General features: G+C 51.1%; 4 protein-coding genes and 1 long non-coding RNA gene across 8 annotated transcripts; all 5 read right to left on the reverse strand.

The window, feature by feature from the left end:
• Nucleotides 1-2,426: 2,426 nt before the first annotated feature.
• On the reverse strand, nt 2,427-28,722 carry Slc8a2 (solute carrier family 8 member A2). 2 transcript variants are annotated; one of them, XM_051207248.1, is made up of 10 exons: nt 28,602-28,722; nt 24,468-25,158; nt 17,701-18,365; nt 14,948-15,370; nt 10,440-10,543; nt 10,294-10,311; nt 8,417-8,541; nt 8,072-8,171; nt 4,058-4,336; nt 2,427-2,837 (listed from the first exon to the last, which is right to left on the reverse strand). In XM_051207248.1, the coding sequence occupies exons 2-10, from the start codon at nt 25,140-25,142 to the stop codon at nt 2,461-2,463; spliced, it is 2,766 nt and encodes a 921-aa protein (XP_051063205.1). In that variant the 5' UTR covers nt 25,143-25,158; nt 28,602-28,722; the 3' UTR covers nt 2,427-2,460. The 2 variants fall into 2 exon arrangements, with proteins under 2 accessions (XP_051063205.1, XP_051063206.1); XM_051207249.1 differs by lacking the exon at nt 10,294-10,311.
• A 3,020-nt stretch (nt 28,723-31,742) lies between these two features.
• Nucleotides 31,743-40,034, reverse strand: Kptn (kaptin, actin binding protein). 2 transcript variants are annotated; one of them, XM_051207252.1, is made up of 12 exons: nt 39,757-40,034; nt 39,203-39,285; nt 39,003-39,087; nt 38,874-38,928; nt 36,508-36,583; nt 36,334-36,407; nt 35,694-35,803; nt 35,539-35,616; nt 34,781-34,853; nt 33,655-33,790; nt 33,398-33,568; nt 31,743-31,892 (listed from the first exon to the last, which is right to left on the reverse strand). In XM_051207252.1, exons 1-12 carry the CDS (start codon nt 39,977-39,979, stop codon nt 31,767-31,769), a joined length of 1,290 nt encoding a protein of 429 aa, XP_051063209.1. In that variant the 5' UTR covers nt 39,980-40,034; the 3' UTR covers nt 31,743-31,766. The 2 variants fall into 2 exon arrangements, with proteins under 2 accessions (XP_051063209.1, XP_051063208.1); XM_051207251.1 differs by having other exon boundaries at nt 34,781-34,856.
• Nucleotides 40,035-43,079: 3,045 nt separating this feature from the next.
• Nucleotides 43,080-61,355, reverse strand: Napa (NSF attachment protein alpha). Its single transcript, XM_051207187.1, has 11 exons — nt 61,201-61,355; nt 51,925-52,004; nt 50,481-50,597; nt 47,032-47,078; nt 46,528-46,605; nt 46,220-46,275; nt 46,065-46,149; nt 45,383-45,487; nt 44,351-44,419; nt 44,071-44,121; nt 43,080-43,742 (listed from the first exon to the last, which is right to left on the reverse strand). Exons 1-11 carry the CDS (start codon nt 61,296-61,298, stop codon nt 43,641-43,643), a joined length of 888 nt encoding a protein of 295 aa, XP_051063144.1. The 5' UTR covers nt 61,299-61,355; the 3' UTR covers nt 43,080-43,640.
• A 2,396-nt stretch (nt 61,356-63,751) lies between these two features.
• On the reverse strand, nt 63,752-87,453 carry Znf541 (zinc finger protein 541). Its single transcript, XM_051207528.1, has 14 exons — nt 87,054-87,453; nt 82,641-82,881; nt 79,226-81,074; nt 77,394-77,452; nt 76,961-77,120; nt 75,457-75,775; nt 69,641-69,704; nt 69,002-69,144; nt 68,606-68,709; nt 67,192-67,267; nt 66,592-66,680; nt 64,465-64,605; nt 64,143-64,324; nt 63,752-64,052 (listed from the first exon to the last, which is right to left on the reverse strand). Exons 1-14 carry the CDS (start codon nt 87,358-87,360, stop codon nt 63,884-63,886), a joined length of 3,903 nt encoding a protein of 1,300 aa, XP_051063485.1. The 5' UTR covers nt 87,361-87,453; the 3' UTR covers nt 63,752-63,883.
• Nucleotides 87,454-88,624: 1,171 nt separating this feature from the next.
• LOC127238598 (uncharacterized) lies at nt 88,625-98,170 on the reverse strand. 2 transcript variants are annotated; one of them, XR_007835931.1, is made up of 3 exons: nt 98,037-98,170; nt 96,923-97,068; nt 88,625-88,699 (listed from the first exon to the last, which is right to left on the reverse strand). It is a non-coding gene; the product is annotated as an uncharacterized LOC127238598 (long non-coding RNA). The 2 variants fall into 2 exon arrangements; XR_007835930.1 differs by having other exon boundaries at nt 97,221-98,075.
• Nucleotides 98,171-112,324: the final 14,154 nt, after the last annotated feature.

A 112,324-nucleotide genomic window follows, 5' to 3' on the forward strand; every position in this document is an offset into this window, starting at 1 on the left:
CACCTTCCTCGTCCCTAATCTGGTCACTCCAAGGTCCCTTCCCGAAATTCCCCTCTGTCTCAATCGCCACCTCTTTCCAGGTCTTCCTGAGCCTTCTCTCCTCCCTGATTCGCCATCTCATTTACCCGCTTCTCATCCCGCAACCCAGCCTCGAACTCCCTTTCTCCTGCCGGAGTCACTGGGTTTCCAGTCAGAATACTTACAAATATGAAACAGGCTGGGGAGCCGGCTTGGGGCTTAATTAAGAGTCCTGGCTGCTCCTGCAGAGGCCAGGGGTTCAGTTCCCAGCATCCATACTGTAGCTCACAACTAACTGCCTGTAAATCCGGTTCCAGGGATTTAAAGCCCCCTTCTGGCATTGGCAGGTACTGCATAAACACGATTCGCAAACATACACTCCGGGACACATACACATATAAAAATATATAAATCAGCTGACGTCAATTTGCTGGTTTGCTCCTTTTAAATCTCTTATAAAGCATTCTCTTGCTTTTAAATACTAGGCTTCCTTGGTGTGGTCGCTAAAGTTTCTTATAATTGGTCCTGAGGTTCTGCTTCCCACCCAATGCAGGAAGCACGTCTTCCTTTCCTGTTCATCCCTTGTTGCAACCTGAAAAATCTACTGTGCTCATTCCCTGAAACCCACCCTTGTGCACAAGCAAATGTACGCGCATCCCTCCTGTTCCGTGACTCTAAGAAAGTGGACTGTTTTATTTAGGAAACTCCATCAACCTCAGCTCCTTTACCCAAGAAGAGGAAAAGTGAATGGCTGGTGAGAGGGGTGTGGCCAGCAGAAGCTCAGAGCTAGTAAGAGGGCGTGGCAATCAGGGTTAGGCTCGGGACTGATGGTACAAGAAGCCTACGGCTGATGGGCAGGGGCGTGGCTAGTGGAAACTCTTGGCTGAAAGGTGGAGCTCATGCCTGATGTGTGAGGTGTGGCTACTAGAAGCCTATGGTTGCTGGACAGGGGCGTGGCTAGTGAATATTCTCATGACTCCATGCTGGTACCTGGCTATCTGGCCACACCCTGAAGCATAGGCAAGCTACCTGGTCTGTCCCTATTCCCTAGATGTCGGAGCTGCTATCAACCCTCTCCTTTTGCACCCAACTTCCCACGGGCAGACTGTTCAGGCAGAATTTCAAAGTTTTATGGCAATTTTTACAGAAATCACAGAGAAGGGACAGCGAGTGATGCCGATGAGTCTGGGGTAAGAAGGGCAGGGGGTAATGGGTCCGATGCACAACTGGACGAGAAAATGCAAAAATAATAACAGTAATAACTTAGGGGAAGCAGGTTATGGAGGTGGTAAGGTCTACAAGGAGTGTGCAGCACTCCCCACGCCCCAAGAAAACATCAACAGTAAGAAAATTCAGGTGGCCTACCAACAGATGTACGGCCTGCAAAGTTAAAAACGCCCACCCAGACCCCACCCACCCTCCCTTCCACCCCCGCCCCCCAACAGGCAGAGATGTGGCAGCATTTGCTGGCTTGTAGCATTGGTCCTCTGGGACCCTCGGTCTCCTCTTCGAGGGTCCTGCCCGGGTTGGCTGGCACTGAGGGCAAAAATGAACCTTCTAGAGTATTTTCATCAAACCTTCTAGAATATTGTCAGGGGAGGATTCCCTTTGATCTTCAGTCTCCTCCACTACACAGATTCTCAAGGCTGAGTGAGTCTTGCTGCCCCTCTCGAAAAGGGAAAGTCTGTCGACGCCCCTTCCCCCAAGACATGCACCCTCCCGTGTCCCCCCTCCCCCAAACACACTATATACACATACACACACACACACACACACACACACACACACAGGCCCCTCCCTCCAAGGCATGGCTGGGCTCTCAGAGGTAGTGGAGGGCAGGTAGGGCGCTGGAATGTCAGAAGTGGTGGGTTCAAGATGTGTCTCCTCCAGCTGAGCCTGGGGGACAGAAACTCCAAACGTCCCTCCTCCCTCTCCAAGCCTCTGAGTGGGGAAGTCGGGAAAGGTGCATGCCCTCCCCGCTTCTTGCACACACCCCACTTACTCATTCCCCTGGGGACTGCAGGGGGCTCCCTGAGGGTTGGGGGTAAGGGTGGGGATGGGTGGCATCCTGGGATGGCACAGCCTCCCTCTGAGGTACCTGGGGAGATGTTCTAAGGCCCGGGACATAGAGGGCTGTGGCTGGAGGAGGGGACAGAGTCAGGCTGGGTGTCCAGGGAGGCAGAGAAGGTAGTGTCTAGTGTGTGGGTGCCTGGCTTCGGCTTTCAGATGTAACTTACAAGGCTGGAGGGGAAGAAGGGAGATCGAGGAATGGGATCCAGGCGGGAAGGGAGGCTGATCCCAGGCAGAGGGCTGGCGAGGAGGGAGCCCAGGAGAGGAGTCCCAGGGGGCCCAGGCTGAGTCTGGACAGAGAGACAGGGGTGGGTCCAAGAGCTAATGCCGGCTGGCCGCCGAGTCCCCACCACCAGGGCGGTGGCTAGGGCCCTAGAAGCCCCGGATGTGGCAGTAAGCCTCAAGGCTGGCGAAGAGAATATAGAGGAACCAGAGACCCAGGAAGAGGGCGGTGGTGGCCAGCTTGGGTCCCCGCGGGCCGCCCAGCTCGCCGCCGATGTGTGGCCGGCGTCTGTACAACAGCACTGCGATGCCCACGAAGGCGAAGACGGTGAAGAGAGTGACCGAGAAGGCCAGCGTGCCCGTACGCACCTCGAAGGGGCGGCCCTGCACCGCCCAGTACACCGCGGCCACCGACCAGGCCACACCCAGACCCAGGAACACGTTCACCGCGTTGGAGCCGGTCACATTGCCGATGGACGCATCAGCGCACTGGTCCTGCAGCGCGGCCACCTTGCTGGCGAAGGTGTCTACAAGAACAAGAGGCAAGGGGTGAGAGAGGCCCCCGAGCCCTCACCTACTTCCTGTGGGGATCTGTCTGCATGCAGTAGGCTCCACTGTCTGTAGAACATTTCTTGGGAGTCTCTTGTGCAAAAAGGTTGGCATTGTGCTGTTCTATTGGGGTCCATTCTTTAATTTTAGAGGGCCTGCTGCTGTCCAGCCCTCTCCCCGATACACCTGCTCTGGAAAGGAACCCTTCCTGCTGATGAAGAAACAGGGTCTCTCCCACCTTGTCATGATGGGGTTGATTTGATAGTGGCCATGGCCTTCCGACAGGACACAGGACACTGCCCCATTTCTGTGGGACGTTCACCCTCACTGGCCAAACTCATACTGGCATCTGAGTTAAAACCCAGATTCAGCCGGGGTGGTATGCTCACCTGCAATCCTAGCACTTGGGAGGACCATGAGTCTGGGGCTAGCCTGGGTTACATAGCCAAACCCAGTGCATCTGAGATAGACTGAGGCCCTATCTCAAAAAACAAAACACACACACACACACACACACACACACACACACACACACAAAGGTGCGGTGGCCCACACCTGTAATCCAGGTTCTTGGAGGTGGAGGCAAGGTGTGAGAACTCGAGGCCAGACTCTGGTACATAGTGATTTTGAGTCCAGCCTGGGATGCCTGAGACCCATTACAAAAACAAAACAAAACAAAAAACCCACAACAACAACAAAAACCCAAACCAATAAGCAAGTGGGATGGCTCCCTGGGTATAGCATGAGTTCAAATCCCTGTGTTCGTGTAAAAGGCTGGGCATTGCGCAGGCAAGATGGCTCAGCAGGTAAAGGGACTTGCCACCAAGCTTGATGACTCGAGTCTAATTCCTGAAACTCACAAGGTGGAGGAAGAAGAAATGGCTCCCTCAAGCTGCTCTCCGATCTACACACACACACACACACACACACACACACACACCTCTCAGAATCATCACCCAGAATCATCACCACCTACTATGTGTATGGGTGAAATCATCTGGGGAGGACCTGTCTCTATGGATCCACCCCCACCCCTTCTTATGGAGCCCAAGTGTACTTTCTAATGTTTCCTATCACATTAGTCCTCCATGGCCCTGCCCTGCTTGCTCTGGGGCAGGGTCAGCCCACACTCTGCACCCATAAGGCCCCTCCCAGGCCCTCTTCTATTTTCCTGTAGAGCCATCTCCCCGGGTGTTACCAGGGATGGAGGTGCCCAGGGCCACGAAGACCACGGCGTTGACTGAATCCTTGAGGCCCACAGTGCACCCAAAGTGAGAGGCTAGGTCTCCGATGAGGGCGGTGAGTAGGCCAATCACCAGAATGCAGACACCGAAGCAGGCCCAGCCGTGGCAGTACTCCGTGGGAGGAACACAGGCGAACAGAACCTTCCAGAACACCGTCAGGAAGTGCATCACGTAGTCAAAGCAGGATGGCAGCCGCTCTTCCCGAGACCCGTCCTCCTCCTCCTCCTCATCCCCTGTGGGCACACGACCCAGCTGGGGCACACGCCATGCCTCAGACTTCCTTGCTTACACAGCTCCATTGTGTTATGCTTCCAGACAGCTCCAAATGAACTGCTTTCCCAGCATGCCTACCAGCTAAGAGAATGTCGGTCTGAGAGGAATATACTTATTTTCTCAGAATCCCTTGCAGCTAAGAGAATGTTGGGCCCAGGTAAATGTAATTTCCCAGAATTCCCAGCAGCTAAGAGTATTGGACTGAAGGAAGCTTATTTGCTTTCAGATTTGCAGCTAAGAGGATATGGAGCTTAAGTAAATTCAGTTTTCCCAAATGTTGGATACTTACTTTCCCAGCATCCCTGAGGCTTAAGGGAGTGCTGGGACTAGGTAAACACACTGAACTTTCCAGAATCCCTTGCAGCTAAGAGAGAGGTACATATACTTACTTTCTGAGCACTCCTAGGGGCTAAGGGAGTGTTGGGACCAGGTAAACACATTTACTTTCCAGAATACCTTGCAGCTAAGAGAGTTGGATACAGGTATGTATGTTTACTTTCCCAGCATCCCTTGTAGCCAAGGGAGTGTTGGACACAGATAAATCCATTTACTTTTGCAGGGCCTCTCAAAGCCTGAGTAGGCCATATATCCCTTGCTAAAAGTACTCAGTGTCTCACAAACTCTGGCTGCTAGAGATGGCCATGTCTTGAACTAAAAATAGTCATTTCCCCAAAAGTTCTCCACAGCCATGGACAGCCATATGGACAGCTAGAAATACTCACTTTTGGGGGGAGTCACTGCAGTGACATGGGCCTTCGGCTCAGAGGTAGACTGCCTGCCTAGCATGTGACAGGTTCTGAGTTCTGTTCCCCAGCACCACCAACAAAACGAATGCTAAGATTCTGCAGTTGGCTAAACACCCTGGCTTTCCCAGAGTCTCCAGGAGCAAGACAGAGACAAACACCCAGCTAAAATTATCCAAGCTCCCAGAATCCCTTGAGGTTAGCAACAGCCACATCCTCGGATAAAAATATGCACTCTCCCAGAATCCCCCGCTTCTACCTATGCTAAAATACATACTTTCCCAAAATCCTTTGCAACAGCAGGTCTCCCTCCCTCCCTCCCTTCCACTCTACCCCCCCCCTCTCTCCCTGGTGATGAGACTAAAGGAAAGGAGAGATTCTGAAATACCCTTTCTTGGTACAGGCGTCCTGTATGTGTTTATTTTCTGAGCTTTGTAGAAAGGCCCAACCTGTCCCTTCCTGTGGCCTGATCAGCTTTTAGCACTCAGTGATTTGAAAAACACAGAAGTGTCTGGAACCCTCCACACCCTGAGATGACCTAAGCAGGAGGCCGTGAGTGAAGACAGAGAGAGCAGGCCAGGTGTGCCAGGTGTTGTAGCTCGAAGGGTTCTGACACACGGCAGTGGCCAGCGGCCAGCAGGCACCAGGCAGGCAGCTCAGGCGAGGCCAGGTGCTGAGTCCTGAAACCCCTTGCCAGAACCAGCCACAAGTGCCCAAATTTTCCCTCTAAGAGGCAGGGCAGCGTGGTGGTAGCGGCAGAGCATGCCCCGCCCACCCGGCTGGAGGACTCAATCACATCCCATCGTGTCTTTTCTAACTTACTTAACCGCAGGCTTGCCAAAGAAAGAAAGGCTTGAATTCGTACTTATCCAAGTGGGTTTTGCGGTTTCTTGGTTCTGTAAGAACCAAACTTTCCTCCTCAACCACAAGTAAAAAGAAATTAGAGGTGAAAACGGGAAGGAAGCTCAACGACACCCTGCCCTTTCTGGCTCCCCTAAGTTCTTTTTGAGCCTGCTAGGACCGTGGACCTGATGTTTGCAGGTGCAGCCGCCGTTCAGAGGCCACAAGGGCAAAAACCCAGGACGGAAAGGCAAAGAAGAGAAGCCAGATCCAGGCGCGGTGGGGCACGCGTTTAGTCTCAGCACTTGGGAGGCAGAAGCAGGAGGATCTCTGTGAGTTCAATGCCAGCCTGGTCTCCAGGAACAGTTCCAAGCCAATCTGAACTACATAATGAGAACTTGTCTCAAACAAAACAAAACAAAAAACAACCAAATAAAAAACCAGAACAAATAAATATGTAAACAAACAAATGAAATGAAACAGTCCTCGGTGAGCTTCGGTCATCTGGGGTGGGTTTTCTGCTGAGCTCCCGGAACCTGAACTGTACCTGGAGAGGGCCAGTACAGACAGGCACAGGCTGGGACTCAAGGCTTCTCCTGTGCTTTACATTCCGCTATGGCTCACTGCTGCCCTCACACTCAGACTGTTGCTTTCTAGCATTGCCACCAATCACTTCCGCATGCCCTAAGTTAAATCGCCATCTCCAAATACTCAGACTTCTGTCCTCCCTCCAAACCGTCAGGCTTCCATCCCTGCTGCTCGCTCTACCCAGGGGTCCATGATTGTCCTTCCCTTCCTTGTACAACTACTGTCTGCTTTAGTGTGGTCCCTTCCGGGAAGCCTTTCCCTTACCTCAGGCTGGGTCAGGAGCGTCATGTGGGCTGTTGGGGTCTCTCTCCTACCTCTGCCATACCCCTGAGTTGTCATTGTTGTGTGACATGTTTACCTTCTCCACGCCATGGGGACCAGGACAGTACTAGACCAGCTATTTTTTTCCCCATCTCCCTCAGACACATTAAAAGTTGTGGCTTCAGGCTGGAGAGAAGGCTCAGAGGTTAAGAGCACTCACTGGCTGCTCTTCCAGAGGCCCTGAGTTCAATTCCCAGCAACCACGTGGTGGCTCACAACCATCTGTGATGATATCTGGTGCCCTCTTCTGGCGGGCAGGCATACATGCAGGCAGAACAATATATCCATAATAGATAAATATTTTAAATAAATAAATAAATAAAAAGTTGTGGCTTCAAAGGGCTGTGCCAACTGCATGGGCCTCTCTAGGCTGGTCTCATATCTCCACAGCTCTGAATTTGAGCTGCACTCAACAGGTTTTTGTTGTATACATTTATTTGTTAATTGTGTGTGTGTGTGTGTGAGACGGTCAAAGGAAAAGTTGCATGAGTCCTGGGAATCGAACTTAAGACTGTCAGGCTTAGCATCAATCACATTTACCTGTTTCTTTACCCAACATTGTCTTTACTCGCAATTCCTTTCGTATTAGTCCCTCCAGTTGAGGGCATCCAGAAGGAAACCCGATATTATGTATGGAAGGGAATTGAAGCTCCAGATCTTATTATAAACTCTTTGGGAGACTTTAGGTCACCTCTTCCTCTATCTGTGTAGCAAAGGACCCCTGTGAATTTCCAAGATCGAATCTGTGGATCCAGTCGCTATTGTGCCTTTGACCGCACGAGGGCGCAGCAGGTCCGCGGGAGAACTAAGAAGGGTGAGGACCACAGCAGGTGGGAAAGAACCCGGTGCCCTGGCGACTGTCTCCATGGCAACAGAAAAGCCCAGGGCTGTCTGGGGGAGGCCCGCTGCCATTTCACCTATCTGTCTTCTAACTTCATGATGCTACTAGATTAACACCCGGGCTGGTGCCCACCTACCTCGAGTGGAAATCAAAGCTAAGGCCACTGCACAGTGTCCTCAACTTTCTCCTTTCTGTTTCCGTCTGAGTCTCCGTCTCTGGCCTTCCGCGGCGGGAGGGGATGCTCGCTCTTTGCCTGTCAGCCGGTGCCCACCTGTCTGCTTCACCCCCTCCCCCCTCCCGAGTACCTTTGTGTCTTTGTCTCTCCATCACCTCCCTTGGCTCTCCCTGGCCCCTTAACTTACCTGCGCTCACCGTAACTGCCTCTAAAAACTGCTCCCTCCACGAATGAGTCCCAATCACTAAGGCCAGGTTCGTTTTCTTTATGAGTTTGTCCACCGTGTTCTGGGGGAAGGGAGGAATGAGTGTCCCCAGGGTAGTGTAAACCCTGCGGCTGGGAATCACACCCACACGCCCAGCCCCGGAAGGTGGTTTGTTGTTCACTGTCCAGTGCTGAAACCGGCCCTGGAGACTTCCCAAGGACCCCATCATGGTCCCCAACTTTGAGGCTGGCATGCTCTTCCTTCCTTGAGCTACCCCCGCCCTGCCCCCAGCAAAGCTCAGGACAGGCTCCAGGAAAAGGAAATCACCTTAAAGTCATAAGATTCTTCAATGATGACCTCGAGACGACAGTTTTCCCCAAGAACTGGCTTGCCCATCTCCGCGATTCTCCAAGCCTCCTCCTCCTCTGCAGTCAGCTTCCTGTCCCCATCTCCTGCAGCATGAGAGGTGGAGGTTAGATGCCCAGGGGGCATGCCTAACAGGGTCGGCGATGGTTTTACTATCTGTTCTCTCTGGGACATCAGTGGACTGGTTCAGCTTCCTCTGACCACGTGCCCCCTCAGCCCACGAAGTTCTAGTAATGAACTGAGGGTTTACATGGTGGAGGATGTGCGACCTCAGGCAGTACCTTAGCCTCTGTGTTCCATAGTCTCTACATCTGTTTGATAGGTACAGTAATCGTGTCTACCTCATAGGGCGGCTGAGTTAAACCTGGTCCCGAATGCTGCTCTAACATCACACTCTAGTCCTGCACCCTGCACCCAGCCCTAGGCCTCAATCCCAACTCCTCTGGATAACATCGCCAGCAACAAACTCAGCCGTGCGCAGAGACAGCTACCAGTTCACCCAAGTCTGTGGGCAAACACGAGGACTACATTTCCCAACATTCTTTGCAGCTGGGCATGGACATGTGACTGAATTACAGCCAATAGAATGGGAATGGGAGAAGCGTTGGAGCTGTGGGCCTCCAGGACCAGCCTGGGGTCCCGGGGATTTGCTTGCTCTTTTGCTTGGAGGCAGCAAAGGGCCCAGAGACAACACAAAGTTCAATGGCTCGTGGAGGCATCTGACGGAAAAGCCCACACCGGAAAAGAAGACTCGTTCACAAACTTTGCCTAAGCAAGAAAGTACTGCAGCAAGCATTTGCTACTTATTGTAGCAAACAGGCAATGTTAGGCATGTTTGTTACAGCAGCTTGCCATGACTTTTAGAGACATCCTAGTCTCAGGCTAATCCTAACCGTAGGCTATAGTGTAGATCTTGCTCCTAAACTGTCACTATAGCCAAGCTACAGACTCTAACCACAACTCTGACCCCCAGCTTCTAACCTTGGCACCAGTTATTTTTTTTAGGTGAGGGTAGCTATGTATCCCTGGCTGTCCTTCAACTGTCTCCCTGTCTCCTCCCTCCCAACTGCTATGATTAAAGGCTTGGGCTACCACGTCTAAGTCTGTCTTTTTTTTTTTTTTTTTTTTTTTTTTTTTTTTTTTGATTGCCCAGGCTGGACTCAAACTCTCTATGTAGCTGAGGGTGACTTTGAGCTTCTGATTCTCCTGCCTCCCCTGACCCCACTCCTAACCGAAAGTCTTCACATCCCAACTTCAGCTTTAAAGTTTTAAAATTATGTGTGTGCATGAGTTTGTGTGCCTGCAGGATTGTGCAGGTGCCTGAGGAACCAGAAGGGGGAGTCAGCTACCCAGGAGCTTGAGTTACAGGTGGTTTTAAGCAACTTAGCATGGGTGCTGGAACTGAACTGGAGTCCTCTGGAAGAGCAGCGAGTGCTTTTAACAGCGGAACTATCTCTCCAGTCCTCAACCTCAGTTTTAGCAAAAACACTGACTACAGTTATAACCTAATCCCATCTCAACCCCTGACCACAACCTCTGATTCAATTCCTGCCTTGACCTAGTGGAAAGATGGATCTCATAATCCCATGCTACTCCACCCTGTCCCAATCAGTGTCAAACCTGATTCATACAGACTATGCTACAAACTCAGATCTGATCTCATTACTCAGTTTCTTCCAACTCCAATTATAAGTGTCATCCTGAACTCCATAACCCCTTTCCACCCCTCCCCCCCAGTCCCAGCTGGCTCCAATCTTCACCCATCCCAGATGCCCCAAGCCCACCCCTGTAGCTCTGGAAGCTTCTCCCCCTCCACACCCAGAGGTCCCTTCACTCACCTTGGTTGAGTAGCAGAGCTGGGGAGAGACAGAGACAGGGACACAATGAGAGAGTCGCTTCTCCTCAAAGCTCAGGCTCGCGAGCTCCCCGGGGCCCCCAACCCTATGCCCCCTGCGTCTCCCATAACCACCTTTTCACCCCTCACCTGAGATGCCCCTCTTAAGCCACTGGGGCTGGCCGAGCTCAATGAAGAAGTTGTCCTTCTTCTCATACTCTTCATCATCCACTATCTTGACCTGAAGGGTCTTCCTGGGGAAGGCACAGACAGAAAGCATAAAGTTACCCCGGCCCTGAAACCACCTCAGGATGATGCTACTGGCCCTTGGCGGAATTGGGGGGCGGTGCGCTCTATCAAAATGCAACCACCCCAGGACAGCCTAGCCTAATTGTGAGCTCCAGATCAATGAGGTCTGTTTCAAAAGAGGTGGCCTCTGAAGATGACACTTGAGATTGTCCTCTGCCTTCCACACACATGAGCACACGTGTACACACACACATGCACATAAAAAGTATAAAAAGGCTGGATCTGTCATCCCAACCACTTGAGAGGCTGAGGCAGGGGAATTACCCTGAGATCAAGTTCAGCCTGAGCTACAGGAAGGAAGAAAGAGGAAGGGAAACAACTAATTAAATCTATCAACACAAAATAATTGCAGCTTCCCACCCTCCATCCTGGCCACATTTGGAAAATCAGCCCAATGTGCCCAGTCTCTCCCTTCTCCTCAGGTTTTTTGTTCCCATGGTAACCAGGGTGAGGCAGGGAATAGCCCAATGTTACCTGTCCCCTTAAGGCACTGAACCCACACACCTCCTACCCCTCCTTGCAATCTCCGAGTCCCACAGCAAGGAATGCTCACAGATTGGGTGCCAGCAACTGTTGGCTAGAGGAACAGTGTATGTAGCCAGCCCCATAAGGCCTGGCCCCAGATCCCAGCCACACAAACACCCCACCCACGCAGTCACCAATAGAGGAAGCTCCAACAGTCACCCGCCCACATGCACAGCCATCCGCCCAGCCATCCCCCTGCAGCAGCGCATGATCTCAGGGAACAGATGCCTGTTCGTTTGAGAGACACCCCCAACACAGCCTGAAACAGACACTGTCACCCGGTGGGACCCTCCTAATGCTCTTCTATGGACCTTGCTCTTTTGTTATTTACTCTTTGGTTTTGTGAGGCTGTGTGTCACTATGTAGCTCAGGCTGGCCTGGAACTCACTAGGTAGCCCATACTGGCTTGAAATTCACTATCCTCCTGCCTCTGCCTTTAAAATGCTGGGATGTCAGGCATGTGCCATCACTCCAGGCTTAGATTCCTTTCTTTATTCCTCTTGCTGTCTGTGTATATTTCCCGCAGTGTCTCTCTCTGTCTACCATCATCTCCCTGCAGTTCGCTGTGTCCCTCTATCTCTCTGCCTCTGTTTCTCTCCTCTCTTTGCCCCTCCTCTGTCTGTACTCTTTCTCCTTTGTCTTTGATAAAGTCAACACAGGCAGACGATTCCTAAGCAGGTAATAATTCAATCAACACGTCTCCACGAGTGAACTCATGCAGCACACAGAGACACTGTCATGTAGGGACAGCCACCCACCCCCCCACTCTCCGGGTTTGAAAATTATTTGAGACAGGGTCTCACGGAGCCCAGGTTGGCCTCGAACTCTGTGTGAAGAAGGGCTGGCAAGATGGCTCAGTGGGTAAAGGCATTTGCCTTGAAAGCCTGATGGCCTAAATTTGATCCACAGTACCCATGTGAAAGGTTGAAGGAGAAAGGGGACTCCCAAAAGTTGTTCTCTACTCTCCACATTCGGGCCATAGCATACCCACCTCCACATACGTCACACACACGCCAATATATACATAAAAACTCAAGCTCGAGGTATGGACAAAGATGAATTGAACACCTGATCATCCTCCTTCACCTCCCGAGTGCTGGGATTAGAGATGTGGGCTACCATCTGAATTGATGCTGACATTGGACCCCAGAGCTTCTGGCATGCTAAACACTCTACCAACTGGGCAACATCCCCAGCTGCCTGTAAAACAAGCTTTCACACCGTAGCCCAGGCTGGCCTGCAGCTCATGGCGATCCTCCAGTCTCCAGTTTCACTTGCTGGGATTGCAAGCCCAGTTGGGTCTCAAAATACTGTGCAGAGCAGCCGGGTGTCAGGAGCGGACTGGGCGCTGTCCGCGGTGCTGAAACACCACATCTGGGAAGTGGGGGTTGGCACACTGGAGTCCTCAAACTCTACAAGCGGACACAGTGACAAACTGACATGGTGGGCACACACTTTGTCATGCGCTCTCCTAGACACCCCACAAGCTTCTAACACGGCAGCTGATGCTTGGTGACAGGTATGTCAATCAGCACTCTGACAGGTATCCCAGGAGAATTCCAACAGACAGGGCATGGAGAGAGACCCTAGCTAGACAAGGTGAGGACAGTCCTGAGATCTTAGGCAACAGCCTCCTTCCCCAGCTACTATCCTTCGGTTCCCGGGAACGCCACTCTAGCTAGCCCTCACCCTTGATTCGTCTCCCCGTGTTTCTCGACGACCTCGGTTCTCTGGGTCTGAGTTTCTTTCCACCTACATTCTGCCTCCACCTCCCCCCACATCCTCTCCTCTGGTTCCTTCTCTTTGTGTCTCCCCGTTAAGTCTCTTGACTCCTCTAGTCTCTGTGTTGATCCTGCCCAGGCCTCCACTCCAGCCTGGTTGTTTCATGTTCCTCTAATTAGCGCCTGCCCGTCAGAGGAAGGATGTGTTTCCCTAAACGCTAATTAGCCTCCTGTATTAGCCTCCTGTTCTCTCGGCTCCTGTAGCCACAGCTGGAAGCTTGGGCGGAGGCGGAAGGTGGGGGAGGACAGAGGGTGTCCCAGGCTGGGGAAACCGTGTGGGGGAGGAGAGGCCCATGGGATTGCAGCAGCAGAAAGGAGAGCGGGTTAGACAATCAGAAGGACCAGAACCTAAAAAGGACAACTCTGCCATCCCTTCCTTCTGTCTCTTTGAGTTTGGAGATGAGTAGAGATGATGATAGAGCTAGTCATTCCAAGCAGCCATCACGTGACCTCCCACCCCCGCAGCCCCAAAGACAAATGTGGACAACTGTGCAGGACCTATGACTAAAGCATAACCCGAGGCAGCGAGCGAGAGACTGACACAGAGCCAGGATCCTAGAGAGGCATAGCCCGGGAGGTCAGAAATTCAGGGATGGAGAGCCATCATCGGCCAGATGAAGGCGAGGCGGAGGCCCCAAGGCTGGAGGGAGCGCGTGGGTGGCAGGAGGAGGGAGCCAGCCGCTGCGGGGGCGGCGGGCGCGGGAGGAGAGGTGCTGGCTGCGCAGGGCAGGCGCGGGGGAGGTGAGCTCGGGCCTCCAGGGACTCTGAGGCAGTGCCAGGGCGCAGAGTTTGCAATGCCTCGTCCGTCTGCGCATCTACAGAGCATACGTTGCACCCAGGCACCTACCAGTATTCAGGGCCCCGTGCCCCAGGCCCCACCGAATCCCGTGTCTCTCCCCTGATCCTTGGACCTCCCACCGTTTTCTAGGTTTTTCCTGGCTCTCTCAAGCCTCATCTTTTAGACCCCTCCCACACCCAAGGCCCCGCCTACCACTCGACCAAGCCCCTCTACTCTGCCAAGCCCCTTTCGCTAGCTTGCACCCTGGAGGCCACGCCCACCCACAAATACGCCCCTTTTTAAAGATCCCCTCCACCTGGAGACCAGTCCTTGCTTCCACGTCTATTGACTCTCCCAACCCAGGTCCACCCAGGCCACGCCCATTCGCAGACTCCTCCTCCTTCTTTACAGACCAATTCCGTTTTCCAGCTTGGCCCATTCAAGTCCTTCTCCTTCCTAAAGCCCTCCTGGATCTCCTTAGCCCTGCCTCCTCTCATCCATAGATCTGCCATGATCCTTTCTCAAGCTTTTCCTCTCAGCCCATCAAACTTTGTCTCTGCACGGCCCCTCCCACCCTCAAGACCCTATCCCGTCTCTACCGATCTGCGCTTGGGCTCGGCCCGTTGGCCCAGTCAGGTTCCCTTTCTCTGCACGGCCCCACGAACGCCCAGGAAACTCCTCATCTTCCACTCCTCCCCCGCACTGCCTCCCAGGCAAGTCCATTTCACAGGACGTCTACTCTGGTGACACATCCGGCCACAGCTCCATCCCAGCTTTCGGCCAGGGCCATTTGTCAGCCCCTGCCCACCTCAGCCCCGCCCCCTCTGCCAGCAAGGCCCATTTCCCATCTTGGCCCAGCCCATCTCCGGCAAAGACTATTTCCCACACCCTACCCACATTAGCCCCACCCCATCCCCAGCTCAATCATTCTTCAGTACCAAGCCAATGTTGCCATTCCTCAGCATCCTCCTCCCCTACCTCACTGCCTGTCAGGGCTGTTTTTTGTTTGCTTGTTTGTTTGTGTGTTTGTGAGACAGGGTTTCACTGTGTAGCCCTGGATGTCCTGGAACTCACTTTGTAGGACAGGCTGGTCTAGAACTCACAGAGATCTGACTGTCTGTGCCTCCTGGGTGCTGGGGTTAAAGGCTTAGGGCTGTTCTTCAGGTCAGGGTTATCCTGCCCTCATGAGCCCCATTCTCAGCCAGGGCCCTTCCTCAGGTCCGCATCCCCCCCCCAGGCTCCGCCTCTCTCCTACTCGCGCTCACATGGTTTCATCATCGCCGAACTCCAGCTCTCCACAAGCGTCCTCGTAGTGCACGCCACCGCCACGGGCCGTGCCGTCCACTGTGCGGTAGGGGAGGCGCACGGTGCCGCGCGCGCCTGAGCTGCGAACCACGCGCACGTCCACGGTGCCCATGCATTCGCTCACGTGCAGCAGGCGGTCCTGGAAGGAGAAGATGCCTGCGTGGTCGTCGTCCAGGATGGTGACGGTGGCCAGCAGCGGTGCCACTAGCCGCCCCTTGGGCCGCCCGCCGCCGTCGGGCTCGAACATGCCCTGCGCATCGCCCACACGCAGGTTCAGTAGCCGCACGAAGAAGTGCTCGTCCTCCTCGAAGATGTCGTCGTCGATGATGCCGATGCGCAGCTCCTTTTGCGTCTCTCCGGGCTTGAACACCAACGTGCCCTCGCTGCAGAAGAGAGGACCAGAGGTGTCACCCCTGTTATGCGCACATGTGTGTGCAGTGCCGGAAGAGGCCAGAAGATCCCCTGGGGCTGGAGGCACATGGTTGTGTGTCTCTCGATTCTTTTTGGGAGAGCAGCTAATTCCCTTAAGCCTCCTCTGAGCCATCTCTCCAGCCCCAAGGATGGGTTTTAGGGTCCTCCTCAACCCTCGATCCCCTTACTGTCTGCTGAAGTGGGAGTGTGGTGTAGAGACCCCCAGCTTCTAGATTCTGTATTTGTAACTCTAGGGCTGTGGGTGGTGCTGGGACCAAACACTGAGTAGCAGAGATTTAGACCTTGCTGTCCCTCTAATTTAAATGAATGAATGAATGCATAAATAAATAAAATAAGACGGGGTTGCGCAAGATGGTTCAGTGGGCAAAGGTGATTGCCACCAAGCTTGTTGACCTGAGTTTAATTTCTGGGACTTGCATGGTGGAAGGAGAGCACTGATGACACCCATAAATTGTCCTCTGACTTCCAAGCATGTACACACATGTAATTTAGGGGCTGGATCAGTGGTTAAGGGCATTGGCCACTCTTCCAAAGGACCTGAGTTTGATTTTCAGTACACATATACAGTGGCTCATAAACAGTTTACATAACTCTAGGGGACCTGATGCCTTCTTCTGACTTCCGTGTGCACCAAGCATACACATAGTGTGCAGACATACAACACATGCAGGCAAAACACTCATACACTTAAGATCAGATAAAAATAGCTCTAAAGAAAATGTAACCTAAAAATTAAAGAAAAGCAAAACAAATAAGCAATAACAACAAAACACTTCAAAAGCTGAGTGTGCAGCCACTCCCCCCCACCCCCGCCAGCCCCTCACTGGGGGATTAAACAAATTACCTAATGACATTTGCACATTAATGTTAGAACCATAGAATTCTACAAGCTGGGGTTGTGGCTCAGTGCATGGATTACTTGCCTAGCAGCCATGATGTCCTGGGTTCCATCCCCAGGACTACATAAACCAGGTGTAGTGGTGCATGCCTGTGATCCCACCACTCAGGAGAGGCAGGAGGACGAGGAGGTCAGGAATACCCTGGGGTATATAGAAAGTTCTAGACCAGCCTGAGCAATGGAAGATTTTTTTTTTCCTAACAACAAAGACATGGGGGATTCTAAAATAAGATATTTGAAACTGCATCTAAGGGGAATAGCAGGACATGGGAATAGCTGCCTCTATCAAGCAGTCAAACTGGAGCCTGCCAGCAACAAAGAGGCAGTCACCAAGCACCTGGGAGGCGCACCAACGATGCAGCTTCCCTCCTTTGGCCCCAGCAGGAAGTGCACACAACTCTGTCTCTTTTGGAGGACATATGAGGTCAACTCAAATTGCAGATGGTCGGGGTGGTGGTGGCACACACCTTTAATCCCAGCACTCAGGAGGCAGATCTCTATGAGTTTGAGGCCAGCCTGGTCTACAGAGCAAGTTCTAGGACAGCCAGGGCTGCACAGAGAAACCATATCTTAAATAAACAAACAAATAAAAATGAAATAAAAACAAAATCCAGCATGATCCAGGAATAAGAGGCACAGATAACTTGTGAATGTTGAATGGAAAAATATAAAGACTTTGTCTTCCCCAGATCTGTGTCTGGTACATTTGGGGAGCAGAATTGTGACATATGACCAGCACATGTGCTCCAGGTGGCCAAGAACTTGATAAAGTTGTATGCATTACAAAGGTGAGCCTGTGCACCAAAACCAGCAGGTAACAGGTACAAGGTGGAAAGCGGTGTGATGTGGCCCCAACACATCAGCTATAACCATGTGGTAGGCACTCTAAATGTGTTAAGCAGCAGAGAGGTCTTTTCCTCCCACACTAGAGTTTGGGTGTGGCTCAGTGGTAGAGCCCCTGCCTAGAATCCCCCAGTGAGGGGCTGGGGGCGTGGCTCAGTGGTGTGAACGAATGAATGATGACTGGATCATTAATGAATGAATGATGAGTGAATATATTCAAACACTGATGCTACAGATCTGCATATAGTAGGGAAAGGAGACACCGAAGGCATTCTCTGAGGCTCAGCCCATGGAGGCACCATGTTTCCTACCTTCTCACGTGACTTGCCCAGGACCCACTGTACCACGTGAACTCACCTGGACCTGGGACGCACCTGTAGTTGGGACCTACATGGGCCTGAGTACCTCCTGTACCGGGACCTATCTTATTCAAGATCAACCCGAGGCTGAAAGCAATCTGGGCCAGGACTCACCTTGACCTGGGTCCTATTTGTAGTTGGGACTCACAGGGACCTGAGTGTCACGTGTACTGGGACTCACCTGTACTCATAGTCTGATCCCGCCTTGGCAGAGCCGTCCTCTGTGCGGTAGTCCACATAGAAAGTGCTGTTGCCCTCCCCGCCCTGGCAGGCCACCGACAGCAACACGGACCCGCAGTTCTCCAGGCAGTGGTAGAGGCTGGGCTCAAAGAAGATGCGGCTGGCGCCATCGTCCTCGTCATCCGCCGTGCCGTCGTTGGCCCCGGGCCTGCGGGCTGCATCTGCGGCATGTCTTCGAAGCACGTTGCCCGCACCCGTCATCAGCCGCGTGGCCTGGATGCGGTAGAAGGCGCGGCTCTTCTGCTGGTGCAACAGTGCGTAGTACTTGGCGATGCCCACCAGCTGCTCCAGGTCCTTGTCTGGGTGCTTCTGTTTCAGGTCCTTAAGAATCTGGATGACCTCACGCCTGCTGGCGTCCAGCTCACGTGCCTCGGCAGGACCCGTGCCCAGCACGCCCAGCTCACCTGGGACCTCGGTGCCCACGAACGTACCGTCCAGCTCGATGCTCTTGGGCGGGTCACCTTCTGCCCCGATGATGATTCCACTACGAGGGTCGGTGCGGTAGCGCTTGTACACATACTTGTAGAAGAGCAACCGCTTGTCCGCCATCCAGGCGAACACCACGCACACCGGGAAGAAGACCAGTGTCAGCAGCGCCTCCCACACCTGCGGGCGGCAGGCGGTGAGCACTCTGCGTGCTCTCTCTCTCTCTCTCTCTCTCTCTCTCTCTCTCTCTCTCTCTCTCTCTCTCTCTCTCTCCTCTCCTATTCATCTCTGTTCACTTCTGCTTTTCCTGTGCTCAAGTTTCTCCACACATATACCCATCTATCACATCTATCCATGTGTCCACCCACCTATCCATCCGTCCATCCATCTATTCATCCATCCAGATGTGCCCACCCCATCTACCCACCTATCCTATGCAGCTAATCATTCCATCCAGATGTGTGTTCATCCATCCATCCATCCATCCGTCCTCCATTCATTTATCATTGTGTCCACCTACCTATCCACCCGTCCCATCCATCCATCCTTCCATGTGTCCACCCACACATCCGCCCACCTATTCATCAACCCAGTCTGTGTTACCTGGTTCTCTATGAACTTGAAACAATCTAAAGTCCTTTGGAAAGAGGAAACCTCAATTGAGAAGATGCCGCAGTCAACCTGGCCTGTGGGCAAGCCTTTCATGGGTTTACTTAGTTAGCAGTTGATGTGTTAGCCCATTGTGAGTGCTAGCTACCTCTGGATAGGTGGTCCTGGGGTGTATAAGAAAACAAACTGAGCAAGCCATTAAGCAGTACTCCTCCACACTCTGCATTAGTTCTTGCCTTGCCTTCCTTTGATGATGGACTGTGCTTTGGAAGTATAAGTGTGGTGGTCTGAAGGAGAATGACCTCCACAGGCTCATATATTTGAATGTTTGGTCTCCAGTTAGTGGAACTTCTTGGATAAAGATTAGATGTGGGCTGGAGAGATGGCTCAGCGGTTAAGAGCACTGGCTGCTCTTCCATAGGCCTTGAGTTCAATTTCTAGCAACCACATGGTGGCTCTCAACCATCTATAATAGGAATGCAGTTACCCATGCAGAGCACTATACATAAAACAAATAAATAAAATAAAATAAAATGGTTAGGAGGTATGGTCTCATTGGAGTGGGCGTGGCTTCGTTGGAGAAGGTGTGTCACTGGGGGTGGGCTTTGAAGTTTCAATGCCTATGTCAGACCCAGTGTCCCCCACCCCTGGCCCCCTTACACACACTCCTGCCTTCTGCCTTCACATCAGGATATAAAAACTCTCAGCTACTGCTACAGGGCCATAACTTCCTGCCATGATGACAGCAGACTAACCCTCTGAAACTGAAAGCAAGCTCCCAATTAAATGCTTTCCTTTATAAGCCTTTCCTTGGTCATGGTGTCTCTTCACAGCAGTAGAACAGTAACTTAAACAGTAAATGAATTAACCCTTCCCTCTCCCAAGTTGCTTTTAGTCATGGTGTTTTATCACAGCAATAGAAACCCTAACTAAGAGAACATCCGCTGTCCATCTGTCTTCCATCCATCCATGTGCCCACCTGTCCATCCCTCCATCCCTCCATCCCATTCACACATGCATCAATGCATCCATACACCTGTCCACCCATCCATGTATTATGTATCCACTCACATCCACCCACCTTTACCCATCTCAAACCATCATGCCATCCTCAACCCGCTTAATTCTTTACCCCTGCCTCTCTGGCTGCCTCTTCTCTCTGCCCTCCCTCCCCAGCTGGTGTTTTAAATCTTCCCTCCCCCTTCCACTTGGTCTTCTCACCTTGTTTCTATGTCATTTTTTCCTCCCCTTTGTCCTCTCAGGAAATGTGCCTCTCTAAATGGCACTGTGTGTGTGTGTGTGTGTGTGTGTGTGTGTGTGTTCTTTGCCTGGCTCACTCCCGCTCGCCTTATCCATCGACCTGCTGAGAGCTATGCTATACTTTGCTGTACTTGCACTAACTAGACTTTGAGACATTCTTAGCCACCAAGTGACAGATGTTCCCACTTGTGCTCCTGGCTTATCAGGGTCAGAGTCTCCCTCTCCCCTCCATCTCTTTTCTCCTCCTCATCTGGAATACCTGCTTTCTGATCACCGCAGTCCCTCCACCTCCCCTGGCCAGGCTTTCCTTCCTCAGAGCTTGAACGGCTCTGAGGGGCAAGGGTGACTTTGAGCTCTGCGTCTGAGGCCACCATTTACTTTTCACTCCTACAGCATGCATGGCAGGTAGCGAAAGAGCTCTGAGGGAACCCAGCAGCCTTGGGGTCGGGTCGGTAAACGAGGGCCACCTCTAGGCTGGCACTGACACACGTGTCCTCGGCAATGCCAGCTCCTGGCACATGAGGGACACTCAAGAGGTAGAACAATGTGGTCACAGTGGCACAATGTGGTGACTGTAGAAGCTTGGGAGGCCGAGGCAGGGGGAGGATGACAAGTTTTAGGCTAGCCTGGGAAACGTGGCCAAATACTTTCCAAGCCTGACCCTGGAGGTCTATTCCCTGGGAGTGAAGGTGAAAACCAACTCTTTCAAGTTGTCCTCTGCCTTCTACCCTGGCAGCCATGTGTCCTCTACAGGTAATCCCCAAGTTTTTAGAAGGATTTAGCCAGGTGTGGTGGTGCATGCCTTTAGCTCTGGGGAGGCAGAGGCAGGCTGATTTCTGCAAGTTGAAGACCAGCGAGGACTACATAGTAAGACCTTGCCTCAAAAATACTTTTTTTTTTTTTTTATTTTGTTTTTTTGAGACAGGGTTTCTCTGTGTAGCCCTGGCTGGCCTTGAACTCACAGAGATCCGCCTGCCTCTGCGTCCAGAGTGCTGGGGTTAAAGGTGTGTGCCACCACTGCCTGGCTTCTAAAAGTATTTTTTATTATTAAGTTCTAAGAGAGAGATGGAACGAACGGGAAAGACAGCTCAGTGGCTTCAGTTCTTAGCACCCCATGGAGGTTTGCAACCACCCATAACCCCAGTTTCAGGGATTCAGCACCCTCTACTAGTCTCCGAAGGCAGCAGACACATGGGTGGTGTACAGACAAACATGCATACAAATAAAAAGGCTTTGTGGTAGAGTGCATGCCTAGAATCCCCCAGTGAGGGGCTGGGGGCGTGGCTCAGTGGTGGAGCCCCTGCCTAGAATCCCCCAGTGTGGGAGGGGCTGGGGGGTGTGGCTCAATGGTGGAGACCCTACCTAGAATATCAATGGCAGTGCACCTGCCTAGCATGTGTAAGGCTGAATCTCTGGTATGAAAGAAGAAAAGAAAAGAAATAACTAAAGTATTCTCTGTTCACTACCATCACTAGTCCAGTGATCTTGGGCTGGCTTTGGGCAAGATTCAACCAGTTTATCCCCTGGACACACACAGGCAATATACAGCAACACTGGCCAGCTGGATGTGAAGATTATTACACCCCCCCCCCTTCTGTGGTGTTTCCACACAGGGTTTCTCTGTGCAGCCCTGGCTGTCCTGGAACTCAATCTGTAAACCAGGTTGGCCTTAAACTCACAGAGATCCACCTGCCTCTGCCTCCCGAGTGCTGGGGTTAAAGGTGTGTGCCATCACCACCTCCATTTCGTTCTAGTTTTTTTTAAAAAAATATTTTTAAGAGAGAAAGAGTTCAACTCTGACTTTTGTTTGTTTTGTTTTTATTTTTTGACTTAGGATCTCTTGTAGTGCGGGCTGGTTTTGCACTCCTGACCTTCCCGAATGCGAGATCACAAGTGTGCACGCTCAGCCCTGCTTTAAGTGTTTTCTATTTCCCCTCGTGATTTTGCGGACGCCAATCGCATTTATGCTTGATTTGGAGGCTCTTCTGCCTCTCCAATGGAATGGTGTCTGATCTTTTCCTTTCTTTCTCTTCAACCCAGCACACACGTTTCCTTGGCTCTGGGAGAGAACCCCAGCCTCTCAGTGTGCACACACTGACTTTTCAAGAAGCCAGTGATGTCAACAATTTCATTCACATGACTCAGAGCTCCGTTTACTCTGTTCCAGGCACACTGATTCAAGGCCTTCTTCACAGAATAGCTGAAGTCATCTTATAGCAACCCTGGGAACTCAGCAATGGAAAGACCCACATACAAAGGGACTTCTTGTCCAAGGGGTTTAGTGGAGGTCAGATTTGAACCCAGGCGCTTGGCTTCAGGGTTCTATGAACCAAGTGTCTCTTCCTTCCTTCCTTCCTTCCTTCCTTCCTTCCTTCCTTCCTTCCTTCCTTCCTTCCTTCCTTCCTAGACAGGGTTTCTCTGTGTAGCCCTGGCTGTCCTGGAACTCATTCTGTAGACCAGGCTGGCTTTGAACTCACAGAGATCCTCCTGCTTCTGCCTCCCGAGTGCTGGGATTATAGGCGAGCGCCACCATCGCCCAGCTCAAGCCTCTTTTTCTATGGTGACCTAGGATACCCCTTTTCATGGTTCAGATGTGAAAATGGAGGCCCAGAGAGTATGGGCTTTGCCTGAAGTCACATAACAATTGTGGGGACATCTGGAGCCAGGCTGATCTTACCTGCAGCCCAGTCTCTTTGAGGCTCCTGGAGGGACGGTGATCAGCAGTCCTCCGTCTGAAGCTCTGCCATCCTCCATCTTCCCTCTAGGTCACAACTAGCTCATATGTCCCTCCCCCTCACCTGTGTGTCTAAAATTCCTTCTTCACAGCTCCATATATACCCAGGTATATATATCTCCCTGCTCAAAACCACTTGGAGGTCTGGGGAGGCGGCTCAGTGGGTAGGTAGCATGCTTGCCGTGCAGCCATGAGGACCACGGATAAAACGCTGGGTGAGGGAGGGGCTTGCATCTGTCACCCCAGTGCTGGGTGGGTGGGGACAGGAGGACCCCTGAGCTCAAGTGCCAGCAAGTCTAGCCAAACGGTGGTCTCCAGGTTGACAGAGAGACCCTGATTCAAAGAACAAGGTGGAGAGCAGCTGAGGAAGACCCTGTGTTTGCACCTTACATACTCACACAGAGACTGTTTTGGACCCTGTGTCAGGATGCTGTCCTTTAAGAGAACCTGAAGACTGTCTGGTGTCCTATCCTGTACTTTTTGCCAGGGCCACTAGGAAGCTCAGTGTTACAGCCATGGTTTAGGTGTAAACTCTCTCCCAGGCTTTGATCACATGGTGTCTGTTTTTCCTCTCCCTCCCTCCCTTCCTCCTCTCTCTCCCTCCCCTCTTCCTCCCTGTTTTTCTGAAGCATTCTCACCCGTGTGACCCTGGCTGAACTCGAACTCATAGCAATCCTCCTGCCTCAGCTTTCCTAGTGCTAGGATTACAGATCCAGATAATCCCTGCAGTCTCCACTTTGATACCAACTCTAAAGCCCTTTTCCGCCTGGGTCCTTCTGGAGCAGGAGCTATTAAGTGACAGGAGTTAACAGATCACGCACAGCGTGAATGAGTGAGTCTCGGACACCACAAATAAATTATGCATGTACGGGGAGCGAATGAGGCCCGGCCCATGAATAAATTATGCAAATAGCGGCATCGGAGTTAGAATTGTGGGAAATAAGTTAACCAAATGCTGTGAAGGAAGATGGGGACAGGCAGGGGTGCAGGTGAAACACTGGGCCTGGCAGAGGTGGAGCACCGTGGCAATTGGGGTGTGAGCCAGGCAGCTGTGAGTTTCAAGTCTGCCTCAGCGTGGAAATAAATTATGCAAAGTGGACACCGGCCTCTGCTGGTGTCTCTGCCAATTGGAAGGGAGTATAAACTACACTGAATCTGAACTGAAGATGAATAATGAACGAGCCATGCAAACTGCCCCTGTCTCTCGGGCTCTACGGAGAGATAAATCATGCAGATGTGGGTACCACGGATGCCAGTCTGTGGATATATTATGTAAATGGACCAAATTACTCAAATTGATTTGCACTGTCAGAACACAGGGTGGGGGGGGGAGGCTGGCCTATGCAAGCGTAGTTCGAATTATGCAAATAGGCATGTCTTATTGCAAAGTCAGGAATAAATTATGCAAAAGAAGTGCTCTCAGGTAACTCTGTGGCAAGCTGAGATGTGTGTTACACGGACCTTGGGCTCTGTTAGCCCATGCAAAGCCTTGGGAATCACCTTCTCTACTTGCACCTGCATCTCTGACTTGCTGTCTTTGGCTCAGCCCTCTCTGGTGCAGAGCTTGTCTGGCGCAGCTGTATCTGGTGGTTCTGTTACACACATGCACACACGCACACACGCACACGTGCGGACACCCCAAGCCACCAGGCTCTCCTGGAGTGTAGGTCTTTACTCACCTGGACTACACCTGGGGAGAAAACTGCCAGAATGAGGTAAAGCCAGACGTAGGCAAAGATACTCCAGGAGGCCGTAACGAAGAAGACCCTCAGATGCTTGATCTTACGGCTTTCGCCAGCTGGGATGACGTACACACACACAGCAATGACCACGAACATGTTGAAGGCGGCACTGCCCACGATGGTGCCTGGGCCCAGTTCACCCGCCTGGAAGTTGTGGCCACAGACCTCGATGACAGACAGCAGAATCTCAGGTGCCGAGGAGCCCAGGGCCATGAGTGTGAGGTTGGACACTGTCTCGTTCCAGATGCGCACAGTGCCCACGCTGGTCTCCCCGTTGGCCTTGGTGATGGTAATCTCCTTCTCCTTAGAAGTGATGACCTCAATGGATGCCATAAAGCGGTCGGCAATGATGGACACGCCCAGGAACATGTAGACCATAGCCACAAAGTACACCACGGCCCTTGCTGCCTTGTCTCCCATTGACGGGTCGTCGGGTTCCCACACAGGAAGCAGCACCCCTGGCTGGCAGCGGTAGGAACCTTGGCAGCCACCTGGGCTGGCATCACTGTCGTTAGCAGGGGGAGGCGGCAGGGAAGGGGTCGGAGTGGCCTCCCCCAAGCAGTAGGGTGCTCCCAGGAGGAGCACAACCCCCACCAAGGCCAGGGGAGCCATGGAGGGTGATAGGGTCCTAAGGGGAGGAGCAGAAGATAAAAGTGAGTGGATCGGATGTCTCCCTGTCACTCAAAAGGCACAGGGCGGGCTAGGGGCGTGGCTCAGTGGTAGAGCCCCTGCTTAGGGTGCGGTGCAGAGATAGACCTCCTACCTAGCATGCAAAAGCCCTGGGTTTCATCACCAGCACTATCAAACAAGGAGACTCAGGGAAACACAGAGATCACCACATGGACACCCAGAGGAAAAGACACAGGAATGCCCAGGACAGAGGGGCCTTGTGAAATGCTAGAAACATTAGCAAATCAAAATACCCTGGGAGCCCGCAGCCAAACATCAAACACTCTATGATTCAGCAGTTCTGTTCCTAGGACAGGCTTATAAGGCCGTCTCACCAAAGGGTCTCCAGGAGAATGTCCACATCAGCTTTGTCTATAACAGGGCCAACCTTGAAGTAACCTGGAGGCCCCACAACAATTAAATGCAGGATCAAAATGAAGTAGCATACAGCCGTGAGCAGGGTGGGAACGATGGCCGGATGAGATGGTACAGAGGATCCGGATCCTGAGGCATGGGACCCAGTGAAGGACACCAGGCACAAAGGACACCGTGAGGCCTCTGTGTGAGCCTGAAGCTGGAGGGCAGGAGTCCACTGGGCAATTCTAGTCATTCTAGTTTGGCCCTTGAGGGGGCTGTGGTAGGTTCTGGGTCTGAGTGGCTATTTTTATCTTCCTGTGTTTTTTTGTTTCATAATTTAATCTTTATTTTATGTGCATTGGTGCTTTGACATGGATGCTGGCTGGATCCCCTGGAACTGGAGTTACAGACGGTTGTGAGCTGCCATGTGGGTGCTGGGAATTGAACCCAGGTCCTCTGGAAGAGCAGCCAGTGCTAACTGCTGAGCCATCTCTCCAAACCCCCGTCTTTCTATGTTTATGTTTTACTACATTTTATGTATTCGGGAGGGGGTGGTGGTGAGTGTGCTGTGGCCAAAGAAAAGGCGTTAAGAGAGAATGTGTTCTACAAAGTTGTCCTCTGACCTTACACGTGCACAATAAATTAATAACAAGCACCCATTAGCTCCCATCCATCCTCTTTCTAGAATGTTCCATGGCTCCAGCCTCAGAGGACTGTAGCCCCTTGCCTTGCCTGTATGATGCCTCCCTCTCCCTTGTCTGCTCTGTCCCAGCCACTCTACCTTCTGCCGTGCCTTGCACAAACTGTGCGAGTTTCTCCCTCCTCAAGCCCTCTCCTCTGTGGGCTTCCTCGTTTTTGTGTCCCTGCCAAGATGAAACACCTGGGCTCTGGGGTAGGTGTCTTCCACTCAGTTCACAAACTAAGAGGGCCAAGGCTCAGCGAAGTGAAGCAATGCTCAGGTCACCCAGCATCCATCCACTCTCCCCAGAAGGGTGCCCAAGGTCTAGCTCCCAGCCCCGCCCTCAAGTAGCTATGGTAACCCAGTTGCCTATTATGGAGAAGAGGCAGGCCGGAGGAGCTGTCACCTGAGCTGGCTGCCCTCTCAGAGAAGCCTTGGGGTGCTCTAGCCTCAAGTCTTCAGGAATTTCCACCTTCCATGGCAGTCTGAAAAGTTCCTCTGGAAGTCTAACCCACAGCCTGCCCTCGCCTCACACCCACAGACCAGGAGCAGGCTTCTCTGGGGGAGGGAGGCAGCATGTTGGCAGAACTTCCTGAAAAGGAGTGAGCAGTGTGTGTGTGTGTGTGTGTGTGTGTGTGTGTGTGCAGGGGCGGGGTGATTCTTAAAGGGCCACTTGCACAGTTAGCCCCCTAGGCAAGGCCCCTAATGATATATCTAATTAGCAGCCCCTAATTAGCAAACACTCAGGCATAATTATGAACCCACCAGGATCCCAAGCAGATTCCCCTTTGCTTCCTCCTACTCCCTCCCGGGCTTTTGGGAGAAAAAGGGAAGATCCAGAAAGTCAAGAATCCATCCAGCCACATCTAACTGCCTCTTTTGGGGAGGGCAAGAAGCCTGGGAAGTCCTCCAGGAAGACCAGGGTCAGCGGACTAGTGTTTGCCTGCCCAGGGGCGGGGTTATCCAGTCGTCTGCTCAATCCCCTTTGCTGTCACCCAGATTTCCCCCATCTCGCTCTGGGTCTTGGAAGAGAGACCCAGGAGAGAAAGCACTAGATAAATATTTGTGAAACTCATGGACAAGAGGCCTGAGCATTGTCTATGGCTGGAGCAGCCACACTTTCTGCTCCAGGCTTCCTCCCCTGAGCCTTGAAAGCTAATCTGGGTGTAGACTCAGCGGCAAAAGGATCAGGTTGAGTCCGGGAGGAGCCAGCAGGGCAGATGGTGACATCTCAGGGCTTGGAGGCAGGGGCATCCCCAGCCTGGTGGGCTGGTGGCCAGCTGGGTTGGTGGTGAGTGAGTGTCCTGCTCTGCCTGGTTTACCTCTGGGGGATTCTGGGAAGAATCTCCCGTCCATCAAGGCAACCACAGCAGAGTGAGGACCTGGGGTATATCCCCTCTGCTGAGGGCTGCAATGCAGAGCGGGAACACCGAATTCAACACACACACACACACACACCACCACCCCGTCTGTCCCTCCCTTAGCCATACAGCACACACAGGGTTTCAAATTGCAGATAGGTAAACTGAGGCTGGGGAGGAGAAGGAATTGTCCAAGCCAGAGGCAGAACAGAACTGTGCTGTGGGGCTCTTAACCCAGTGACCTTTGAAGCCATCTGGAGTTGCCACACGCCTGCCCTGCCACACAGAGCGGGGACCTTGTGGGCATGCCAAAGCTCATCCCAGCTCTGGCCCAGGTGTTGGCCAGCACCTCGCCCACCTTCCCCAGAGCCAGCCCTTCCTGTGGGAAGGGAAGCGTCAGAGTCCCCAGGAGATCTGCTTTCCCACCCAACCTCGCAGGTGTGAGGCTGGAGGATGGAAGTGAGACTTCAGGAAGCACCTGTCCAGCCTGACCTTAGAGCAGTGCCCAGGAGTACGAAAGTGTCGCAGAGTTGTCCAAAGAATGAATGGGCAAACAGTGAGCGATATGGGAGTTAGACTTTGGAAGGACTGGTCTAATGTTACTACACAGGTTCGGCTGAAGTCAGGACCAGCCTCAGAATGTCAGGGTTGGGAGGATGCGGAGACCTGGGCTAAGGAGGGGTGAGGAGTTGGGGGCACTCCGGGCCCTCGGGGGAGTCCACACTGCAGGGGGAGGATCAGCCTCCTCCGGGTCCCCGTGCATCAGGGGCGGAGACAGAGGTGTGTGGGTGTGAATTGGCTGCAGGCAGAGGGAGAAGAGGGGAGAGACAGAGACCTGGGTGCCCAGAAACGGACAGACAGACACACACCATACACATGGCGCACGCAGAAAGCCGGGCAGCCAGGACTGGGAGCCGGGGCTCAGGAAGCCCCCGCACTTGACGACGCAGCACAGCCTGGGTGCCCGCTGCCCCGGGGCTGCGGGCGGCCACGCTGGGCTCTTACCTGCCGTGCGGCCGGTCCGGTCCCCGCTGGGCCGCCACGGTGGGCGCCTCCACCCGAGGAGGAGAGGGAGAAAGAGGGAGAGGAGCCAGGGACTGAGGGAGAGCAGGGAGGAGGGAGGAGGGAGGAGAGGGGATGCGAGGAGGGGAACCGGGGAGGGGCCGGGAGAGGGCGGAGCCCAGGGGAGGGGGCGGGGACAGAGGAGATGGGGCGGAGGGATCAGCGGAGATGAGGGACTAGGTTGAAGGATGGAGAAGCCGCTGAGGGGAGGGGAGGGGACAAGTGAGCAGGGGAAAGGACCACCAGGAGGTGGGAAGGAGGAGACTGAGGAGGGGTAGGGTGCGGACGCGGTAGCTGTGGGTTGGAGGACAGGGACAGATTGGAGGAGGGAGGAGCTGATGGAGGAGAGAGGGTGGGCCCAGGGGAGCTGGGGAAAGGACCACCAGGAGGAGGAAGGGAGGCCGGAGGAAAAGAGGGAGGAGTCAGAGGAGGGCGGGACTTATGGAAGGGAAGGGGGTCTGGGAGCTCCAGTTAGAGAAACTGCTGTGGGAGGAGCCATTGCGAGGAGGCGTGGCCATGTGGGCTGGGGGCGGGGCCACAGAGCAGGGAGGAGGCCTTGCAAGTGAGCAGGAGGGAGGAGCCCGGGAAGGGGCGTGGACAGGGGAGCTAGCGGGCCGGGGCGGGGCCCGACAGTGGGGCCGCAGGTTGCCCTAGTCTCAGGGTTCAGCACTAGAGGCCAAGGACAGCAACGGAGGGCTCAAGTGCGCGCACCTGTCTGTGTCATCTCCGTTCCTCCCCCTCTCACCACACACAAGCAGCATCCCGTCCATACAAGGGCCCAGAGATGCAGTCATCGCTACAAATAGCCACAGGCTGGCAGACCTGGGGGGAGGGGGGCAGGAATGTTGGGCGGCAGCTCTTCCAAGTTCACAGGCTCAGCCTGCTCAGGGAACCTCGCAGAAGGCAGGAAACTGCCACCAGAGTGCCCAGGTATGATGAGAACCGCTCCCAAAGCCCCTGCCCCGCCACCAAAACACTCTCCCTAACAACCCTCGGAGGTAGATGTTGTTAGCTCCATTTCAAAGGTGTGGAAACTGAGGCAGCAGGTATTGGAGTGTGGCTGCCTCTGAGCTGAGGACAAGGTAGGAAGGATCAAGGCTACCCAGTGTGGTGACGCACACACAGCTCTGACCCCAGCACTCAGGAAGCTGGGGCAGGAGGATGGTTGAGTTCCAGGCCATCCTCATAGCAAGACCTAGAGTCAAAACAAAACAATTTGGGGCTTGAAGATGTGGACCAGTTGGTAGAATGCTTGCCTAACATGCACCAAGCCCTGGGTTCTACTCTCAGTCCTGTAAAAATGGCACGGCGGTGCATGCCTGCAATCCCAGCAACGGAGTGGCGGAGGTGGATCAGGAGCTGAATGTCACCCTTGGCTAGAGACCAGCCTGAGCTACATGAGACCCTGTCTCGACTCCCCCCTCCCCCAACTGCAAGTGTCCTAGGAGTCAGTCTTGAGCTGAGCGGTCTGGGGTTCTGAAGACAAATTCCCAAGCCTACAGGTGGTTGAACACAACTAGCTGCGCTTGTGCACACACACACAGGCGAGTGCACACACCTCAGGATGCGTGCACCACACACCCTTGCCACCACTACCCTCACAACCCCTCTCCAGGCTCCCTCCCTCCACAGGACAGGTGACAGGTGCTGGATGCTGGGCACAAAATGGTGCGGCAGGGAAAGAGGGATCCTCTGCCAGGAGCTGGTGTCCACTGCCAGCTCTGGCAGGACACTCTTGGGCCTGATGCCAGGAGGGGGAAGTTCCAGCTCCCCGAGGCCTTCCCACGCCTGGGCCTGGCTTCTTCTAGATCCTGGAGCCTGGGAAGTTGGGGACTTGGTATGGGATCTCCCAAGACCTGGAGGGCGCTCAACTTTGCAGGGAAGGAAGGTGGACAGACTTTACAGTTGGATTTCCCTGGTTGGAGTGACTGGTACCTATGCAACCCCCTCAATACATGCAGTCTCGAAGGAAGCCCACTCAGGCCCCACCCCCAGCCTGGATTCACCCTGAGACTCACCAACCCCACTGACCCCAGTTCTATTCCTGGTCTGGGGCTGGGAAGGCCCAGCTTGGCTACCTTCCTCTGGGTCTTGGGCAGGAGGCTCTGAGGGAATCATGGGGTGGTAACTGCCTGTCTCACCCCTCCTGGGCTGTTTAAGTGAGCTGTACCCAATAGCCACTTCAGCATGGTATATCTCTTGTGACCTGTCTGCCTTGGCCTAACTTTGGCACCCCATCCCCACCAGAATCTACGCTCAAGTATGTTCTGCTAGGAGCTAGCCCCGTCTAATCACCCCCACCCCCACCCCAAGACTACCTGTTCCAGTTGGGACCAGTAACACCATCACTTCTACCTCTGGGCTGAGGGAGTCTGCAGACCCCTTACTGCTAAACCGGAGATGCTAAAAAGCAACCCAAATCCCCGAAGATTCCCTCAGTCTCCGTGGGTTTCCCAGGAGATTCACCAGAGTCAGAAGTGCCCTGGTCAGAGTTCTCACTCCCTTGACTGTTGATGGGCCATCTGTGCTTCATCCTAGGTGGAGACAATGAGCCCAGAAGCCTCTGGCTCAGGGTGGCCTCAGCAGCATCGGCCTGGCACCACACTACCTGGGTTTAGCTCACCAGTACAGAGAAAGGCTCCATGGCTCTCAAAAATGCAAGCCAACCATCCCCCCTCCATCGCAACTTCCTTCCTTCCCTCTGGGTCTAATCTTGGACTCTCACTGTGGAGTTACCCTCCTCAGTTCTTTGGGGGTGAATTCAGCAGAACTTGGCATACAGTAAGTGCTCAATAGATGCTTGCCAGGCACAGGAAATGAAGACAGAAGCTAGGACAGCTTTGTTGCTCTGCATGTATAAATAGTCTTCAGGGGACCAACACCTGATGGGACTGCAGGGGGTCACGCTGAGAACATCCCTTTCCCAGTGGCTCGGAGGGGCGATCGATCGGCTAGGGTTGCACAGCACACCAGGGTGAGTCAGGGGCTTCCAGCATCCCCGAGTGCGGGGGGGGGGGCGGGGGACGGGGGGGGGAGTGCTGCTTTTCTCAGACGCTTCCCCCACATCACTGTCGGACAGAGACGCCCAGGCTGGAGAAGAGGGAGTGCTCAGGAGGCTGGGGGCTCCTCAGGCCTGGGACCCGCTCTGTCCCCGAGGCCCTGCTCGTGTTTCCTCTGCTCCACTTGACGACGAAGCCGGGTCAAGGCCAGCTCAGAGGCCTGGATCAGGCTGTGCTGGGGGGACAAAAAGGGAGGGTAAGCGGGGACAGTAGAGGGCATGCTAGACCCTTCTGTGGGCAGGGGCTCAGCCCCAGTGGGAGGGCGGGCGGACAGCAGACCCCAGGGTGTTGGGTGAAAATGGGCCTCCCCTCCCCGGTAGGAGTGGAGGTCAGACTCAGCAGGAGGGGCTCGGGCCAATTCCCTGTGGGCGGGGCAAAGCTCAGGCCCTAAATGCAAAGAGCTGAGGTTGGAAGCCAGTGTGAGAGGGGCCAAAGCAAGAGGACTTGTGCATTTTGGGACAGCCTTGGCTACACAGTATAACTCACTTTCCCAGCCCCCACAAGCTGGGTGGGCACAGCACACAGGGTTTGATACCAAGTGCCACACACATGAATAAGTGGGAAGAGAGAAAGAAAAAATACAAAAGTAACCTGTGCAATGGACAGATGGTGCTAAATGACATTAAGGAAATTTGAGGTTCAACTGTTAGAGAGAAGTTGAGGTTAGACCACAGTGGGAAGGACCAAGGTGAGGTCCTGGCAGCAAACGAGAGGTCAACAGATCAAGGACCACATAGAAGTGGAAAGCAGCAGGGGTTGAGGTGAGGCCTCAGAGAGGCTGCCCTGCGGCTTGTGAGCTGCAAGCTCAAGGCCCAGTAAGACACTCCACCTCAAGGCAGCGAGATGGAGATGATAGAGCAGGACACCTGAAATCCTCTGTGGCCTTACACACACAGACAGACAGACACACACCCCTGAAATCCTCCTTGGCCTACACACACACACACACACACACAAAGTGTAATGAAGAAGTCAGAAACTTACCAGTGAGCTGTGGTTAGACCACATTATCAAGGGAAGATGGGAAGGGAAAGCAGGCTAAGGTGGGAAAGGGTAGGCTGCATCCAAACAGAGACATCAAATACATTGAAGTAGATCAAGACCAGCCTGATGGCTAGCTCTAGGGATGGGGTAGACAACACGAGAATGACCAACAGAATTTGGAAGAAATGCCTGGAGACCATGGGCCTCAGGTGAAAGTAAGAATACGGCATGTGCACGGCCAGATGGCAAGGGCCTGTAGTCCCAGCTACTCCTGGGGCTGAGGCAGGGCTAGAGTGACAGTCTGTCTCAAAAACCAAGAGTTGGGGGTACGGCTCAACAAGAACATCTGCTGAGAATTCCCCAGTGAGGGGCTGGGGGCGTGGCTCGGTGGTAGAGCCCCTGCCTAGAATCCCCCAGTGAAGGGCTGGGGTGTGGCTCAGTGGTGGAGCCCCTGCCTAGAATCCCCCAGTGAGGGGCTGGGGGTGTGGCTCGGCGGTAGAGCCCCTGCCTAGAATCCCCCAGTGAGGGGCTGGGGGCGTGGCTCAGTGGTAGAGCCCCTGCCTAGAATCCCCCAGTGAGGGGCTGGGGGTGTGGCTCGGCGGTAGAGCCCCTGCCTAGAATCCCCCAGTGAGGAGCTGGGGGCGTGGCTCGGTGAAAGAGCTTTTCCCCTACAAATAAACAAATAAAGAGTGGTACCTGGAGGATGTGCACCCCTTTCAGGGATACCACAGCCAGCTCCCGAAGCCCATCCCCAGTCAGGTCCACATGGGCCATTGCCAGCAGAGGGCTGGCGAAGGTCCTACGCCACAATAGGCGGAAGCCTCTGCTGGCCTCAGGCAGCTCGTGGTACTTATAGCAGAGCAGCTCCTGTGGGCAGAGGGGTCAAGGTCACACAGGCCAAGGAGGGTCACTGTAGGATCACAGATGAGTGACAGGCTCATCTCAAGACCCACCTGTCCATAGGTGGCCACCAGGACTTCTGGCTGTCCATCGAGGTCCACGTCAGTGACCAGGCCACAGAGGACACTGTCGAACTGGTCGCTGCTGGGCAGGAGCAGTTGGTCTTCCAGGCCCTGGTTCAGAAGGTCCCTGAGGGTCCCCAACATGGGGTAATGGAAGGTCAGCTGGCAGGGCCCTCCTGCCTTTGGTTCCAGACTGTAGGTGATGCCCGATTAGCTCCCCCTGTGGTCCAGACACTTCCCTGGAGCTGTGTGTCTTTGTTTCCATGTTTGTAACTTTGAAGTTCCCACACAGAGCCAACCTGTCACTCCGGTGCATGGCCTTGGGTCCATCCTGCAGACCCCACCCTGGATGCCACACTGACCTTCCAGGTGCATACCCCTATGGTGGCTCTGGGAGACGCGGGCGCCCTGGTCCCTCACCTAAGGGCCTGGTGCCTTACGGAGCATGGGCAACTCTGCGCTTGCTCTGACATTTTCTCTCCCAAGCCAGAGTGTGCCAGAGCTGGACGGAACTAGCTCACAGGAGCTGGTGCCGGGAGCGTGTGGGCACATACTCGTACTTGAGTGAGGGGAGGAGGAGTGGGAGAGGTTGGAAGGGCGGGGATGTAGTCTAGTTGGTAGAGTGTAGATGACTGAAGCCCCGGGTTTAATCCAGCACCACACAGACTGTATTCATAGCACTCAGACGGCAGAGGCGGGGGGCTGAGAGTTCAAAGCCATCCTTAGCTATGTAGCTGGAGGGTAGCCTTGACTTCTTGAGATACTGCCTCACTCCCCAGCACACACAAAGCTGACTGTCTTTACAGTTTCACAATTTTGGGTGGCTTAAAATCCAAGATGACGGGAATACTGACACCAGGGGATTTGCCAAGCACTGTCAGCCTTCCTGACTGGGTGTCTGCTGGCACCCCTGACCCACCCATACCAGGGGTATGGGTATCTTTAAGGGTAGGAAGATATAGCCACCCTTAACAAACTTTCTACAAGACCCAGATGTGAGTACTCCTCCCTCCTCCCTGGTCACAGCATCCCTCCCGACCCTAACCACCCCAAAGGGTTGACAAGGTTAGACCACACACACAGGCACGAGGTTGGACTGCACCCAGAGTGCACTCACCAGTACACTACAGCTGGCTCCAGCATGCTGGCAACAAGCAGACTGTATCCTTCCTGCTGTGGGCTGTCCTCAGCTGCTATGGAAGAGACGGGAGTTGGAGGGCCTACGGGGACAGGCTCTTCCTTGTCCCTTTCCCTCCTGCAGTGAAGAATGAAGGCTAGACCTCAGGACAAAGACCCAAGGTTGTGCCTCACAGGGAGGGTTAGAGGCTGGACTACACGAAATGACTGTGGCCCAGACATTAGACGGGTGTTAGATGAATATTAAAAAAAAAAAAAAAAAGTCTAAAGTTAGAACACAACAGGAGAGACAAAAGTTAGACCAGAGCTGAAGTCTAAGGTTAGACCACAGTATGAGGATTGGGCGGGGGGACACCCTGTTTAGAAGGCAAAGGGCAGGTCAAGGTGAATGTCAGTACAGGACAGACCAAGGTCAAGGAATGGGAAGAGAGTAGCAAGCACCAGGGGGTGGGACGAGACCATGATCGACAGAGCAGTTGTCAGTCAAAGGGAGAGAGGGCCGGGGTGGGGAGAGCCAGTGTGAGACAAAATGAGGGGTGAAGGTTAGACCACAAAGGGAAAGGTGTAAGCACAGTAAAGGTCCAAGGCTAGACTGCAGAGCAGAAAACAAGGTGGGATGCTAAAAGAAATGACCGGGGTGGTTGGAGGGGCACCAGAAGGGCGGAGCATGCGTGTGGACTCAGGGTGGGGAGAGCTGGGCTTGCAGAGCCCACCCTCCAGGCCTAGAGCAGAGCTCACCGCCAGGGCTGGACAGGCTGAACACAATCACTCGGGAGATGGGCCCGTCCTGCAGGACTGTCCATGTCTGCAAGACCTCTGTGTGGAGAGCAGGGGCTCAGGGGTCTGTCCCCGTTCCTGGGCTTTCCCCCACCCAGCCCAGGCCTGACCCTCACCTCGGTTCCTCTGGTCGACATGAGCCACACGCACATAACCACTCTGGCAGCCCAGAGCTGAGAGCCGCCGGGATGAGCCAGGCAGGTTGCGGACATCAAGCCAGAGGACACTGGTAGGAGGGCGATGGGCGGGTGGAAATACGTGGAGATGTCTCAGCATCAGGACCCCGCTGCCTGATTCTCTAGGGGGCCAGCCGCCATCACACATGCACACTGAGCCCCACTCTGCTTGCTCTGGGGACATGCACTCACGAGCAATTTCCTGAGAACATGCATGCTACCTTATTTTTTTTTTTTTTTTTTAAAGACAGAGTCTCATGTAGCTCAGGCTAGCTTCCAAGTCATGATACCATCAAGGATGAATTTGAACTCCCCACCTTCCTGTCTCTGCCACCTGAGTGCTGGGGTTACAGGTGCCTGGAATTTGTGGTGCTCTGGATTACGGAACCCAGGGTTTTTTGAGTATGCTAGGCAAGAGATCTACCAATTGAGTGACACCCCTCCATGCTTCCTAGTTTCTCTAAGGTTGTCCCTACTGTGTACTGTACTAGAGGGTGGCCTGCTCTATCTGGTCTCTGCGGTCAGGGCCCTGGTCCCTTCTTTGGGCCCAGCGTAGGGGGTGGGTGGGGTCCCCTCCTACCTACTAGTCAGGTTTGTGAGTTCTGGGAAGAGGTTTTCCACAGGCTGTTCCTCAAACTGATGTAGCTCCTCATTCTGGGGGAACGAGACCCACCCCAGAATAAGGGGTGGAGTAAGTCAACAGGCCATCACCGCAGGGAACCCTGCCGGATGATGCCCAGCCTGCCCACCTTACCTCCTTGTAGAGATGAATGGCTGGATCATTCCCACTCAGGAGAAAGACAGTCTCCAGCTGGTCCCCAACCTGGACTCTGAAAGCAGAGAAATCTAGAATGTGCTAGGACTTGACTGGAGTTGAATTCCTCCTGGGATTTAGAAATGCCACTGTCAGCTTATTTTGAGACAGGCTTTCATGTGTCCCAGGCTAGTATTGAATTCACTATATAGCCACAGCTGACCTTGAACTCCTGATCCTCCTACCTGTAACCACTCACACCCAGCCTGAGATATGTGTTTGTAAAAACAAAACTTTGAAGCCAGACAGTGGTGGCCCACGTCTTTAGTCCCAGCACTTGGGAGGCGGAGGCAGATGGATCTCAGTGAGTTTGAGGCCAGCCTGATCTACAAGGCGAGTTCCAGGACAGCCAGGACTGTCACACAGAAAAGCCCTGTCTCAGAAAACAAACAAACAAACAAACTTTGCCGGCATGAACACTAACATTCAGAGACTCAACTCGAATGCCAGTTGTGTGGCTTAGTGTTCTACAGACTTACGGACACCAACCCTGGAGTTCCACAACTTCGAGATCTCAGAATAGCCAAGTGCAGCTGCTGAGAGACCTGCCCTGACAGCCCCTGGCTGCTAGAATCTTCACTCGGTATAAGAGAGGGTCCTCTAGAATGAGCCTGCCAAACCTCACAGCAAGGGCTGATAAGATGGCTCAGTGGGTGAAGGCAACTTCCACCATTTGGGATCACTGGGATTCGATTCCCGAGACCACAGAGAGGAAGGAGAGCCCCAACTCCTTCGGGTTGTCTCTGACCTCCACCCCCATGCTGCGGGGCCCTCTTGCATCCAAGTAAATATAAAAGCATCTATCTTAGTGCTCAGGAGGCTGAGGAAGGTGGATCTATCCTGGTCTACATAGTGAGTTCTAAGACAGCTAGGGCACAAAGACTTTGTCCAAACAAAATAAAACAAAAAGTTCAGCAAACAAATAACAACAGAGAATCACACCACTGGAACCTCTTCCTTCTGGAACCTCAGGATTCTGAACCCTATTTTTTGTCTCCTCTGGCAGATCAGAACTGTTAGAAATCTCTACCCTGACTATCTCAAATCATGCTAATTCCTTCATCTGGAATATTCTAGATTCCAGATCTGCCAGGGTAATGCTTGCCTGTAATCCCAGCACTGGGAAGGCTGAGGTGGGTAAATTTCAAGTTCAAGGTTCACCTGGGCTATATATACAGTGAGGCTTTGATTCATAAGGTATGCACATACATGCATGTATACCAGTACATACTTGCAAAAGCACATGCATGTATTCCCCCCCCCACTCCCCAAACGCCTCATTTTTTTTATAACTCTCACCTGCTAGACTACAGAGGTTGGTCATTAGGACCGGTAGACCAAATACAACTCACTAAGTGCTTTTTTGTCAATAAAGTTTTATTGGCACAACCCCAGCCAGTCATCTAGTGTCAACTGCTGTTTGCTGCTCCAGTGGCAGAATTGTGTAGCTATGATACTGTCTAACCCTCCAAACTCAGCATTTACTAACTTAGCCTTGACAGAAAAAAAAAAAAAAATTGAAAAAAAAATGTCAATCCTTGTTATCAGTGGATTTCTGAATCCCTGGAGTAGAACTCTCATGCTTTGGGATTCTAGAACCTAAAGATTCTAGATACTTTGTATTGGCCCTCCTTACAAGTCCTTCTATAGATTCTCAGGAGCTGCTGGGCTTGTTACAATCTTTTCTTTTTTCTGTCTGTCTATCTGTCTTTTGAGACAAGGTCTATATAATTAGGTTAGCCTTTAAACTTATTATGCAGCCCAAGATGACCTTGACCAAAATTCTGATCTGGTCCTCCTGCCCCCATCTTCTCCCAAATGCTGGAATTAGAGGCACGCACCACCAAAACTAGTTTATGTGGTGTTGGGGATGGAACCCTGAGCTTTGTGTGTGCTAGGCAAATGTTGTACTGCCTGAGCTGCATCCCCAGCCTTCAACTGCATCTTTAAAATATGGGGACCTCGGAGCTTGTGGCCTCAGGTCTTGGAAGCAGCGATCCGGTACCTCTAGGGTTGAGTTCCAGCTGCTCAGTTAACTCTCTGGAATGAGCTGCCTGAGAGGTGACAATACGGTGGCCCCCTAGTCATCCTGCCTGCATTCTCTCCAGAAAGCAACCTCAGAGTAAGATGGTTGATGGCAGGCGGGTGTGTGGGTTCCAGTCTGCTACCGCCCCGTGAGACCCCACTTCCTGATTATTCTTCCCATCACTTCTTGGCCTCTTAACAGTACCTGTTTCTAACCCTTAGTCCATTAAAACCCTTTTGTTTCCCAGCTAGGGCAAATGCCTCAGAGGAAGATCACTCACTCCGCGTGGCACAACTGGAAAGGCGTGAACTGCAGTTCCAAATTCAGGCAGCTCTCTGCAGAAACGACACAAGCTGAGCTCAGCAGCACCTGCCAGCCCAGCGCACCCTCTCCCCCGGGCGCCACTCACCTGCAATGGAATCCAGGTTGTACTCGGAGCCAGGCTCATAGTCACAGTAAATGTTAAGGAAAGGACTGCCCTTGTCTCCTGAGTCCTAGGGGTGGAGACTGCCCTCAGCGGAGCTACAGGGGCGGGGAGGCATTTGGAGCAGATTCAGGGCACTTGGGGCGGGCCTGGTGGGTGTGGACAGGTGGAGGGTGCTGCGGTACCTTTATGAATGTGATGCCCACAACCAGGCCCCGCTTCGGGGGTGACTTGTTGAAGGTGTCGATGGAGACGATCTCCGCATCCACTGCAAGAGGGGTTCAAAGTTCACCGCCTGGGCAGGTGTCTACTTCTGCAAACCACACTGACTTCCTATCACTGCAGTAAAATCTGGGTCTGCGGGAGTCCTAACCACCAGTACCATGACCTCTGACCACCGAGTACCAGGCTGTTAACCTCTGTATTTGAGGAATGGACCCTAACTACTTTCAGGCCCTAACGACCTCTGCACCGGGCCCCAGTGATTACCAGGGGTTTCTGCCTGTTTTTTCTATCGAGGTAGGACTTCCATGTGTAGTCCTGGACTCGCTCTGTAGACCAGGCTGGACTCAAACTCGAGAGATCCGCCTGCCTCTGCCTCCCGAGTGCTGCGATTGAAGGCGTGCGCCACCGCCCGGTTTTTGATTGCCAGTTTTAACCCTGACCTCGCATCAGTTACCAACTCAGACTCCTCAACACCAGACTCCAGTCCCGCCCCCGACACCACAGCGCCACGCACCGGGGATGTAGTTGAATTGCAGTTCTTTGGCCACAGGCCGGATTTTCTGTCGGAGGTCTTGGTAGCGGAAGCCGAGCACCTTGCCTTTAAGAGTGGCGGCTAGCAACTCCCCTCGCCCGTCGGCTCCTCCTGCCAGTCCGTACACGTTGCTCTGCGAGGAGAACCGTGTGAAGCTGTCCTCGCGGAGCGGACAGGGTCCTGCCGCCACGGCTGCCTCCCCCATCCCGGCCCTCTGCGGTCAGTCCCAGCTGGCTTGCTGCTCTCCAGCCTGCTAGGGACCCGCCACTCGCGCGCACTGATGACGTCAAGAAGCTGCCGTCGGTGCCCTCTACCAAGATGGCGCCCGGCTTCCTGCGCCTGCGTGGTCTGTTCTTTCCCATTTCAGAGCTAAGGAAAGGGTCTTCCAGGACTTGACATGGGATATGGAGACCGTTCCGGGCCTGTTTTTAAGCGGTGTGGAAAGTAGAATACAAATAACCATGAGCCGGGGAGCGGGGAGGCGTTATGGAGCACGTCTGTGATTCCAGCACTGGGGACGTGGAGGCAGGTGGGCAGGAGTTCCAAGCTATCCTCTGCTACATAGTTTGGGCCCCCGCCTTGAGTATGTAGTTAAGTTTCCAGACAGCCTGCCTACATGAGATACCACCAGCCCCATTTTTCTCTTTCTCTTACACACACACACCACATACCCACACACGCACCACACATACCCACACACGCACATGCACGCACCTAAAAGTATACTCATTCCCCAACAACCACCATCCAAACAAGAAGTAAAAACTTAAGCACATTCTACCTGTCAATTTAATTAAAACTCATATCAAGCTGAGGCTGAGGGGCATCTTTTTTCTTTTTACAGACAGGATCTTGCTTCGTAGATTTGGCTGGGCTCAAACTTATGACACTCTTCTTACCTCTGTCCGCTAAGTGCTGAGAGCACAAACATGTCTTCCGTATGGGCATGTGTACTGTGTACCATGTCATGTGAACAGAGGTCAGGTCTCTCCACTACGTGGGTCCCGAGGATTGAACTCAGGCAGCCAGGCTTGGTGGCAAGTACCTTTACCTGCTAAGCCATCTTGCTGGCCCTAGAGTACTTTTAGATATCTGTTTTAAAGATGTAAGTAAATTCCCTAAGACCACACAGGTAGTAAGCAGCAGCTAGTATTAAACACAAATAAATTACAACTTCATACTTAAGCAATATTGCTTTTAAAATAGTAAAGTGTATTCTTCCCCCAGGGGAAAGATCAGTTAACCTGTCCATCCTGAGACCACCTGCTGATATTGAACATCCCTGACATTCTGCACAACCCACTCACATTGTACCTGCTGCCATCACACCCTTTACAGAGCTCCTCACAAACTCCTCTCCAGAACTGTGCAAAGGGCTTTACAGCGGATGAGCCCAGAGCTCAGGGAAAGCAGGGATGCTTCTTTTTTACAGTGATGCATTGAAAACCAGGTGCTCCCAGGGTGGAGGCCCTCAGGGGGCCTGCATTTGTTACTTCCTTGTCAGAATCAAACCTCAGTACCTAGAACACATGGCCCGATACAAAGCAGGCTCCGTAAACATGTTACAAAAATAAAACAACCCCTCCCCCGGAAAAAAAAACCCAAAACAACAACTATGGCCCAGGCAGATGGCTCAGATGGTAAAGGTGCTTGCAGTGCAAGACTCACAGCCCAAATTCAATCTGTGGAATCCAGAACTTCTGAAACCCCCACGACTCCTGTGGAGGTGGAGCTGGAAGCTCCAGTTAGCTTGGAGTACTCGGCATGGCAGTATACGGAAGTCCCTGTCTCGCCCATGTCTTCAATTTCAGTACTTAGGAGATGGAGGTAGGCAGAGCTCTGAGGTGAGGCCAGCCTGGTGTACAGCCAAAGTTAAATAGTGAGACCGTCTCAAAGGTTACAAAAAAAAAAAAAAGAGTTGACTGACAATGTCTTCTTACCCCCAACACGTGGGCCATGGCACATGTGCATACTCATACTTACAGACCTCCAACCATGTGGCAGGCCCTTGGCCATTATGTTGTTAGTACTGAGATCTCACATGGGCAGTCTTCAGACGTAATGTGGGTATGGAAGTAAGGAGCTGGAGAATTCCAGGTTCCCGGCTTGGTGAGGAAGAACCCCTGGCAGGTGGGCCTAGCTCTGTGCTCCCTGCTGGCACCTAGCAGTTGTCCTGTGAATTGAGGGACCTGAGGGCTGGCACGGCCTCTCAAATTTTGCGTCTGTGTGAATGTAATGAATGCATCGTGTGCCGTCCGTCCACACACATGGGAAGATGGGCCATCAGCTGCCCTGTTATCACCATTAGATCCTTGCTGAACCTGATCCTAGGCTTCTGGCCACCAAACCTTCTCTGTCAGTACCAAACCTTCCTGGGTTACACGTATATATGTGGTCATGCCAGTGTTTAGTTTTGTTTGTTAGACAGGGTTTCTCTGTGTGTGGCTCTGGCTGTCCTGGAACTCACTCTGTAGACCGGGCTGTCCTCAAACTCACAGAGATCAGCCTGCCTCTGCCTCCTGAGTTTGGGACTAAGGGTGTGCACCACCATGCCCAGCTATGCTGGTGCTTTTTAATGTGGGTGCTGGGGATCTGAACTTGGGTCTTCGTGCTTGTTGCATAAGTGCTTTGACCCTCTGAGCTGTCACTCCAGGTTGTGCAGTTTTTCTTCAGGCTGCTTCTGACGCACACGGCAATTTATAGTCCATGGTCACTTAATTTCCAACCTTACTGTGTACCTGAGCCACTTAAGAAGCTTCCAAAGCACCAGAAGGGTGGTGAGCGCAGTCTAACCACAGAGCAGCAGGGTGGGACCCTGGCTTGTAGATGGTGTATGGTTTGGAAGCAGAGTCAGGGTTGAGACTCAAGACTGGGGAGTGGACTGGACGGCAGACTCTCATAGGCCTTCTCAGCGATGCACATGGTGGACGATGGTCAGTCTCCAGCCTCAGGTTTCTCCAGAGCTGAGGGCCAAAGTTATCAATTGACTGAAACTGTGGGGGCACTCTTGGCGGGCAGAGGAGCAGAGCAGGGTGTCTGCAAGTTCCACTGTGTCTACTGGGCCTGCTTCAGCCAGGGCAATCCCACAGGGAGGGGCCGGGCCCCGGCAGAGCCAAGGTGGGGTGGGCTGGGTATGAGGCTCCTGCCATCTCCTCTGGTAGTGTGGGAGAAGGGTAGGACAATTGGGCCAGTCCACTCTTGAGCTGATTGTGAGGCTCAGCGGGAGAAACGTGTTCTCCCCATGGGACAGCCAGGCCCAAGGGGGAGGACACCACGGGCAAAAGGGACGGCAGAAGAGACTCATGCAAAAGTGGCAGGATTTTATTGTCCGTTTTGGGCCGGTTGCAGTCTCAGGTGGACAGACCGACCTGGATACGGGGAAAGAAGCAGAGGCAGGGCAGGGCCCAGGTACACTGTGTTCCAGGGCTGGGTCTAACCTGAGAGGTTGCCATTGTAGGGGGCAGGGGAAGGTTCCTAGGGTAGAGGTCACCACCAGCCAGGAAGAGGAAGTCTCAGGGCTACCTGTATTCTTATCTCTGTTGTGGGACAAGGTAGGAGAGATAGAAAAAGCTTTAGCACACAGCTGGTTTAAGGAGATGGGACCGGATGCTGACCCCAGGTTCCTGCCGCACACAGAGAGGTCGGAATTGGAGAGTCTGTCCAGGTGGTTTCCGGGGCAGGAGGATACCTTTGGGGGCTTAAATAAATGGCAGGGTGAGGGATGAAGCGGGCATAGGGTGACCATCCAGCCACCTTGGTTCCCTGGAGGATGTGGCCCGCATCGCACACACTCGGCCTTCATACTCCGGTGGGAGGGGTTGGGCCCCACCTCTCTGACAGATGGGTGGACAGCAGTAGCTGGAGGCCTAGCGCAGGTCCTCCTCATCACCCTGGATGGTCTTCTTGATGCGCAGCAGCATGGTGGTGAGCCACTGGTCCAGCCTTGAGATGGAGTCGTATTCCTTCACCTGTCGCACAGGGGCGGGAAGATCTATGACACACTGCTCCCTCCTGGGACCCTTCCCGGGCTCCCATCCTGTCACCTTAGTCTGCAAAGCTGGGAGCATAAGTTGGCAGTAAGAGACTATAGCGTAAAACAAAGCGTCTTGGCTTTGCGGGTGGAACTGAAGCCTAGAGGCATAAAAACACTGCCTCTCCCGCCCCTACACCAGATGGGATATGGGGTGAACCCTGAGGGCTCTAGGGTGACCCACCGGGAAGAACCTTACAGCCAGGGCCTAGGGCAGAATTTATGAGAGAACTCATTGGAGAAAACCCACCGTGCCAGCCACTCACCGATTCTGTGTAACTGTCCACATTCTGTTCTTCATGGGCCTCCAGCAGTTTCTGCAAACAGCGTCAGGGTCAGCCAGACCCAGCAGACGCTACAGGCCATGCCCACTTCCCTCTACTGTCACTGTGCTAACTTGTCTCATGCAGGAAAACAACCAAACCAAATGCAGCTCTTTGAGGATGTCTCTAAACAACCGTGGTGGTTACTCCAGCCGAGACCCAGGCATCCAGACACCCCTGCCCAATCTACCCCCAGGCAGGGCGAGCCGGATCCAGCACTCACTTTCATCAGCTTGCATTCCCGGGAATCCGAGAAGGCCGGGAACAGCTCCTCATACTTTTGAACAGCAAGCTGAGCAACGGGAGAGAGGATGAGAAAGGCTAGCAAAGACGGCGGCACTGCAAACACTCATGGCAGTTCTGATTTGGTGCTCTGTGCCCTGCCAGGGTCATCTGACTTGTGACTGATGGTGCCATCTCCAACTCAGCTGAACCCAGTTGGCAGAGATGGCCGTAGGGAGGGGCCAGGTTTCCCAGGCAGAGCTGGTCCTTCATACACAGGGCCCACGTGAGGACCTTGGGTGGGTTGCGTGACAGTGGGAAAACACACACTGGGGAAACTGGGTGGGTGGGTGGGTGTGGCAGAAGGATGGGGATGGACCTGTCCTGAAAAAACCACCCATGTGCTCATAACTCACCAGCGAGGGCTGGGGGTGTGGCTCAGTGGGAACACTTGCATAGCGTGCATGAGGCCTCAGGTTCCTCCCCACCACAAAAACTAAAATCAGCAAACCGTTTCGCCTCCCCCAAATGCAAAGCTGCCAGCTGTACTCAGGCAAAGGAGTGGGGGTGGGGGGTGATGCGGAGCAGCCAGACATCATATAGCCCCAGTGGTCTGATCAGAGGATTGAAATCCAATACCCAGTTTCTAGATCCTTCCACCAACCACCGCCCTCCCTATCCCTGACCAAGCTGGCACAGAGCCATGCCACCAGGAATCCCAGGGCCTGGCAGGAACCGTGTCCTGGCCTCAGCAGCTTCCACATCACAACTGAAGGGGACAGTCAGGATTTACAGTAACCCACAAAGGGGAGAGGCCAGCAAGGAGCCAGCCAGCAGCTGGGAACTTACAAAAGCATCCAGGCCAGGCCTAGGCAGGGACAACCAGGGCGAATAACACCACTGCCAAATTATTTCCCAGTCTAACCAAAGGGCAGGGGCCAAGTGGAGAAACTGTCCTCTAACGCTGAGAAGTGACGTGGCCTGCTAGCAGACACAGGCGACCTGTAAAGGGGCGCGGCTGGTGTGGGCTCACCTTGGCGTTGAGCATGTCGATACAGAAGTGGCAGAGGGCCGCCTTGAAGAAGTAGTCTTTGGCGCTGTACTTGAGGAGGGGACTGTCCATGGCACTGGTCCCTACCTACAGCCACATACCACCATGAGCTCAGGCAGGCAACTCAAGGGTGGAGGTCGCTGCAGCACAGTCTCCTAGGAGCTAAGCCCATCTCCCCGGGGAGGCCCGGGGCCCTCAGGATGACAGCCATCAGGGACAGCTCAGCAAGGTCGCCCTGTATTCCCAGAATGACCATGAGGGTGTGGGTGCAGTAGGGGAAGCCAGGTGTGTGTGGGCCTCACAGGCAGCCAAGTCAGTGGGGGGGGGGGGGAGGTACCGCTGGCAGCCGTACAGGCAACTGGCACTTGGTGGGCAGAGGGTGACAGCTGTGGGAGCATGAGGGGCAGGGCCCGCCCCTCTCCCAGGGCCAGCTGCCTGCCTGCCTTCTGGTCGCAGCCCGGCCCTCCCCACAAGCACAGTGTCACTGGGGCATGTGACAGCTGCTGCTAACCCTGGATCAGTCCCTGCTCCGCTGGCTCTCCTCCCACCCAGGACAAGCTGCTGGTGGAGAAGCACTTGGCGAGGGCGGCCTGGGAGAGAGTGGACGCTGAGTGGGGCGGGCAGAGGGGGGCAGTGGCAGACGCCGACAGCCAGGCAAGCCCACCTGCTCATAGATGTCGATAGCCTTCTGGTACTGCTCCAGCTGTGCGGCGTAGCCAGCCACCTTCAGCAGACACTTGTTGGCTGAGCTGTGGGGAGGAGGAGCATGAAGGGACAGTGGCAGGTCCCACAAGGAGGGGCAGGCTAGGGAGGGGCTACCTGTTGGACTCTTCGCCTTTGTAGTAGTCTGCAGACTGCTCATAGTGGGCGATGGCCTGCGGAGGGAGACGAGAAAGAGTTGGGGGCTGAAGGGATGGCTCAGCTGTTAAAGGCTAGGCTCACAACCGTGAATATAAGAGGGAGGGATGGCTGCAGTGCAGGACAGGGCGGAGCAACACCTCGCATAGCTTCCCTGCCCACCTTCCCGCCTTCTGCAAGCACTCGCGGGACCCTCCTCCCACCGAGCATCACGGTGGCTGAGGCAGGAGTACCAGAGGCCCCAGCACAGCCAGCCTGACCCAGCTCACCTTCTCCACGTCCACCAGTTCCGTCTCGTAGATCTCGGCGATGGAGATGTGGTGCTTGGCTGCGATCGTGAACCTGCCCTGGGGGACACAGGAAAAGGTGCCTATGACCAGAGACACCTCCCATGCCCAGGCTCACCCCATCCCGTCTACCACCCTTGGGTTCCCACCAGTGAGGGCGGTGACCACAGAGACGGTGACCACAGAGACGGAAGTGACATGTGAAGGCGTGGCCGGTAATGAACTGACAGGAGCAGTGACTTCTACCTAGCCACTGTCTCTCAGGACAGTATCCCTAGAACCCAGGAGGGTGGGGGGAGATGGTGGGCCAGCAAGAGGAGCCACTGCATAGGCACTATAGTAGCATGGGGACGGACAAGGGGGCAGAGGCAAGATGTGAGGGGCATTGTGTGCTCCAGCACACACCCCACTCTGTAGCCCTGCCTCCCACAACGCAGCACAAACAGGATGGAACACCACAGGACAGGGCCAGCAAGCAACCCTTACCATGTCTGTATAGATCTCGATTGCTCTCATCAGGCAGTTAATGGCCTCTAGGGAGGAGAGAGGAAGGAGAGGTCATTATAGCAGTTCCTGGAGACAGGAGGTAGCCTGTACTCCCCAAGGGAGATGACAGGCACACAGCTGCCTTGGCTTCAGGACTCTTGGGCTCTCAGAACAGCTGGAAAGAGAGGACCTAACAACCTGGTCAGACTGAGTGTCTCTACATACAGAGACTTGACAGGCACCTCTTCCCAGGGAGGCCCTCTCCCATAGGTAGCCATACCTCCAGCTTTCTAGTGGGATCAGGGCACAATGGCATCGCCAGGCTCCCACACAGTTTGAATCACACTAGCACAGCCCTGCTGTCAAAGGGCAAACTGATGGCCAGGGCTGAGCTGGGCAGAGGCTACCATGCCCACCATCCGTCCTAGAGGCTGGCTCTACCTTGTGACGGCCCTGACTGGCCTCTCTGGCAGTGAAGGCTGGATGTCCTGAGCACTGGGGCCCCTCCATGCGGGTCTGCGCCCACAGTGATGAGGAGCCCCATTTTCTCCTCAGTGCCTCCAAAAGGTGCCAGCCCTGCTGGCCGCTCCAATAGCAAGCTGCACCCAGCACCAGGCCGGCGCTAGCTACCTTTCTTGTACATCTCTTCCAAGATTTTAAATTTGGGAAGGCTTTTTTTTTTGGACAAGTTATTTGGAGGAGAGAGGCGTGAGTGGGAGGAATTTTCTACCAGATGGAAACGAGCTCTCAGTACCTTTTAACTCCTTTAATGTATCTCAAGAGAGGGGCTGGGGGAGGCACAGGGTCGAGGGTCTAGGTGGACTAGAGGGCGCGTACTGGGAAGGCTCCAGGACTGCCCACCAGGCCGACAGTGGACCAGGACTCTCTTGGGATGAGGATGAAGGCTGCTTCAGTAGCTGGGGTCTGTTGGCATAGGCTCTATTGGTGCAACAGCCCCTGCCACAGCAGCGGGGGGGGGGGGGAATGGTTCACAGGGCCTAGTCCTCTCATGCTGGCCCCTTGCTCTGCGAACAGCTTGCAAAGTGATAAACTGCCAGCCGACACCCTGGCCGGCTCTCACCACAGGGCTTATCTGATGCCACAGGCCTCAGTGCACTCTTGAAGGCAAATAGTAGGACCCTTGGTCTGTTCCCACCCTCTTGTGCTCAGCCTGTCCAGAGCAGGTAGGGAGTTAAGAGCCCAGCTCAGCTCTGTATCACCCTGAAGGCCCTGATCACATGCAGATCTAAGCAAGAACCATCCACAACAAACCAGGGACAAACCGCAGGCTCCAGTGAGGAAGTGGGATGGTGCAAAGGCATCAGTTTGTCTTGTACACAGTAGGCTCCCAGGAAACAGCAGGTGTGGGGTAGATAGAAAATATGCCAGGCCAGACTACTTCCCTGCCCGCGCACATTCACAGCAAGCTCCTGCTATAAAAGGGTTAAATTCCCAGGCCTCAGGCAGGCAGCTACTGCTAATGCAAAGTCTTACAAAGATTCCTAAAGAGCTGGTGGACCAGACCACAGGGCAGGGGAACCTCACAGCGCTAAGGGAGGTCCCTCCTGAACAAACTGGGTGTTCAAGGCTCCACTGGCCATCGGCTGTTTCCCAGGGCACCTGGCCATGCAGGGAGGCTCTGGAGCCCAGGGCCGGTCCCTTCTGGATGCCAGGAATTGCTGTATACATGTCACTGTAGGTGTGTGCTATTGCTGAAGAGACAACACAGCAGAGCGATGGGCTAGGCTGAAGCGCAGTGGGGCAGTAGCAGGCCCACTGGGGTCCTTGGGGAGGGGGAGTGATCTCTTCTCTGTGAGCCCTAACTGGCCCCACAGAACAGCTGTCACCCGTGCAAATGCACTCCCTACCCCTCACCTGTGGAACTGTGACTGGGGAGGGCACCACACAGAAGCGCTGGATGCCCTAGCCCTTAACATCAGAAGTGCTCCTCTCTCTCACAACTGTGCTTTCCCTGTGGGGCAAGTCTGCCCTCCTCACCTTCACTCAGGCCCTTGGCTGTAGCGCCCTCAATACACTGTCATATCAGTTTGCACTTGCTAAGGCCGTGCCTGGGTCCCCAGAGAAAAAGGACATGACCACAAGCTGGGAGGGGCCCTTCTGTGCAAAGAGCTTGCGATGCTACAGCATCCTGTAGGCTGGCAGCCACTACCATCCAGGAACAAGTCCTCCCGGCCACTCCGGATGGAGCAGCAGCTGAAGGGCACAGATGCCAGGCAGCATCTCCAGGCCAACCAGTTCCCCGGGGAGCAGAAGGGAAAGTGTGGGCAGGGCTCTGTGGGGGAGAGGGCCGCCCTGAGTCACTGGTGTATCCAAGCCCTACCTAGCCGAGAGGCCATCGTCCCCTGTTTGTCAGGCCTGAGCTCCACCACCTCACAGCTAAACAGACAGGACTGACCAGCCAGCCCAGGGACAGAGTCAGCACAGGCATCTCTCTAACTGGGAGTGGTCTTGCGACAATGATGGCTGCTATCCCCTGGTGCTGGGGAGGGCAGGGGCGCTTGCCTTCTCCCCAGAGGTGGACCTTCTTGTTAGCACTGGGCATCTCCTTTGGGAAAGAATATTCACGTCTCTCCCACTCTCAGAGAACCATCCTAGATATTTTAAAGATTTACTTATGAGTCACAGTCTCATGTAGCCCAGGCTGGCCTCAAACTCACTATGTAGCCAAGAGCTGAGGATGGCTGTGAGTGTCTGCTCTTCCTGTCTCTATCTCCCAGAAGCTGAGATGACAGGCTTAAGATGGTCAATTAAAAAAACCAAATACCTTTGTGTGCTGAAATGCAAACTTAGTATTCTATGTGGCTCTAAGATTTAAAAAAAAGAACCATTCTAAGGACTGGGGACATGTACAACACATCCTCAGCACACAAGAGGCCCAGGCTCCATCCCTAGCACCACAAAAATAAGTGAACAAAAATAACGAAAGCAAATTCCCCAGCCTGGCAATCTCAAGCCTGAGGTCCATGGGCTGTGCTTTGGCCGAACCAGGCTCCTGTCCCCATAGGCTCTGCTGTAAGGAACTGGGCTCTGGCAACTCATCGGAGGCTTGCCCTCTCTGCTTCCGTCTGGGGTGCAGGGAAGGCAAGTCAGGCCGATTTCCGCTCTACCTGGCTCATCTTGGACCGCCCGCTCCTTTCTGCAATCTAATTCTGACAACTGAACAGCTTTGCCTGGCTCCCTGGCAAGCAGAGGGTCTGAAATGGAACTCCCACTCCCAAATGCTCCAAGCCCAGGAGGGGGCGAGGGCTGCACACTGGGGTGGGGGGAGGTGGGGATACAGAGCAGGATGCCAGTGCCAGCCAAGGACCAGCCAATACTGAAGTTGGGGCTTGTTTTGCTCTTGGCCTATCATGTGTCAGCCAGGAAAAACCCAGATCAGACCTAAGGATGTGGGGACAAAGCTCAGCTGCTCTGCCTGAGGTTCTTACCTTGTGGGTCGGCTTTCTTGAAAGCGTTGCCTGCGTCCACGAAGCAGGTGGCTGCATCATGCTTGCTCTGGAGCTGTAGGTGCAGCTGGGCAGCCTGGCAGAAAGCGTTCCCAGCAGCTGGAATAGAACAGATCATCGCAGCTTCAATGCAGTTGCAGGCATTGCCCAAGAGGCACCTTAGGCTCACAAGATTACAGCCAGAGTCCCAGGGAGAGGCCAAGATCAGCCCACTCCAGCCCAGTGGCAGCCTGAAACCCTCGCAGAGCTTCCTGGCGGTGCACCTGGTGGAATGAGGACATCAGGAAGCTGCCTTGGGGGAAGCCTGAGCCCAGGGGTACAGAAACAGACGGGGTAAACCCAGCACCAAAGCGTATCCTGCCCAGCCTCTGCCAGCACCTCCAGAGCCACCACTTGCAGAGAGGAAAGAAAGGCAGGCAGAGCTGAGGGCTGCAAATACACGAGACTCGATACCCAGACTCTTGGGCCCAGAACCTGAACTGAAGTGGAGGCAGGGCAGGGTGGGAGGGGTGCTCTGGGAAGGTACAACAGTGTGAGACTTCCGGCTCGCTCCCATCCCTAGCCCATTTCTGTCCCCCACACTCCCCAAAGCTCTCAGGTGCACCCCTGCTGTGAGTCCTTGCCTAAAGGGAAACAGGATATGGACAGCAAGAGCCAGAGTCCATGCAGACAGTGCTAATGTGTGAGGCCCAGGCCATCCTGTGCTTGGTCAACAGCCATAGGCCGCACACCGTTTTGCTCACATACCTCCCCTAGACTGGGTAAGGGGAGGCAGCAGGGTCTTCCTGCTGTGGGCGGTGCTCCAATACCACCTCAGCCAAGGTACCACCTTGCATGCTCCTCCAGGCCCTGCTGCGTGGGAGCCTCCCAGATGTGGGAGGCCTGGCTTGTACTCTCTCCTGGGCTCCAATGTAGCCTAGAGGGGCTTGAACTCCTAACCCTCCTGCCCCAAATTATTTTTAAAAACTCCAAATAGTGTGAGCAGATGGCCTGAGACTTCTGTTTTGAACATGGGGAGAGGCAGGAAAGCAACCTGTGGTTAAATAACTGTCCCTGCAGTGCTGGGCTTTGGTAACTACACTCATAGGATGTGGCACCTTGAACCTCTGCACCTCATTGTCATCCCCCCATGATGTCCAAAAAGCTCCTCCCTGACCTTCAAAACTGTCTCTTACTTTAGTTCTTTGACCAACCTTGCCGACAGTGGCAGCCATGCTATAAAATCAAGTGATGGGCTGCTCCAACTCAGATCTCAACTGGAGGCTGGTGGACGCCCTCCTTTCCTCACAAAGACCGCACCCCGCTGCACACATACCCCAACTTAGGGGCCAAGCATCACCCTGGTCTCATGCTTTGGATGCCCGATGCTGGAGAGGGGACTTCAGGGCCACGCTCCGGGCCTGGCCCGGGGGGTGAGGACACTTACCGCTCCAGTTCTTGGCCATCTTGAACATGTTCGCCGCTCTGGCGTAGATCTCGCATGCTTCTTCTATTTTGGATGAGCCTCTGGGAAGGAGGACAGGGAAGAGGTAAAGAGACCAGCCAGCCTACTATCAGAGAGCAAACCCATACTCTGCCCTGCCAACAGCCCGGCTGCGCCTTGAGCCCTGCATACAGGCAGTCTGCAGGTGGAAGGCTGCTAGTCCTGTCCCTGAAGGGGAGGTGTAGTGGTGGTGGTGGTGGTGGTGGTGAGGGTGGTGTTTCATGACATCCCCTCCTCCACAGCCCGACACTGTGGCTTCTGCTTCCTGCCTAGTGGTAGGTGACCACTTGGACCCAGGAATCTACAGACTCCTGTTTTTCAGGAGGCTGTAAAGCACTCTGGGGGATCCCCAGGACCCCGACACTGAACCTGTGCTTTACACATGGCCATGCTTCCAGAAAGACCTCACTACACTTCAGAACAGGGCAGATATGGCACGTGTCAGCCATACAGAGAAATACCATCACAAGACATAAATATAAAATACTCCTGTTTATATATAAAAAATTAACAGAGTGGGAAGAAATACACATTTATATACACGCTGAATATTTCTGGAAAAATATATCCAAACCTAGTAATAGCACTGTTCCCTGAGGTAGCGCCTGCAGAACTGGGGCTGGGGCTGGGGCTGGGGGTGGGGGTGGGGCTGGGGCTGAGGCTGGGGGTGGGGCTGGGGCTGGGGGTGGGGCTGGGGGTGGGGCTGGGGGTGGGGGTGGGGCTGGGGCTGGGGCTGGGGGTGGGGCTGGGGCTGGGGGTGGGGTTGGGGCTGGGGCTGGGGGTGGGGGTGGCAGTCACTGCACATGTTTGCTCTGCTAGCTTGTTTTGCACCATCTGCACATTTTATCTCTTTCAGAAAATTTATGGCTAGTTGCGGTGGCTCATGCTGGTAGGATATGCTGAAGGAAGCGGAGGCAGTAAGGTCATGAGTTCGAGGCCAGCCTGGGCTACACATTTTAAACATATTAAGGTCAGGCAGTGGTGCACGTGCCTTTAATCCCAGCACTTGGGAAGCAGAGGCAGGCGGATCTTTGTGAGTTTGAGCCCAGCCTGGTCTATAGAGCAAGTTCCAGGACAGGCTCCAAAGTTACAGAGAAACCCTGCCTTGGAGAAAAAAAAAAAAAAAAAAAAAAAAAAAGAGAAAGAAAGAAAATTTATATTTCACTATTTTCACACAGGATCTAATGTGGCTCAGGCTCTGGATCTTCTTGCCAACTATGCGAGCTGGGATTACAGGTGTACACCCAGGGCCATGTAGTGCTAGGGATAGAACTCGGGGCCTCGAGTACGCTAGGTAAGCCCTTCACCAACTCAGCTCTACCTCCAGCTGTTTTAATATCAGGATTTATATTTGACCTGCAGCCCAGAGATGAATGACACCACTAGCGATTTATCCTAAGACACAACCAGAAGGGATGGCTGCAAAGGCATCTAGCACAGCCTTCTGAAAAGGCAAAACCACCCTCCTACTCTCACTGTGCCAGGGTAGGAGACACACAAGTGGAGGGGACTTTTTAGTCTGTTTGCCGAGTCAGGGTCTTATACGGTCCAGGCTGGTTGCAAACTTACAGCGCACTGGGGAAGATGACCTTGGATTCCTCATCTCCCAGCGCTCAGTTACGGGCTCGCACCATCACACTGGGCTTTGGCTTGACAAGCATGTATTCTATCACTGAGCTACATCCCCTGCCCCAGTAGCTTGTAGTCATTTTAAAATAAGGGGAACCTCTTTGGGCTCTACCTTGGCTTCTCAAACATATGAACACCCTCCTTGGCCAGGGGCCAGGGGGCTTTCTTATTAGCTCAGACTCCTAAGTCCTTTCCAAATTCTGTCTCCCACTGAGGTCTAGCCCATGAGGACTGTCACCCTACAACTGCTGGAAACTCTCATCACACACACACAGGAGCAGTCAAGGAAATTTGACACAGCCCTCAACAGTGTGAGGTCACACCCACAGCCACATGCCTGCACACTTGCTCGGGAGGGCGGGCCTGGATCGGGCCTTTTAACCACTACAGTTTGGAGACCTGGTGATTTGGGTGGCCAGGCAAGTCTGACCACTGTGCAAAGCCAGCGGATGGCCCGAAGGATGACTCCTGAATCCAAACATCGCCAGGTGAGGTGCTTCCTCAGACGGAGTCCACCCCTGCTGCCCTGGCACCACACCCCTTCCCAACGCTCCCAGGACCTGCACTCCTAGTCATGGTGAGGTCAGAATGCCCATGTTGCTGTTGGCACAGATTAAATTGGGAGGGCCTCCTGGACCCCACAAGGACTGTTTGCAATGCTCTCTCTGGATGTGCTGGGGATACAAACCAGGACCACTGACATCCCCCAGCCCCAGAATATTCATATTCACTGTCTCTGACAGGGTCTCATGTGCCCCAAGACCCAGGCTAACCTTGACCCTTGCTACGTGCTGAGGCCAGCCTTCATGCTTGATTTTCTGTGGTGCTCAGGACTGGACTTGGGACTTAGTACATGCTAGGCAAACTCACTACCAACTGACTATTTCCCTGCAATGTTTGTTTTCACTTTTATGTGTATGAGTGTTTTACCTGTGTGTGTATATGAGCACCACCTGGGTGCCTGGTGCCCAAGGAGATCAGCAGAGGGTACCGGGCACACAGGGACTGGAGTTACAGACAGCTGTGAGTCACCACGCGGGGGCTGGGAATCAAACCTGGGTCCTCTGCGGGAGCGGTCAGTGCTCTCAACTGCACCTGTCCACCCTTTGGAGAACTGTCCAGACAGCTTTCCATCCCACAGACCCCCCCCCCCAGCTCATCCTTTGGAGAACTGTCCAGACAGCTTTCCATCCCACAGACCCCCCCCAGCTCATCCTTTGGAGAACTGTCCAGACAGCTTTCCATCCCACAGACCCCCCCCCCTCCAGCTCACCCTTTCTTGGTAAGCAGAACTAGGTCTCGTGCAGCCCTACACTCTCCTGGCAGAGCAGGTGTGCCTGGGACTATCAAGAAGCCTGAGGCAGAATGGCATTGAGAGCAGTCTCTGCTGGCTAGGGTTGATTCAATCAGCACAACAGGCAGACTCAGCACAAAGTCTGCCAGCTGCTGGCTATAGCTTTCTTGTCCTGCGCTAAGCTGGGCTGACCTGTCTACTGCATCGGAAGCTAGAGGATTACTGCCCGCTCTGGCCCCAGGCTGCCTCCTTTCCTGACACCCTGCTTGTCCTGCCTCTGTGAGGTGACACAGAAGCTCTCCAGAGTTCCAGCTCCTTTTACAGATGGGAGGAAAGTCCCCAAGGGGCAAATCCACTTGCGTAGTTTACGCAGCAAATCCCAATGAAGCCATGTACACACTTTTTTAGCTGTGAGACGAGGATCTGAGGATTTGATGCTGGCTGTTCAGAGGAGGAAGCCTGCTCGTCACAATACCAACATGCTTGCTCACAGATGCTTGGCATGAGGGCTGCACCTGATGGGGTGAGGCCAGGGCTCAGTCCTCAGTGGCCGAGAGCCACCTCAGAGGAGGGAGGGGGCACCAAAGGTGAGATTCACAGCATGTGCAAAGGCTGAGTCAGAGGCATGCTCGAGGAGCTGAGGAGCAGGAGCGGAGGAAGGGAGATGGACCAGTCTTTTAGGGCAGGGCGTGGTGTAACTAGGTTGGAGCAGACAGGACAGGGCAGAGTGGAGGAGGCCTTGCTCTGATGTGACAGAGAGTGACCAGAAGGATGATGCCCTCAGATCCGCCACCCATGCTGCTCCTCTGCTGCTCACTGAGGCTCCCCATCCCAGCTGGGGGAAGCGGTTTCAGCCACCTCTTTACTGCTGACCCCTGAAAGGATGCCTTCCGCATCCGCATGATGCGCCACAGGCCCTGTCCCCGTTCCCCCCCTCCCCCAAGGGCCTGGGCAGCACTGTGGCTGACAGGCCTCCCCCACTGACCTCCTCCCAGCTGCCTCCCTCCCTCGGCTGCACTCTGCAGCCCACAGCTCCGAGCCTCCACGGGAATACAGGGAACTGGTTGGGGCTGGCCTGGTGCAGGCTGTCTATAATTACTGCTCAGCTTTGCTCCCCCAAGAGGCGCGGAGGAAGCAGCCTCAGGCCTCCCAGGCACAGCTGCCACATGGAGGAGCACTGAATGGTGCCAGCAAAGTGCAGGCACTGTCGGCAGCTGCCAGGGCTTCTGCAGGAAAGGCTGGGCCTCCTGCCTCTGTCCCCTGCATGCCATTCCATGTTCCTGCAGCCCCCAGCTTGTGTCTGAGACTCTCTCTGTCCCCCTGATATCCACAGCCACCAGTTCTCTCGTAGGACTTAAGGCTCACTGGCCAGGTTACACAGCCAGAGCACTCAGTTTTGACTAAGATGACGGACCCAGGGCCTGCCACAACCACCCACAGCTTCCAGGGTGGCCTCCACTGGTGATGCTGGGAGACCTGTAGGAGCGTGGCCCAAGCTGACGCTGCTTGTCCCTTGCTCGGCACCCCAGAGTCCTCTGGCAAATGAGGAGGGTGGCCAGGAGCATGCTGACCTCAAGTGTCCACCAGAGAATAGCACACCCTGCCAGGCTGCTGAAAGAGGAGCCTGCTCCCTGCTGGAGCTGCCCAGCATCCTCTAGGTAAGGAACATGTCATTTCACCAGCTCTCAGGGGGTCACCAGGCAGAAGGACCCAGAGGGAAAGGATCATCAGCTTGCGACTGTGTCCTCACGTGCTCTTGGAACCCTCTTACAGACAGTGATGGACAGAAAATGCTTTGCTGTGTCTGTGACCCTGGCTTAGTACCCCCAGGACCTCCATGTCCTCAGCTGCACAATGGAGACTGAACCTGACCTCAAGACTTGGGAGAAACCTGAGAGACAAACACACTCAGTACCTGGCCCGGGCACAGCATCCAGCAGGTACTCAGGTGGCCACAGAGAGAGGAAACAACCCCCCTTCCCAATGGGCACTTTAGACTGCTTTGTGCCGGGCCATGCACCCTTGCCTTCCCTGTCACAGGGATAGTTAGGGCTCTGCACCTTGTTGGTGAGGGTGTCACTGTCATCAGACCCCACAGAGCTCAGACTCAAGAATGTTTCCCTACTTCAGCAGCTCAGCGTGGGCTGAGGCCTCCCCCTTCCCGTGAGCTGTGCACGCCACCTGTGTCCCCTCCCTGCATTCATCTCCCAGTGCTGACAGGGCAGTGGCCTATGCCTCTGGGTTTGTACACATGGGGTCAACTCATCAGGATCACAAACATCTCCACCTACACTTGCTCTTGACGTGAGGCTTCTCCCTCATGTCATCACTGCTCCCTCAACAGCACAGGGAGCAGGCAATTCTACCACAGCATCTTTGCATAAAGAGGTTCCCTGTGGGTGACTCAAAGGGCACAGGATCGGGCTGTGTGTAGGCTTATGCAAATGCTACACCTTCTTATGGAAGGGTGCTGCTGTCTGTGGGGATGGGGTGGGGGGAGAGGGTGCTTAGGGGAGGACACACTGGGACAACATGGTACTTAACAGGGGGCTGCTGTCCCACAAAGCTGGCAGTCCAGGGAATGGCCACAGATGTCACTGGCACAGCCTGGAAGGCCTCGTTTCTGTGCCCTGACTCACTGCAGCCCAGAATGCCAACACTTGCTTCACTTAAAGAAGCGCTGGGAATGCCCCCGGCCTCTCAGCGGCCCCTGGCCTCTCAAGAGGAACCAGGGAAGCCTCGTGCAACCAGTCAGCAGAGGCCGCACTGTGGTTAAGTCAGGAGCAGCTCTGGGTTCCCCCAGAGACCTCACCTGCCCTGCAGGCTGGGCAGGAGGTGCCAAGCTCTCAGCTGTGTATCCTGGCAGCTGGTGACACTGTGGCTCCTACTTGGAAGGACACTGGGGCTTCTGCAGATGGCAGGGAGCAGATACAAAGCGGAGCCGTCCCAGGCTCTGCAGAACGCGGGGGGGGGGGGTGTCCCCAGCTGGAGGCTCCCTCCCTCCCTCCTTCCCCAAGAAGGAGTCCTGCTCACTTCCAAAGCTGGCCTCCTGACTCCTGGTGCCCTCAGGCAGTTCAAGCGGAACCAGCTTGTCAACATGTCATCTCGAGGAACTCACTGCCTGTAAACAGAACACTCTGCCACCTCCTCCAGTCTCCCTGCGCCTCCAGCTCAATTTTCAGCAATGATACTAAGATCACACCAGTGAGCATCGCACACACACACACTCAAAGTCCACAGTGCTCCCTGTGCTCCCAATCAATCTGCTTACTCTACAGAAAGTCAGTGGGTAGAGGGGTCACTCTGATCTTGTTTCCTAGAGGAAGAAACTCCCCAACAACACTGGCACCCCACAGGGAAGAGTCATGTTATATAGACCAGGCTGGCCTCAAACTCACAGAGATCTGCCAGCTTCTGCTTCCCAAGTGCTCGTGACCAACAAGACCCACCCTGGTGCTTTTGAAGGGAAGGCAATAGGGACCAGGAAGAGCCCTAGGGAACAGACCTGCCCTTCAGGACCTGTTCAGTCCCCATGGAGCACAGCAGAGGAGCAGAAATGAGGTAGAGTAGGGTGGTGGTGCATGCCTTTAATCCCAGCACTCAGGAGGCAGAGGCAGGTGGATCTCAGTAGACCAGCCTGGTATACAAGAGCTAGTTCCAGGACAGCCTCCAAAGCCACAGAGAAGCCCTGTCTCGAAAAACAAACAAACAAAAAGAAAAGAGTGCCCAGACTTTCCAGCAGGAGCCCGTCACTCAGGGAAGGCGAAAGCTAAAGAGGCTTTGGTGGTAAACTGACTGGTGTCTCAAAGCATCCTTGTGTCTACCAGCCCAGACATCCAGAAGAGTGAAGGTGGGTGAGCACCAAGGCCACCACACCCCAGGTGAGGACAACCTCCATGACCCATGCAGCATGAGCAGAGGCCACGGGACTGAAGACGCTGTCACCACTGACATCCCCAAGAGGCCACTTGTCAGCTGTTTACCTGGTGGCCCCAGTACCAGGAGGGAGGGCCAGAGCAGCACCCAGCTGGTGGCGAAGTGGTTTCTCTCCGGGTGGTCTCAGGCACATTCAGCACCCCCCCCCCCCCCCCGTTCCACTGGGCCTTGCTCACTTCCCTAACTCTATTCCCTCCCCTGTTCATCCTGGAGAGGCCAGAGAAGACCCTGTGTTCTTTCAAATGCTTGCAGAAGGGTGCTGCTCCGGGGACAGGCGGCAGCACCGCAATCTAGTTTGTCAAGGCCCTCCCTGCATCCCGATATGCAGTGCCCACAAGCAGCCAGAGTGTCTGGGGCGTCTGGGCGGCAGAGTCACAGCACCCGGCTAATGGAGTCAGGCCTGGCCTCCTGGTGCCCCTCTGCCTCCTGTGCTGCTAGACAGATCAAGTTTTGGCTTTAGCCTTTACCGCTTCCACAGTGAGTTTGTGGGGACTAAATAAGGTTAACTGCCTGACCCAGACAGGGCTGAGAAGCACAGTGAGCAACTAGCAGACATTATCCGGCAGCACAGTGACAGGTGCCCCACATCCCTGTCCCCCCCAGACAGCTACTGCAGTCCTCTCTAAAGGATAGAAGGGAGCCCACTGGGACAGGCCCCCAGGAAGGTCCTGCTCACAGGTCTATCTCCAGCTTCCCCTCCCCCTCCTTCCCCTTTAAAGTCACAGACTGGCTGGGACTCTGCCTCTACTAACCTTTTTCTCAAGCCTGCCTCCTCTGCTACTCCCCCAGTGATCTCCCGCTCAGACCCTGGATGGAAGCTCGTCCTCTAGTAAGCCATCTCTGTCCCTGTTCCATCCCTCTGGGAAGACATCCCTGCTGCCTAGACCACCCGCCCTCCTAGGCTCCCGTTCACTGCCTCACTCCTTACCAAGAACCTCCCTCAAAGTTTCCCTTCAACTCTGGAACTTTGTGAGAACGTTATGGGCTGGCCCTTACCCCCCCTCCCACCCCATAGTTCTGCTCTATCAGTGGTTGGGAAGTGGTAAACAGGTGGGACTCCCAGCTGCTCCCCTGGGAGCAGCCCAACTAAACACTTATCTCTCTGGGCCAAAGAGATCAGACACAGAGCAATTAGGAAACCTACTGCTGAAAACCGGAGCCCGAGGCACCACCCCAACACTTCGCCTGAACTTCTGCCCTTGTGCAGACTGAACACACACACACACACACACACACACACACAGACACACACATATCTCACTAGAAAAACTAATTCTAATTGACAGTCCATCAGATCCTGGATGTCTCTCTCTGCAGCAGGGACAGACTGCAAAGTTCCTTTGCTAAACATTATCTGACCTCAAATAACAAGGGTGGCTTCATCTTCTCCCTTCCCTTCATTCCTCTGTGTCCTCCACCCAGCTCTTAACAGCCTCTCTCAGAACCCAGGCCCTTCTCCCAGCTTTCTGGCAAGCTCTCCATTCTTCTCCAGGCCTGACTTCGGAGGCTTCTGATTCTGTGCCCCACCCCATGGCACAACTCTTCCTCAGCACCACCAGCCCGGTCCCTTTCCCAATGTGCTTCTCTGCTTGTCGTCTCCCCCTACCCCTCCTACATCCCAAGGCTTGGGGTTCTATCCCCTTCATGGCTTTTCTCCAGGTCCTCTCAGGCTCTCCAGTCTCTTTATTAGTCTTACACTCTCCGAGTCTGCTTCCTCCCGGCTAGCGAGCATTTAAGAGCTCTGAGCCCACACCAGACTCGGTACTGAGCACATTATACTTAGTTCATACCACCACCACCACTTCTGCAGTTGATCAATTTGTCCTTTCAGGAAAACATACTGCCCTGAGATAAAGAGGCCTTCAAATCGCATGCCAGGATTGGGCTCTGCAGCTCCTAAGTTAATGTGGCGGAAGCGGACCAACTTTCGGGAACTTTGTGTGAGATGCCTGCCACCTCCTGGGTGTGTTCAGACCCCAGACCTACCCTACTCTGGTTCTCTTGGGTGTCTCGTCCTCCTATCGTCACTGTCTGTTCACACCTATCCCCTCCCGGGGGGGCGGGGGTGTCGCCATCTCTCGGGCCAGGCCTCCTTGCCTTCAGTCACTTAGCCAGAGCCCCGCTCACCCTCACACCTGACACTCTCTCTGGCTCACCATGCCTGGGGTCCTCACCCCGGCAATCTGGGCCTCACAGACCCATGGGCGCCAGCCTGGGGAAGGCGCGGCCACCTTCAGTGGGTGTCGTCAGCCACAGGGTCCCCGGTCAGGGTCTGCAAGGCCGCAGAGGGGCTTCCAGGGTGCAGAGGGCATGCGAGCCCGCTCTGCCCCGCCTCGGGCCCAGCCTCGACCGCCGCTTACCCGAAGAGGCCGGAGAAGAAGGACTGCGAGTTCTTCACCTTGCGCTCCGCTTCAGCCAGCAGCGCCATCGCCTCCGCCTGCTTCCCGGAGGTGTCCATGACGTCGCACAGCTGCGCGGCTCAGGCCCGACACAGCCGGGTAACTACTTACAGGCCCCGGACACCGCGCACTCGGCACAACTCCGCCCGCTGCGTTGACGTCGCCGGCCCTGTCGCGCCACGTGACCCGTGTGGACCAACCAGCGGGCTCGCGCGGAGGAGCGCGCCCTCCGGCCACGCCCCCCGCCACCGCACTCCGCCCCTTGACCCGCAGCTCCCGCTCTCGCCCGCCTCCCGACGCCACTAGCTTCCTAAGAGCCCGCAGCGCACTGCCACGTGACACGACACAAGCCAATCAAGACCCCTCACTGCCAAGTACTCCCCCACCCAGCACGACCTTTGACTCCCTGCAACCAATCAGCAGGCTCCATGGACTCGTCCCACCACGCCTTTGCGGAACTGGGACACACTAATCAGCTGACCAGCGACGCGACGCTCACGTGACATCTCAAGGGTCAGGCTCTGGCTTTGACAGATCCAGCAGTTTAGCTCCGCCTCCTGCTCTACCTCACTTCAGTCGCGCAGGAAAGGCTTTGTGGCTTAAGGAAATAAACTTTTTACGCCCTCTGGCGATCGTCTCTGGGATTGGCTTGGGGAATCGAGAAGGTCTCCATTTCTAGCTGAGAGCTCTGATTTGGCTCAGCTGGTAAAAGCACTTGCTGCCAATTTCAACAACCCAAGTTAGATTCCTAGGACCCACATGGTAGAAGGTGAGACCTGGCTCCTGCAAGTTGTTCTCTAACCTACACACAGACACACAGACACACACAGAGAGAGAGAGAAAATAATTTTTAAGTAAAGCATGGGTAGCCAGTTAATAGTACTGACAATGGTTCAGTATCTGTAGCAAATGGGGAAACTGGGTATGTGGAAATTTTTGGTACTATGCTAGTTTTCTGTAAATCTACAGTTATTCTAAAAGTCTCACCTAGAAGACCAGACTCCATGGCTTGGCCCACAATGGTCCCAGTCCCAACAGTGTGGTGTGGTATGGTGGCACAGGAATCTATACCTTCTTACTGCACTTGAGAACATTTGAGAAAAGTGTTATGTGGGTTGGGTGTGGGAGACAGGAAAAGGCCAAAGACAGCTTCACCAGGCCCTTTACACTGAACGTTTGTCTGAATGTTCCTGTGCTCGCTCACTGCTGCATTCTGACCACAGCGCTGGCGGATCTGGATGGCACAATCAGTTCTGGTTCCTCTTCCATTTGCTGCAAGGCACCATCTTTTTGGAGCAATGTGCTATGCAGCAACAGCTATGCAGCAACAGATGGCTATGTATCCTCAACCCATAAGGCCAGGCTTGCATTTGCACTCATGGAGTGAAGTCACTCAGGGCAGAGCAGGGGGGTGCTGGCTGCATAGCAGTGCTCACGTCACTGGGAAGACCCACCAAGCAAAGTGTATTTCCTCATGTACTAGCTACACATGTTGGGAAAACATGTTCAAGCAGGAAACCGATTTGTAGGTCACTAGGAAGGAAGAGGGCCGATTCTGGTTCCTGGGCTGCCCTGCATCATCCCTTCCCCACAAACAGGGCATCTCAACAACTCCAAAATCAATTCCCTCGCGGCCTCTACTCTTTAGCTAAGATGTGGTCCCTTGGTGAGACCTTCTCTGTAATGCTGGGATGGGACCCTGGGACACAGGAGGTGAGGCAGGGCTCTTCTCTGTCCCTTTGAAAGTTGGGGCTGGGGCAGAGGTTCCTGTCCTTACATGGGCTGCAGCCAAGGTGCCATTCTGCATGCTGTCTGGGTCCTTCTCCTTCGTTTCAGGTTGAGCAGCTATATCCACACACGTTTTTCTGGCTTCAGTCTAAGCAACCCTTGCATTACCGTCGCCAGAGCGTGCCTCTGTCACCTGTGTGCTCACTCACAACTGCTGCAAGTCCTCTTCTACAATGAAGCTCTAAGAGGAAGGGGCCTTTGCTTCCCTGCGTGTTCCCATCTGCAGACTGGGAACTGCTGGTGTGCACTGCTTAACAGAGCGCAGCTAACTGTGCCTACCTTCTCTCCTCGCCCTGCTCACCTCCTGGCCCCAGGTGTGGCCCTGAAACTTCAGCAGAGCACACACGTTGAGAAGTTGGAAAACAGATGTTTAAGAACCCAATTTAATAAGATACAAGCAGACACATAAAAAACTCACCTAACAATATACAGTCATTGCAAGACTAGGGATGGTGGGAATGCAGGGAGGCCCCACCCAGAGGAGGGCCCAGCTCACTGGATGGCAGGTGTCCTCACTGATTCTCTCTAATCAATGTCAGTCCCATGCCTACAGCTCAGATCTAAAAGCCGCCTAGACCAAACCTTCTGCCTCCCAGGGTCCCCTGCTCCAAGTGACTGGGACTGCAAATAAGTGACTATTAGCCAGGAGAGAATGGAGCCTCTGGTCACTCACACGACTTCAGAGCTACCTGTGACAGCTTCTGCCTGTTCATGTCCAAATGCCAGCCAAGCTTGCTAGCAAAGCTGGACATGGAGAGGACTGAGAGGTTAAGTATGCCCCAAACACTTTTGAGAGGCCCAGGGCACTGGCTCAGGGCTGGATCCCCCTCCTTGCAAAGTGGCTTCCAGCAAGGAGTCACCACTGCAGGGGGCCCATATCAGCCCCCAGTTCCTCCTCTTCCTCCTCCTCTTCCTCCTTCAGTGGGTAGGGCTTCACAGGCCACTTCACCCTGACAGGTTCCACGTGCTCCTGGAGGCGGTGGCGCTTCATGTGGGCATTCCGACTCTTGATCTTGTCGAACACCCTGAGAAGTCACAAAGATGTGGGTCAGAGCCAGAGGAGCTTGGGAAGGGAGTCTAGCAAGAGGGTGGAGGTCCAGAGGGAAAGCTGGTACCTCTCACACTCTCTGCAAGGGAATACGCCCTGGCTCTCCACACTGCCTGGAGGCTCAGGGGTACGCTTGGGGGCTGCACTTGGGCTGGAGTGAAGGATAGACTCCCTCCTGTAACTCTTGGTCTTTATCTTTAACTCAGGAGTTGGACGGTGGGTGGGTCTCTCTCGAGGGCTGCAAGTGACCTGCAGAAGGGGTAAAGATGACTTAGGACACCAGTGTGGAAACATGTCTTCTGCAGGGAGACCTTCCTTTGGAAGGAGCCTCCACCACCCTCTGAGTGCACCACAGATGCACCCAGGCCACTCCTTCATGCATCCTCTACCTTGTCTTCAGTCCTTTCTACCTCATCCAGCTCTCTCCTGCCCCTCTTCTCCAGCCCAGGAGCTCGGCCACAGTCAAACTTAACCATCTTTTTCCAGATGTAGTAGTATTCAACGCACTGTGCTACACTCTTAGTCTGGATCTAGTGGGAAGGAAGACACAGAAGCAGACTGTGGGCAGCACCTCACATGTGAATCCCACCCTGGAAATCCCTTCCCCAACACCTCTGCCCACTAAGTCCAGCATGCTTCTTCCCTGTAGGAAGACATAAAGACGCACAAGTGAGGAGGCCCACTGTGACATTACAGCAGGCAACAGCCACACTTAGTGAGAATGGGACTAACACAGAAAGCCCTGCCTCTGTGGTTGAGTGCACAGCCATCACAACTAAACAAGCCTCAGAAGCCCTCCAGGGAAAAGTGGCCACATGAGGGCAGCTCTGACTGCAGGGGAATTGGGAGTACTCAGGCCCAGCCACTTGCTCTTGTCAAAATGTGACTCCTGGGCCTAATGTGGTGGTGTATTTCTTTAATCCTCTGGAGGAAGAGGCAGCATGATCTCTGAACATTCCAGAACAGGCTGGGCTACATAGTGAGTTCCAGGCCAGCCAGGGCTATGTAGAGTGACTCTGTCTCCACAAGCAAACATGACTTTCTGGAGCCAGGTGCAGTGAGTGATATTGGACTGTAATCCCAGATCTCAGCAGCCTGAGCAGGAGGACTGAAGAGTCTGAGGGCAGCCTGGGCTACACAGTGATGCCTTATCTCAAGAAAGGAAGAGCCTCTGCAAACAATCCAACAGAGTGCTGGAGGTGGAACCTAGTGGTAGAAAGATTGCTTACTATGAAGAAGGATGTGGGTTCCATTCCCAGCACCAAGAAGATGGGGAGGAGGAAGGGAGGCAGGAAGGAAGGGAGAATCAAGCGGCCTGGAAGGAAACTTTCCCAGGAAATTAACTGGCCAGTGAGTGCCAGAACACACTTTCTCCACATGAATCTGAAACTGCTTGTGTGTTGTTGAAAACTATGAGCCAAGGCAGCATATCTTCTGTTTAGGAAACAGTACCAAGTTAAAAAGAAAAGGAAGCTGACTTGTGTTTTGAACAAGATAGAGCAACGGAAGCAAATTCATCTTCCAGGCAAAGAACAATGGAGCAGTGCTGGGAAGGAGAATGAACTCTGAGAGCAGACTCTGCACAGAGCACTCAACAGCTTTGTTTTATAACTGCCCAACTGGAAACCGTTCAATGTCCATCAACTGATGAAAGGTTAAATACAACTGTGGTATATCCGTGCAGTAGAGTATTACTCAGCAGCAGAAAGGATAAACTATTAATAAATGTAACACAAAGGAACTTCAAAGTAACTATGCTGAGTATAAGCAGCTAGATGACTCTAGGAACACATGCTGTCTAACTGCCCAGGTGATACAAAACTCCAGAAACTGCAAATTTTCTCACAGACCAGGCTGACCAGGGACACGGGAAGAGGCACAGTGGTATGTGTAATAGGTTTCCAGGAAAGGAAGAGGTACTGGGCATCACAGAGAAGTTTCAGAGAAGTTTGCTGTCTTGCCTGTGGCGACAGTCCCATGGGAGCATACATATGTAAAACACACTCAGCCTTGTACCTTATTTATGTGTAGTTTTATGTACACCTTTTTTTTTTTTTTTTTAAAGAACAGAAGAGAAAGCTGGGCAGTGGTGGCACATACCTTTAATTCCAGCCCTTGGGAGGCAGAAGCAAGAAGATCTTTGAGAGTTCTAGGCCAGCCAGGCATACATAGTGAGTTCCAGGACAGCCAGAACTACACAGAGAGACACTGTCTCAAACCAAAAACCAAACCAAACCAAACCAACCAAACAAAAAAAAAGCTACTACCACCACCAAAAACCAAAAGAGAGCGTTAGGTTGTATGTCCGTGCGTGTTTCAGCACATGCACACGTGAGGACATCAGGACAGTTAAAGGCAGCATGTGCTGAGCTGGAATGATCAGCACCTACTGATGAGAAGCAGGACAACCATCTAAGGGAAGAAGCTGCGTACAAGGTACCAAGTGTGGTGTAGGCAGGTGAGGGGCAGCTGTATGATGAGGTGAGGCTTGCTGCCCAAGCCTTTTGTCATCTTACCGTCTTGTGTATCAGGTAAAAGTCCTTCTTGTGGGCACAGAATGCCTTCTTGAAGAGCCTCTTCTCCATGGGGGTCCAGATGTCTGAACCTGTCAGGGAACACAGCCAGGGCAGGGGAGGTTTTTCTCAAGGGACCACAGCCTGACTGACATGTGGACCACACTTTTTAGTGCTGCCATTATGAGCATCAATAATGTACTAATCTAGGGCAGTCCTCCCAAATCCTACAAAACTGAAGTCTTACAATCCTTATGTTACAGATAAGGGCAACTGGCTGGGGCCTCGGTGGCCAAGGGCGGTTGGGCCCAGGCGGCCTGGCTTTGCTGTGCTCAGCTGCTCAACCTGAGTCCATATCCCCTGCCCCAGTCAAGAATGCTAGTCTCTCTGGGAAGAACAGGAGGGAATGATGGAACAGGGCTGGTGGGGTCTAAGGAACTCAAGGTGGTGCCTGCAGAGCCCTCTGGAAAGAACAGGCCCCTGCAGGAAGTCAGGCAAAGGCCCTGAAAAGAAGGCCAAGGGGAAGAAGCAGAGTGGAGTTTGCCTTTCGGCCTGGTAGGGAGCAGCCAGGCTTCAGTATCAAACAGCCCTCTCCCTAGTTACCTGTGTAGCGATAGTCAGCCAGTGGGTGAGTCCGAGGCTTCTGGGGTCCTCTGAGTAACAGAGTCTCCAGGGCAACCTGGAAGGACAGCAAATGTGGGCCAATCACAAGGCATGGGAAGTGGGAACTGCCTCCATTCTTCCATTGAAAACAAGTGTCTCCTATGTCATCTGGTTCAGGGCTACCTGGAAGCTCTTGCCCTTGGGCTGGTGGAGTCTGTGGGCTCATGATAACCTCACTGAGCACCCTTTGAAGGTCATCTTTGCCTTCAAAGTATGGCTTTTTCCACAAAGGACACGATGTGTGGGTTCGTGAAGCACATACTCCTGCCCAACTAGAGCCTGCTGTGTAGGGTGCTACCCTGCCCAGCACTGCATTTTATTCTCTCTGCATTCCTTCCTGGGGTACATTTACCTTTCAGCAGTGCTGGGGATGGAGCCTGAGCCTCACATATGAGCTACACTACTAGCCTTTGAGTTTTTGAGACAGGCTGGTCTCAAGTGTCTTATCCTTCTGCCCTAACTTTCCAAGTGCTGGAAGTGAGTGACCACATCCCTAAGCCAATACATTTATAAACATTTTGTCTCTCCTATAAGCCCTGTGAAGGTATGGAGTACTCTAATCCTAGTAAGGACCAGAGATGGGCTTTCTAGAGTCTGGCACAAAATGAAAATGAAGATTTCCACTGGGAGACACACAACTTTAACCCCAGCACTCAGGAAGCAGAGGGCCAAATTGGTCTACAGAGTGAGTTCCAAGACAGCCAGGGCTATACAGGGAAACCCTGTCTCAAAAAATCACGAAACAAAACAAAACAGGATTTCCACTCTTAAAGTCTGAAGAATCCCCAGATGAGGACAATGAAGTATTAAAAACCAAAGACAGAGCACACATGGCTGACAGGTGTGGATGTTAGTATACATGTACTAGGTACTGCCCCTCAGCTTAGCAGAAAGCATGGCCCAGGACTGAGTCTCAGGTCTTGAACGGTGCTCCTCCTACACTGCCCCAGAATACCTTTTCTTGGAGCAGTGGCTCTCAACCTTCCTAATGTTTTAACCCTTTAAAACAGTTCCTCCTGTGGTGAACCCCCAACCATAAAATTATTTTTGTTGCTATTTCATTTTGCTATGTTATAAATTGAATGTAGATGTCTGTGATTTCCAGTGGTCATTGGTGACTCCGTGAAAGGGTTGTTTGATCCCCCACAAAGGGGTCTTGACCCACAGCTTGAGAAACACTGTCCTGGAGAATCAATAATTGACAGGCAAGTTCTGTAACTGAACAGCTTCCACTCCCCCACCCTTCTATGCCAGCCTTAAAGGACTGCAGACATGGGCCTTCACCTTCCCTCATCCAGACAATCCAAGGCCCAGAATGCCCAGCCCCACAAGTGCCCAGTGCCAAGGGTCTCACCTGAACACTGCCCTGGGCTTCATGCAGGCAGTGGAGTGCAAGCTCTAGGTTGGTGCCTCCTCCTGGCATCACACTGGAACATGCCACATTGCAGAGCTCCATCACTATGGTCCCAGCAAAGCCCAAGAGCATTAGGAAGAAGAAATGGAGTCAGGTCATGCCAGAGAGGTACCTTTCCCATAGCACAGGGGCCCCTGGCAACTCCCCTTTCCTTACATCCCCATAGAGGGCAGGGAACAAGGAGGGACCAAAGGAACTCAGGCTTGGCACCTGCACTGGCAAATGAAAGGTGAGGCAGGGCAATGCGATGTGGGAGAGAGATGCTGGGCCAGGGTACAATTCCTGGAGTTGGATGGGGAAGGGGGGGCTTGGGATCTGACCCAAAGCCTCAGCCACCTCTGTCCTGGGTCTCTGGATTGGTCATCACATCTCCCCATGGCTTCCAGACCAGAGAAGCTACATTCTCATCCACTCTGGCCAGTGGCCTCTCCTGCAGTTCTGGGATCTCCGCCTGAAATCTGCTTCCTACGTTGATGTGTCTGAAACGAGGGCACATACACATATGGGAATTCAAAGGTGACTACGCCAGGAAACAGTAGAGATGTGCCATGTGCTCTGCTCACAGCCACAGCCTGCTCCATGGCAGCTTACTGCTGTCTCTCAGACAGTGGCTTCTCATTACTTTCATCACCCAACAGACACAGGCTTTTCAGAACACTCTTCCTAGATTCTTCATTTCTGATTTCTGGAATAGGTTCCAGAAAGGAGCTACATGCTGACACTGACCACTTGCGTCCAGCCATAGCCCATAAATGCTCTATCTTCCTGAACTATGATGTCACCACTTCTGTCCAGAAACTCAGGTCCATGGAGGAAACTCTGTCCCACCCCAAGCCCACCTGTGTGAATTTAGACAAAAGTAACACAGTGGGACCTGCCCCTCCCTGGAGGACAAGACTGGGAAAGGAGGCTTTGGAGCCCAGGCTGGTGAAAGCACCCTCTCTAGAAGGCTTGGACATAAGTGTCCCAACTCACGGTTCGATGCTGATTTTTGTGTCATCCTTCACCACACAGATGCCAAAGGAGCTGTCCACTTGGTCTAGAAAACACACAGGGAACAGCCTCAACAAGGCTGAGCTTCAGGACCGCTTGGGCCCTTCTGTCTTTGAGGACGTAGGTGAAAGCAGTTGTGAGGCCCCGGGGTGGAGAGGGGGGTTGAAAAAAGCAGAGGAAGGAACTCAGTAATTTAAACCAAAACAAAACACTATTTGCCTGGAATGGTGGTGCAGTGGGGGCAGAGACAGGCTGATCTCTGTGAGTTCAAGGCCTGCCTGATGTACATAGTGAGTTACAGCACAACCAGGACTACATAGACACTATCTCAGGAAAAACAACTGAAGGAACAGACACCTGCTGAGGCTGGTGAGACGGCTCAGCTGAGAAGATGCCACGGAGTCTCAAGAGCTTAGATCAATCTCTGAGATCCACGTGCTGGAAGTAGAACTGACTGCTGAAGGTTGTCTACTCATGTCATGTGTAACCATAGACAGACAGACAGACAGACAGACAGACAGACACACACACACACACACACACACACACACAAATAAGTGTAAAATAAAACTGATAAAAACTCCACACAGGCATTAAACCAGTGAGTTAGCAGACCTGACCGCTTTGATGCGGCTTCCAGGACCCATGTAACAGAGGATGAGAGCTGGCTCTCCTAAGTTGCCCTTTGACCTCCACACGTGGCACCCATGAACTTATGCTCAAACACAGAATCAATCGATAAATGTAAGCTTTAAAAATTAAATTTAAAAAATTGTACAATTAAGAAAAGCAAGATGAACTCTTATCAAGGAATAACTTTAAGAGGTGGAAATTCTGGAGTTAAAAATACAATGACCAAAGCTGAACTCAACAGGTTTGACTGGGTTGGTAGAAAGGCATGATCAGGAAACCTGGAGGTGAATGAATAAAGAGCCTGAAGAGGAAAAAGAAAGGAGAAAGTGGACACCACTGAATGCTGAAACCACATGCAGTAGATGCACCAGATGGAGAAGAGAAGGGCCTGGAAAGGTACTTAAAGAGACAATGGTAAAAGGCCCCTAGATTCAGTGAGAAACAACAGGCAAATCCATTAAGCACTGTGATTCTAACCAGGACAAACACAGATGCAAAGGAGCAAAGTCAAAGACTCAAATCTCAAAAGCAAAATGAGAAAAACAGCAAAAACCCAAATGAGAACCATCTCACCCTACGCAAGAGAGCTCCAGTGAGGCCCAGAGTTGACCTCTCGTGAAACTGGTGGTCAGAAGGCGGGGACACAGCACTATGCTGAAAACAAATGTCAAGTCATGTGCCAGAAAGTTAACCTTAAAAAGTAAAATGAAAAAGATTCTCAGATTTAAAGAAAATTGAGAAAAATCTGTTGCTACCAATCTTGGCTTATGAGAAATATTGCGGGGGCGGGGGGGGGGGGGACATTCTTCACCCTGTGCTGTGGGACTGAGGCATCCCACAGCACAGATGGAATCCAAACAAGACAGAGTGAGGGTAGCTAAGCATAAGGAACCACATACTGTGATTCCATGTGTTTGAAACCTTTCAAGCAGCCAAGCCTATAGAGTCAGATAGTGGGTGAGCTCAGCCCAAACCTGGGCAAGAGGATGGGAAAGGAATGGTGGCAGAGAATGGGATTTCTTCCAAGGTTGAGAAAAAAAAATCTGAAAAGCAAGTATGGGATGATGGTGCATGGTCCTGTATCATTATCAAGAACCACTGAGCCTTTATGCAGTTTAAACTGATAAGTTGAGGAGCTGTAGAATGGCTCAGTAGTTAAAAGCACAGACTGCTCTTGAAGAAGGCCCGAGTTCAGCTCCCAGCACTCACACGAAGTAGCTCACAACCACCTGTAACTACCGCTCCAGGAGATCCAATGATCCTATCTAAACTAGACAGGCACTTGCACTCACATGTGCATATAATGACTTGAAACACACATCCACATAATTTAAAAAATTAGGCTAGGCACAGTAGTGCACACTTTTAATCCCAGCACTCAGGAGGCAGAGGCAGACAGAGTATGAGGACAGCCTGCTCTATACAGTTAATTCCAGGCTAGCCAAAGCTACACAGTGAGGCTTTTTCTCCAAACAAACAGGATAAATTGTAGAGTATGAGAACTGTGTGCCATTAAAGCTATTATTACCTCTGAAAGGAGACTGTACAGAGTGCTCAGGCAGTGATGTGGCTCCACACTCTAATGTCAAGTACTGGCAGAAATGATTGTGCAGGTAATTACAAAAGGCAGTGTAGTCATTACAACTTATTTTCTTGTCCTAATTAATTTAAACATCAGCTGCATAAGGCAATGTATATTATGGGCCTAAAACACCTAGAAATATATGTTACAGTAATAGCACAAAGGAGCAAAACTGTAGTTCTGTGGAGATGGTGCAGTCAGTGAGGAAGACATCAGCTTAATCCCCAGAACACCTATAGAAAAACAACAACAGAAAACAAAACAAAAAGCCCTGTGTGTGTGGTGCATATTTGCAATTCCGGTCCTGGAAAGGCAAAACAGAGTTCCTGGGCTCACTAGCCACCCAGCCTACTCTGCTGGGTGACCCTTTCTCAAAAGAGGCATAACAGTCAGGGTTGTCTTCCAGCCTCCACACACGTGTGCCTGTGTACACACATACAAAAGAAGAATAGTGTCTGAAGATAATGGTCTCACAAGAACTATGGAAAGACATGGAATGGCAACGAGGGTAAAGCAAACGCTGTGGGCAGTGCTTGCTTTCTTATATTCCCTTGGCTTCATGTGGCCAGATCTGTAACACTGTGTGTAAAGTAGTAAGGACAACAGTGCAGAATGGGGCCTGCTGACACATCTGCTTAGGAATCAGCTGGAGCAGGAAAAGCCCAGCAGACAGACAGCACAGTGTCTGCACGTCTCCATGACGAAAGAACACAAATCTGAATGGATTCTGCTACTCCTATCTCAAAAGAAGCAACAAACTAACATATGAGACATAAAAATGCAACAAGACCTAAATAAATGGGAAGATGATCCATCATGGATAGAAAGGCCTAAATTATTTAGGATGGTAATACTTCCCACCTTATCATGTCAAACAGGATAACTATCAAAATCACCACTGACCCTAAAATTCTACAGCAATGCTATTGAATCATAGTAGCTAAAACAATCCTGGAAGACAGAACAACATAGGAGAGCTCAAACACACCAATTTGAAAGTTTACTACAAAGCTACAGTGGTGAAAGCACTGTGATACTAGCATAAGAATAAGCACGCACGATAATAGAAAAGAACCGACGAACAAACCCATGCACCATTGGTTAATGTAGGTGTGTGCAAGTGCAAATGTATGCAGATACGTGTTGTGGAATATCATTTTAAGATGTGTTACATTCATTTATGCTGTGGAACATTTGTTTAATGATGCAAAGATGTGTTGCATTTGCTTGACTCTGTGAAGCTGTGTTACTTTGTCTAAAACACCTGATTGGGCTAATAAAGAGCTGAACAGTCAACGGTGAGGCAGGAGAAAAGACAGGGGGAGCTGCCAGGCAGAAAGAATAAATAGGAAGAAAAATCTGGAAAGAAAAGATCAAGGAGAAAAGAAGGAGAGAGGACATCATATCAGCCACTCAACTACACAGAGTAAGAAGTAAAGAAAGGTATATAGAAAGATAAAAGCCTAGAGTCAAAAGATGTATGGGATAATTTAAGTTAAGAAAAACTGGCTAGAAATAAGCCAAGCTAAGGCTGGGCATTCATAAGAAAAAGTCTTTGTATGTATTTATTTGGGAGCTGGGTTGCAGGCCCCCAAAGAGACAAAGAGTAAAAAACAACCAACTACAGATAAGTATGCAAGTGTAGTGTGCGTGCGTGTGTGGAGGCCAGAGGTAAATGCCATGTGTTGTCCCTCAGCTACCATTCACCTTGATGTTTGAGACGAGATCTCTCACTGGCCTAGAGCTCACTAGATAGGCTGGACTGGCTGCCAGGAGAGTCCCAGGATGCGCCTGTCTCCCTGGGCTGGCATTAATTACAGTGTATGCCACTACACTTGGCTTTCTTACATAGGCTCTGGGGACTGAAGTCAGATCTTCATGCTTGTGTAGCAAGCACTTTATCAGCTGAGCGTCTCTCCTGCCTCAGCCATCTGATTTTAGTAAAGGCACCTGAAACAATTCAGTGGGAATGATCCTTTCAGCAGATGGCTGGAGCAAGTAGTATCCATGCAAAATAAAGACCTTTGATACTTACACCTCATACAACATCCAAAATCTAATTGGAAACTGACTAAAGATGCAAATTTAAGAGTCAAAATTAGGGGCTAGAGAGATGGCTCAGAGGTTAAGAGCACTGGCTGCTCTTCCAGCTTTCAGCACCCACATGGTAGCTCACACCTGTTTGTAATTTCAGTTCCAGGGGATATGGCACCCTCACACAGACATACATGCAGGCAAAACACCAATGCACATAAAAACAAACATAAAAAATCATTTAAAAAGATTTTTTTAAAAAGAGTCAAAATTAGAAAACTCTTGAGAGGGAGGGAGGGACAGAGAAAGGGAGAGGGAGGGAGGGGGGGAGGGAAAGGGAGAGAGAGAGTACTGTGAAACTGAGGCAGGAGAGGTGTGAACTCAAGGCCTGGGCTACAGAGAAAACAGGAGTGTCTCTTTATGACCCTGTGCCAGCCAACTTGTCACATATAACACTCGGGACACAGACTTCCAGGGGCACCCTGCAAGATGCTTGGCACCAGTATCCCTCAGGACAACATAAATCCAAACATAGCAAGAAGCACCTTCACCTGACAGGACGGTTTGAGAGAAAGCACAGTCTGCAAGTGCAGGAAAGGGGCAGAGGTACCAGGACTCCCTACATTTGTGGTGGGAATCCAAAATGGGACAAACACTTTGACACGTAGTTTGGCAGCTTAGATAGTTAAACAGAGCTTCCATGTGACCCAGCATTTCATTCTAGGTATTTTACACAAAAGGAATTGGTACATAGACCACCCCCAGGAAATTGTTCACAAATGTTCTTACAGCATTACTTATAATAGCCAAAATGAAAACAATACCCATCAACTGATGGAAGACGAAGACGAAGACGAAGAAGCATGGTCTAGCCATCCAGTACTCACCAATAAAAAGAAAGCTCTAACATATGCTACCACCTGGTGAACCCTGAAAACATCAAACTAAGTAAAACAGATGAAACATGAAAGGCTACACAGTGTATGGTGTCACTTATATGAAATACCTAGCATAGGCAAGTCTAGGGACAGGAAGTAGATGAGTGGCTTCCTGAGGCTGGGAGGGACATAGGACTGTGTGGATGAGAGCTGGGAGGGTGGTGTAAGCTGCCAGGGGTACAGGCTTCTGGGGTGGCAAAGCCCTCTAAAGATAGAGTGCAGGAAGGCTCAGAGCCCTGAGAGCAGCCTCAAATCACAGGTCTGAAATGGTTGAGCTGCATGGCGGGCATGTATTGTATGTGCCTCTGTCTCCATACAGTGGTTATGAAAACCAACAGAAGGGTGATTAGGGTAAATGGATGGCTTTTATGTGTTCTTTCTGGCTGTTAAAAAACCAACCAACCAACCAACCAACCAACCAAACAAACAAACAAAACAAAACCCCCCAAAAAAACATCTAGAAGGTTCTGGTCCAAGAATGGTCTTGGTATGTTTCTGAGTAGCACTGAATCCCCCCAAAGCAGGCACATACAGGGCTGGAAATAAAGGCTGGACCAGATACACAGGATGAAGTGATTGTGGACCATAGGAGATGCTCTGGCCTCACTCACCAAGCACAGGGCTGATGAGATGCGGCCCAGCCCGGGAAGTGGAGCAGAGGGTGTTGAAGTACAGCCCGGAGCCCTCACGGATGGGGCTGAGCATGGGCGGTGGTGTGTAAGGAGAGCACTGAAATAAGCCCTTCAGGAGGTGGTCCACCAGGAACACTGGAGAGCGCAGGCAGCTCTGGTGGCACCCTCCTGGGCCTGGTTCCCCGAGGGCAGAGGGTGCAGGAGCAGCAAACAGGGCCTTGGGCTGGGGCCGCTTCTTCCGCTTTCGGTACTGGCTGCTCTCCTTGCTGTCTTTTTCTTCCCCATCTTTTTCCTGTCCCTGAAGGAGAGAGGACAGAAACACAGGTGTTACCTGAGGCCATCAGCCGTACAAATGCAGTCTTCAGTTTGTTCAGGGATGGGAAACGGGGCTGGTTATGGTGACAGAGGGGTACAGGATACTTATGCCTGCCATGGCCATACCCAGGTCTTAGCACAGGAAGCTGAGCAGAACTTTCTGCTCACAGCCCAGGCCCACCTGAGCCAGAGATGACCAACATACTGAGGATATTGATATCCTGAGGCTCAGAGCCTCCTCATACACTCACATAGCGATGCATGGGGGCAGTGCAGTGGTTCAAGTGACAAGCATTCCAAGAGTAAGGGCCAGATACAGGGTGTACTGGCGACGCCTTTAATGTCAGCACACAGGAGACAGAGGCAAGTGGATCTCTGTGAGTTCAAGGCTAGCCTGGTCTATATGGCAAGTTCCAGTTAAGCCAAAGAACCTGTCTCAAAACACAGAAAACAACAAAAATATATGGAAAAAGAAAAGTGGAAGCCAGAGACATAGTATTATGGTGTGACAAAATAAAAATGTATTCTCCCAGATGCCAGCGGTCCAATAGTAAAGAGATGAGTGAGCTTCAGAGACCCTTCACGATGATCCCTGACAGCCTTCTTGCCTGGCCTCTCAGGCTTTTTCCTTCTTCTCCCATAACCCAGCCCTGCGAACTCTGGGTCATTGCTGTCTGGGGTCAGGGTCTGGGCTGACAAGGTCATTGCTGTCACCAGCACTCACATCACTAGGTTAACTGTGTGCGCAAACCAAGGCTTCCAGAGTAAGGACTTCTGAGTGCCTCTGGTTGGGGTTCTCCCAGGACTTCCATAACACGTGGGAAACAGCAGATGGAGAAACACCAACTTAGGCCATGTTCTCCAGCTGTGGCTATGCTAACCAAGGACATTTTGGTTCCCAGGGGACCCTATCCCCATCAGGCCTCAGTGCAAAACTGTGCCAAGTACCTGAGCATAGAGAGTTGGCGGTTTAAGGGAAAGAGAGTCAGGGAGAAGAAACTACTCCTGGTGACAGAGAAAGGCCAGGAGGCTGGTGCAAGGGCCTGCACAGGCGGTCCTGGCACCCATGACACATCCCTTCCTTCCAGAATGACACTCACTGTCCCTTCATCCACTGCCCAAACTCTTTCCAGCCCTACACCATAAAAGCCACAGCTTGCCCCTTCACCTGCTGTTCCTGCTTCCCCCGAGGTGATGGCCACTGGTCACTGTGGAAACACATGTGGCTGCTCAGTCCTTTCTCGGTGTAAAACATCTGGCTGCAGTTCTTGCACACAAAAGTGCTCTTTGACTCCATCCAGTCTGTGGGACCCCCATTTGGCTGATGGCTGTGGGTAGAAAAGGCAGAGGAGAATGGGTGAACGAGGCTCTAGCACTGACTGCTGCTTCTGGTGGTGTTGTTGCCTTTCTTGTTTGTTTTTGTATGTAGCCCCAAACCCCTGGCAATTCTTACTAAACAATGAAAATGGAAAACCATATTCAGCCTTCCAAGGGCTGAAGCACCCTCTGTTTCACCCTCTGCTGGAGGAATCTGGCTCCTTCACGAAAGAGAGCACAGAGAGGCCAGTGCCCTGGTGGGGCATGAGGGCTTCTGAACTTACCATCCGCTTGTCAAGCTCTCTTCCTTCACTGGATGGGGGAGCCTGTAGATGTTTCCACCCTGGAGATGAGAGGATGTCTGAGCCAGCAGGGCCCAGACAAGGGAACAAGGAAGACAGTGTTGGGGAAGTCTGCATGGTGGTAATTGGGCAATGGTGTCTCAGGTTTGACACTAAAGCAAAGCAGAACACCCAACAGACACATTAAAACTGAAAGCTTTAACCCCACATGCATTCACACATAAGATGTAAAGACACCCCACACAAGGAGAGAAAGCACTTGCAAGCTGCTTGTCTGATGCACATACAGAATATATATTGCAAGTTAGTAAAAATAAGAGGTCACACACAAGTGGCCTATAAGTACATAGGAGGATGCTAACTTCAGCAGTGCCAGCGTATGCCACTGGCAGCATAGGCAGACACCACTGTACACTCTAAAGGGACCATGACAGCAAAAACATGGAGAAACCAGGGCACTTGTGCATAGTAGAGGTGCTGAAAAACAGTGCTGCTCTCCAGAAACCAATCTGGCCACTCCTTAAATATTGAGCAGAGAGACTGTAGGATATGGTAATCCCAGTCCTAGGGTTTAGCCAAGAGAAAGGAGAACACACATCCCCACACAAAAGCTGTACACAGCCTTACCAGGAGTTCACTCACAAGAGCTGCAGAGTGAAAACAGTCCCCAACAGTGCGCTAATGATTGGCCAAATAAAACCTGACCTGTCTATCCACTGGACTACTGCTTAGCCAGAAAAAGGAGCGGGGTAGGGTAGGAAGATGGCTCAGGGGATAGAGGCACTTGCTACCAAGTCTGGTGATCTGAGTCTGATCTTCGCAACCCACTTGGCAGAATGAGAAAACCAGCTCCCATAGCTGTCCCCTTATATCCACATGACCTCTGTGGCATGCTCATGACCATACTCATATCCACCCCCACACACACACATGCACACAATGTGCCAAGTCCCAGCACTCAGGAGGCAGAGGCAGGCCTGATCTCTGTGAATTCAAGGCCAGCCTGGTCTACAGAGCAAGTCCCTGGCCAGCTAATACTACGTAGTGATACCTTTACTGTACATAAATGGAAAAATTGTTTTTAATTTCTAAAAAAATAATAAGCTCTGACAGATGCTGTCACATGGATGGACCATGATCATGTGATGTAAGCAGACAACCCTAGACACAAACCACCATACAACGTGTGACTACACTGACCTAAAATGTCCAGAGCAGTTAAGCCATGGACACAGGGTTGTGTGTGCCTAGGGCTGGAAGGATAACAGAAGAGGGACCCAAAGACTGGGTTGATAACTAAGGGATGCAGGGTATCTTCTGGGAGTGATGAAGTATTCTGGCCAACAGTAATAGTTGTGCCAGAACCTACGGCTATACCAAAGTTTGTTAAAGCACAAAATTTGAAAGGGCTCATCACACAACATTTGGCTAACAAAGTAGTAGCTGTGAGATGGTGGACTGATGCTGCTCTCACTAAGAGAAGTGGCTAAGTGCCCAGAGAGCACTTGGTCACTGCACGATGCACAAAGGACCCAGGTTCCGTGCATCGTGTGGAATGCACAGCCATCACACGCAGTTAACAGTTAAGGAAAGAGGCAAGAGCTGATGGAGGCAAATCTAGGAGGAAGCAGGGAGCAAGGAAAGCAGGGAAGAGAGCTTGGTGAGCAACGGTGATCAGTGCTTCCCCTGGTGAAATCACACCTGAGGACTCACTGTCATGGGGGAGGTGCCTGGACAGTTAACCAATGCTTTACATCTAAGGACATATGCACAGCCCTGCCACAGCACAGACCATGGCAGAAGGGCACAAATACCTGGATTCTGTTGAAGATGGTCAGCTTGGACTTTATATCCCGGGGGGGATCTGCCAGAGGCCCAGCCGATGAGAAGGAGGCCATGGCCACCTGGCTGGGAGATGCTGCACAGCACACATCCATCTTCACTTTCTCCTTCCGGAAACCAGAGAATCTCTGGGCCCTGGGGTGGCCTGAGAAGAGCCTGTAGCCTCCGCCTCGGGGGCAGGCTGGGCCCTTCTCACCTCTCATGGCCCCTGAAGCCAGGGCATTCTCACCTTGCCCCTGTTTCCCAACCAGCTGGGTTCCAGCTGACTCATCTCCACCTAACTGGGACTGCCGTGAGCCTGCACTGGGAAGCATGTCCCCCAGGTCCAAGGTCCCTTTGGCCAGAGAGCTGTCTGGATTCCGGGAGGGGTGCAGAGCTGGCCCTGTGAGGGACGGTGGTGCAGAGGCCACTTTAGGTCCTCCTTTTGTGTCTCGCCTTGAACTACCAGGAGATGCTTCTCTGGACACTGCAGGCATGGTTTTCCTCCTGCGGACTGGCGATCCCTCCGGCTCTGAGTGTCCAGGGCCTATCTGGAAAGAATCCACAGTGGATACTGGTGGCAGGGTCTGTGGTGGCCATGACCCCTGCAATGGCTTCAGGGCTGACTGCTTGCCCTCAGGCCCTGGTCTCTGGGCTGAGGCTGTAGCCACCTGTGTGTGGGAGAAGATCCGTTGGGACTTGGCAATCATCTGGAGCACCTGCATCTGCTCATGGCTAACAAGAGACTCCTGTGACTTCATGAACAGCTGCCGGAAGAGGGGTGTGGCATCTGAGGGGAGCCCACCTGGGCTCTGTGTGTCTTGGAGCCCAAGCTCTGTGGGGCTCTGCCACTGGAATGACTCACAGTCAGGCTTGCTCTTCTTGGGAGGCCATGTATCATCTTCACCAGCTGCCTGTCGAACATCACTGGAGGCCTCACCCGGTGCCTTCAGGAGTGCAGGAGGAAAGGGCAGCAGGTCCTCCTGGCTGGTTCCCAGGCTGGGTGAAGGTTCCACTGTGCTGGGGATGTTGCTGGGTCCAGGGCCCCCCTCAGGGCCCTCCCGGGATGGCAGTGCAGGGGGCTTGTGGACCATAAACACATTGCTGCCTTTGTTCTTGGGACAGCCAGGCAGGTTCCGGAGCCACTGGAAATTGTGGCTGGATGGCTGAGATCCCGAGGGAACTGAGTGGCCTCGGAAGAGAGGCAGGCAGGCAGGCAGGGAACTGCCCTCTGGCCAGCCCTCCAGGGAGGATGGCCGTTGAAGCCGTGGAGACTCTGACTCCAACTCTGACTCTGGCGGGTCAGGGGCACCATTCTCAGCCACCCTTGACTGGACAGCTGTGAGCCCTTCAGTGGCAGGTTCCTTCCGTGGCGGGTGAGTTTCCTCAGGAACCTCAGAGCCCAGGGTTCCTGGGGCCACTGGGGTGCTGGCTGGTGTACAGGATGATGACCCCAGTGAGGTGGGGCAGGCACAGGCTGAGCTCCTTGCTTCAGTGTCAGAAGACCCCACTGCTGGGCCAGGAGAGGGAATCTTCTGGTGGACGATGCTGCTCACAATACAGCGAAGGAGGTCTCGGTTGGGCAAGACAGAGCCAGGGGATCTAGCTTCTGGGGGCCCCAGGGACCTCAGGCTGCTGGGTGGAGGCTGGTTGGTCACATCATGGTTGTGGGCTGGGTCTCCATAGCCCTCCTCTTCTGGTGGGGCCTCCTTCAGGATGCATACTCCATGCTGGACCTCATAGTGGCGACGCAGTGAGCGGTAGTCACAGTAGCTCTTGCTGCAGCCCTGCTCGATGCACACAAAGGGTTTGGTCTTCTGGTGGGTGAGCATGTGCCCAGTCCTGCAGTGAGATATGGAAGAGAGGTCACCAGGCAGGCCCACACCCCAATACAGGAACTGCTGGGGCCCCTTATTCTAACCAATTGTCCTCACCACTAACAAACACTGTGAGAAAAAAAATAAATCCCATGGGAACCAGATCAAGTTTCCCCAAAGTGGGATCACAGGGAAAACAGTTCTCTAGAGGTAAATGCTGGGAACTCAGGCACAGCTGGGATATGTTAACACACACACACACACACACACACACACACACACACACACACACACACACACACTTACTTTACTCTTTGGGGTTTCACAAAGTACACAGGGTGAACTTTCAGATGATTCCACCAGCATTCCTGGGGAGCAGAGCTCTACAGAACACTACAGAATACATCTGAGGAGATGCCAGTCTGGAACTACCACAGGACTGTCAATGGTGACAGCTTCCTGGGATATCCTCCCCACCCCAACTCCAGCTAAGGAACCAACTTACCAATAGTCAATAAAACCTTCCTAGAGCCAAAAGGCCAGCATGTCAATAATGTGTGCAAGTGTAACTACATGTTAATGTGTGTTGTGCCTACTCCTGATGACATGGACAATGACGCTGCCGACACTGAGCCCTGACCCTCAGGGTCCTGACAGTCTAGCTTTGGACAATTCCAGTGTATGTGGCTGGGACATTTTAAGGACTGCTTTCTTTCTCCAGAGAATGTCCATGGTCTTGTGAGGAAAGGACTCAGAAGACCTAAGCACCAGGAGAAGACCACCTCCTTTGCCTGAGGTGGGGCTGGGCCAGAGGATGGAGAGGTAGCGCCCCCTCTGCCCAGCACCCGAGCTAGGCACTGACCTCTCCCACTCTTATTTCACAGAGATAAAAACTTGTTATTCTCAAGACATTGACTACAAGGGGGCTTTGCTCAAAGGTTTTTCTCTTCTTTCTTTTTTTCTGTCTTTTTGAGAGAGTGTTTCTCTGTGTAGCTCTGCCTGTGTTAGAACTCACTGTGTAGACCAGCTTGGTTTTAAACTCACAGAAGTCTACCTGCACTGTCTCCTGAGTTCTGGGATTAAAGGCACGAGCCATTACCACATGGCCACTCTAAGCTTTTATACAGGATTTTTTTTGAAAATCCTCAGGGTTGCAGACCTAGTGTCTTCAGACACCTTCCAGGAACTTGGGGCATCTCTTTACCAAGTTAGTCAAACTCATTTGTTGTTTTGTTTTGTTTTTGTGAAGCCCAGGTGGGCCTCAAGCTTGCTATGTACGTAGCTGAGATTGGCCTTGGGCTCTTGCCCCTCCTGCCTCCTCCCCCTCCCCAGTGTGCCACCATGCCTGGTAACCCAACTCGTTTATAAACCACAAGAGTCATATTTGCAAACAGAGGCAGGGTTCCTCACTGGTGTAAATTTGGAAGTTCAGTAGAGAGACCTGCCCCAGACAGTAGTGGTGTGAAAGGAACAGAGTCCATACATAGCAGAGGACAGGGGACACATGTGCAGCACAGAGGCGGGAGCTCAAACAGGACAGGATGGGTGGGTGAGAGGGTAGGAGAAAGTCCTGACCAGACTCTTGACATACAGGTGGTCCTGGCGCTTGAAGGCCTTGCTGCAGACTTTGCACACGTGTTTTCTCTCCTGGCTGTGCGTCAGGTAGTGCTTGCTCAGGGAACTGGCGCTGCTGAACACCTTCCCACACAGGCTGCAGTCCAGGAGCGGGTTCTGAGGGGAACTGTGCTGCCGCTTGCCTTTCCTTGTACTCCCAGTGGCCCTGCCTCCTTCATCAGCCTCTTTAGGCACCTTGAGCGCTCCCAGCCCCAGGTCTAAACAAAGGGAGAAAGCACACATTATGTTAAACTAGGGTTTAGGAGTCCTAAAACAATATAGATCCTAAGGACAGAGCCCTGTCCAGGCTGCCTGAACTCCTCCCCCTCGGCAGGTCTGCATGGGCACACGGTCCAGAACAGTCCCCATCTATAGGACTGTACCTGGTCTTGGTGCAAGATGTGGAGGGCTGGGGATGGCAGTAGGCTGAGCATGTAGGGCAGCAGCATGACAAGACAAGCAGAGCTGGAAGCTGACCTACCCAGTCACTGATCCTCACACAAGGTCTATCTGGAGCTACATTATCCAAACTCCAGAAAACAGTGCAACTGTGCACTCACCCATCTGGCTCTGCTCCTGGTTCCCAGGTTTTTACAACACCTACCTGCTTGTCCGAGTAAACCTTAAAAACACCCTTATATCTGGCGAGAGCTCTCCTTCCTCCCCACTCTGTGTGTATGTGTGAGATGCATTGGGAACTGAGCTAAGGGTCTGACACATGCTAGTGCTTGGCAAGTACTCTACCAGGGAGTAAACACCAGCCCTGTATATGACCTATAAAACAGCATTCCAAACAGAAATTGTAGAAATATATAAGAACATGGAAGAATGTTCATACCATACTACTAAATTAAAGAAAGAAAAGGAAGGAAGGAAGGAAGGGAAAGCTGCCTGTTTGAAAACAGAATTGCCCCAGGTATGAAAGCAGAAAAGTGAATTTAGGTAGAAACAGGCAGACTAGGGTTCACTGGTAGAGAGATGGGTTGATTTTACCCATATTCCCTCCTTGTATGTGTCTGATTTTCCCACATTTTCTGTATCCTTTGGTAAAATGATAGCCAGTATTTTTATGAATTGTGTCTCCTAAGGATCAGCTGAAGGAACTGGAGGCATTCAGGTGGGAAAGGGAGGTGTCTTCAAGTACTAGAAAGGTCAGCATGTGGAGAATGAGCAGACTGCTTCTGTCCTATTTCCAGGGGCAGAGAGAGACAAGACTGAAGGAGAAAAATCACTGTGGTGAGTCACTGAACAACTCTAAAAGTATAAACAAGAAAAACCACAATCTTGACAGATGGTGGTGGTACATGGCTTTAATCCCAGAACTCAGGAGGCAGAGGCAGGAGAATCTCTGGGAGTTCGAGGCCAGCCTCGTCTACAGAGTGAGTTCCAGGACAGGCTCCAAAGCTACACAGAGAAACTCTATCTTGAAAAACAAAAAACAACCACAAAAAAAGGAAGGAAGGAAGGAAAGAAAGAAGGAAGGAAGGAAGGACAAAAAGAAAAGAAATACCAGGCTCCCCTCAGGGTACAGACCTCAGTCTTGAAAGGGTGCTTTAAGTACACATCAAAGCAACTGTAAAACTAGAAAACAAACTATATCAAAACAAAGCTGACAAGGACATCAAACCAGGCAAAGTCATTGGCCTAGACAGTCACCCGAGCTTTCTAGAAGCTGAAAATTGTGATCAGAATGTTCAGCAAACTAATCCAGGAGAAAATGATCAGTATGTAAAAAGTTGTTTGCAAGGCTGGAGAGAGAGAGTGCTGCTGGCTGCTCTTGCAAAGGACCAGAGCCCAGTTCCTAGCACCCACAGCAGGCAGTTCACAATTGCTTGTAACTACAGTTCCAAGGACTCCAATGCCCTACTCTGTCCTCACAGGCACCTCCATAGATGTGGAATACACACTCAGAGACATTGGCACATACACATGAATAAAATATTTTCAAAGCTGTTCAAAGAAACACTTCAACAGTCCAACAAGACTGACTGGACAACATACTAGAACACTGAAGACAATAACCATGAATTCAGTCCCACATAGGAATCCAAATACACCAACCATTCAAACCATCAAGCACTATCACATCATGCATGGGGCTGAGCATATTGCTGGAGACTGGAACTCAGTGCCTTTCACATGTATTAACTCTATAGAATAGCATATATTTGAGCAATTTACCCATGCATTTGAAGACTTATGAGCTGGACCTATTGGTGCATACCTGTAATTCCAGCTAAAAGTAGGAGAATTGCTGAGTTCAAGCCAGTCTGGGAGACACAGTGGACAGTACCCCCACCACACACACACACACACACACACACACACACACCCACCCACACACACAACAAACAAAATACAGGAAAAAAAACAAAGCAAACAAAGTACTTATGTATGCAGTAAATGGCTTAAATGTGTTTTCTCTTGCTTATTGCTATATTTTCTATAATAAATACATTTTACTTTTTTGTTTGTTTGTTTTTCAAGACAGGGTTTTTCTGAGTAGCCCTGGCTGTCCTGGAACTCCCTCTGTAGAGTAGACCAGGCTGGCCTCAAACTTAGAGATCTGCTTGTCTCTGCCTCCTGAGTGCTGGGATTGAAAGACTGAGTGGTCACCTCCCAGCACATTTTACTTTTCTAATTTAAAAAGTTAATATAGCCAGGAGCTGTGGCTCATGCCAGTAGTCATCAGTACTCGGGAAACTGAGACAGAAGGATTACTCAGGTCTGAGGATAGCCTGGACACACAGTGAGAATCTGTCTCAAATAAACAAATAAAAATGAATTAAAGTTGGGCATGCAGTATATGCCTCAAGTCCCAGGTATGCAGAAGGCTAAGGCAGGAAAATTGCTTGAGCCAGAGCTAGTTTGGTCACTAGCTGAGTGAGACCCTGGACTCAAAAACAAAAAGGAAGAAAATGACAGAAGCATATTCACATATATGAACCTAAATTTAAGTTTCAAAAGCACAAAAGCATGGAGTTGAAATTTAATGTATGTGTGTGGAGGAGAGGGGGCAGTATAATAGCTGAATATTAAGGAAGGTTAAACTAAGCAGAACCCTAAGAATAACGTGACAATTAGGGCTCTGTGCCCAGCAAAATGAACACATGTGTTATTCAGTATCGCCATGGCCCAAGCTGAGTGCCATACCACACCCATGGGCCTGGCCAGTGCTGCAGTCTTCCCCTGTGAACGTTCATCATCCTAAGACTTACTGCTCTGCCATCAGTACAACACCGACACAGGCCTGGCACTGCTTGGCCATTTTTTTGTGGAGTGGGGCCTTCAGGATCTTTCTCAGACACAATCCCAACAGATTACTATCTTTGTAGACTGGCCTTTCCATGTGGACTTCCTGGAGAAAGGTGTGATTATATAAACTCTCAGGAGCTCTAGCCCAGTCAACCCATTGAAGCAACTTGCCAGGGACCAATAAAGAGGGTCAAAACCAAATCAAACCCAAAGCAAAAGAATTTTCCTCGATAGGAGGCCAATTGCAAACCAAACTGAGACTTACTCAAGCTGTTCAATTATTTCACTAATTCTCCCCTTCTTCTTCCACAGCGGAAGAGAAAAGTTTGGAACTGAGTACTTTTGACATGAAGTATTACTGACAGTATCCAGTACTGGCTGAACAAACAGCTAGCTGGGCATGGTGGCACAGCCTATATAGTCCTGGCTCCTGGACAGACTGAGGCAAAAGGTCTGCTGGAGCCTCAGCGTTCTGAAAAGATGCCAAGATCTCTTTAGAAAGACAAAGCTGAAACAAGCCAAGCCCCTCACACCTGCCTGTACATTGTGGTCTGAGGCTTTTGCCGTGTTTCCCTTTTTCACACTCACCACTGCTGCTTGGGGGCAGAGGGCAGGAGAGGACCGGGGTCCCCTTACTTTATAGATAAGGACACGAGGCCTGGAAAAGTTAGACAAGCACAGAGCAGAATGGACAGGATCCCACTCAATCTGGAAAAATGAAAAATGCTACTGAGGTACAGCAATGACAGGAAAGTCTCCTATAAGCCTGATGGTCTGCCTGCATACCCTCTTCTCCATCTTGTTCCCTAGGACCAGTGCTCCCTTTCCTTCACAAGTTGGGAACAATTCCAAAGTAGTACAAAAGCCTCCCGTGGAAGCAGACTTTTTATTTTGTTTTTCCTTCCTTCCTTCCCTTTAGTTTAGGGGACAGTTTTTTGGGGGACAGTGTCTTACTATGTAGCTCTGGCTGGCCTTGAATTTATAGTGTTTCTCCTGCATTTGTCTTCTACATGTTGGGATTATGAGCTCACATCACCAGGCCCAGTTAAAGAGGAGAATTTTCCTAGCCAGTGCTAGGAGATTCCATCCTTGGCTGGCTGGAGGAACTGTGGGTGCTGTCCCTGAAGAGCCTCACCTTGTAAGGAGGTCTGGGATTCAGAATCTGCATATTCTTCCAACAGCTTCACAGAGTCGCTGTCCTTCCCTGAGTACAGGGACAGAGTGTCCAGATTGTCCTCCAATACCTCGCTGGGCATATCCGATGTGGAGAGATTGGGGTCAAGGTCCAAACCACTTAGGCCAGCATAGAGCAGGTCCCGTGTGCTGGGACCCAGGTCCCGGTTGAGTGTGTCACTGCAGTTGAGCCCTTGACTCTCAGAGAAGGAAGGAAGGTGCCCTTCTGATGGAAGGGCCCCCTCCTCCCCAAGGCTGTATGGCTCCATAGATTTCCACTGCCAGGTCCTGACCAGAGCCTGTCTCCAGACAAGCAAGGCCGTGTCCAGAGTCAGGAAGGGGAGAGCACTTGCTGGCAGCCAGCTCCTGAAAATAAGCAAGGAAGAATCAGAATTGAGAAGTGGTAGGTGTGGTAACCAGAGTGTAGACTGGACAGGAGAATAGCACATGGTGGACTGTAGAGTCCCCCTCCCTCCAGCTGTAAACAGAGGAGAGATCAGATAGACTTTAGGGCATGTCCAGGCAGAAAAGACAAGTAAGGGAAACCCCAAGCGCCAGTCACAAGAAAACTCAAAGCTAGATGTGCAGGCACTCAGGTGTGGGCTTAAGCTTGGAGCTGCTTATCCACTTGTCCTTTGTGGCCAGCTGACACATGAAATACCACAGCCCAAATGGAGACATGCTGCATATGTAAAAGAGTCTGGGCTGGAAAAGTCTGGTATAAAAAAAAAAAGTTTTAATATAGATTAAATGGTGAGGTTAGGCTGGGAACGTGGCTCAGTTAGCAGAATGCTTGCCAAGCACACACAAAGTTCTAGGTTCCACTCCCAGCATCACATAAACCAGGCATGCCTGTAATTCCAGCACTTGGGAGATGGAGGTAAGACTACATAGACAGTTTGAGGTCAGCCTGTGTTTCATGAGACATTATCTCAGCCCCCCTCCAAAAATGAATAAAATTTCCAAAATTAAAAGGGATTAAATGAAGTACTATGAAGAACCGTGTAGACAGTGCTGATCCACACAGTAGATCAATTACAATACATACTCATTACCTTAAGTCATCCAACTCAGATACAAAAAAGAGCAAATTCTTCAAAATAGACAAATTACCAAAAACTCAGTCAAAAAGAAGCAAATACATGAATGATCCTTTAGCAAATTATAGGTTAGAGAATGTGCAATGGTGCCCACCTATACTCCTAGCACCCCAGGGGCTGAGTGGGAAGAGCCCCTGAATCCAGGACTTCAAGACTGGCCTAGGAAACACAAGAGAAGAACAGAGAACAGGGGGAAAAAGAAGAAAGGGATAGAGAGAGGAGAGACTGGGAGGGGAAGGAAGGAAACATAAGAAGAGGAGAGGTAGAGAAAAGAAAGGGGGAAGAAGGAAAAATATTGAGTTAGTAGTTCCCATCTATCCCATCACAGAAACATCAACTCTGAGTAACGCTGAGAGGTTTGCAGCCCTTCGTGGACCTCTGAAGGAGGTGGTGACCCTTGGGAGGAGCAGAGCTCCTGCAATGCCCTAACTTACCCTAGCTGATCCCACTCCCTGGCTCAGCAGTGTTCTTGAAGAGGCAGCTGTGTTTCTGGTGCGGGTTCCTGGTGCTGGAAGGAATAGAGTAGAATTTATTCTTAAAGAATCACAGCCTCCCATCTGACCTTTCCTGGATCCCTGAAAGCCCACGGCAAAGGTCTTGTTCTTATTTTGTCTAATTTGGAAACTCCTCAGGGTGGAGATGGGCTGTGAGAGGGCAGCTGCTAAAGTCTGGGGCGAAGAACTAACTTGCCAAAGCCAGAGAGGAAGCTAGGGTGATGGTGCGCTACAGGATAAGGACTGAAAAGCTTCCATCCTTAGGTTTCTCACAGCGATAGACACAATTATTAACACACCACCCAGCAGCTGCTCTCCCAGGAAGCAGTCTGTATAGTTCAAAGTGCATCACCACTCACAAACGTGCATACACACGCTCATGACAGTTCTAGTTACAGGTGTCCAACCTGGAAGCTACCAGGAGTCTCCCGTGGATAAATGGAGAGTGCACTGTCCGCACCTTCTGTTATTCAGTAGTAAAAAGAAAATGTAAGAAGCAGAATGCTGTGCATAGTGGTGCACACCTGTAATCTCAGTGCTCAGGAGGCAGAGGCAGGAATGTCTCTATCAATTTGAGGCCTGGTCTACCTAGCCACCCGAGGTGACAGAGTGAGACCCTGTCTCAAAAACAAACAAGCAAACAAACAAAGGGGCAATAAGCAGGGCTGGAGATGGTTTAGTCCTTTAGAGCACTGGCTGTTCTTACAGCTCAGTGGTTTTCAACCTTCCCAATGCTGTGACCCTTTAATACAGTTCCTCACGTTGAGGTGACCCCCAACAATAAAATTATTTTGTTGCCACTTCATAACTATAATTTTGCTACTGTTATAAATTGTAATGTAAATATCTGATATGTGACCCCAAAGGGGTCACAGCCCACAGGTTAAGAACCACTGTTCCAGAGGAACTGGGTTTGAGTCTCAGCACCCACATGACAGCTCACAACCATCCACAACTATAGTTTCTGGGGATTTGATGCCCTCTTCTGACCTCCGTGGGCACCAGGTATGCCCAGACATACATGGAAGCAAATTACCCACACATGTAAAATAAAACAAATTTGGGGAGTGTACAATAAGCTATCAAGCCACAAAGGCATGAAGGGGCCTGATAAAAGCCAGCATAAAAAGGCCACATACTGTATGACCCCACCTATGTGGCATTCTAGAAGGCAATGTTAAACAGCACCACGTGGCTCAAGTTTGGAAACTAAATGGTACTTGAGATGCTTCCAGATTCTGAGAGCTTTCTGGGTTTCTGAAAAGCAGAGTAGAGGTGTACCTATAATTGAAAGGGATCTCTCCCCACCATTGCTGAGCAGCTTGTACAGAGCAGTGGAAGAAGGGACACCATCCCCTTCATCAACCAGTTAAAAACAAGCTCATAAAAACCATTCCTGTTGGGGACCTGAGAGAAGGCTCAGTGATTAAGAGCACTGGCTGCTCTTCCACAGGACCCAGGTACAATTCCTAGTATCAAACTGTCTGTAGTTCCAAGATCTGACACCCTCACACAGATATATGTTCAGGCAAAACACCATTGCACATAAAATAAAAATGCATAAATTATATTTTAAAAATCACTCCTGTTAAGCACTTTCTTTGAGTCAGGTTTGGAACCAGGGGCTTTCTAAGCATTTAACTCACCACTTACTTAACTCACAAGTAATTCTGTTATCACTCCTACCAAACAGTTTGGAGAACTAAAGGATTAAAGGATTAACCCAGAGCCACTAGAGAACAGGTAGAAAAGCCAGACCTGAAATCTAGATAGCTGATTTTAGGGCATGTGTTTTTAAAACCCAAACAAAAGCCAACCACCACAGTGCTCCAATTAAATTAGAGGGCACAAAGCCAGCCAGCCAGTAGCATATGACCGCAGTGGCAGCACTTAGGAGGCTGAGGGAGGTGAGATCAGAGCAAGGTCAAGCTTGGTTTGGTCTGCACAGAGAGTTCCAGACCAAAGACCACCACCAAAAACCTCAACAGGCATGTAAGGTACCCAGGGTTGGGGCATCACACAGGATGGCATTTGCTTTTCAACATATCCCTGAGCCCAGAACAATCAGTCTGCTCTGAGACTCAGGCAGGCAGGGTAAGGCCCAAGGCCCAGGCTCCACTCTGGCCATTTCCAGTCAGTAGAGCACATCCGATTCAGTCAACAGATAAATTAATCCAACAGGTACTTTAGCATGTGTGGATGTGGTGGGGGTGGTGGGAATTGGAGGGCCTTGTACATGCTAGGCAAGTGCTTTATCACTAGTTACAGGTCCCGCCTTCTAAGAAATTTGAGACCTTGACTCTAAAGACAATCTAAAAGGAAAAAGCCTGGGAATACATGGATCACTGAATGACCCTGAGAAGGAAGCTCTATGGAGGCAGTCTGTTTCTGCCCTCTGGCCAGAAAGCACTATTTTGACTGCAGCAGGCTAAGAAGAGGTGGATGCAAGTAGATTTAGCTAACTGAGCTCCAAGTGACACAATGACCTCTTCTGGCCTCCATGGACACCAATATACGCGGGCACATACATACAAGCACAAAGATACATTTTGTTGTTGTTTTTGTATTTTGAAACATGGTTTCTCTGTGTAGCTTTGGAGCCTAGCTTGGAACTGGATCTGTAGACCAGGCTGGTCTCAAACTCACAGAGATCAGCCTATCTCTGACTCCCAAGTGCTGGAATTAAAGGCCTGGGCGCCTATTGCCCCGCCAAGATGAATCATTCCTAAAAATGAGAAAAGGGGTTAGAGAATTCAGACACCACAGGATCTTCCCTAAAGCCAAAAAGGGCCAGCAAGATAGTCAGCAAGGGAACCCTTTCTAGGAACATTAAAGATGCAGTAAGATAGCTGTCCTCTCCTTAAATTAATTTTTTGCAATCTGATTAAACTGGCTGGGCTGCCTTGTTTGCATTTCATTTGCAAATTAATTTTAGCTTTATGCTGCATAAGGGCTATGAGCTTTAGAACCTATGCCTTGTTTATAATCATGAATGCCCTGCAGAATAGTTTAGAAAACAATTTCTTTCAACACTGGGGATCCAAAGCAATGTTATTATTTTTTCTTTTAAAAAAGGCCATCATGAATTGGGCAGTAGTGGTGCACGCCTTTAACCCCAGCACTTGGGAGGCAGAACAGGCAGATCTCTGTGAATCTGAGGCTAGCCCAGTCTACACAGTGAGTTCCAGGACAGGCTCCAAAAGCTACAGAGAGACCCTGTCTCAAAATAAATAAATAGATAGATAGATAGATAGATAGATAGATAGATAGATAGATAGGCAGGCCATCAAAGGCTGAGGAGAGGGCTTGTGCATGCTTGTTGTGCATGTATGACAGCCTGAGTGTGAATCCTTGAAATGAACATAAAATGGTGTGTGCCTGCAATCCTGTGAATGGAGGGGGTAAAGCTGGGGCAGAGACAGAGTCCCTAAATCTTATTAGCCTGACAGCCTAGTTGAATAGATGAGCTTCAGGTTCTGTGTCTCAAAAATAAAGGTGGAGAACAATTGAAAAAATACATATCTTGCCATATCATGCAACATAACACGTACATGTGCACAACTTACATTAACAAATATAACTCACATAAAAATAAAAGCCAATAACTCCAAACATGGTGGCTCAGGTCATAGCTGTGACCTCAGTGCTCTCAAGAGACATAAAAGATTACTGTGAGTGTAAGGCCTACCAGGATAATAGAGTAAGAACCTGTCTCAAAATAAATAATTATACTAAAATAAGGTTGAGCATGAAGGCAGATGTCTGCAGTCTCAGCAGTGCTTAGGTAGAAAGATCAGGAGTTCAAGGCCAGCCTCAATTTTTATATAGCAAGGCAACATGAAACCTTGTCTCAAACCACATATTAATAAATAGGGCCTATTATAAAGTATAGAGCATTTTCTTTGACCTATACAGTGTTTTCACTCATTGGATTCAACAGGAACATTTTTTTTTTAATGAAGAGATTTTGGTTTTTTTTACTTTTAGGCACAATGGCACTTTACTGTAATCCCAGTCCTTAGGTGCAAAGGTCATAAGAAGATCAAGGGTAGCCTGAGCTACATAGTGAGATTCTGCCTCAAAAACCAAGGGCTGGAGATAAATCTCAGTGGTAAACCACGGTGTAAATGCAAAGCCCTTGTTCTTTTCCCAGCACAATTAGAGAGGATTTCTTCTACATATATAGATTTATATCATCTCTTGAAAAGTATTAGATTTGACATTCCCTGACAGTGACCAACACGGCAGAGCCAGAGATAGCTGTCCTCTCTAGTCAGGGCTCATGGCCTCCTCTACCCATAGTCTTTACTTGTCTCCCCAAGAGGCCCTTGTAATCATCATTGTCATGATAACTGCATGGACGTTATTGAGGTTTTATTACAAGCCAAGTACTGCTGATATCACTCACATGCCATCTTTAGTTCCCTCGACCCCTCTCTGAGGCATCTGCTACATTATTAACCTTGTCGTGGGTGACATAAAGAAAACCCAGATAAATAACTTGTTCCAATTCAGAGTTAGAATCCTTCCCTGAGCAGTCTGATCTGAAGCCTTCACAATGAATCACTCTATTATACTACTGCCCACATGACATTAGACACTTGCCTTGCACTCCATACCTACATTGTGAAGTTGAATAATTAAGGAAGACCTCCTTCTCTAGCATTATGGTTTTAACCAGAGGACTGACTCATTGCCTCTGATCACTTAAAGACTGGATTTTGTCTTGTGTAGCAGTGGCACATGACTGTATTTCTAGCACATGGGAAACTGAGGCAGGGAATTGAGATACATAGGAATCTGAAGGACACTCACAAAGGAAAACTCTGGCATTGAGTTAACTAAAGGAGGGAAGGACACACCAAAGTTCCTTCTTTCCCACAAGCTGTCCTAGCAAAGAATGCAAGGAAGCACCTGACATCTAGAGCAGCAATCAGAGTATGGTGGCATGAAGTTCAATTCCAGCCACTGGGGTGGGAGGTGGGGGTGGAGAGAGGGCCGCCAGGAGGTCAACGCCATCCTCATGAATACACAGTGAATTCAAGCCTGGGACCCTGTTTCAAAAATGGGAAGATACAAAACAAAATCTAAAATAGCATTTTCCTTTCTTTTTAAAAGAATATATAATTTATTTTATGTTCATTGGCATTTTACCTGGATGCATGTCTGTGTGAGGATGTAGAAGCCCTGGAACAGGAGTTACAGATACATGTGAGCTGCCATGTGGGTGCTGGGAATTGAATCCCAGTCTTCTGGAAGAGCAGCTGTTGCTCTTAACTGCTGGGTCATCTCTCCATCTGTTTTATTTTTTATTTTTTCCAAGACAGGGTTTCTCTGTGTAGCCCTGGCTGTCCTGGAACTCAATTTGTAGACTGGGCTGGCCTAGAACTCAGAGATCCATCCCCTGACTCTGCCTCCCAAGTGCTGGGACTAAAGGTGTGTGCCACCATGCTCAGCTATGTTTTTTCTTTCTTTTTTCCCACTGCATCTTTTATTTATTTTTATTTTTATATTTTTTCTTAATAAGGTAAATGCAGGGTCTCCCAAGAATTTTTCAGGAAGTTCAGAGGTCAAAGCTATTTTATGATAATATTCATTTGTTTAAGAAACAGATAGGAGGCTACACATGACAACAGAAACATAACTCAATACTATGTACTTAAATTTTCTTTCATATAGTTTTTAATTAAGATGTCATTTATATTCATAAGCAACGGTGCCATTGTTATTTATTTTGCCATGAAGAATAGAATGTTCTAGTTGGTTGTTTAAGACAGGGTCCCAGAGTGTAGTTCTCCCTGGCCTAGAACTTACTACATACACTAGGCTGGCCTTTCACTCACAGATCTATCTGCCTCTTCCTCTCCAATTGCTGGGATTAAAGGCAGGCACCACCAAGCCCAGCCTATTCTCATTTTTTTCAAGACTGGGTCTTACTAAGTTTCCCAAGCTGATTTCAGACTCAAACAATCTCCAGCTTCTAGTGACAGAGCAATTACAGGCCTGGCCCACTGTATTCCCTCAGATTTTTTTTGCCTTGATGTATTTCTTCTCCTGCATATTTCACACAAACAATAAAGCTTTCAGCAAACCACATTTAATTATTAGCCTCCTGAGTGGCTGGACTGCTTCTACAGATCCAGCCACTACCTTAATTTTTCAGTGCTAGGGATCAAACTTAGTGATTTGTCCATGGCACACCACTACAAGACCATGGATTTGCAAATAAAAAAAATTAATTCAGAAATGTTTGCGATAATAACTTCAATATATTTAATATCTCAGGAGGCTGAATGCAGACACTCAGTGACTTAATTGAAATTCTAATAGAAGAATATTAGTCCATATAGTTTACATTAAACCCTCTGAGGTCCCAAGTATGAAAAGGCTTTTGTTGTTCCTGAAACAGGGTTCCATTATGGAGCTCTGGCTGACCTAACTCTCAATCCTTTTCTCTCAGCCTCCTTAGTTGGGGATTATTGGTACAGGCTACCTTACCCAACTAACAGGTTACTGAAGATCAAAAGTTTTAACATCTGATACTCTAAAGAGAAAAAGTCCTCTAAGTATGTTTACCCTTGTGAGTGTATTTCCTACAGGGAAAATAAAAATCTCTAGGTTTGGTGGTGTAGCTCAGTGGCAAAGTACTTGCTTAGCATGCTCGGGGCCCTGGGTTGGATTCCCACCACTGTAAAACTAACAAAATTCCTAAGCCTAAAACTTCAAATACAGCAGTGGGCAAACATATTTTCCTCCCTCCCTCCTTCTCTCCCTCCCTATCTAGCTACCTACTTACCTACCTAATCTGTATATTGTTTGCAGACCAGGCTAGCCTTGAATTTAAGAGATCTGCCTGCCTCTGCCTTCAGTGCTGGGATTAAACCACAACCAACTCAAAAATATTGTCGTCGTCTTCTTTTCTCTCTCTCTCTCTCTCTCTCTCTCTCTCTCTCTCTCTCTCTCTCTGGAGACAGAACCTTACTCTATAATCCAGGCTGGCCTTGAACTCTCAGCAATCCTTCTGCTTCAGCTTTCTTGGTGCTAGGATTATTGGTGTAATCAGTACTCTTAGTTTTTGTTGTTTTACTGTTTTCTTGAGACAGGGTTATTATATGTATCTCCTTTGTGATTTCATGGTCATAGAAGAGAATGCCCTTACACATCTGATCCTCTGACCTCCATCTCCCAAGTGTTGGCAGGGTAGGTGTACACCACCACACCAGGTTTTATGCAGTGCTGGGGGGTCACCACCTGAGGGCTTCATGCATGCTAGCTAGGCAAGTACTCTCACAACTGAGCTACATCTCCTCCCTTGCCATTTTAAACCATTTATGAGTATGGTTTGCCTGCATGTATGTCTCTGTACCACATGCATTCAGTGCCAGAAGAGGGCACTGGACCCTGGGACTGGGTTAATGGATGGTTATGAGCCACCATGTGAGTGCTAGGAACTGACTCCAAATTCTTTGGAAAAGCAGTATTCTTAACCAATAAGCCACCTCTCCAGCCCTGCCATTTTTTAAACTATTAAATTCATTGTTAGCATTAGTAATTTAACTTTCACATGAAGACAGTGTTAAAGCCAGAGGTGTTATCTCCAAAAAAAAAAGGGGGGGGGGAGAGGGGGTTTGCAAACCTGGCCTGGCATTTCTTTTATGTATATGAGTGCTCTATTTGCATGGATGCCTGCATGACAGAAGAGGTCATCAGATTCCATTAGTGATAGTTGTGAGCCATCATGTGGTTGCTGGGAATTGAATTCAGGTTCTGTGGAAGAGCAGCCAGTGCTCTTAACCACTGAACCATCTCTCCAGCCCCACTGGCCTGCCATTTTTGACTGGCTATCTGCACTAGCTGCCATCATGCAATGGAGAGAACACAATTTGGATTGCCATAATCTCTCCTACTATAATCCCTCACTTGCTTGTCTCTGTAGGGGTCTGAGTTGCTACCATGAACCAGCAAGAAAGGTAAAAGTTTTTTGTTTTGCAATGAACATCAACAACGAAAACATACTTCAATCTAATAAAAGTCTGCCTTCCTCAAAAGAGGTCAGCTGGCATGTGCCCTGGGATCTCTTTCAATGGCTCCCTTGTGTTTATACTTATCCTTCTGCTTGATTTTGCCAGCAACTTGTATGGTCTTCACACTGGTGCAGAGAAGGTCACAAACATTGGAAAGTGATGCACAGAACACAGCGGGTGTCTTTGAACAGGAACAAAAAACAGGAAACTCACCCCGAAAGCAAGTGAGTGACTCTCCAGGGAACAAGTGGGCCTGGCTTAGGCCCCACAGGAAAGAGGATTCTGGTGGAATCAGACCTTCACTATCTCCTGGAAGGGTGAGGTGGTAATTTTTGAAAACTCATCCAATAGCTTTTGCCCTGAAAACAGGTAGTGACATGGAAGGGACAGTCAGAACTTGGGAGCCAAAAACAAACAAGGAAAATAGGTATGAAATTGAGGAGAGAGACAATTTAGGGAGGAAGTGATACAATACTAAGCTGGACAGATAAAGATAAAAATTCAAAATTACTTTTAAAAAATTATTTCTTCCCCACTATCCCAGCCAGGTAAGAGGAGCCTAAAGGGTTTTGTGGGGGCAAAATCTAACTGAGGCAGAACTGATGATGAAAAGGGATTTGTGTTGGGAAAGTTTTAAGAAGAGAGGTTTGGAGAAGCAAACACATTAGAAGAGAAACTGGAAGAAGTAAATGAGCTGGTTTCTTGTAATTGGAAAAGTATTCCAAAAGGGGGGATTGTCGTCTAGATAATATTATTATTGTTCTATTTTCTTGCTGGAAACTGGGGCGATCTTGACTGACAGAAATAGTATTTTTGCTAGAAAAAGCACAGGAAGAGGCATGACCAAGGAAGAGAGGAGAGTTTGTTGTTCCTGCTGGAAGATCCTCAAAAAAAGAGCTACATCCGGGTCCCCCTAAGCGGGACCCCTGAGGAGGAAGGGGGTGGTGAGCAGTGGGGCCTGCGAATGCAAGGCCGCGGTGCAGAAGGCGCAGAGGTCGGGTAGGGCCCGCGGCGCGAGCTGGGGCGCTGCGAGGGGGCAGTTGGGGGACCTGGCAGGGGCGGGGTAGAAAATCAAGGTGGGTGCAGTGGGCTGGGGGCACCCCAAGAGTCTTCTCCAAGGAGGACGGGGCTGCGGGGGTGCAGAAGGAGCGTGCGCGACGCGGAGGTGAGCGGCGTCCTGGGACAGGGGGCCACAGAGGCCTGCGCTTCGGGAGGAAGAGGAAGCCAAGGAGAGGGTGAAGAAGGGCCGAGGTGAGAGGAAAAGGGCGGGCAGGCAGGGCTAGGGAGAAAGGGGAAAGGGGCAAGGGCAGCAGCAACCGGGTTTTACCCGCCCCCGGGGGCTCGCGCGCCGGGCCTCGCGCCTCGCGCCTCGCGGGGCCTTCCCAGCGGCCGCCCGTCAGCCGCGAGGCGCCCGGACGACGCCCCGCGCGCACGCGCAGCCCGGTCCGGGCCCCGGGCGCGTGCGCCCGCCGCAGTGTGCGTGCACGTGCCTGGCCCGGCGTCGTCGCGAGCACGCGGCGCGCGCCGTCCCGTCCGGGCTCGTGGCGCGCGCCCCTGGGCCAGGCTCCCCGCGGCCTAGGGAGAGGGGGCGTGGCCCTCCCCGCGGGGGCGGGGCCTGTGGAGGTCATGTGACCCGCCAACCGGGCGGGAAAGGAGGCGGTTGGTCGCCATCTTGGGGGAGCGGGCGGTTGGAAGGAGTGAGAGGGAAGGCCAGGCCATGGGAGGGCCGCAGGGGGAGGGGACAGACAGAGGCTCCGAGTCCTCATGAAGCGACGCCCGTGTGCCCCCGGGACGCCCTCCGTATCGATCCCTGGCGCCAGCAGTGTTTCCTGGATGATGGAGAGGAGTGGAGCCACTCTGCGCATGCTCGTGGGCAGGCTGATTCCCTGGAAGCCGAGGACGTCACGTTGGGCCCGGCTGCAGGAGTTACAAGATTGGCTTTTTTTTTTTTTTTTTTTTATTACTATTTAATTTAATGTCAAGCAATACCAAGGATTGAATCCGGGGCCTCGTGCATTGTTACACGAGCGCTTTTGCATGGAGCCATGTCCCCAGCACCTCAGGGATTCTAGGTAGGGGCTCTACCACTGAGCCACACCCCCAGCCCCTATCTGTTCCTGCTGAGCCTTATTTCCAGGTCCTTGGTGGTAAATCCTGCCCTGTTGCTCTCCCACTGAGCTATATCTGGAGCTCCCTTGAATACATTTTTGAGACATATATGTAGCCCAGGCAGTCCTCAAACTAGTGAACCTCCTTCCTGCTCATCTCCCCTCTCTCTCCAGAGACAGGATTTCTTTGTATTGCTTTGTAACCTGTCCTGGAACTGGCTCTGTAGACCAAGCTGGCCTTGAACTCACAGAGATCTGCTTGCCTCCAACTCCCGGGTGCTAGGATTAAAGGTGTGCACCACCAATGCCCAGCTTCTCTCTTTTTAAAAAAGAAAGGTTTATTTATTTTATGTATATGAATGTTATATCTGCACGTATGCCTTTACACCAGAAGAGGGCATCACATCCCTCTATAGATGGTTGTGAGCCACCATGTGGTTGCTGGGAATTGCTCAGGACCTCTGGAAGAGCAGCCCGTGCTCTTAACCTCTGAGCCATCTCTCCAGCCACTCACCTCTGTTCTTTATCAGTTTTAAAAAACTTGATCTGGCCGGGTGTTGGTGGTGCACACCTTTAATCCCAGCACTCGGGAGGCAGAGGCAGGCAGATCTCTTTATGAATTCAAGGCCAGCCTGATCTACAGAGCTAGTTCCAGGACAGGCTCCAAAGCAATACAGAGAAATCCTGTCTCGAAAAACCAAATCAACCAAGCAACCAACCAAACAAACAAACAAACAAAAAAAAAACCCAAAAAAACCAAAACTTGATCTACTTATTATCCTGTATGTCTCACAAAAGATTCAGGAAGCTACATTTTACTACATTCAGTTTTTCTACCTTTGGTAATTTTACAAATATAGAAACAAATCGATTTCATTTTGATGGTTATATGGAAAAGCACTGTGCCATTCAGCCCTTGGGATTCTGTGGCAGGAGAAATAACGTTGAGGACACCTAAACTATGGTGTGAGACCTTGTCTAAAAACAAAACAACCCTCATGCGATTGCTCATTCAGTAAAAGCACTTGGTGGCGACCTGAGCTCCATCTCCGAATCACATGGAAGAGAACTAACTCCCAAGGTTGTTCTCTAACCTCCACATTCACCCTAGCATACATGCATAAACACATTACATATTTTAGTGTCTTTTAATGGTTTAGTGGTTAAGAGTTTATCGCTCTTGCGGAAGACCAGGGTACAGTTTACAGCACCCACATGAGGCAGCCCCGTGGCCTATAACTCCAGCTCCCACTCATCACATGTCCTCTCTGGCTGCCATGGACACTGCCCCCCCCCACGCACGCACACAAATTAAAAGTAAATGTTTTACGTTTGTATGTGGCTGTCAAATGCCTGGAGCTGGAGTTGCAGGTGCTTGTGGTACAGGAACTGAACTCAGGTCTTCTAGACCCCTGCAAGAGTAGCAAGAGCTCTGAGCCCCAATAAAAATCAACCCTCAAAACAAAACAAAACCATTTTTAAAAACATGAATCTACACACGTACTTTAGAAATAAATACAGGTGCTCTTTACAAAATTGAAATCCCTGACTCAAAAGCATTTTTGTTTTGTATTAACTGGTATCTAACTCTGAACGAGCCAAGAGTTCACAGTATCTGCTAGGACTCCAGTGTGTATGCCGAGGTGCCCTAAGCCTAGTGGCCCTGATACGATGTGAGAGGGTCAGACACAGAGGACAGGTGCTCTCACATGTAACCCTGCGGATCTGTTTCTCCTTCACAGCTTAGCTATGCAGAGACTTTTTTTTTCTTTAAAAAAAAAACTTAAAAAATCATTATAAACTAATTCACTTAGTGTGTGTGTCACAAGCACACATGTCACAGTGGAAGTGGACAGAGGATAACTTTCCAAAGTTAGCTCTCTCCTATCATGTGAGTTCCATAATCAAACTTAACAAACCTCTTTACCCAGTGAGCCATATCTGGCCCATATGGAACCATCTTGTTCAGAACTTCCATAGTGAAGTTGACACTTAGGTTTAACCAGAACTGAAATCCATGTAACATAAATTCGTGAGGCTGGCAGGGCAGTGATGGCACACACCTTTAATCCCAGTACTTGGGAGGCAGAGGCAGAGGTAGGGGGATCTCTGTAAGTTCAAAGCCAGTCTGATTGCTACAAAGTGAGTTCCAGGACAGCCAGAGCTGTTACACAGAGAAACCCTGTCTTGAAAAACAGACCGACCAACCAACCAAACAAACAAACAAACAAAATCATGGTGCTGAAGATATGACTCAGCAGCTAAGAGCACTTGCCTTGCAGAGGACCCAAGTTCGGTTGCCATCACTCACACAAACACACACATAGGCTCACAACAAACTGTGACTCCAGTTCCAGGGGACCCAATGCCCTCTTCTGACTTTCTGAGGCACTAGGCACAAAGGACATGGTGCACACACATGCCTGCATTCAAAACACGTAGAAAATAAATCTAAAAAATATATAAAAACGAAAATATTAGTCCAGGAGACGTGGGCGGATCCAGATGCCTCAGTGGATTGGATAAAGTACCTGCTGACCACATATGGAGCTATGGGTTCAGATTCCCTACAGCCATGTGAAAAGCTAGGCACAGCTACTGGTGTCTGCAATCCTAGCTCCGGAAAGGCAGGCACAGCTGGATCCCTGAAGCTCTTTGGCCATTAAGCCATCCCTGGGTTCAGAGAGAGGCTGTCTCAAAACACAATGCAGAGGACTGGGGTATTAGAGTGCTGGCCTCTTACTTGGAGACCCTGAGTTCAATCCTCAGCAATGCCAAAAAATAGATTAGTAACGTGGATGTAATTAAGAAAGACAACAGGTATATATCTCTGGCTTGTAGCACACACACACACACACAATTTGTTCTGTGTTTTCATTTTGTTATGTTTTTTCTTTGTTTGGGACAGGGTTTCTGTGTGTATCCCTGGCTGTTCTGGAACTTGCTCTGTAGACCAGGCTGGCCTTGAACTCACGGAGATCTGCCTGCCTCTGCCTCTTGAGTGCTGGGATTAAAAGCATTAGCCACCATGCCACATATATTTATTTTGGAGGGACTCCCACATACCACACCATAAGTGTGGACAACTTGTGCCAATCGGTTCTACCATGTGGGTCCCAGGGATTAAAGTCAGGTCATCCAGTTTGGCAGCAAGCACCTTTACCTACAAGCCATCTCACCACCCCATCTAAGGTTTTATTTACCATATATAGCCATTAGCATTTGAATCTAAAATGATCCCCGCACATGCTCTTGCTCCCCAGCAGGTGGTGCTGTTTGGGGAAGTTGATGACACTTGAGGAGACAGAAGGAAGTCACTGGGGGATGGCTAGTCACCCTAGCCACATTCCTTCTCTGTTCTCTGACCCATGGTGATGTGAACTGTCTCCACATGTTCTGGCAGGCACAGACAGAAGACCTGTGCCCTGCTTTTCCCACCATGGTGGGAAGAGACCCCTCTGAAACTGTGATCCAGAATTAACTCTCCTCCTGTCTGCTGTCTGCATAGCCAGGCTAGCCTCCGATTCTCAGCCCTATGCCTCAGCCTCCCTGTGCAGATCTGTGTCACAGGACTCACCTCACCCTGGGCATTTTTTCTTCTTCTGAGTAACAGTCTTGTGTAGCTCAGGCTGACCTCAAACTCACAAACTCACTAAGTAGGAAGATGACTTTGGAGCTATGCAACACCATAGCTGTTTGTGTGGTACTGGGAATGGAACTTGGGACATCATGCGTATGTAAGACCCTCAGAATGAGGAGTCTCCCAGTTTCAGTCGGTACCCCCCAAGAACTCAATGTCCAGTCCAGTTGTTGCAACACGCAAGAGGCTTTAATGAACAGGAAACATTTGCACAAATGGGCTCCCTCAGCACGCAGGCTAGAGAGAAGCATCATTCCCCAGGCACAGGCATTTTTAAAGGCAAAACTTACAAGCTTAGGGAGAGGGTGTGACCCTCTGTCCGTTGAGTACATGACCCTTTGAGGCTGGCTGGTCTAGCTGTTAGGGTCAACAGACTTTAGGGCCTCTGGTGTGCTAATTAATCTTGTCTGGGCAAACCGGAGGTGCAGTTATCTCTTTGTTTCCTAAGGACCCTATTCACCACCTGCTGACCACTGAAAAAGGAGGGGCAGTGTGAATTCTTGGTATCCTGCTATCTCAGGGCCGGTGGTTAGCAAATTCCGAATTCCAATTATTTGGCCTTCATTTCATTTCTTGCTAGTTTAAGTCTTTCACGTGTTAGGTGACCAGTGCACCAGTTGAGTGACATTCCCAGTTCTACCTGATTTTTGTTTCTTTGGTTTGTTTCTCGTTGCACCCCTTATTTGCACTCTGAGAAAGTCAGGCCTCTGAGAACCCTACCAGTGTGAACACTGAAAAAGAAGGAAATGGAAAGAAATCCAGAGTTTTCCCCAGCAATGTACCAGGTAAAGACAAACTCCAGCAGCACAGGCCTCCTGCTCCTCTCCTCAGCCATCCTTTGCTAACATCTCCACCTGCTGGCATTGCTCAGCCCCCTTTTTTGGTGGCTTATCTTTTGAATCACTTCCGTCAAGCACCATTGGCCTCCTCACCCGACTCTGGTCCTCCCAGGCACTCAGTTGACCAAATGTCAGCTTTCTATCTTCTCCAGGCTGGCTGAACCAGTGGGACGAAACCACTCAGCCAGCCTGATGTGTTTTACCTGAATCAGCCATCCTGATCTACAGAGCAAGTTCCAGTACAGCCAAGGCTAAACAGAAAAACCGGCTCAAAAAAACCAAAACTACAAACAAAAAGAACAACAAAAGAAATCTCTCCCAATAGAATGGCAAGAGCTATCTGTCCTTGCCCTACCTGCCACCCTTTTTTTGCTACTGGCCCATGCAAGGGGAAGTTATCGTGTGGAAACCCCTAACATCTGCAGAGCACAGCCCATCAAAACTACCTCCCAGGGGAAGCTTTCAGTGCCCCAAGCCCTGGGGTTCACTGACTCTCAAAAAAATAAAGGCTAAGCCAGGTGTGGTGGTGCACTTTTAATCTCTGCATGCAGGAGGTGGAAAGTCCTTCTTGGCTCATACTGGGCTTGAAACCAGTTTGAGATGCAAGATCACACACAGACACACACACACACAGACACACACACACACACACACACACACACGAGAGAGAGAGAGAGAGAGAGAGAGAGAGAGAGAGAGAGAGAGAGAGAGAATTTGTACTGTAGAGATGGCTCAGCTGTAAGAACACTGACTGGTCTTCCAAATGACTCTGATTTCATTCCCAGCAGCCACATAGTGGCTCCAAATCATTGGGAATTCTCAGAACTCCAGTCCCAGGGGATCCAGCATCCTCCTCTGGCCTCTGTGGGCCTGACTGCATGCATGTGACACACAGTCATATATACAAGCAAAACACCCATACACATGAAATAAAAATAAATAAATCCTCAAGACAGAAACAATTTGGTCCAGAAGAATAGCTCGTTGGTTAAGAGCACACACTGCTTTTCCAGAGGGTTAGAGTTTGGTTCTGAGCACCCAGGCAGCTCACACATCTGTTGCAATCCCAGCTCCATGTGGTGCACAGAAGTTCGTGCAGGCCAAACACTCATATATTAAAAAAATGAGATATTGTTCTGGGCATTGGTGGCAGGAGGATCTCTGTGACTTTGAGGCCAGTCTGGTCTACAGAGGGAGTTCCAAGACAGCCTCCAAAATAATACAGAGAAACCCTGTCTTGAAAAAACAAGAACAAACAACCAAGAAAGAGATAGTTTAAAAAGCATTGATCTGAAACACTTTGCATGAATTCAAAAATAGAATTTAAGAACAAAGAAGATAGTTTTACCAAGGAAGGAAGGAAGGCAGTTAAGAAAGAAAGGGTCCACTCACAGGCCCACCTGTCTTCTAGGTGATTCTGGATACTGTTAAGTTCATAATTAACACTAGTGCATTCGTGTGTGTATGTGTGAATTCATGTGTGCATACAGGTACTAGTGTATGTATGCATGGAAGACAGGTGAATACCAGGTATCTTCCTCTGTTGATTTCTGTCTTACCTTTTTTTGAGACAGGGACTCTAATTACATCTGAAACTTGTTCACTAGTCTACCCAGCAATCCTCAGGGATCTACCTGTCTCCACTCCCACCTCCTACCCCGCCACCCCCCCACCCGCATTAGGGTAACAGACATGTGCCATCACACTCAGCTGTGTTTAGGAGCTGTGGATCAGAACTGAGGCCTCCCTGTTCACAGGTCAGGCACTTTACCCCTGAGCCACCTCCGTATGTTCTCCTCATTTGACTGTGGTTGCTCTGGCATGTGAATATTGCTGTCATAGTGTGGTTTGAACTTTTACTTCCCTAATGAGTAATGGTGCTGACCTTTTTTCATGCACCTCAGTGCTTTGCTAATCATCGTTTGCAAGCTACCCTCAGCCCCACACACCCCAGCACCCTCATTTCCATGTCTGTCAATGCGGTGGCCTTGCTCGCGCTCACTCTCTCTTCCCCCACCTTACTCCCTCTACAACCGCTCTTTTTGTTTCTTAAAAATTTATCTTAGGCTGGGTATGGTGTCACAAGCCCTTAATCCCACCACTGGAGAGATAGAGGCATGTAGATCACTGTGAGATAACTGTGAACCGCTGGGAATTGAACCTGGGTTGTCTGCAAAGTAGCCAATGTTCTCTGTATTGCTTTGGAGCCTGTCCTGGAACTAGCTCTGTAGACCAAGCTGGCCTCAAACTCACAGAGATCTGTCTTCCTCTGCCTCCCAAGTGCTGGGATTGAAGGCATGCTCCACCAACACCCAGACAGTCAATGTTCTTAACAGTTGAACCATTCCCCCAGCCCCATAGTGAATTTCAGACTCACTATGTCTCAAAAAAGCCAAACTTGGGGCTGGCACCTTCAGTCCCAGCACTCAGGATGCAGAAGCAGGCAGATCTTTGAGTTCAAGATCAGCCTTGTCTACAGAGTGAGTTCCAGGACAACCAGGGCTACATGGAGGAATCCTGTGTGGTGTGGAGGTGGGGGTATTTGGAGAGAAGAGCTGGAAAGGGGGCTTGGTGTTTGAGCCTTTCCAGAGGACCTGTTGTGGGTTTCCACCAACCCACAACTACCTGTAACTCTAGCTCCAAGGCATTCGATGACATCTTCTGGTCCCCAAGGGCATTCACACTCTCCAAGCATTTACTCATACAGACACACATGCATATACATAAATAACAAAAGAAATCTTAAAAAACAAGCACCCCAAGGCTGGCAAGATACCTCATCGGGTAAAAGGCTCCTGAAGCCAAGGGGGATGACCTGAGTTCAATATGGACACCAACATAGAGTAGGAAAAAGCAATTCCCACAACTCAATGGCATTTGTGCATGCACACACATGAAATGTAATTAAAAATAAAAACACAAAATATAAAAGTTAGCTAAGCTGTGTGTGGAGGTACATGAACTTGGGATGTAGAGGCAGGCAGATCTGGATGAATTTGAGGTCAACCTGGTTTACACAAAGAGTTCCAAGGCAGACTACATAGTAAGATTCTGTCTCAAAGATACAAACAAGAATTAGGTAAATTCTAAGCAATTTTTATGAAGTATGTTGTTATCATTATATTTTGCTATTATGTTAATTTGTTTTGGGTTTTCCAGACAGGGTTTCTCTATGTAGCCCTAGCTGTCCTGGAACTCTCTATGTAGACCAGGCTGGCCTCTAATTTACAGAGATCCACCTGACTCTGCCTCCCTAATGATGGGTTGGAAGGTGTGTGCCACCACATTCTGGTTATGTTAATCTCTTCAGGTTCTTAGTTATTTTTCTGTTGCTGTGATAAAATACCACGAACAAGGCAAAATCATCTATTTTTGAGTCTACAGTTTCAAAAGAGAAAGTCCGTCACCAGGCCAGCCAGGAAGTATAGTTGCAAGTAGATGTGACAGCTAGAGCTGGAAACAGAGAGAAAAACTGGGCATGGTACAAGCTTTTGAAACGTCAAAGCCACTTCCTTCCAGCAAGCCTAACCTTCCTCCAAAACGTACCCAAACAGGGCCACCTAACCGGGGATCCAAGTTCTCAAATACTGGAGAATATGGGAGACATTTCATTCAAACCACCACAGTACCTCATTGATAAGTTAAACTTTGTCACAGGTATATATGTATAGAAGAAAGGGAAACAAACAAACAAACAAAACCAGAAACAAAATCCAAGCCTGGCAGGTGGCAGGCACCTGTAATCTTAGCAGTCTGCAGGTTGAACCAGGAGGATTGCTAGAAATGGAAGGCCAGCCTGGGCTACAGAGACCCTGTGGTAGAGTGCTTGCTTAACAGGCACAAAATCCCGGTTCAATCTGGTGCATATCTATAGTTTTAGTGATTGGGAGGTGGAGGCAGGAGAATTAGGAGCTCAAGGCCAATCTCAATGCATGAGACCCTCTCTGAAAATAATTGAAAACAAAGTATTCAGTGTTTAGTATTACCTTTTTTTCAGGCATCCATGGAAGGCTTGGAATGTGTCCTCTGAAGATAAAGGGTGCTAATGTAAATAATTTTTTTCTCTTTTCTTTGGCTCTAGTACAGATCTGGTGGCCTAGGATGAATAAACTCATATCCCCTGTGTCATTCTCCCGCATAGGTGCTAAGACCTGGTTCTCAGAAATTAATTTTCCTACTCCTCCTCCTCTTCTATTTTTTATGTTCTTGAGACAGGTTCTCTTTACATAACCATGACTGTCTTGGAACTAGGCTGTCTTGGAGCTAGACCAGGCTTGCTTTGAATTCACAGAAATCCACTAGCCTTTGGGATTAAAGGCATATGTCACCGTTCCTGGTTTAAATTTATACTTTATTTAGTTTACAGTATATTTATTTGAGTAGGTGATACGAATTATAACTTCACAAAGTTACAAAATAACCTGTTATTCACCTAATCCTGTCTATTTCCACTTTGTGAGTTATTCTGTGCAATATGTCGGCAAATAACTGGTGTCTTTTCACGATACTTTTTGCATTTTTAGAAGCTCCCTTCTCCTTGAATGGGTGCAAAAGTTGTTCTGTGCCACTTCGCGTTTTCCTTGATTATTGCAGTGACTTCCTGTCGGGGGTCCTGGATCACAGTTGATTTCAGATCCCCATTGTTGGTCAGCTAGGTTGTATCTGCTTTATTGATTTATTCATTATTTATTTTGATTTTAGAAATTTTTATGAAAGTGTGCACCTCAGTTTCTTGGCTAACCTTTATTAAGGAAGCTGACAGAAACCCCAACAGGATTCTGCAGACCCAAAGCTCCCTTATAAGCGTTCTGCTACACTGGAAGCTGTCAGCCACCGGCCCCGCCCTCCGAAGCCACGCCCCCGTAGAACACCCGCTTGGCTCGATTCAAATCCAGCCAATGGCAACGTGTAAACAAACATAAGCCACGCCCATTCCGAGAATAATTTCGAGTATCAGGGCGCGAAGCCTATTTTATCTGGTGGGGGGACTAGGGGTGGGGCGGAGCTGTGGCCACGCCCCCACGTTTGGGCCAATCCAGGGCTAGGCCCTGCCCCTCGCACTTGCGGCGCTAAGGACCCCAGGCCGGGCTGGGCTTGGCGCTGCCTGATTTCGCTGCCGGATTCCTGTGCTCTGAGCAGGACTGGGCACGGAGCTGGTACCGTGCAGCCACGAGGGAAGGGCATAGTTAGAGGACAGAGGCTACGCAAGAATCAGTGCCTTCCTTTCCCTCTTTTCCTCTTCCTGGCCACCAAAACCCAGACCCCTGAAAGTCTTGTGAAAATTTTCTCTCCTCGCCCCTACTTAAAACAACCTGGAAAGGCAGGAGTGTTTCAGGATGGGAGTCAGGATTTTGGTTATTGAAGTGTTACATGCAAAAGGAAAAATGCACCAATCGTGTGCTAGCAGACTCTCGGATAGAGAAACAATTGGGGAGATGAGTTTTAAGCTTCCAGTGCCTGACAAGAGCCACGGGGAAGTGTTTCTACTTTCAGAGGTTGAAGCCGTTTACTTAAAAGGGGAAGATGGGGGAGTGGGAGGGGATTAGTGAGATACCTCAGCGAGTAAAGGCACCCGCCTCCAAGCCTTGATCTGAATTTGATCTCATGAAACTACTTGTGGAAGGAGAGGACCAACTCCCGTAAAATTTCCCTGACTTACACACACACACACACACACACACACACACACACACACACACACACAGTAAAATAGAACTGGGAACGCGATGCAGGAAACCCTGTGTTCCAATCCCTAACGCCGCATCATCCTGGCATGGTGGTGAAGGCTGTAATCCCGGAAGGTGGAGATTTGAGGGTCAGGAGTTCCAGGTCACCTTTGGCTGCACAGCAAGACTGAACCCCCCCCCCCCCCCCCCCAGCCATGGTACAAGAGGCTCTTAAAAGGATGCCATTGACACTTTCTGTAGACAGATGGCGCTGATGGGTAAGAGCTGGGCTTTACTGAACCTGGCTTCAGGGAGGTTCCAGGCTCTAAAGGAAGGAGCTAGGTCATGGTGCAGAAATGTGTGAGAAAGGATAATCTTTCGGCTTGGAGGAGGATTCGGTCGACAAGACGATGTCAGGTCCCTAGGGAAAGGAAGTTTTCAAATATTTGGACCTGTCCACAACAAGAACATGCGGCTTCTACCTTTCCTTTCTACTATACTGTCATAATTAAAACTAAAACAATCAGCCCAGCCTGTTATCCCTTTCTGCTAGAGAAGTCGAGGCTGGAGGATGGCAAGTTCAAGGCCTGAACTTCAGCAACCTAGACTTTGTGAAAATAAAAAATGAAAAAGAGGGCTGGGGATGGTGGCTAGAGCCCTTGCTGCAATGAGTTTAATCCAAAATACTGAGGTTTAAAAAAAAAAAAATCAAATAGATAGCCATCTATGTTTTTTAAAAAATATGTATTCCTTTTTCTTATCCTCCTTCATCTTCTTCTCCTCCTTCTTCAACATAGGGTCTCATTATGAACTCAGAGACCCACCTGTTTCCATCTCCCAAATGCTGGGACTAAAGGCAAGCTGGGTTGCAGGCTTTTTTTTTTTAATAAAAAAATTGCTTTTATTTCAAATTTTATGTATGCGTGCCTGTTTGCAAAATATACATAAATCCCAATGCCTAAGGAGGCTAAAAGATGGCATCACCTTTCTTGGGACTGACATTAAAGGCTGTTCAGTCGTCTGATATAGGTGCCTAGGAACAGAACTTGGGTCCTCTTGTTAAGTTGTTCAAACACTTATTAACCACGGAGCTTCCAGGCAGTGGTGACACATGTCTTCAATCCCAGCACTAGGGAGGCAGGCAGCTCTCTGTGAGTTCGAGGCCAGCCTGGTATACAAGAGCTAGTTCAGGACAGACTCCAAAACCACAGAGAAACCCTGTCTTGAAAAACCAACCAACCAACCAATAAACAGAAAACCAAACAAAAAAGACAGAGCTATCTCTCCAACCACTGACCCTGAACTTGTAATTGTCCTGCCTCTTTCTCCAGAGTGCCGGAGCTACAGGTGTGTACCGCCATGCCCGTGTGTATGGAGCTGGGATGAACTCCAGATCTTTGTGTATGTTAGGCAGACAGTCTAGCAACTGAGCTGTGTCCCCATCCCCACCATGTGATTTTTTTTTTTTTTTTTTTTAAATAGCACTGACACTTGTCACCAGCTCGGGGGCTGAGTTGTCATTAGCTCCACCACATCCAGCCAGAAACTTCCAAGCAGCATGGGTTCAAAGCCTACTCCTAAGAGGTCTGGGGTGTGTATAAGGACTTAGCCTTAAACAGTATCTCTTTCCAGCAAACCTTTGCTTTAGAGGCAAGACATTTTGGAGATCCAGGCCTTGAATTTGCTGTATGTGCCAAGATGACTTTGAACATCGGAGCCTCCTGGCTCCGCCTCTCAAGTGCATGACCACGGAGGGTTAATGCAGTGTTGGGGCAGAATCCAGGGCTTCTTGCATGCTGGGCAATCATTCTACCCCTGGAGCGACATCACAGGCTTAATTTTTCCTTTAAGAGATATGGCTTCCTTTTGTGGCTTAGGCTGGCCTTGAATGCTGAGCAAATCCCGTCTCAGCCTCCAAAGGGCCAGCACAACAGGCATGCTGTCACTAGATTCCTGGTACAGGCAGTTAGAGCACATTTCCTGTACGAATGAATGAGCAAACGCAGTCAACCCCTTGGCCTCAAGCCATCTAGCTCCCCGTCTGTTAGCTCTAGCAGACACTCAAGTGCCAGCAAGGTCAGGTCACTTTGTGCAGAGGATTTCAGAAGAGTGTTGGGCCCCACTTCCTCGATGGACAAAACTCCCCTTCTTGGAGCCAATTTCTACAGTGTGACCATATCTAGGTGGGGGAATCTCAGGTCTGTCTCCTGTGAGAGACAGGCTCTCATACAACCCAGATTGGCCTACACCTCCCTATGTAGCTGAGTATGACCTTGAACTATCGGTTCCCCAGCCTGAATCTCCCCAACTGCACCAATTCTGCATGTCCAGTCCTCTGAGGGCAGTTCTGATTGGAAACACTACACTCCCGGTTCAAATCACTGGACCAATTACATAAAAATAAGAGCAATGTGCACACTGCTGGTTTACCCCAGTGGTTCACACACCTCCAGTGGGCCGTGTAAGGCCGCTGTGTGACTGAGAGTGAACACTTTCAAGGTGTCCGTTCACTTCTGCAATGGGTAGTTTTCATCTTACCAAGTCACCATATAATGGCAGTGGCTGGCACGTCCTTCTCTTTATAATGGCTCTACAAAACGGGCCCATTGCATTAAAAAATATATTTATATAAACATAGAGCTCAGAGGACGCCTTATGTTTGCTGCTAGTTCTCTCTACCAACGTGGGCCCTAGGGATTGAACTCATATTGCCAGGTCTGGTGGCAAGGGCCTTTAACCCACTGAGCCATCTTGACAACCCCACCGACAGCATTTTAGGAAACAGGTAATAGAGGCAAGGTGTGATGAAGTCATTTACAACAAACACAGCACGCGGCAAGCAAGTGGCAAAGGCCGTAGTGCAGCAGGATCCTCCTTAATTCTTAGTTTCTCATTGTTGCACCCGGACAGTCACACAGCAGAAGAGAACTCCTATCACCGCCCTCCCAGTAATAATTTACAAAAATTAAGTCAAGCATACTGACACACAAGTGTAATCCCAACATCTGTGAGGTGAAGGCAGGTGGAGCGTCCAGCCTGGGCTTCATAGCAAGACATCGTTTCGAAAAACCAAAGAATTTTAAAATGTATGCTTAAGTAAATATTAGGGGTAATGCCAACATGTGATCACAAATAAGGCTTATGAAACAAATCAATCAGTCGTTAATGCAATACAAATCTAATTTATTTGATACCTACTGTGTGCACCAGGATTTCTAGGGCCCGGGGGTAACAGAAGGGTTTGTGAGACCTGAATGCTAAGTGATCAGGTCACTGCGGTCCGGAAGGGCAGGCTGGAGCGGTCTGGACGCGCTGCGCAGGGCTAAATAAAAAGTGCTCTGCGAACAGACCTGTGACTCCAA

The sequence above is a fragment of the Phodopus roborovskii genome, unplaced genomic scaffold, assembly GCF_943737965.1.
Source record: "Phodopus roborovskii unplaced genomic scaffold, PHOROB, whole genome shotgun sequence".
Taxonomy (NCBI): domain Eukaryota; kingdom Metazoa; phylum Chordata; class Mammalia; order Rodentia; family Cricetidae; genus Phodopus; species Phodopus roborovskii.

Excerpts from the sequence above, each read along its gene's own strand:
- Znf541 (XM_051207528.1), bottom strand. The coding sequence starts at position 87,360 with ATGGAGCCATACAGCCTTGGGGAGGAGGGGGCCCTTCCATCAGAAGGG. Across the intron at positions 77,453-79,225 it reads CCATCTTCAACAGAATCCAG|GGTGGAAACATCTACAGGCT; the intron begins GTATTTGTGCCC and ends TCTCATCTCCAG. Across the intron at positions 69,145-69,640 it reads ACAAAAATCAGCATCGAACC|ACACATCAACGTAGGAAGCA; the intron begins GTGAGTTGGGAC and ends CCCTCGTTTCAG.
- Kptn (XM_051207251.1), bottom strand. The coding sequence starts at position 39,979 with ATGGGGGAGGCAGCCGTGGCGGCAGGACCCTGTCCGCTCCGCGAGGAC. Across the intron at positions 39,286-39,756 it reads GCAATTCAACTACATCCCCG|TGGATGCGGAGATCGTCTCC; the intron begins GTGCGTGGCGCT and ends CCCCTCTTGCAG. Across the intron at positions 35,804-36,333 it reads CTCACAAACCTGACTAGTAG|TGTCCTCTGGCTTGATGTCC; the intron begins GTAGGAGGGGAC and ends CCCTCCTACCAG.
- Napa (XM_051207187.1), bottom strand. The coding sequence starts at position 61,298 with ATGGACACCTCCGGGAAGCAGGCGGAGGCGATGGCGCTGCTGGCTGAA. Across the intron at positions 47,079-50,480 it reads CAAGAAAGCCGACCCACAAG|AGGCCATTAACTGCCTGATG; the intron begins GTAAGAACCTCA and ends TCTCCTCCCTAG. Across the intron at positions 45,488-46,064 it reads CTATCGACATCTATGAGCAG|GTAGGGACCAGTGCCATGGA; the intron begins GTGGGCTTGCCT and ends ATGTGGCTGTAG.
- Slc8a2 (XM_051207248.1), bottom strand. The coding sequence starts at position 25,142 with ATGGCTCCCCTGGCCTTGGTGGGGGTTGTGCTCCTCCTGGGAGCACCC. Across the intron at positions 15,371-17,700 it reads GGATCAGACTATGAGTACAG|CGAGGGCACGTTGGTGTTCA; the intron begins GTGAGTCCCAGT and ends TCTCTTCTGCAG. Across the intron at positions 10,544-14,947 it reads TTCGGCGATGATGAAACCAT|GAAGACCCTTCAGGTCAAGA; the intron begins GTGAGCGCGAGT and ends TGCCTTCCCCAG.